At 37.1% G+C, this 144,179-nt stretch overlaps 1 protein-coding gene and 3 pseudogenes across 1 annotated transcript; 3 read left to right on the forward strand and 1 right to left on the reverse strand.

Annotated features, from left to right (window-relative positions):
• Positions 1 to 10,197: 10,197 nt before the first annotated feature.
• On the forward strand, positions 10,198 to 13,481 carry LOC101286593 (E3 ubiquitin-protein ligase RLIM-like). The gene is given in 2 exon segments (XM_004285510.1): positions 10,198 to 10,441; positions 11,788 to 13,481. Coding segments are annotated over 2 exon segments (1,938 nt in total).
• Positions 13,482 to 14,339: 858 nt separating this feature from the next.
• LOC101286854 (ferritin heavy chain-like) lies at positions 14,340 to 69,205 on the forward strand (annotated as a pseudogene).
• A 13,624-nt stretch (positions 69,206 to 82,829) lies between these two features.
• Positions 82,830 to 83,879, reverse strand: LOC101287104 (40S ribosomal protein SA-like; annotated as a pseudogene).
• A 43-nt stretch (positions 83,880 to 83,922) lies between these two features.
• LOC117198663 (protein Mis18-beta-like) lies at positions 83,923 to 97,762 on the forward strand (annotated as a pseudogene).
• Positions 97,763 to 144,179: the final 46,417 nt, after the last annotated feature.

A 144,179-nucleotide genomic window follows, 5' to 3' on the forward strand; every position in this document is an offset into this window, starting at 1 on the left:
AATAACTGAGGCAGAAGAACGGATAAGTGACCTGGAAGATAAAATAGTGGAAATAACTACTGCAGAGCAGAATAAAGAAAAAAGAATGAAAAGAACTGAGGACAGTCTCAGAGACCTCTGGGACAACATTAAACGCACCAACATTCGAATTATAGGGGTTCCAGAAGAAGAAGAGAAAAAGAAAGGGACTGAGAAAATATTTGAAGAGATCATAGTTGAAAACTTCCCTAATATGGGAAAGGAAATAGTTAATCAAGTCCAGGAAGCACAGAGAGTCCCATACAGGATAAATCCAAGGAGAAATACGCTAAGACACATATTAATCAAACTGTCAAAAATTAAATACAAAGAAAACATATTAAAAGCAGCAAGGGAAAAACAACAAATAACACACAAGGGAATCCCCATAAGGTTAACAGCTGATCTTTCAGCAGAAACTCTGCAAGCCAGAAGGGAGTGGCAGGACATATTGAAAGTGTTGAAGGAGAAAAACCTGCAACCAAGAATACTCTACCCAGCAAGGATCTCATTCAGATTTGATGGAGAAATTAAAACCTTTACAGACAAGCAAAAGCTGAGAGAGTTCAGCACCACCAAACCAGCTCTACAACAACTGCTAAAGGAACTTCTCTAGGCAAGAAACACAAAAGAAGGAAAAGACCTACAATAACAAACCCCAAACAATTAAGAAAATGGGAATGGGAACACACATATCGATAATTACCTTAAATGTAAATGGACTAAATGCTCCCACCAAAAGACACAGATTGGCTGAATGGATACAAAAACAAGACCCATATATTTGCTGTCTACAAGAGACCCACTTCAGACCTAGAGACACATACAGACTGAAAGTAAGGGGATGGAAAAAGGTATTTCATGCAAATGGAAACCAAAAGAAAGCTGGAGTAGCAATTCTCATATAAGTTATATATATATATATATATATATATATATATATATATATGTAGTTTGCTTGAGTGCAGTGTTTTTTGTTTTCTGTACTGAATTCATTAGCATGGGTCGGTATAAAATTTAGCATAGGTCAATATGTAATTTGTAAACTAATAAGGTCTTAAAAGTGAGGAATTAAGTCTTTTAAATTTAATTATTTATTGCAAAGAGCAGAATAGCATACATAAACAGGTGCCTAAGGAAAACTTGTATTCTAATATGGAACTCTCATGAACACCTTTTTTTTTTCTTCTAACGGTATGATAGTAGGCCATTTGATTATTTTTATGGCTTTAACTTTACAACAATGAAATATTCGTAAATTTTAAAAAGTATTTTTCTTTATTTGATGCGGGTGGGATACTGGAGAAATGAAAGGTCAAACATCTATTGAGGAATCCATACTTGTCTATATATTGTGTACTTTTATTTCAAGAACTGATTTAAAATTCCTAAAAGGATGCTATAATAAGTTATTATGCCATTTTACAGACTGAATTAAGTGAATTTCAGGGAGGTATGAAACTTGCCTAAGGCTATCCAGCTACCAAGCGGTAGAAGTGAGAATTAAATCCAGGTATACCTATAAAAAAAAATAAAAAAAATAAAAAAAAAAAAGAAGGCGAGGGCAGCACCAGGGTATGGGGTTGTTAGTTTTATAGGGGTGAGTAATTTCATACGCTGATGAGTGGGAGGAGTATTCCAGCTATTTTGGGGAAGGGGTGGGGATTTCTAGGAATTGAGCCACCGCCCACTTTTTGACCTTTATGGTCATCCTTGGAACTGTCGTGGCACCTGTGGGTGTGTCGCTTAGCTTGCTGATGTGTTACAATGAGTGTATACTGAGGCTCAAGGTCTAGTGGAAGTAGACTCGTCCGCCATCTTGGACCTATTTTGTTCTAATCAGTTTATGTTGTGTCCTCGGGCTATGTAATTCTTTTAAAGGTTGTGCCCTGCCCCCTTTCCTCCTGTTTCATATTGAATATATAATATTTACCAGAGTATGTTTTAATAATTAATACATGATATATTGTATAATTAATTTATATATCATATATATAATGATATCTATAGGTATTTGTTCTAATAAGTCATTAAAAATAAATGAATATTCTTTTTCTTTCATAAAAAAAATATATAAACATTTTTCTATGTCAATAAATATCCCCCTCCATATATGTTCAGTGACTTTAATTGAATATTTTCTCTATTGTTGGACATTTAGATTTGCTTTTTGCCATTTTGAACATTGCAATAAACCTTATTTACAAAGGAAAAAAAAAAAAAAAAAAAAAGAGTCATGTACCAAAATGTTCATTGCAGCTCTATTTACAATAGCCCGGAGATGGAAACAACCTAAGTGTCCATCATCAGCTGAATGGATAAAGAAGATGTGGCACATATATACAATGGAATATTACTCAGCCATAAAAAGAAACGAAATTGAGCTATTTGTAATGAGGTGGATAGACCTAGAGTCTGTCATACAGAGTGAAGTAAGTCAGCAAGAGAGAGACAAATACCGTATGCTAATACATATATATGGAATTTAAGGGAAAAAATGTCATGAAAAACCTAGGGGTAAAACAGGAATAAAGACACAGACCTACTAGAGAATATGGGGAGGGGGAAGGGTAAGCTGGGACAAAGCGAGAGAGAGGCATGGACATATATATACTACCAAACGTAAGGTAGATAGCTAGTGGGAAGCAGCCGCATAGCACAGGGAGATCAGCTCGGTGCTTTGTGACCGCCTGGCGGGGTGGAATAGGGAGGGTGGGAGGGAGGGAGATGCAAGAGGGAAGAGATATGGGAACATATGTATATATATAACTGATTCATTTTGTTGTGAAGCTGAAACTAACATACCATTGTAAAGCAATTATACTCTAATAAAGATGTTAAAATGAAAAAAAAAAAAAAGAAGATGCTGTGGCTTTTGTTGGGGCCCAACAATGCCAATCAATGGCATATTGATTATTTTAAATTAAAGTTACTTAAGAAACAGCCAGTACAAAAGGGACACAAGATACTTCTTCTCTGTCCCTCTGAAAGCAGGAGATAAATCTCTCATGTGAAAGGTGCTCTCCCTGCATCTGGAGGTAGAAGGACAACCTTATCACCAGAGACAGGGAATTCAGGCAGAGAAGCCTGTATAAACAAACCTTATTACTTCTTTAACTGACTACCCCTACTACCTGTTTAGATTTTTCACTAATTCAGCACCAAAAGCCTAAGTTTCTTTGTCCTGTCAACTCCTCACAAATTTATAGTTTATCTAAAAAGTATGAAAGCTTCCTGCTTTGGCTACTCCTTAGGTCCCATTTCTATGAGACTTCTGTGCACAAGAATTAAAACGTGTTTCTTTTTCTCCTGTTGATCTGCCTTGTGCCAATTTTCTTATTAGTCCAGCCACAAGAACTCAAGAGGGGTAGAGGGGGAAATTTCCCCCTCCCTGCCACTTGTAAAGAGCACACAATGTTCATTGCAGGTGAGAAATACTTAATGGAATACTATTTTCTACCCCTATCATTGTCAAGCTCATTTCTTAGAGTCCCATGGACATGATACATAAGAAAAGATGCCTTGTCAACAATTTGCTGAAATATTAATTCTAAAAATTTTTTAAATGAAAGTCACATCAAATGAACTTACTCCATCAGAAAGTATATCTGGTTAATTAATGAGAAAATTTAATTTTAGTAATCTGAGTTATATTCAATTATATAATTTGGAATCACAGATCATGACAACTTTGACTCTTTTATTTTTTTCACGCAGAATAAGGGACCCATATTGAGTTTCTGATTACAGTTCTCGGCGTCGATCTCCCTTCAGCCATGCGAAGTCTCCATCCTGCTCTGATGATAGATCTCCATCAACCTCTAGATCCAGATCTACTCGAAGTTCCAAGTCCAAGTCCTCCTCTGGGTCCAGATCTTCCTCAGCAACCACGTCCAGGTCTAGATCAATAAGCCTTACACCAGAAAAAAGCCCAAGTCCTGATCACAATTGAAAAATCCCTCCAAGTTTCCTAAAGAGGAAGGAGTGGCGCCCCATTAGGATAATGAGTCATTAGCAAACAACCTGAGGACTTGTGGGGAGGGGAGGAGAGCAACATTCTCAGGTGATCAAAGAGTCCTTGAAATAAGCCACTAGCTGTTGAAAAGGTTATTCTTTAGCATGTTGTATAAGTTTTTACTTGTTTTAAGTTTTGCCTCAAGTGGTAAACCTCATTTTGTATGGTATTTTGTTGCTGTTATTCAACTATCTTCTAAGTTAGTGAGGTGAACAACTTCAAGTTATTATTGGTTTGAATATTTGAGGTAAAACTTCATTTCTCTTTACTGCATTTTGTTTGAAAGTAAACAGATTGTTATCTAATTTGTGGCCCTCCTGATTTAAGAAAATGTGTGCAGCCTTTTCTTTCTGAGTAGTCAAAAACTGTCTAGTGATTGACTCATCATTGCCATCATTCTTTTAAAAATAAAGACCTCCTTGAAGTTATTATACATTTATTTACATGTGCTATTTACCTTTGGGTTTAACTGGTAATCTGGACCTGCACTGGTATAGAGACATTTAAGGTGAAAAGAATTTTGTTAAAGGATTATTTATCAAACATAGTTCTAATCGCCTATGTATTTTTGTGCACTAGACACAGCTGTACAGCAGTTGAGTAATGCTGGTTAGCTGTTAAAGGTGGTATTCTGTAGTGCAGAATGCTTGCCTATTTCACCTTTTCTCCTGATTGCTCCTATGTAAAGGTAATGTGCTGCGCAGAAACAAATGGTTATCCAGTTTATGAAAAAGCCTGACAATTGCACTTCCAGTCACCCTGGCCTTGCATATATAACAGAGCATACAATGAGCACATCTAGCAGGTGAATTTAAAAGTAAATATGCCTTTATTTTTTCCTTTCACTCCCAAAGTGGTCAATCTGACCATCTTCAGTTACGAACTTAAATACGAAAAATGTTAAGAAGTAAATTGTAACTTTCTAAGTACTAAACAACATGCTGTATCTTTTTGTTTATGCATAGAACAAATATTAAAAACAAGACTTTAAAGTAGACAATAACTATAGTGTTATAGGAATTCAAAGTTCTAGATAAAGTATGTTCACACTGTAGAGGAACTTTCAAAACTTCAGTGAAATAGACCTATTACTAGTATCCAGAAACCACACTTAAGCCAATGGTTATTAACCTAACCAAACATCTGTTAAAACTTCTTAAATACACCACACATATACATGCAAGAACACACATAAGTACACACTTACACTAAGACTTTGCTAAATTTAGGCATCCTAAAAATCCCACCAGGGAGCTAACTGGTCATATAACATTATCTCACTCATTAGTAAGGTATCGGTGAAAGACATTTTAGTTCCCACCAGGACCATTCTGTTTCTTAATATAAGCCAAATGTTCAGTGGTACTTTACCTCAGGATATTTTCTCTTCATATGAGAATTAAATGAGTATTACTGGGCCAAGGTATCAGAATACATTGTATAATAAATGAGACACATACAAAAATAGGGACATTCTGAAAGGACCTCATGGTACAAAGAAGTAGGAAATTTATTCACAATATTAACATTATATGTCATAACAACATTTCATTCATAATCAAATGAAAATATTCATTTCCTTCAACTTTACAGAATTTCAAAGCCTAATAAATACTTATTAAACAAATAAATGACAGAAAAATTCTGTTTGCTTATTTTTTCATAAAAATTAAATCCAATTAAACTTAAATTGTATAAACATGTTAACTTTATAGAATGGACAAAAGCAAGTAAGTTTTACATGGCAATTTTATTATAAATTACTTGTTTTTTTCTTCCAGTTTTATGGAGATATACTTGACATTTAGCATTAAGTTTAAGGCATACAGTAAGTCCCCTACACACGAACCTTTAAGTTGTGAAAGGTCAAATATGCGAACGTGTGGTCACATATCCAATCATGTAAGTTAGTTCACGTGTCTGATGTACATTGTCATGTGTGTGCATCCTCTACAAGTGGTTGTGCTTTTGTGTACTTTACAGTACTGTATAGAATACAGTAGTACAGTATCTTTATTTCAAGCCCAGGATGTCCCGAAGCAAGCATAAAAGCAGCGATGATGTAGCTGGTACTGCTAAGAAGCAGTGATAACGATGGAAACAAAACTGAAAATAATTGAGAGAGTGGAGCGAGGTGAGAAGATGGAATTGGCAGCTCAGAGAAAGGATGAAGAGAGACAAGAGGAAGAAGAAATAACTGAGGAACCGAAGAGATTCACCATGCGGGAAATGGCAAGGGGATTTTCTTTATTTGAGGAGGCACTGTTAGTTTTTGAGGCATAGGATCCAAACAAAGAACAGTACACAAAGGTTGCAGCAGCCATTCAGAATGCAATCCAGTGGTACCATGTCATCTATGACGAGAAAAGAGGCTAGATAGAACTGAATCCAGCAAGGAACCAGAACATGTGCATCAATGTCAGGCATGAGCGAAACTGCAGCTTGCCCTCCATCTCCTGTTGCTGACGATCCCTCAACTCCACCATCTCCCACCTCCTCTCCCTCCTCCAGTCAGTAACTCTTCTTGCCTGTTCACTCGATGCCAGCCCCTGTATGCCAGCTGTTGTACTGTACTAATGTACTTTTCAAGGTACTGTACTGTAAGATTAAAAATGTTTTATTTTTTTGTTTTTTATGTATTATTTGTGTGAAAAGTATTATAAACCTATTGCAGTACAGTACTATATAGCCGATTGTGTTAATTGGGTACCTAGGCTAACTCTGTTGGACTTACAAACAAATTGGACTTACGAACGCATTCTCGGAATGGAATTCGTTCCTTTGTAGGGGACTTACTGTACAGCATAATGATTTGACTTATGTTGGGCAATAAGAAATTTTCCTTTACCCTTCTAGATTCTTCTGGCTGGTATAAGAATTAAACTAACAAAGTTTAATAACATGTACATGTTATTAAATCAAACAAAGTTTAATAACATGTACATATGAGAGAGTCCCAGGAAAACTGAATGACCAATATGGCTGAAACCCTCACCTTAAATATGATCTTCAGCTAAAAACAAAAGAGGATGCTGTGGGTAGTGTTTGAGACTTCAAATGGGAGCAAGGTGATTTATATGAAGATGGAAAAGCAAATGTTTGGTAGATGGGCCGTGTAGAGAGACAATGGACACAGAGTGGACTCTGATCTCTAGGCCCTGCTGAGTTTCTCCTACCACTACTAGCCCATATTCTTTGTAGATATCTCTGGTGATAGCTCTATTGGGGAATAATTGGCCCTCTATCTAAATTATTTTAGGCAGTTAGGAGCAAGGTCAAAGTTTCTTCCTGAGACTTTTGGGCCTAGATTTTTTTTCAGCTTGAAATAATCTGCATACCAAAGAAGCATTTTGTGGTGGAAAGTTTTGTTCCCCTACACTTACATACATCATGAAATGATTACCACAATAAGTTTAGCAAACATCCATGACCTCATATAGATACAAAATAAAAGAAAAAGAAAAAAATATTTTTTCCTTGTAATGAGAACTCTTAGGATTTACTCTTAACAACTTTCATATGCAACATACAGCAGTCTTAATTATACTAATCATGTTATACATTACATCCCTATACTTATTTATCTTGTAACTAGAAGTTTGTACCTTTTGACCACCTTCATCCAACCTCCCCACCCACCTCTGGTAACCACAAATCTGATCTCTTTTTCTATTAGTTTGTTTGTCTTTTGAAGTATACTTGGCCTACAACACTATGTTAGTCACTGGTGCACAACACAGTGATTAGATATTTCTGTACATTATAAAGTGATCACAAGTCTAGTTACCATCTGTCACCATATAAAGATATTACATTACTATTGACTATATTCTCCACAGTGTACATTTCATTCCCTTGACTCCTTTATTTTGTAATTGGAGGTTTGTACCACTTAATCTCCCACACATGTTTCACTCATTCCGTGACCCCATCCCCTGTATCAAATTACTTTTTGACATCTGATTACATCACCAATCATATGGCTCTCCTGTTACAACTATTAGGAGCCTTCCAATGATAAGTGGCAGGAATCTTTCAAAGCTTACATTTTAAAAACGAAATACGTTGTTTTACAGATCTAAAAATCTTAAGGCACATCTAGCTTCAGGTATTTCTCAATTTTTTTCTCAGGTATCTTGCTCTTTCTCCATTATTGTTTTCCTCTGTCTCTTTATGTCAATGTTCCTCATTCTTGGGACATAACATAGCCACAAACATCTTCAGGTTTATATCCTACCAGCTTAGCAACCGCAGTGGAAAATGATTTCTCATTTTCAGTAGTTCTAGCTAACATCTCAGATTTAACTCTTAAATATACTTTTGGTCACATGCCCATGCTTAAACCAATTACCATAACCAATTTGAGATATACTGATTGGACATGGCTGCATCATGTGTCCTTTCCTCTAGCCATGGCAGTGAATTCAGCTAAACCTAAACCAAGTGGACTAAGATTGTAGAATGGGTTTTTCCCCCATGAAAATCAGGATGCTATTAGCATAAGTATGTTAAGGGGACACTAAGCAGACAAAATTAAAATCTACTGCTTGTTCTCAAAAAAATACCAAAACATCTTAATCAGTGTCCTATTTCTTACATGAAAAAAATCAAAACTCAACTTATAGTTTGTGTCAATTATTCTTTCTGAGATTAACTCCACATTTCCACCCAACCCCAAAATTGTGGCCACAGTTGCCCAAACAAGCCAAGGTCTTTCAAGTCTACTTCTTCCATCTGACATAGTCTTTCTCTAGCAACACATAACTGCCACTTTCCATCTACAGAAAATATAATTATATTTAAAGATTCAGATTTAAATATAATACCTCTGTGAAACATTTCCCAACTCCCATTAAATAATTGCTACACAGTTCTCTGTACTTACACAATACTGCATATATAAATCTATTATAAAATATACTGTATTTTGATAGTTTCTATGTGGTGTTTCCCTCACCTGGTGTGTGAATTACTTGGGAGTACAAACTGCTTCAACAATTGACATATCTCTAGCCTCTAAGGCAATAACTGACCCAGTTTATGTTGGATGGATTAATTATTAAATAAGTCAAATTGAATAAAGTCTCAAATTCAGCAGCCAAATCTTGTCTTTACATGAATAAGTTGAACGAAGAGCTCCTAAACAAGTGTTAAGTGGGGCTGGTAATATTAATGAGTCCAGAAGCTCTTAGAGGTCTCCTTCAGATAGCATTGCAAATGAGCATTATTTTATTTTCACCAAGCCTTTCAGGTGATACATGCAACAAAATCAGCAAAGTCAGTACTCATTGTGGCACACAAAGTAACTATTATGTATCTGTCTTAAAAGTTCCTGTGATGTTCTGGCTAGTTTTAAGTAATATTTATAATATTTATGAGAAAGGAGGACAAAAATGAACCTGATGCTTTTGTGGAGAAGGAATTCCCTGGCTGAGGAGAAAAGCCTGCCAAAGTTTTGGTGTTTCTTGTTTGTTTGTTTGAAACAAGATTGAAGGACTGTATAATGCAAGATGAAGCCATTAACAGTTAAAAGGGAGAGGACACACTAAAGAGACTCAGCTAGGGCCCTGGTAAATTATCAAAAATTGTGGGCTTTCTTAGTGAGAGTCTATGATTTGAGAAATTCATGAAGAGAAAAGGCGGAGGTCCCTGAGCACCTGAAAATGAGAATTGCTGCATTTAACTAGGCTGACTTTGGCATGGCATTTTGAAGAAGGCAGTCATATGTAATGTAACGAATAAATAGAGCATATCAGAGCCTGAAAACGCCTCCTGAAAACCTGAGAATAGGCTCATGTGGGTGAAACGAGGTGAAGGATGGTGCTTGGCACACTATAAACCCTCAGTAACACTGGCTGGTTTTGAATGAAATGAAATCTAACCTGAATCCAGTCGCTACTCGGTAACAGTGGGGAAGATAATGGGTGCCTAGGCAACGTCTAGCAATTTCCGGAATAGAGGCAGCTCCCAACTGTTCCGTCACCAGGGGCTACAGAACTGAGTCAGGCCGAGAGAAGGGAGGAATCTATGCGGAGCGTCATCCGACTGCGTCGGAACCGGACACTCCGGCCGGAAGTAGAAAGCAAAGAAAACTAAATGACCGTTGGTGAATTTCAACACTATGTCGTGAATTTCAGATAATTTTCCACTTGTTTATTATTAAGATGGAAAACTCGGATACCAATGATGAAGGAGATGGAGTTTCGGCCCAACGCATAAGTCAAACGGACCGATTGGTTTGGGAAGAAGATTTCTCCAGGTTTGTAAATAATCTGAGTGAAGAAGATTACAAACTTATGAGAGACAACAATCTTCTAGGCATTCCAGGTGAAAGTACAGAAGAAGAGTTGCTGAGAAGACTTCAGCTAATTAAAGAAAACCCACCACAAGACTCAGATGAAAATACAGGTATATTTTGCTTTTGGAGGGAATAGGATGGGATGAATAAGGAACTTCATAATAGTAAATAGTAACTTCATAATAGTAAATAGCAAATTATACAGAAGTGACATAAATTAATTTGGTAAGTAACTTCTCATAAAAAGAACTGGCATTTACTTGATTTTTGGTGAGAATGTCAAGGTATGTTTGTTTTCCTGATTCACATTTGGGTTGTTTTAATTAGGAAACAGTGTGAAGTAGCCTATTTGTATTTTTCTTGGTTTTCTACCTCAATTGAAAGTCCCTCCTACTTCCTGAATTATTTTTTCTACATAGACATGTAAAAAAAGCAAACAAATATTTTATATTCTAATCAAGTGGTTCTCAACTGGGGACAATTTTGCTCTCTCCAACACCTGGGGACATTTGACAATGGCTAGAGATATTTTTGGTTGTCACAGGGAAGGCATGGGTGTTACTAGCATCTAGTGGGCAGAGGCCAGGGATACTGCCAAATATCCCACAATGCACAGGATAGCTCCCCAAAACAAAGAATTGTCCGGCACCAAAATGTCAATAGTGCTAAGGCTGAGAAACCCTGCTCGAACCTCAGGTCTGGTGCCTTCTCTCCCAGTGTGAAGTAGAGGATTTTACTGTCTAATGAAGAGGATACTATAATACTTTGGTTCTTGAATATGGTCTTATATGTACCATGCTAGGTTCAGTCTGTTCATTTGATCTGTCCTTCAATTTAATGTCAATTAAAAATCTTGGTAACATTAAGAAGTATTCAAAATTCAAACTCTTTTAAACCTGTAAAACTTGTTTATGTTTGGGCAATAATCTTATATTTTAAAACAGCTTATATATTATCAAAAGCACATAAATGAAGAGCCTAGAAATAGTAATGTTGGAGACTAATGAAAATTAGACAATAATGTAAATTGAACTAAAATATTAGCATTGTACCTTAACTGGTGTTTACCTTGTTTAATTGTATTAGTGTTTTGACAGTGGACTGAAAAAAAAGTCTCTTGACATTCCTCCTACAGTGGTACACAGGGCTGTGTATATGATGAAATACTGAAAAATAGACTTCCTCCAGATTCCCTTTTTAAAAAATTCTCTAAGTTTATCTAGGATTAGCTCACTCTTTTCAGATGGAATTGAAACTTTTCTACCTTTACTTATAAATCTAGACAGTGTAGTTTATAAAATATTAACTCTATAAATGTGAAATCAGTTTAAAACACCTGAGTATTTAAGTTCTCATTTTTTATTTGTTTTTGAAACAAAGTTTCAGAGTGCTATTTTATGATGGTTCTAATTTTGGTAGTTCTTTTATGCACCCTCCCCATTTTTTTTGTTAACAGATAGAGGAGACTCTTCAGATGATGTGTCTAGTGGTGACTGTACAATAGGCTGGCTTAACTGTTCTGGACAAACTGAAAATATGACAAGTGGACAAAGAGAAAACCAATTTTGGAGAGAAGAGAGCCAAATTAATCCTAAAAGTGATCAGTTCAGATTCAGTTTAGAAATAAATTTTAACCTTGATAATGGGAGTCCAAATCCAGAGAATCAATATGTAGCATCTGCAAGACTTCCCAGAAGAGAAAATATGGAAGACAGCCAAAGGCAAGTGGACAATCCACAATCTGAATCAATATTTACAAGACCATCTATGTCTGAACAAGATACAACTGAAACATTAATGGAATTCCCACCTACCAGAAGTCAGAGAAGAGCAAGAAGTAGGAGCCCAGAGTATCGGAGAACCAGAGCAAGAATTGAAAGTTGGTCGCCTCCACGTTCACTTAGGGAAACTGTACAAAGACTTAATCATAGTATACCATCTCAGACTTTTGAGCAGCCTCTGGTAAGTGAGAATGCGAGATTTTCTAGAACTGAGCACCAAGAAATATTGAGACAGCAAATGACTGGATTTGAGTTGCAAAACAGTGGTCTTATTGAAACTTCTAGAACAAGGAATGCCGTTCATGGAGAAAATTCTCCAGATACAACTGGCAGTGGTGAATCTTGGGGAATGAGGAAAATATATCCAACCATACCCTTCAATCTTGAAGTAGGACAAGTTCATTCTGGAGCATATTCTCAGAGAGACAGCAGAGCTAGTAGAACTCAGTTAACATCTGAGACACCAAACAACACTGTCACTTCTGAAAGTGAATGAGGACTGAGGCGTATGTATTCACATTCTGAGCAGGCAGATGTGAGAGCTTATGTCAATACCATCAGAAATCCCGTTTGTAAAATTTTAAATACTAGCTTAAATGATACAACATCTGTTCCAATTCAGAGCATGTTAAGGCAGACAATGACAGAATTTAGTAACTCAAGTAACCTTATGGACATTAACGGTAATTTAGAGCACAGTGTCTCACCTCCAAGTCAAAACATGGAATGGCCAGAGTCACCAAATAGAAGAGATGGTCCTAATGGTAGTAGTAGTGGTAGATTTTGTTGTGATTCAAATCCTAGCTATGATACCCATTCAAGTTCCACACTGATTTGTCATTCAAGACCCAATTGTACGTTTAGTTCCAGTTCTAGTCCTATTTCCAGTTTCAGTCCTATTTCCAGTTCCAGTCCTATTTCCAGTTCCAGCTCAAGTGATGAAAATTCAGGAATTAGCTCACTGATGTTTGAAGGCAGTGAAGAAAGAAACTTATCATCAGACGTATCATCAGAGACCACGCAAGGGAGTAGACGAATGACCCCAGTAATATTTAATGAAAGTGACTCTGGGCCCTCCTATAATCTGCAACAGTTTTTCCTCTTAAGTGGAGATAATCTATACCCAACTACAGGACTCACCAAAGCACAGATTGACAACTTGGCTGTAAGATCTTTTGGTGAAAATGATGCATTAAAAGCCTGTAGCATTTGCATTACAGAGTACACAGAAAACAGCAAGCTTCGCATCCTACCTTGCTCCCATGAATATCACATTCACTGCATTGACCGCTGGCTGTCTGAGAACTCTACCTGTCCTATTTGTCGTGAGCAAGTAGTGGATTCCAATGAGAGTGAAAATTCTAATTGAGATCTGAATTCTCAGCAATATAAGTGTTATAGGGCTTCCCTGGTGGTGCAGTGGTTGAGAGTATGCCTGCCGATGCAGGGCACACGGGTTCGTGCCCCGGTCCAAGAAGATCCCACATGCCGTGGAGCGGCTGGGCCCGTGAGCCATGGCCGCTGAGCTTGCACGTCCAGAGCCTGTGCTCCGCAATGGGAGAGGCCACAACAGTGAGAGGCCCACGAACCACACACACACACACAAAAAAGAAGCAATTTAAGACTATATTAGAGTCATTCACATAAAGAAGTCATGTTACATTCATAGAATGCCATAAAAAGCTTTGAAACCCTTCTCTTCCTATCTCTCTCCACAGCAGTTTATCCCACCTCCCTAACACTACCTTAAAGTTTCTCCTATTCCCCACTACCAATGTATCAGTCAGTTCTAGCTTAAAACTGATGGGACACTTTAAAAGAGTAATGGAATAGCATTTAATGAAGAGACTAAAGTGTGTAAAGAATGAAGGGAAACCAAGAGATGATGAAGTACCCTGAGGCTAGCAACTGTGAGAAGCCAGTATTATAACCACTAGGTTTGAAGGGGCATAGAGAGATAGCAGTTCCTGCAACCCAGAATGTCTTAGAGTTGTAGTAGAAGTCCACCCAACAAGAGATGTAACCTTAGAAAATCGCATCCACTGCCAACCTAAAGTTTGGAAGGGGGCAGATCATGGAAATAAATACCCTTACCTTCTTTCCTCCTGACTTCTAATCTCTTGTCAGTAGTTCATATTAGCCAAACCCAACCTGAAGACACAGAGAGACTGGTCGATGAAGCTGATAAAGGTCAGCCTCCTGGAATCATGGAGCAGGGTTAGGAAGGATGGCGAGTAGATCCGGTAAGCAAATCAGAGACCATCTACCACAACCAGTATTCCCAACTCTCTTCAAACCCAGTCTGTGTATGCTTTCTTGCCTCTTCCGCTTGTTCTCTATTCCACTCTATGACCCAGCTGTTTAACAACCCTCTCTATTTTCCTTTCATCTACTCAGATCTTGTATTTTTAAAAGTGATAAGATGACAAAGCCTTAGAACTTAATTACCTTTCTCTTAAACACGTCACACTTTGATTTGCTGTGATTGTAAACAACTAAGGAAAAAGGGCAGTTATAGGTATGTCTTTAATTTTTGCTTCTTAAATATATTCAAGCTTCAATTTCTTTCTATATATGTTTAGTTCATACAATTAATTTTTAAAACAGATTCTGATTTCTTATAAAGGGTTTTATGGTTTATATATGACTCTTAATCCTTGTGTGAATGACCCAAAGTACCCAATTGCTGCTCGGAGCCTCACAAGCTGCAATATGAAAGCCTTAAAGGTAAAACTTGGCTTCAAAAAAACATGTCTACATAGTTCAATTCTAATTGTCCCCAGTAAAACCATCACCCAAAACCCTGAGTATTTGAAATCAAAATTTAGGTCATGCTTCCTTCAAACCTAAACATAGTGAAGGATTTTTCTCCTAATTCAGCCTGGAAACTATTTTTGGGGGGTTGTATTGGCCAGTCCAGAAAATTTTACTTAAAATTTTCAATCCTGGTATAGGTGAGAGTACATTGTATTATAACCTAAAGCAATAATCAGAAATTTTGTGCAACGTGCAACCTATACAAATGTAGGCAGTGTTAAGTATAAACCTCTAAAAAGTTAAAGTCAGAAACATCACTGACCTTTATTTTCTATTTGAATTGCTGGCAGCCACAGTATTTGCACATAACTACAAAATATAAATGGGGAGTGGTGGTGAAGTTTTTTAAAACATCTTTGAGGTAGCATATTTTTCACACAGAAGATATCTGCATGGCCAGAAATGAAGGCTTGGATCAAACCTCTGAAATTTACATTAACTTCTGAAAGTTGTTTGAATATTCTGATTTTTGTGAAGTATTTTTTATATCAGATATACTTCATTTAAAGTGAGTAGAATAATTATAACAGTAGTTGGCTTTCATACTATCCTAACAGATTAAAACCTTCCAAAGGATGATAATTGCTTAATTAATGCTTCAGTACATTCACATGCACCTTCTGTGGTCGACAGAATTCTAAGATGATGCCCAATGATCCTTGTAGTAGCCCCTCCCCTTGAGTATGAGACTTGTGAATGTGATGGAATATCATTCCCATTATTAGATTATGATATATAGCACAGTTGATTGGGAGATTATCCAGAGTGAGCCTGACCTAATCAGGTGAGCATTAAAAGGCACAGAGAAGACTTCTAATCCAGATAAGATGGTTTATACTTCCCTCTTCCTGTTCCCCCTTTATACGCACAACTATATATCCTGGAAATAATATGAGACAACCAAAGGAGATCTCTGAAAGGTCTAAAGAAGGTGAATTGCCTAGGGACCCTCAGAATGGATGAACAACCTCATGGCAGGGCACCTTATGACCCTCTACCAACAAAAAAATGTGATCCAGGCCCAGCATTTCCTAATCCCAATTTAGTAACAGGAAGTGGCTCAAAAAGGCTCTTCCTCCATCACATCAAATGGGAATCCCCCAAACACCAGGTGAGCCTTGCAGAACCTGCAAGGAGGAACAATTGGAAGCCCTGATGACAATAAATGACCAGGGAAAGTGCTTTCCTTCCCCACTGGGCCTGAGATCCCCCTTCACCACCCAGACACATCAGTGGCTAAGGGTACCAGCAAAAGTGATCCTACCACAAAAAGCTCCCACCTGGAAAATGTTCTCCTCAGATGGGCCTGAGACTCCTCTCCCCTACCCAGAAACATCAGGCAACTTGCTGGTACCAGCAATGGAGATCCCTCCACAGAAACCTCTCAACCTGGTAAGCACCCTCCATTCCTTACAGTCCAGGGAGACCCTGTCACAAGTGCCTGGCCCAGGAAGGACTCTTCATCAAGTGTTCCAGAGATTCCCTTCCCTCACCAGAAGCACCAAGTGCCGTATCCTGGGGAAGCTACTTCAGACCCCATAAGCAGCATGAGAAGGGACCAGAGGTAACCCCACCTGCACAAGATAAACAGACCAACAGAGTACCACAAAGGTGCTGAAAATTAGGTCATCATGGAACCACAGTCCATAAAAGTACAGGAACTGTGTGCCAAACCTATAAAGAGTGAATGCCTGCTAAAAATTTAAAAAAAAAACAAACACTTTAAATAGGGACCAAAGTATCCTAACATAATAGCCAAAATGTCCAAAAGACAATAAAATATCACTACTTATACCAAGAATCAGATACATGACAGCTTGAATAAGATGTGACAGATGATGCCAACCCAAGATGAATTAGATGTTAGAATTATCTGACAAGGGTTTAAAAATGCTGATTTCAGACCTTTAAGACCTTGAACACAGAACCTAGTCACTCCATGCCAGTATCCCAACCTATAGAACTGTGAGCTAATAAAGGGATGCTGTTTTAAGCCATTACATTTGTACTAATTTCTTATGCAGCAACAGAAAACTAATACAACTTCTCATCTGGGATCCATCCTGTACCTAGAAAATGATTATAATGAGTCCTAGACAAGTAAATGGCTTAATGTCTTGGTTCTAGGCCCACTATGACATTATATTCTACCATTTTTCCCAAGAATGGAATCCCTAATTCCTGCTATTGAAGCTCCTAGAAGACAGTATCCTTCCTGTTTGAACAACCACCAATATCTTATCGCTCTAACTTTACTTCACATCACCCTATCTCATTCTACAGTGTATGCTGCTTATATCATAAACCCAATTTAACACTCTGACTTTGAAACTATATAGCCACTTATTTTTGTCTCAAAGCGATTGCTGAGTATTATATTGCTCTTCCAAATCATATTCCTCTCTATCTGCCCTGACAAATCAGAAATTGAGAACATTTGTACCTGAATCTTCTGAGCTCAACCTGATACGTTTTTTACATTACAGTATATCAGTTTAAATACACAGCATCACTGTGATTGTGAGCATAAATATTTCCATCTTAAGAATTTTCTCTGTATTTTCTTTGTAGTTTTTAAAATATTTGTTTATTTTGGCCTAGTTCCAAAAAAAAACCCTTATCTGAATAACAAATTCTTTTTGAAAGTAGTTATAGCCTGTGGATAAGTTTTTGATAGCAATATAAAGTCTATCTTTTTTGGCTAACCATGAAAATAAGTTGTGCTCTCAATATTCCATGAAGAATTAAGTATAAAGATTCTTTTGTAAGTGCAAACAAGCCTGAGCATTTAACAACATGAACATCAAAACAATGCCTGTACTGGAAAGTTCACAAAGAAATGTGATGTTTCTGTTAAGTAATATTACATGTTATCAATATACAATACTTTGAGATCTTCAGTATCTTCTTTACTACAATTAACCAAACATTTCATGTCTTTTCATTATTTGAGAGGTGAATGTATGCTCCCTTCAATGAGAAGTTTCCTGGTATGAGAATTTCGAATGGAAATGTGAACTGTATTTCTTTTCTGTGACTTCATTTAAGATTTGAAAATTCTTTACCATCCTAACTCAGGCTTCTTCACTATGAAATAAGAGGTTCTCCTTTGTGTGATATTCAAAACTCTCCATTTTTAATCATCAAGCCAGCATCTTTAACATCACTGCAAAAATGTGGGGATTTGGAAAAGCATTTTGGGGAAATTCCTTTTTCTCTCATCCACCATTCGTAGAGGACAGACACTAATTATAAGCCAACTCTGGGTTCTGGGTTATCCATTCTGACATCACTAGTCACAACACAGTTATCTACCACCCCTGGCCTTGTCATCTTCTATTCTGGCAGTGTATTTTTTTTTCTTTAGTAGCACTTGTGACTATCTAAAACATTTTTTATTTATCTTGTGCTTGTTTTCTTCCCCATTCCTATCCCAAAATAGAAGCTCCAAAAGATCTTTCTTTTTTTTTTTAAATTACTACTACATTTCTAAGAACTAGAACAGTTACTGGCATATACACACACACACACACACACACACACACACCTTCAGAATTTTTGGCCACTGTGAGCATCCCAGACTTATTTTTCACCCTTTATTCTCCAAAGAAAACCTATTTTGATACTGTTACCTACCATCCTGGATTTGATCTATTTCAACCTAGATCTCTCTCACTTACTTAACATATTTGTATAGGGTTTCTTGCCTATTAAGTTATAATATCTGCCAACGCTTTTCTAAATCACTATTTCAGGCATTCAACACTGACCAAGAATGTGCCATGCCCAATGCTGGGTGCTGAGGTTATAGTTAAGAAGTACAGCACTTATCATTAAGAAATGTATTAAATTTTAAAGAAGGCAGATGAATAAACATACAGTAACACTCTGTGTGAGGGATGCCCTGACACAGATTCAGATACGGGATATAATGGAATGATCTAGGAGGAGAAATCTACACTAATAATTCAAAACTCCTTAAAGCTGGGTTATATCTGAGTTGTATCTTACAGGACTACTAGCAATTAGCCAATGAAATGAATTCATTAATTTTATTCTAAGCAAAATAAACACTGCATGCAACAGTAAAGATGCACTGAAAATTTAGGGCTCAGTAAACAGTAAGTATGAATCATCATACTCTGGGGTAGAAGAGGAAGAGATGTAAGTACATTAGCAAAAAATGAAGAGATGAGGCCAAAGAGGTAACAAGTGGTATTGTGTATCAGGCTGAAGAGTTGAACTTGATCTTCTAAGCAATGCACAGTCAACATGATTTTTCTAATAGGAATAAAATTTTTCAATTTTTAGAGTGGTCATACTAGCAGGGATATGAACAGATTGTCAAAATTTAGATTGTCCCACTTATGGAGTTATGGCATTAACTGGAAGAAAAAAGTATAAAGTCCTGAAATAATGGTGAGACAGTTGAGATATGGATGCACATAGATTCAAATAGTATTAAAGAAGCACAATAAAATTTGATGGCTGCTTGGATAATTTAAAGATGACCTTAAGTTTCTGGTTTAGGTGACTGAGTAGATGGTGAGAAGTTCCACTGATATAGGAAATGCAATGTAACTTGTTTGTCATAGTAGAGGAATAGGTGACAATTCAGCTGGAATCTCTGAGATTTGAGATGTCAGAGTGATATTTTAGTGGCAATGTTCATCTAGCTATCACGGAATATCAAGTATGCTTCTAAAATTAGGATAAAGATGCCAGGCTGAAGTCAAAGAAGTATGAGGTATTGCCTGCGAAAGTATGTTCCATGGTAGTAGTGGAGGGAGATGGATGGAATCCTTTGGAACAGGAGCAATTATAAAGTAGACAGACATAAAGAAGATAGCAAAGATAATCAAGACAGAAAAATGAGAGGTGTAAAGATAATCATAAACACAGAGCTCACGGTCTTCATTCGTAAATATGAAGAGAAAACAAAATATCTCTAGATGTTAAGAAGAATGTAAACTCCTAGGAAAGCAAACGTTTTGTAATTTTCACTACAATAGTCATAGCACCCAAAATACTGCCTTGCCCAAAGTAGATATTCCATAAATATTTGTTGAGATATTTGACATAGGCATGACATAAGAGAGAATAAGATAAATATTAAAAATAGAAAAATAAATCCTGGGAGAAATAGGAATAATTCATGGACTAGGAAAGAACCTGAAAGGCTTAGTTTTACCACGAACAGATGGAGACCTGCCACTATTCTAAAAACCTACAAATGTTGAAAGAATAAGTCTTTGGCAGGAACTGTAACAAACATACTGGCCATTATAGATCACCTGGAAACAGTCTTTACATACCTTTTTTAAAAGGCTCCTTTTTAAAAGAAAGAATTGGTAAGAGGGTGGTTAAATGCCTTTCTGTTAGGCTTTCTGCTTGGGAGAAAAAGGTGTAGGTGAAGTAACTCTGCCCCACATAGATCTTCAGTCTACTTCTCCCTCTTGCCATCCTGAGTTACTCAGGAGTTCTGCTGGGCACATATATACCTCAGAAGCTGAAGCCCCCTCCTTGCATATTATAGTAGTGGGCTTCCCTTTATTTCAGATTTCACCATTATTATGATAGGTTCTTGAGAGGCAAAGGTAATGGCTACATACGCTTACATTCACAAACATCTTGAACCAGAGCCTATTTTCTTTTGTATTTTGAAATCCAATATAAAGAATTTAAAAATTCAGCAACAGGGGCTTCCCTGGTGGCTCAGTGGTTAAGAATCCACCTGCCAATGCAGGGCACATGGGTTCGAGCCCTGGTTCGGGAAGATCCCACATGCTGTGGGGCAACTAAGCCTGTGCGCCACAACTACTGAACCTGCGCTCTAGAGCCTGCGAGCCACAACTACTGAAGCCCGCATGCCTAGAGCCTGTGCTCCGCCACAAGAGAAGCCACCGCAATGAGAACCCGCGCACTACAACAAAGAGTATCCCCAACTCACCACAACTAGAGAAAGCCCGCATGCAGCAACAAAGACCCAATGTGGCCAAAAATAAATAAAATAAATAAATTTATTTTAAAAATTCTGTTTTTATTCCTGTTACTCTGTATTTTATTATAGGAGGATTAAAGGGGAACACATTTTTCTACCCCAAAATATGTCTCTTTGGCATAAGGATTATTTTGAGCGAAAGATAATCAAAATACATCAGATTCAGGAAAAGCCCTTTACCTCCCCCTCAACAGCTTAAATTTACATTGGAAAGGGAGCCTGTACCAGGAAAAAAGCTACTACCAGAGATAACTTTTTACCTAAGAGACTTATTTGCGTAACAGGGCAAACTTTGTTTTCAAAACATCTCTTCCTTCCTGTGAATGGCCTTCTTTCCCTTTGTACCCCAGACCCCTACCTCTTTCCTTAGCTCAGGATGTTATATAAGCTTCAATTACCTGGCTGCCTTTTGGGTCTCTTATTTTTATGGGACTCCCATACATATAAAATTAAATTTGTTTTTCTCCTGTTAATGTCTTAGGTCAATTTGATTATTAGACCAGCCAAAGAACGTAGAAGGGTAGTAGGAAAATTTTTCCACTTGAGTTGGCAACCATGAAGAGACCTTCACTGGCTGGACACTACTCACTCTGTGGCTGCTGCAGCTGAGAGAACCTGGGACCTCTGACAAAAGCCAAAAGAAGAAATCTCATGTCAGTCTCCCAGATCTCTGCCTGCAGGGTCTGATGGAAGTGAAGGTGGTGAGAGTCCTTTTCTTTTTCTAGATTTAGATTAGCAGGAGAAAATATTTGGGTGAATTCGTTACTTAGGAATACCTACTCTGGTAAAAATTTGATGAGTACTCTTGTTTTCTATTGATTCTTTTCCTATTGTTTCTTTTCTTTGTTTATGTCTTTTGTGTCATTTGCCATAATGATGAAAACCACAGTGTATAACAGAGGCAAAAGTCCTATAAGCCTGTCATTTGAGCCTGCCTCACAGACTGGTGAGTTCACAGTTCTCACCAGACCGGCACTGTGAGTTAATGTGCACATGAGGTAAAGGCTATTTACTAATGAGAATTTCAGAAGCAAGCCACAAAATTGGTGGGCACAGTCAAGCACTTAAAAGCTGTTAGAGCACTCGCAACCTAACTCAAAGACCCCCAGGTTAGGATAAGTTGGTAATGAATGGGTTAAATTGACTAGGTCACCACCAACCTCAAGAAAATTTCATGCCATGAGGTACATGGTAAAATACCACAATCCCCAATCCAGTGGCACATCCCTCTTAGGTATCAGTTTGGCTCCAAGAGACCCAAGGCTTAGCTGAAGCCATTAATGTGTACATGAAAAAAAAAAAGAAGTGGAGGAGGTTTTCCTTTTGTGTTGTTCTATGCTTAAGAGCTTAGCTTTATGACCAGTGAGAATATCACCTCTAGTCCCCACCACCTGGAAGGCAGCTACACTTGTGTGCATTTCCAGTTGAAAAGACTGGGATTCCAAGTGCGGTAGCCAGTTGATCAGAATCACTGGTAACAATCTGGGCTTGCAACTGGCATCTCTTTGTCTGACTATGCCAGCTCTCAGGGGAGTCTGTCACAAGGGGCCCTGATCCACAAGGGGCTTTTGTAATCTCAACCTTCATTGTCTCATTCTAGATATTGTTAGGGCTGCATCTTTGCAGTCTCCTTTGGGACATCTCTTGCATCCATGGTTAAGCCATAAAAAGTCTTATTGGTTTGTTGTGATATTGAGATTAATATAAGATTCTACCTGTTAATTGCCAGATAATGGGAGCTTCAAATTGGCTATATTTAAGTGTAATGGCTATTGATAGGGACTCCCTTAATAAGATGAGAGAACAGAAATTAGACTCAGAACAAAAATAATATCTACACCTGACATAAATTCCCCTTTTTCATCCTCTTATACATTCCTTTACCCCCAACTCCCTGTCCCAGACCCTCCAGATCTTTTGGCTCTCTGGGCCTCTGGTCTAAACCCTACCTCTCAAAATCCAACTCCATCACCTCAGTGAATTCCCTTAGGTCCCCAGATTCCTCCAACTTCCCCCCAAATCCCTTAAACATCAAGTTGCCTGTTTTGACTTCCCTTTCTTTACAAGATTTACAGAGAGCACTCTGGCCTAACCTCTAGGCCTGGGGTATACAGATTACGCATTAAAATACTAAAAGCAAGGAATTGAATTCAGCAGAAGTACCAGAGACAGATGGTAGGGATCATTTTTCCATCCCTTATGATCCCTTCCACTTTCCAGGGCTCTGTAAACAGGCTCTGCCAGCTTTAGGCCTTCCTATGCAATGCCTTTGTAGTTGTATCCAGGACGCACACCACAAAAAATTCATGTCCCCCAGACAGCAGCAGATCTTCTAAGTTGTAAAGCCTTTTACCTCAACTTTCAGAACATCTTACGAAATTTAGAGAGGAATGGAAAGCTTAGTGGCCATTCACAACCACACTCACAGCAACCTAGATTGGCTGTTAAGGGATGTTCTTCCCACCCTTGATTATACTATAGCTATCAGACAAGCCAGGCAGTCCCCTGAGGAACACCTCCCCACTGCAGAAGAAACAGATGGCCAGAAGTTCTCCCAGGCTCTCCTACAACTGATCAGGAAATGGATCACCTGGAGGCCAATGTTTAGGGGCCAGTAGAAGCAATAGTACAGGTTTTCCCCCTAAGGTGAATTGGTCTGAGGTTGAATTTTGTACTCAGAAAGGTCTTTGTTAAAAGCTTTAGACAGACTTTTTGAAGGCGTACTGCATTAAACCCTCAAGCTCTAGAAATCTTTTGATTTTCATCTTAGCTGGAAATCTCCCTGATATAAAGAAGCAAGTTTAGTTGGATGGGCACATCAGTCCCTTGATAGTCAGGCTGTTATCCAGGTCTTTGGGGAATTGGAAACAATAATCTTTGTCTTACAAATCTCTAAAAAAACAGAAATGTGGCTCTAGAAGCAAATCAAATTCCACCAAATATTTTACCAATCTCCAAACCTCCCCTATTCATCTCAAAATGCTTGTAGATATTGTTAAAAACCAGGACATTGGAGACAGAACTTAAGAAAAAGAAAATTTTAAATAGTAATTACCCTGGACCTCTGAAAACAGGCAAATATGCCTGAAAAACTCCATCTTGGAGAAAACTTGGATACTTTCTCTATGATGTAGATTTTCTACCTCCATCTCCTCTATTGACTTAAGAGCCATTCCTTAAAATGCAAACTGTAGGGAGATGTTTTTCATCAGAAAAAGGGGGGGGGGGATGGTAATTGGAAATTGGGCAAATAATCTTAAATGTCCTCTCAACAAATATTAATAAAAAGCTTTAGCCATCTGAGCAGGTGAACTTCACTTATTCCAACTGCCAAAACAAAATTTGGATCCACCTGTTCATTTATAAACTAGTGAGTTTTATATTACTGTACCTTAATCATAGCTAAAATTTTAAAACTGCAGTTATAAGGTCTCTGATTGCATCTGTCTGTATGTTTATGTGTGTCTATATATGTACATTGTATATGTGTGGTATTTTTCTACCTTAGGATGGTATTGCCAAAATTAATTTGTAAAAGAGTTCTATTTAGTTGGGTTGAAGGTCAAGTGCATGAAAAAATTGGGTCTTCTAAAACTCTCAGAAATATAGAAACTAACCCAAGTGTTAATCTGGGATAATCTTCAGTAAATAAAACCTAGTTTAAGTTTGTTAGCTTAATTAAAATATGTGTGTTGGTTTAATTAAAATAATGAATGTAAACAAATTTTATTCTACCTGAGTTTACTAGTAAAATTCATACTATCTCTGTGGCAAAATTTGTCAGCAAGAAACATAGCTTGGAGGAGTTCAGGAAGATGGCGGAAGAGTAACACGCGGAGATCACCTTCCTCCCCACAGATACATCAGAAATACATCTACCGGTGGAACTGCTCCTATAGAACACCCACTGATCGCTGGCAGAAGACCTCAGACCGCCCAAAAGGCAAGAAACTCCCCACGTACCCGGGTAGGGCCAAAAAAAAAAAAGAAAAAACAGAGACAAAAGAATAGGGACAGAACCTGCACCAGTGGGAGGGAGCTGTGAATGAGGAAAGGTTTCCACACACTAGGAAGCCCCTTCGCGGGCGGAGACTGAGGGTGGCGGAGGGGGGAAGCTTTGGAGCCACGGAGGAGAGCACAGCAACAGGGGTGCTGAGCGCAAAGCGGAGAGATTCCCGCACAGAGGACCGGTACCCACCACCATTCACCAGCCCGAGAGGCTTGTCTGCTCACCCGCCGTGGCGGGCGGGGCTGGGAGCTGAGGCTCGGGGCTTCGGTCAGATCCCCGGGAGAGGACTGGGGTTGGTGGTGTGAACGCAGCCTGAAGGGGTTAGTGCACCACGGCTAGCCGGGAGGGAGTCCGGGGAAAAGTCTGGAGCTGCCGAAGACGCAAGAGACTTTTTCTTCCCTCTTTGTTTCCTGGTGCACGAGGAGAGGGGATTAAGAGCACTGCTTAAAGGAGCTCCAGACACGGGCGTGAGCCGCGGCTAACAGCGCGGACCCCAGAAACAGGCATGAGACACTAAGGCTGCTGCTGCAGCCACCAAGAAGCCTGTGTGCAAGCACAGCTCACTATCCACACCTCCCCTCCCGGGAGCCTGTGCAGCCCACCACTGCCAGGGTCCCGTGATCCAGGGACAACTTCCCCGGGAGAACGCACAGGGTGCATCAGGCTGCTGCAATGTCATGCCGGCCTCTGCCGCAGGAGGCTCGCCCCACATCCGTACCTCTCCCTCCCCCTCGGCCTGAGTGAGCCAGAGCCCCCGAATCAGCTGCTCCTTTAACCCCGTCCTGTCTAAGTGAGGAACAGACGCCCTCAGGCGACCTACACGCAGAGGCGGGGCCAAATCCAAAGCTGAACCCCGGGAACTGTGCGAACAAAGAAGAGAAAGGGAAATGTCTCCCAGCAGCCTCAGGAGCAGCGGATTAAATCTCCACAATCAACTTGATGTACCCTGCATCTGTGGAATACCTGAATAGACAACAAATCATCCCAAAATTGAGGCGGTGGACTTTGGGAGCAAGATATTTTATTTTTTCCCCTTTTCCTGAGTGAGTATGTGTATTCTTCTGTGTGAGATTTTCTCTGTAAAGCTTTGCTTTCACCATTTGTCCTTGGGTTCTGTCCGTCCTATTTTGTTGTTGTTTTTTTTACTTTTTAAAGAAATTTGTTTCCTTAATAATTATTTTTTATTCTAATAACTTTATTTCATTTTATCTTACTTTATTTTATCCTCTTTCTTTCTTTCTTTCTTTCTTTCTTTCTACTTTTTCTCCCTTTTATGATAAGCCATGTGGATGAAAGGCTCTTGGTGCTCCAGCCAGGCGTCAGGGCTGTGCCTCTGAGGTGGGAGAGCCAACTTCAGGACACTGGTCCACAAGAGACCTCCCAGCTCCACATAATATCAAACGGCAAAAATCTCCCAGAGATTTCTATCTCAACACCAAGACCCAGCTTCATTCAACGACCAGCAAGCTACAGTGCTGGACACGCTATGCCAAACAATTAGCAAGACAGGAACACAGCCCCACCCGTTATCAGAGAGGTTGCCTAAAATCATAATAAGGCCACAGACACCCCAAAACACTGCACCAGACGTGGACCTGCCCACCAGAAAGACAAGATCTAGCCTCATCCACCAGAACACAGGCACTAGTCCCCTCCACCAGGAAGCCTACAAAACCCACTGAACCAACTTTAGCCACTGGGGGCAGACACCAAAAACAATGGGAACTATGAACCTGCAGCCTGCAAAAAGGAGACCACAAACACAGCAAGATAAGCAAAATGAGAAGACAGAAAAACACACAGCAGATGAAGGAGCAAGATAAAAACCCACTAGACCTAACAAATGAAGAGGAAATAGGCAGTCTACCTGAAAAAGAATTCAGAATAATGATAGAAAAGATGATCCAAAGTCTTGGAAATAAAATAGAGAAAATGCAAGAAACATTTAACAAGGACCTAGAAGAACTAAAGAGGAAACAAGCAACGATGAACAACACAATAAGTGAAATTAAAAATACTCTAGAACCGATCAATAGGCAGTATAACTTAGGCAGGAGAACGGATAAGTGACCTGGAAGATAAACTAGTGGAAATAACTATTGCAGAGGAGAATAAAGAAAAAAGAATGAAGAGAACTGAGGACAGTCTCAGAGACCTCTGGGACAACATTAAATGCACCAACATTCGAATTATAGGGGTTCTAGAAGAAGAAGAGAAAAAGAAAGGGACTGAGAAAATATTTGAAGAGATTATAGTTGAAAACTTCCCTAATATGGGAAAGGAAATAGTTAATCAAGTCCGGGAAGCACAGAGAGTCCCATACAGGATAAATCCAAGGAGAAACATGCCAAAACACATATTAATCAAACTATCAAAAATTAAACACAAAGAAAACATATTAAAAGCAGCAAGGGAAAAATAACACACAAGGGAATCCCCATAAGGTTAACAGCTGATCTTTCAGCAGAAACTGCAAACCAGAAGGGACTGGCAGGACATATTTAAAGTGATGAAGGAGAAAAACCTACAACCAAGATTACTCTACCCAGCAAGGATCTCATTCAGATTTGATGGAGAAATTAAAACCTTTACAGACAAGCAAAAGCTGAGAGAGTTCAGCACCACCAAACCAGCTTTACAACAAATGCTAAAGGAACTTCTCTAGGCAAGAAACACAAGAGAAGGAAATGACCTACAATAACAAACCCAAAACAATTAAGAAAATGGGAATAGGAACATACATATCGATAATTACCTTAAATGTAAATGGATTAAATGCTCCCACCAAAAGACACAGACTGGCTGAATGGATACAAAAACAAGACCCATATATATACTGTCTACAAGAGACCCACTTCAGAACTAAGGACACATACAACGAGATACCACTTCACACACCCTGACATGGTTATCATCAAAAAGACATAACAACAAGTGTTATGGTGAGGATGTGAAGAAATTAGAACCTTCATATACTGCTATTGGGAATGTAAAATGGTAAAGCTGCTTTGAAATAATCTCACAGTTCCTCTAAAAGTTAAACATAGAGTTACCACCACATGACCCAGAAATTCCATTCCTGGTTATATACCCAAGAGAACTGAAAATGTATGTCACATAAAAAAAGTATATGCAAATGTTTATAGCAGCCTTATTCACAGTAGAAAAAATAAAATATTGTATATCTATGCAATGGAATACTATTTAGCAATAAAAAGAAATGAAGTATTGATATATGCTACAACATGGATGAGCCTTGAAAACATCATGCTAAGTGAAATAAACCAGCCACAAAAGACCATATATTCTATGTAATCATTTATATGAGATGTCCAGAATGGCAAATCTATGGACAAAAAGTAGATTTGTGGTTGCCAAGGGCTGAGGGAGATGGGGGTAAAAGGTAGTGGCTACTAATAGATATAGTATTTCTTCTGGGGATGATGACAATATTCTAAAATTGATTGTTGTGATAGCTGCACAACTGAGTGAACATACTAAAGGCCATTGAATTGTTCACTTTAAATGGGTTAATTGTATGGCACATGAATCATAATCAAAATAAAGCTGTTATTTATAAAAAAGAAGAGTATATTCTACCATCAGTGTAGAAAGTGGACGGTACAAGCCTGACGTAAGAGAGACCATGAGAATAATACATTTTTTTGTGGTGAGACACACTGAAAATCTGATCCAGGAAAATGAAGGAAAACTAACATGTATCAGACTTATATTTCTGAAAAGATAAAAGGTGTTTCCTCTTTAAGAAATCAGAAATGAGTCTGTACTTTGGTATTTTTCCCTATATAAAGTACATTATTACAGGAAAGAATCTGTGCCTCTCATGATAGTTGAATGCTGAACTTCATCTTTTAACACTTTAATTTCTAAAATTCACAAAGTTTTGGTCTGTGATTATTCACATTATGCTTTCAATGCTATAATGGCTGATACTTTTCTCCTATATAGTTGAACTTTACACAACACAGCTTCTTGGTTGTGTTTCCTTTTGCTAGGTCAGAAATGAATCTAAAATTTCATAGTCATGTTCTTTTCATTTGATTATTCAAGTAATAAAATATGAACTTTCTTGATATTTCAGGAAGAACAAACTTTGCGTGCTTCCATAGTGAAAATTAAGGGCAAAATTAGATGAAATTGAAGTTCAGAGAAGATGAACATAATGATGCATGCCTGGAATGATTTATAAAGAAATATTAAACAAGGGAGACTAAATGTGGAAAACTTGGAAAAGCAGATGACTAAGTGGAAACATAATTATATACAAATATTTGATAATATCAAAAGAGAGAGAAGTGACACATAGAAGCCAAGCATATAGAGAATTAACAATGTCATGTTGATAAAAAAAAGGAAAATCAAAATGAAAACTAAAAGAGGAAGCTAGTAGAATAATCTGATATTGAAAAGGTTTACTAGACAACAAGGTGTCAAAAATGTTTTTATTGTGCGTTGGTATAAAAAACCAAAATTATGGTAACGATTATCTTTAAGATACAACATTAACATGCTCCCTAATAGTTCAAGAAGCAAAACATGGGGCAATTGAGCAAACAGATGGGATCCTACATCGATAATCACTTTTCAGAAATATGGCTTTGAGAGATGTTAAACAACCTCAGCAGACTCCTTTTCAATAGCCTTATCTCCTGATATTGACTTCCATGGCCAGAGTAGGACAGATAATTGGAAGATTTTGATTTTCATACAGTAATGTGATCTTTTTCATTTGAGTGAAGTGGGCTCTGAAAACATTACTTGGAACACATGATGCTGATTCATTACATTTCACTTGATAATTGTAATAATGGGTGTAATTTTAATTGTACATCTCTCATCATATGGAAAAAGTATATGCCATATCACAAAGTGGGGAGATAGTGAACTTTCAAAGGTATCTGAATATCAGATGTTTTCCTAACTGGCCATTAACTGTAGGCAATTTGCTAATCATCTTTTCTTCTTTAAATGAAAATGTCACGTTGTCCTTGACCTTAAGTGGAGATTTTCTGCCTGTTATTCATACTGCAGGGAATAATAATAATAATAATAATAATAACAGGTACACGCAATGGTCACTAGACTAAACCAAGTTCCCATTGAATGACGGTCACCTAAATTTTTTTTTTTTTTTTTTTTTGCGGTACGCGGGCCTCTCACTGCTGTGGCCTCTCCCGCTGCGGAGCACAGGCTCCGGACGCGCAGGCTCAGCGGCCATGGCTCACGGGTCCAGCCGCTCCGCGGCATGTGGGATCTTCCGGGACCGGGGCACGAACCCGCGTCCCCTGCATCAGCAGGCGGACTCTCAACCACTGCGCCACCAGGGAAGTCCTCACCTAAATTTTTTTTCCTTTGCTTCATACTTTAGCTTCTGACACACCAATCTTAGGTCATCCTGGTTGTACTGACACACTTAATTCTATTTCACTGATTTGCAATCTTAACCTGCCCCACTCAAAACTTACTCAGAAAGAATGTACTTCAAGGATGAAGTTTGAACAAAATCTTTGAAATAATTCATATGACAAGATTTATTTCATCTGGCAAAGAACTGGTAGAAATTTTATTATAGGAAAACATAATGTTTGTATCTTTAATTGCAATAGTTTGAGGATACAGCATACTGTGACACAAAATGGGAACTTAACAAACATGTGTTGAGCAAACAAATGAATAAAAAATGGATTTTAAGAAAAGATACGAGTTGCAGCCATGGTTGAAGAATTACATCTAATATGTAATTTGTGTATTGGAGTATTATTGGCTATGGCAAAAGAAGAGCTATGCTGCATCAAACCTGTAAAACACCTAATGTTGTATGCTAAGGAGTTTGGTATTTATTTCGTGGATTTTAAAGTAGATAAATATCATGAGTATTGGGGGAAAAGAAAAATAGAATGGTATGGATGTTAAGTGAGAACTTTGTTTCAATGATGTAAGTGTGAGCTATAATTTCTAATGATGGAGATCAGTAAGAATGTAATAAGGTACAGATCTTTCCTCAACTTATGATGGGGTAATATCCTGATAAATCCATTGTAACTTGAAAATATCATATATTGAAAATGCATTTCATAGACCTAACCTACTGAACCGCATAGCTTGTTAGCCTAGCCTATCTTAAACGGGCTTGGAACACTTACACTAGCCTACATTTGGGCAAAATAATCTAACAAAAAGCCTATTTTTAATAAAGAGTTAAATATCTCATGTAATTTCTTAAATACTGCACTGAAAGTGAAAAACAGAATAGTTAATGGGTACAGAATGGCTTTAAGTGTACCAGTTGTTCACATTCATGATAGCGTGGCTGACTCGGAGCTGCAGCTCACTCCTGCTGCCCAGCATCACGAAAGAGTATCATACCACATATCACTAGCCTGGGAAAAGATAAAATTCAAAATCTGAAGTATGGTTTCTACTGAATGTGTATTACTTCCACACCATCACAAAGTCGAACCATGGTAAGTCAGGGACTGACGATATTTGATGATTTGGAAGTCATTGGTGACTTTTGAGATGGTAGATTGACAAATTGGTGGAGACAAAGCAAGAAAAAGTAAATTACATTTTCTGTTCTGGCCAAACTAGAGTAACAGGGATCAGAGTTACCCTCTGGAACACCTAAAAAAAAGGGTAGGGAAATAAGACAACAGTTTGCAAGACACTGGACGTCAAGGAGCAGAGACGCATTCCTGAGAGACAGGAAATAAATGATGTGAGCCTTATGATTGCTTCACATTACCTGAGTTTCCAGGCCACAGCTCAGGGAGGGGGATCCCAGGCAGAGACCAGCAGTCTCACTAAATAAAGGAGAAAGGGCTGAGAGACTCTAGAGAACAAGGTGGGTAGAGTTGTCAAGACAGAGTACCAGAGAGGAGAACGATTCACAGAGAGGGAACAGAATCTTGCACCTCCACACTAACTGTTCAGCTGATTACTGATCAGCTTATGTATGTGACTACATTACTAGAGGCCAGGAAAGGAACCACTTAAATGGACTATAGAAAACAGTGCCTAATACTCATATAGGGCCTGAAATACTGACTTTTCCTATCAGCCAGACTGTAAAACCTCAAGATTAAAGGGCAATGGACAATATACATGGAAAGGTCTTGCCTTAATGGTGGGGAATATTTAACCATATATTATAAAAGAACAATACAGCAACATTATTTAGCCATATAATGTAACAGGAGACTGCTATATTTCTTTCTACCAAATCTTTAAAAGGACCTAAAAGGATCAAACCATTTCCAAGCAACTTAACAGTATCCCAGAAAAAAAGGTAAAAAATATTTGTAAAAATACAAAATTATCCAGCACCCAAAAAGGTAAAATTTACAATGGCTGGCATCCAATAATAAATTATCAAGGAAGCAAAGAGGCAGTAATCACCCTTGTAACGAAGAAATGAAGCAATCAAAGCCAACTCATAATCGACACAGATGTTAGAATTAGCAGAAATGACCATAGAACAATTCTTATTACTATACTCAAAAAGTTCAAAACGTTAAGTTAGAGACATGGAATATATTTTTTAAAGTCCTAAATCAAACTTCTAGAAATGAAAAATTCAAAGTGTAAGATAATAAAAAAACACACATTGAATGGCATCCATGACATATTAGACACTGCAGATTAGTGAACTTGAAGACTAAGCAAGAAATATTATCCAAAATAAAACACAAACAAAAAGAAAAATTTTTTCAAAATGAGCAGAGCATCAGTAAACTGTTTGAAGAAAACTTCAAACAATCTAATGTATATATATATAAAATTGGAGTCTCCAAAGAAGAGAGAGAAGGCAAAACAGAAAACATGTTTGAAGAAATAATGGCAACTTTTCCCCAAATTTAATGGAAACTATAAGTCCCCAAATCCAAGAACTTCAACAAACTTCAAGCACAAGAAACATAAAAAAAAAAGGACAAGTCATATCGTAAACAAATTGTTCAAAAACCGTGATAAACAGAAAAATTTTAAAGGAGCCAGAGGGAAAAAAGACACATTACATACAAAGAAACAAAAATCAGGATGAAATCAGACCTCTTATCTGAATAAAGCAACTGGGAAAAAGTAGACAGCCTCCTTAAAGAAAGAAAAAAAAATTGGTAAACTTAGAATTCTATGTACAGTGAAAACAACTCTTTAAACCAAGGCAAAATAGGGATTTTTTTCAGTCATACAAAAGTTGAACAAATTCATTGCCAGCAGACATAAAGTACCCCCAAAAGAGTTGAATAACTTCATTTAGGCAGAAGGAAAATTATACCAGATGGAAATAAGTGTCTAAAGGAATAAAGAGTAGTGAAATTGATAACTACATGGGTAAATAAATAAGATTTCCTATATATTAAAATCATTGGTGATTCAGTATTTAAAGAAAGGCAATTTTTTTTAAAGTAGTATGGAATTTATAAGATATATAAGAGCAAAATGGATGTCACGAGTAGAACAAAATTGGGAGGAGAACTCAATCAAATAGAAGACAGAAAAAAATAGAGATAAATCAATGAAGGTGAAAGCTGATTCTTTAAGACCAATAAAGTATATTAACCTCAAGCCAGTCTAATTAGTAAAAAAAAAAAGACTGCTAAAATGAGCAATGAAAGAGGTGACATCACTCTACAGATTCCACAGCTATCTAAAGGATAACAAGAAGTAACATGAATACTTTGACTATAATTTTGACAAGATAGATGAAATAGATAAATTCCTTGAAATACACAAACTAATCAAGTTCATTCAAGAATAAACAGACAATGTGAATATACCTGTATCTATTAAAGAAGTTGAATTTTGCTTCAGGTTCATCAATGTTTTATCAACTATGAGACCAACATTCATATATACTCCTGTCATATTTTTGTAGTTTTATGAACATTACACTGTTGTATCAATTACTGGCGAAAATGAAGCCATAAGTAAAAGGAGAATTACTCTTAAAAAAAAATGATCTAGTTGGGCTTCCCTGGTGGCGCAGTGGTTGAGAGTCCGCCTGCCGATGCAGGGGACGCGGGTTCATGCCCTGGTCCGGGAGGATCCCACATGCCGCGGAGCGGCTGGGCCCGTGAGCCATGGCCGCTGAGCCTGCGCGTCCGGAGCCTGTGCTCCGCAACAGGAGAGACCACAACAGTGAGAGGCCTGCGTACCGCAAAAAAAAAAAAAAAAAAAGATCTAGTTAAGTCATTACAGCATGGGAGGAATCTCAAAATAATAGTGCTGAGTAAAAAGAGAATTGTATAGCTCCACTTATATTAAGATTGTAATGAAATAATTACAATTATTTTGTTAACCAAAAATTGAAATCTATGGTCAAAACAATGTTAACTCTCCTTAATAATGAAATTATTACCTCCCCTCTTACAATTCCATCAAGCCCCCCAAACCAGATTGAATACTACTTACTTAAATTGTAGGTAAAACTTGAGTTATGCCATTTTATCATATCTCCCAACTAAATATAATTTTAAAATTTTACAATATTCATAAAAATTCACCACAAAGGAATATTTCCATATCCTATATCACAGATACAGAACAGCAGGGTGCTTCAAGTCCCTGGCAAATGTAGTTTGCAAAATAGACATTTGTGATCAAAACTACATAGCAACATCAAATATCCTCACAAATCTATTCATATGCTTTGCATTTCATGAATAGCAATTTTAAATTCACTCATTAAATTAAGAAATCAAGCAACTCCTTTACATTTCCAAAATAACAGCTAAAACTGTCTGGGACAGGAAAATTTGTAGCTAGAAAAATTCATAGTGCAGACCTAAAGTGTACTTCTGCTTCCATTAATGAAGGAATTCATCTATAAATGGAAGTATATGTATATATTTCATCTTTATAGGAGTGGATATCTATTTATGTGCAAATATTCTATTTCAAATGAAGTTTGCCTGTGAGCATCGTGTGCCTGAAGAACCAGGTCTTTTCTATGTAGTTTTGTAAGCCAATGCCTAGAATTGCCCTCTAATCTAAAATTTCTCACCACAACCTTAAGTCCATTTCACTGCTGTATCTTATTTACGCAATGATTTCCAAATTAGTCTCTCTTCTTAAGTATATTTTTATAAAATGCAAATCTGGTCAAATTCATACGCTTGTTAATTCTCCAGGCTCATCTAAACTTACCTATACGCATAAACACATCTCTCTCACACACACACAGCCACACAAACACACTCTTACATTCCAGATTCCAGTCAACATGTCCTTTTCATACCTCTATGTCTTTGTACATGATCTTCCCTATTGTTAGGACTTCACTCAGGCCACTGTGATCTTGTTTCAATGCTCTCTCCTTCAAGGCCAATTTTATGATTGGTTTTATTAAGATCTTACGTTTTTAGACAAGGACCCTCATTTGCCAGTTGCCTTCTACTAAACAATTCATTCTAATACTCCAGACAAATGAGTAACTAATGCCTTCAAAATCTAGGAAATTGGGGCTTCCCTGGTGGCGCAGTGGTTGAGAGTCCGCCTGCCAATGCAGGGGACACGAGTTCGTGCCCCGGTCCGGGAAGATCCCACATGCTGCGGAGCGGCTGAGCCTGCGCGTCCGAAGCCTGTGCTCCGCAACGGGAGAAGCCACAACAGTGAGAGGCCCACGTACCGCAAAAAAAAAAAAAATCTAGGAAATTGCCAAACTTATTTATTCACACATCAAAGAGGCCAATATTATGCCCTCTGGCTCAGCATTATCTGGTTTCTGTGGCTCTCCATTCAAGCCTTTGACTTTATGAAGCAGCTTTCACCCTTACACTATTCCATCCCATAAAATCTGCTTTTCCACATTTTGGTTACAGGAACTTGCATTGCACAGAACACGTTTCCTCAACTATAAAGTGGAAACCATATCATCAAACTCAAACTTTGGTGAGAATTAAATGATCACTTTACATAAGTCCCTAATATTACAAGCATCACAGAATGATACTCAGCTAATATTTGTAGAAGAGTAGGAGGGAGAGAGGAAGGAAGGAGAGTTCCAAAAAGGTACAAAGAACCCAAGAAAAAAAAAAGCTTTAATGGTGTTTATCTTGTGTGATAGCCTTCAGTTAAAGCTCAGTCAATCTTATCTATTAAGATGAAAAAAATGTATTTGAAAAATGAGAGTCACTAGAAAAGCTTCCTATTGCTTATTGGTGATGGCTACTTCCAGTGAAATAAACTTTCCTTGGAGAAATTATGTGGTTTTTTTCCATTGCTGTAATTACCTGTATTGGTATAAGTTGTCATACAGAAATAAACAGGAGCAATGTTTGATCTCTTTGGATTTTTTTTTAGCATCAATGAGACTTTAAGAAATAACCTGCCCTCAAATCTGTAGTTTTTAGGAGAGAGAAATCAGGAGAGCCTTATATATCTGTGTTAGTGTAGCCTCCTAAAGTTTTCAAAGCTCATTCACAATCTTTGGTTTTTTTGAGGTTAACGATATAGAGAAACCAGAAAGTATTATTGTCTTCATTTTAATAACTGAGAAAACTCCAGATAACTTGAGTTACCTAAAGTGTGAGATCTGAGTCAGTGTCTTCTAATTGTGTGCATTATTTCCACACTGACATTCAGCAATATTATGAAAAATGAAATATACATCTTGAAACCTTGGACCCCAACTATTGAAACTAGGGCAATAACATATGTACCGGAGCCTCTAATAAAGAAAACATAAAGATACACTTTCATTTTCTGGAATGAGTTGTACCCTGCTTTTCCATCTTGCCTGTTGTTGGTCAGTTATGTGGCAGGAGGGGGGATAAATTCCTTTCTGGATGTAAAAGCCACAGACAAGGTGGAAATGGACTGCATGGCCACTGATACTCGTATCATGCTCTCCTGATCTTTCACCATTTAAAAAAAAAAGTTAAGGATATTGTTCTCTTTTCAATCTATCATTAGAGTAAATAAGGAACTTTTATTGTGCATAATAAAGACAATGCCTTTAAGTAAGCAAATATTTATGGCATAATTTATTCAACAGATATTTGTATCATGAGGAAGAAACTGATAGTACATGGAAGAATTGAAAGGTAATGAATAGCCACTCCTGTTACTTAATATCTTACAAAATGGAAACCTGTGATTTCTTAATTATCGCCCTTTCACTGCTTCTTCTTTGCCCAAGTGCACAGCACATAACGTTTTACATCAAATTGTATCCTACTAAAAAAGGGAAAATATTATACCTCATCCTATTTTTTGAAACATATATTTTCTATTTGCTACAACCCTAGTGAAAACAAACACTGTGTAATTATTAAACATTGCTAACCAGGTTAATTATGCTCATATTAAAATTGTTTAAAATAAAGATTTGCTTAGGTTAGGAAAATAGGATACAGTAGGCTGTAGCAAACTTTCTCCCTGTTAAAATTTCCTTTGGTGATACGTATGTCCATGTTAGACTCCACTTTAAGCCAGCCACGTGCCAAAAGTTGATGATATATTATAATAATCAATTGTATTACAATGTCACATAAGGGGTAAAAAAACCTTTGGAGAATTTCGTTCTAGGAATATGTAGTTTAATAAAGAAAAAGGAAGTTGTTTTTCATTTCTGACAGTCTGCATGAAAGAGCATGAAAAGCCCAGCCATTTGAGTCAGGCAGAAATGAGTTCATAGTCCAGCATTGTCATGTTGTTATCCTGTGGCTTTAGGCAAGTTGCTTTGCAGAATATGTTATTTCATATACATACATATATACATACGTATATATATATACACACATACATATATACCTAAATATAAAAGAATATTATTCAACCATAAAAAAGAAGGATCTCCTACCATCTGTGACAGGGGCTGGACCTTGAGGACATCATGCCAAGTGAAATAAGTCCGACAGAGAAAGACAAACACTCTATGATCTCACTTATATGATGAATCTAAAACAAAAAACTCACAGAAGCAGCAGAATGGTGGTTGTTAGGTACTGGAGGGTGAGGGAAATGGGTAGATGTTGGTCAAAGTGTACAAACTTGCAGTTATAAGGTGAGTAAGTTCTGGGGACCTAATATAGAACATGGTGACTATGGTTAACAGTGCCATATTATATACTTGAAAGTTGCTAAGACAGATCTTAAATGTTCTCACCACATACACACAAACATTTAATTATGTGAGGCAATGGATAAACTAACCTTACTGTAGTAATCATTTCATAAAACATACATGCATCAAATCATCACATTATATACCTGAAACTTATACAATGTTATTTCTCAGTTATATCTCAATAAAGTTGGAAAAACTTTTTAATTAAAAAAATAAAAATTGGGCTTTCCTGGTGGCACAGTGGTTAAGAATCTGCATGCCAAACTTGCACAAGCCTCTTAGATAGCCTCATTCACCAGAGGGCAGACAGCAGAAGCAAGAAGAACTACAATCCTGCAGCCTGTGGAACAAAAACCACATTCACAGAAAGATAGACAAGATGAAAAGGCAGAGGGCTATGTACCAGATGAAGAAACAAGAGAAAACCCCAGAAAAACAACTAAATGAAGTGGAGATAGGCAAACTTCCAGAAAAAGAATTCAGAATAATGATAGTGAAGATTATGATGCAGGACCTCAGAAAAAGAATGGAGGCAAAGACTGAGAAGATGCAAGAAATGTTTAACAAAGACCTAGAAGAATTAAAGAACAAACAAACAGAGATGAACAATACAATAACTGAAGTGAAAACTACACTAGAGGAATCAATAGCAGAATAACTGAGGCAGAGGAACGGATAAGTGACCTGAAAGACAGAATGGTGGAAATCACTGCTGTGGAACTGAATAAAGAAAAAAGAATGAAAAGAAATGAAGACAGCCTAAGAGACCTCTGGGACGACATTAAACGCAACAACACTCGCATTATAGGGGTCCCAGAAGGAGAAGAGAGAGAGAAAGGACCTGAGAAAATATGTGAAGAGATTATAGTCGAAAACTTCCCTAACATGGGAAAGGAAATAACCACCCAAGTCCAGGAAGCGCAGTGAGTCCCATGCAGGATAAACCCAAGGAGAAAAACGCCAAGACACATAGTAATCAAATTGGCAAAAATTAAAGACAAAGAAAAATTACTGAAAGCAGCAAGGGAAAAACGACAAATAACATATAAGGGAACTCCCATAAGGTTAACAGCCGATTTCTCAGCAAAAACTCTACAAGCCATAAGGAAGTGGCATGATACACTTAAAGTGATGAAAGGGAAGAACCTACAGCCAAGATTACTCTACCCAGCAAGGATCTCATTCAGATTCGATGGAGAAATCAAAAGCTTTACAGACAAGCAAAAGCTAAGAGAATTCAGCACCATCAAATCAGCTCTACAAAAAATGCTAAAGGAACTTCTCTAAGTGGGAAACACAACAGAAGAAAAGGACCTACAAAAACAAACCCAAAACAATTAAGAAAATGGTCATAGGAACGTACATATCGATAATTACCTTAAATGTGAATGCATTAAATGCTCCAATCAAAAGACACAGGCTTGCTGAATGGATACAAAAACAAGACCCATATATATGCTGTCTAAAAGAGACTCACTTCATACCTAGGGACACATACAGACTGAAAGTGAGGGGATGGAAAAAGATATTCCATGCAAACGGAAATCAAAAGAAAGCTGGAGTAGCAATACTCAGATAAAATAGACTTTAAAATAAAGAATGTTACAAGAGACAAGGAAGGACACTACATAATGATCAAGGGATCAATCCAAGAAGAAGATATAACAATTATAAATGTATATGCACCCAACACAGGAGCACCTCAATACATAAGGCAACTGCTAACACCTACAAAAGAGGAAATCGACAGTAACACAATAATAGTGGGGGACTTTAACACCTCACTTACACCAATGGACAGATCATCCAAAATGAAAATAAATAAGGAAACACATGCTTTAAATGACACAACAGACCAGATAGATTTAATTGATATTTATAGGACAGTCCATCCAAAAACAGCAGATTACACTTTCTTCTCAAGTGCACACGGAACATTCTCCAAGATAGATCACATCTTGGGTCACAAATCAAGCCTCAGTAAATTTAAGAAAATTGAAATCATATCAAGCGTCTTTTCTGACCACAATGCTATGAGATTAGAAATGAATTACAGGAGAAAAAACATAAAAAACATAAACACATGGAGGCTAAAGAATACGTTACTAAATAACCAAGAGATCACGGAAGAAATCAAAGAGGAAATCAAAAAATACCTAGAGACAAATGACAATGAAAACGAGACGATCCAAAACCTATGGGATGCAGCAAAAGCAGTTCTAAGAGGGAACTTTATAGCTATACAAGCCTACCTCAAGAAGCAAAAAAAATCTCAAATAAACAATCTAACCTTACACCTAAAGGAACTAGAGAAAGAAGAACAAACAAAACCCAAAGTTAGCAGAAGGAAAGAAATCATAAAGATCAGAGCAGAAATAAATGAAATAGAAACAAAGAAAACAATAGCAAAGATCAATAAAACGAAAAGCTGGTTCTTTGAGAAGATAAAATTGATAAACCATTAGCCAGCCTCATCAAGAAAACGAGGGAGAGGACTCAAATCAATAAAATTAGAAATGAAAAAGGAGAAGTTACAACAGACATCGCAGAAATACAAAGCATCCTAAGAGACTACAACAAGCAACTGTATGCCAATAAAATGGATAACCTGGAAGAAATGGACCATTTCTTAGAAAGGTATAACCTTCCAAGACTGAACCAAGAAGAAATAGAAAATATGAACAGACCAATCACAAGTAATGAAATTGAAACTGTGATTAAAAATCTTCCAACAAGCAAAAGTCCAGGACCAGATGGCTTCACAGGTGAATTCTATCAAACATTTACAGAAGAGCTAACGCCCATCCTTCTCAAACTCCTCCAAAAAATTGCAGAGGTAGGAACATTCCCAAACTCATTCTATGAGGCCACCATCACCCTGGTACCAAAACCACACAAAGATATTACAAAAAAAGGAAAATTACAGACCACTAACACTGATGAACATAGATGCAAAAATCCTCAACAAAATACTAGCAAACAGTATCCAACAACAGATTAAAAGGATCATACGCCATGATCAAGTGGGATTTATTCCAGGGATGAAAGGATTCTTCAATATATGCAAATCAATCAATGTGATACACCATATTAACAAATTGAGGAAGAAAAATCATAAGATCATCTCAATAGATGCAGAAAAAGCTTTTGACAAAAATCAACACCCATTTATGATAAAAACTCTCCAGAAAGTGGGTATAGAGGGAACCTACCTCAACATAATAAAGGCCATATATGACAAACCCACAGCAAACATCATCCTCAATGGTGGAAAACTGAAAGCATTTCCTCTAAGATCAGGAACAAGACAAGGATGTCCACTCTCACCACTATTATTCAGCACAGTTTTGGAAGTCCTAGCCACGGCAATCAGAGAAGAAAAAGAAATAAAAGGAATACAAATTGGAAAAGAAGAAGTAAAACTGTCACTGTTTGCAGACGACATTATATATACATAGAGAATCCTAATGATGCGACCAGAAAACTACTAGAGCTAATCAATGAACTTGGTAAAGTAGCAGGATACAAAATTAATGCACAGAAATCTCTTGCATTCCTATACACTAATGATGAAAAATCTGAAAGAGAAATTAAGGAAACACTCCCATTTATCACTGCAAAAAAAAGAATAAAATACCTAGGAATAAACCTACCTAGGGAGACAAAAGACCTGTATGCAGAAAACTGTAAGACACTAATGAAAGAAATTAAAGATGACACCAACAGATGGAGACATTTACCATGTCCTGGATTGGAAGAATCAATATTGTGAAAATGACTATACTACCCAAAGCAATCTACAGATTCAATGCAATCCCTATCAAATTACCAATGGCATTTTTTATGGAACTAGAACAAAGTATCTTAACATTTGTATGGAGACACAAAAGACCCCGAATAGCCAAAGCAGTCCTGAGGGAAAAAAACGGAGATGGAGGAATCAGGCTCCCTGACTTCAGACTATACTACAAAGCTACAGTAATCAACACAATATGGTACTGGCACAAAAACAGAAACATAGATCAATGGAACAAGATAGAAAGCCCAGAGATAAACCCACTAACCTATGGTCAAATAATCTATGACAAAGGAGGCAAGGATATACAATGGAGAAAAGACAGTCTCTTCAATAAGTGGTGCTGGGAAAATTGGGACAGCTACATGTAAAAGAACGAAATTAGAACACTCCCTAACACCATACACAAAAATAATCTCAAAATGGATTAGAGACCTAAATGTAAGACTGGACACTATTAAACTCTTAGAGGAAAACCTAGGAAGAACACTCTTTGACAGAAATCACAGCAAGATCTTTTTTGATCCACCTCCTAGAGTAATGGAAATAAAACCAAAAATAAACAAATGGGACCTAACGAAACTTCAAAGCTTTTGCACAGCAAAGGACACCATAACCAAGATGAAAAGACAACCCTCACAGTGGGAGAAAATATTTGCAAATGAATCAACGGACAAAGGATTAATCTCCAAAATATATAAACAGGTCATGCAGCTCAATACTAAAACAACAAACAACCCAATCCAAAAATGGGCAGAAGACCTAAATAGACATTTCTCCAAAGAAGACATACAGATGGCCAAGAAGCACATGAAAAGCTGCTCAACATCACTAATTATTAGAGAAATGTAAATCAAAACTACAACGAGGTATCACCTCACACCAGTTAGAATGAACATCATCAGAAAATCTACAAACGACAAATGCTGGAGAGGGTGTGGAGAAAAGGAAACCCTCTTGCACCGTTGGTGGGAATGTAAATGGATACAGCCACTATGGAGAACAGTATGGAGGTTCCTTAAAAAAATAAAAATAAAATTACCATATGATCCAGCAATCCCACTACTGGGCATATAGCCAGAGAAAACCATAATTCAAAAAGACACATGCACCCCAATGTTCACTACAGCACTATTTACAGCAGCCAGGTCATGGAAGCAACCTAAATGCCCATCGACATACAAATGGATAAAGAAGATATGGTACGTATATACAATGGAATATTATTCAGCCATAAAAAGGAACGAAATTGGGTCATTTGTTGAGACGTGGATGGACCTAGAGACTGTCATACAGAGTGAAGTAAGTCAGAAAGAGCAAAACAAATATCATATATTAACACGTGTATGTGGAACCTAGAAAAATGGTACAGATGAACTGGTTTGCAGGGCAGAAGTTGAGACACAGATGTAGAGAACAAATGTATGGACACCAAAGGGGGAAAGCTGCGTGGGGGTGGGGGTGTGATAAATTGGGCGATTGGGATTGACATGTATACACTGATGTGTATAAAACTGATGACTAATAAGAACCTGCTGTATAAAAAAATAAAATAAAATTCAAAAATTAAAAAAAAAAAAGAATCTGCCTGCCAATACAGGGGACACGGTTTCAAGCCCTGGTCCAGGAATATCCCACATAGCGTGGAGCAACTAAGCCCCTGCACCACAACTACTGAGCCTGCACTCTAGAGCCCATGAGCCACAAGTACTGAGCCCACGTACCACAGCTACTGAAACCTGCGTGCCTAGAGTCCATGCTCTGTAACAAGAGAAACCACCGCAATAAGAAGCTCGCACTACACAACGAAGACTAGCCCCTGGGGCTTCCCTGGTGGCGCAGTGGTTGGGAGTCCGCCTGCCGATGCAGGGGACACGGGTTCGTGACCCAGTCCGGGAAGATCCCACATACCACGGAGCGGCTGGGCCCATGAGCCATGGCCGCTAAGCTTGCACGTCCAGAGCCTGTGCTCCGCAATGGGAGAGGCCACAACAGTGAGAGGCCCGCGTACGCAAAAAAGAAAAAAAAAAAGAGTAGCCCCTGCTCGCCACAACTAGAGAAAGCCCATGCGCAGCAACAAAGACCCAATGTGGCCAAAAATAAATAAATAAATTTATTTTAAAAAATAAATTTTTTAAAAATCACTGAAATCTACTATATATTGCATATTTGCGATCTTTCCTCCAATTTTTTTTTTTTTTTTTGCGGTACGCGGGCCTCTCACTGTTGTGGCCTCTCCCGTTGCGGAGCACAGGCTCCGGCCGCGCAGGCTCAGCAGCCATAGCTCACAAGCCCAGCCGCTCCATGGCATGTGGGATCCTCCCGGACCAGGGCACGAACCCGTGTCCCCTGCATCAGCAGGTGGACTCTCAACCACTGCGCCACCAGGGAAGCCCCCTCCAATTTTTTTGAAAAGCAAATTCAGCATGATGAACCTTCAAAATTTTCACAGTACAGTACAGTGTATCAGTACCAATATTTAGTGGATCTGTATTCAGTGGACTAAAAAACTCCATAAGATCTACTACTTATTACACCATTATTATTGAGCCTCTGGGAGAGAAAAATTTGTAATGGAAACACAGACAATATCTAAGGTTCCTTTTCTGTTGTTGTTAGAGAGACAAGACAGTTACTCTTGAAATTAAATAAAAATTCAGGACAATAATATAAGAAATGTCTAAAGGCCGTATAAATGTAGCCCTTGATAAGCTACTTTCTGAAATTTAGTTCCTCTGTCTCAAACTAATCTTCAGGATTTATTGATTCCAAAAACTTTTCACATTCTGGAAATGTACTACCTACTAACACTTCTACAAGAAAAAATATAAATGAGATTTCAGTGACTAGCTGGAAAAGAAAAAAAAAGAAAAAAGGGAGGAAAGGTATTATGTTAGCCTTCCAAACTTATAACAGAAGAACCTAAAGTTTAAAAATGAACTTTAGTTTTTACATAATGAATAGACTACTTTAACAAGGTCAGTCTTTTAAAAATAATTGCTACCACATATTAATTGAAGCCAATGAGCTAAGTGTAATATTAGTATCATTTTAAATGAATCATCTAAGTTAATACTTATAATATATGGTATTATTCCCATTCTTCTGATGAGTAAATCACTATATGCAAGTTCACATAGCTTGGAACAAGCTTTCAACTGAGGACTTTTTGACACAGAAGCCCAAGTCTTTCATACCTGCGAAAGAAATAAAGAATGCTTATTGCATTCATTTTGTACCTATATATCTTAAATGAAGTAGCAGTACACTGAGAATATATATAGATCATGAATTATCTCAATTCCCAGGGCTGCTATTATATCATTAAGCTATTATTGTTAACTTTCTGCTAACAACCAGAATATAGACTATTATAACTAAAATTAAAAAGAGGACTTCAATTTACAGACAAGTGAAGTCTCACAGTATATGTGTGTGGTGACATCTCAAATTTGGGTATTGACTTTTACCTTTTCAGTATAACAGTCTATCAAATGACAGCATGGTGCTTAAAAGATTTTACTTATAGGCTGTTTTCAAGAGGCAAATGTCTTGGGAATTTTTCTCACTTAACTGTTCTTTAGCATAATATATCCCCTATGGCTCATTTTCCTAGTTAATGATCAACATGAGCAATATGTCTTTTTAATGTGAATATGAAATTTGCGTTCTGCAAGATAATGATGACAGAAGATAGAAACAAGCTTTTCATTTATTTATTTTTGCTAGCCATTTTTAAAGTAAAGCCATCTTACCAATAGTTTACAAAATTTATTACTTAGAGCAAGAACCTTATTTATTTACTCCTGGATAAGAAAATGAAAAAATAAAGTTCATAAAACTCCATTACCTAATGAATTCTAGTTCAATAATGCACCACAGACTTACATACAAAGGGCCTTGCAAACACTTAACCATGAGTCAAATCAATCAAAATAAATACATTTGCAACCACAAAATTGACTGCATTGAAAATATTTATAGCATTTCTGAGAATGTTTTGTCCATCCTGCTGGGTAAAAAAGTCACTGCTGTAAACAACTGTGGTTTTTCCTGTAATTTGGCAACAAAACAGTCAATATACAATACAGCTCTTCTTAGTACAAATATATAGGCAGTCAATATGTATGTTGACTGATTGGTTTTACTTTTAAAAAGCTATTTCTGTGGCCCACTGTTAATCTGATTATAATAAATTTCATACCAGAAATAACCTTAACACAGTGTTTTTTTAGACCCTGTCAACAGTTAGTCTCCATAGACAGATCTTGATTGAATACTGTTTTCCTAATAGTGATAAGGAGGAAAGCTAAAATAAACTTAGTCAAGCCTTTCTGTAGTACTTTAATTCCCTTCATTTTATATAATTACAATCATCTAGAAAAAAGACAACCAAACTTTAACCTGTCACCAAAATAAAGATGTGAAAAATTAGTTTCAAAATCCTGGAGGAGGAAATGAAATGGGGCATGGAGGAATAAATGATATTCCCTTGCTCCTATTTTCATAAAGTACTTCTTAATTTATTTATTTACTACAAAGATATTAGAAATTTCTAATAATACACCACATTAAATTTAACAAAATTTGATTGTAAAAAATGTATTTCCAATGCTGTATATTCTAAAGTGACATTGTTCCATTTCTTAAACTGCCCTGTGCCTTAATATGTTCTTTAATTTATAAATATTTTAGTAAAATAAATCTGAAAAATTCGCCCTATAAAATAGCTTCTTAGAGTTTCCCAGTGCCCGTGAGTTAATTAAATGCTATTTACAATAACTGATTGAAGAAATAAATTTAATATTTGTTAAATGCAGTGTTTCCTAAACTCATTTGATGTCAGAAAAGATTTTTTTTTCAAGTAATACCTATTAAACTCTCATATATCAAGTGGAACATCCTTTGGAAAAACATCAGATAAGAGAATATTATCTGTATTTACAATTCAGTTTAAGCAAGTTATAAAGATTATTATTTTGAAATTAACACATTACATTTATATATTATAAATAAATAATTAAAATACTATTTCTGGAATTTAAATCTTCAGTATATGAACTGAATAATGCAGTGAATCAGGCAAAAGGAAAATAAAATCGAGGAAATACTACAGAATGTTGAATAAAAGGTATAGTGATTAAATATGAGGGATAATTAAGAAATGTGGTGATTAAGTCTAACACAAAACTAGCAGAAGTTCTAAAATCAGTTAACATAAGAAACAGAGAAGAAATCATCAAAGAGACATTAATAAAATAATATCCCTTAGCTGAACAAATATCTGTTTCCGTAATTTCTCTTTCTGATATTTCATTGTTAGCATATAGAAATGCAACAGATTTCTGTATATTAATTTTGTACCCTGCAACTTTACCAAGTTCACTGATGAGCTCTAGTGGCTTTCTGGTGACACCTTTAGGATTTCCTATGTATAGTATCATGTCATCTGCAAACAGTGACAGTTTTTACTTCTTCCTTTCCAATTTGGATTCCTTTTTTTTTTTTTCTTCTCTGATTGCCATGGCTAGGACTTCCAAAACTATGTTGAATGAAAGTGGCAAGCATGGGCATCCTTGTCTTGTTCCTGATCTTAGAGGGAATGCTTTCAGCTTTACACTGATGAGTATGATGTTATCTGTGGGCTTATTATATATGGCCCTTATTATGCTGAGGTAGGTTCCCTCTATACCCACTTTCTGGAGAGTTTTTATTATAAATGATGTGGAATTTTATCAAAAGCTTTTTCTGCATCTATTGAGATGATCATATGGCTTTTATTTTTCAATTTGTTAATGTGGTGTGTCAGATTGATTTGGGATACTGAAAAATCCCGGCATCCCTGAGATAAATCCCACTTGATCATGGTGTATCATCCTTTTAATGTATTGTTGGATTCAGTTTGCTAGTATTTTGTTGATACTTTTTGCATCTATGTTTATCAGTGATACTGGCTTGTAATTTTCATTTTTTGTAGTATCTTTGTCTGGTTTTGGTATCAGGGTGACGGTGGCCTCAAATAATGAGTTCGGAAGTGGTACTTCCTCTGCAATTTTTTGGATTAGTTTCAGAAGGATCAGTGTTAACTCTTCTCTAAATGTTTGGTAGAATTCACCTGTGAAGCCATCTGGTCCTAGACTTTTGTTTGTTGGAAGTTTTTAAATAACTGATTCAATTTCAGTACTGGTAATCAGTCTGTTCATATTTTCTATTTCTTCCAGGTTCAGTCTTCAGAGATTGTACCTTTCTAAGAATTTGTACATTTTTTTCTAGGTTGTCCATTTTATTGGCATAGAGTTGCTCACAGTAGTCTCTTATGATCCTTTGTATTTCTGTGGTGTCAGTTGTTAAGTTCTTTTTCATTTCTGATTTTATTGATTTGGGCCCTCTCCCTTTTTTTCTTGATGAGTCTGGCTAAAGATTTATCTTTTGTTTATCTTTTCAAAGAACCAACTTTTAGTTTCATTGATTTTTTTGACTCTATTTCATTTATTTATGCTCTATTTTTTGGATTCCTCTCCTAAAATAAAGAAAATATAAGCAAAAATAAACAAATGGGACCTAATTAAACTTAAAAGCTTTTGCACAGCAGAGGAAACCATCAACAAAATGAAAAGACAACCTATTGAATGGGAGAAAATATTTGCAAATGATATGGCCAATATAGGATTCATATCCAACATATATAAACAGCTCATAAAACTCAACATCAAAAACAAACAACTCAATTAAAAAATGGGCAGAACTGAATAGACATTTTTCCAAAGAAGAAATGCAGACAGCCAATAGGCATATGAAAAGATGTCTCACATCAGTAATCATCAGGGAAATGCAAATATTGGGTGGGCCAAAAAGTACCTTCAGTTATTAAGTAAAAATAAAAGACACATCTTTCATTTTCACCAAGAACTTTATTGAACAACATATTCACCCATTTGTTCCACTACCTTCTGCCATTTTTCAGGCAAATTCATGATTCCATCTTCCCATAACATTTTATCTTTTTGAGCAAAGAACTGTTCCAGGTGCCTTTTACAGTCTTCCAGGGAATTGAAATTTTTTCCATTAAGAGAATTTTGTAAAGACCAAAATAAACGGAAATCCAAAGGTGCAATGTCTGGTGAATATGGTAGATGAATCAGAACTTCCCAGCCAAACTGTAACAGTTTTTGCCTGGTCATCAAAGAAACATGTGGTCTTGTGTTATCCTGATGGAAGATTAATGCATTTTCTGTTGACTAATTCTGGATGCTTTTGTTGAGTGCCACTTTCAGTTGGTCTAATTTGGAGCACTACTTGTTGGAATTAATCCTTTGGTTTTCTGGAAGGAGCTCATAATAGAGGACTCCCTTCCAATTCCACCATATACACAACATCACCTTCTTTGGATGAAGACCAGCATTTGGTGTGGCTGGTGGTGGTTCATTTCGCTTGTCCCACGATCTCTTCCATTCCACATTGTTGTACAGTATCCACTTTTCAACACCCATCACAATTTGTTTTAAAAATGCAACATTTTCATTACGTTTCAGTAGAGAATCGTAGGTGGAAATATGGTCAAGAAGATTTTTTGCACTTAACTTATATGGAACCCAAACATCAAAGCGAGTCACATAACCAAGCTGGTGCAAATGATTTTCAGTGCTTGATTTGGATATTTTGAGTATGTTGGCTACCTCCCACGTGGTATAATGTTTATTGTTCTCAATTACTGTTTTGATTTGATTGCTATCAACTTCAACTGATCTACCTGACCATGGAGCATCATCCAGCAAGAAATCTCCAGCACGAAACTTCGCAAACCACTCCTGACATGTTCAATCAGTCACTGCACCTTCTCCATACACTGCACAAATCTTTTTGTGCATTTCAGTTGCGTTTTTACCTTTCTTGAAATAATAAAGCATAATATGCCAAAAATGTTGCTTTTTTCTTCCATCTTCAATATAAAATGGCTACACAAAAATTTACCAATTTTGATGTCTTTCTTTATATGCATGCTGATATGACAGCTGTCACATACAATCTAACAAAATTGTTTTGAATAAAGTTAAAGACAACTAAGTGCAACTAGAGACATCTTACAGAAAAAACTGAACGAAACTTTTGGCCCATCCAACAAAAACCACAGTGAGATATCACTTCACACCTGTCAGAATGGCTATCATCAAAAAGTCAACAAATAACAAATGTTGGTGAGGATGTGGAGAAAAGAGAACCCTTGTACACTGTTGCTGAGAAAGTAAATCAGTGCAGCCACTGTGGAAAACACAGTGGAGGTTTCTCAAAAAACAAATGGCAGAGCTACCATGTGATCCCGCAATTCCACTCCTGGGTATATACCAAAAACAAACAAACACTAATTCAAAAAGATACATGAATCCCAATGTTCAAAGCAGTGTTATTTACAATGCCAAGGTATGGAAGCAACCTAAGTGTCCATCAACAGATAAATAGATGAAGAAGATGCAATATATATAATGGAATACTACTCAGCCATTAAAAAGAATGACATTTTGCCATTTCCAGCAACACGGATGGACTTGGAGGGCATTATGCTAAGCGAAATAAATCAGACAGAAAGATAAATACTGTATGATATCGCTTATATGTATCATCTAAAAATACAGCAAACTAATTAACATAACACAAAAGAAGCAGACTCACATATATAGAAAACAAACTAGTGGTTACCAGTCATGAGGGGAAAGGGGAATACAGGGCTGGGGGAGTGGGAGGTACAAACTCTTGGGTGTAAGATAGGCTCAAGGATATATTGTACAACACGGGGAATATAGCCAATATTTTGTAATAACTGTAAATGGAAAGTAACCTTTAAAATTGTATAAAAATTTTAAGTACTTTAACAAAATAATTTTTAAATGAAAGAATAATATGAGAATTTTAAATAGTGGTGATACCATATGATCTGTAAGAAGAAAATAAATCTCCAAAGAAATAAAAATACATTATCGCTGCAACTAGAGAAAACCCGCGGGCAGCAACAAAGACCCGATGTAGCCAAAAATAAATTAATAAATAAATTTTTAAAAATAAATAAATTTAATAAATAAATAAATACATTAGACTTTGAAAACTGAGACATTTACCTCTTAAGCAGTAGGTGATTAACATCACAGATTTATATTTGTTACTCTATAGATCCAATTGCAATCCTTGATTTTTCCATGAACAATAAGTTAGATTTTTATCTCTTTTATGGTGCTTACAACAATGCCCGTGAAAAAGCTGTTTTCTAAAGATTTGAAATACAGACAAATTCATCTTGGATTATTCTTTTATCACAGTATTTTTCATGACAGAATTAATTGTTCCAAACATGTTTATTAACTTGTCAAGGGAATATTTATCATTTCCTTTGTTAGGTGTAGCTGAATGATGTTTTCTACCCTTACTAACAAGTATGCCTTAGTTTCTCCTTGTGAATGAGGAATGATAAATGCCTCTTTTGCCTCTGGCTCTTCCTCTGTAAACTGGACACGATATATATTGTTTCTAAATTTCGTACGGAATCAAACAAATGGGTTATTTGTAAACGAATATAATTTATGTAACATGGTTTTGCATGTTATCTGTCTCAGAATAAGCATCCAGTATAATACTGCTATTTCATATAGTATAATTATAATCAGAAAACATAAGTAAACTATATTCAATGCATAAAGGGGAAGCAAAAGTCATAAAGATCTTCTTATATCTCACAAATAATTTCATTTATTTATAGGAATATGCTTTAAAGTCTCAAGATATTTAGTAGATTTCATGATGTTTATTTATATAGTAAGAGAAGCTTCATAAGGGTATAATTTTAGCTTCCTTACTTAGAAATTCTGAGGAACTTGTATAAGAGCCAATGCTTCAACCATTCCCTTTAATAATACTGTAACTAGCAAGCTAGTGAGCATTCACTTATCTAAAATATCCTAAAGTTCAACTGGGCAGCTTCAAAATTTTTCATATGACTGTTGATTATAACTTTTATTTGTACCTTGTATCCATTTCATTTTTTTTACTTTCCAAAAGAATATATTGTATAAAGGACTCATATCTAGGATATATAAAGAACTCTTAAAACTCAACAATGAGAAAACAAGCAACCTAACTTTATATATGTGTGTATATATATACGTACACACACACACACACACACACACACACACACACACAGAGTCTATAAGAACAAAAGAAAGTGGCCTCGTAGAATGAATTTGGGAGTCTTCCTCCCTCTGCAATATTTTGGAACAGTTTGAGAAGGATAGGTGTTAGCTCTTCTCTAAATGTTTGACAGAATTCGCCTGTGAAGCCATCTGATCCTGGGCTTTTGTTTGTTGGAAGATTTGTAATCACAGTTTCAATTTCAGTGCTTGTGATTGGTCTGTTCATATTTTCTATTTCTTCCTGATTCAGTCTTGGCAGGTTGTGCATTTCTAAAAATGTGTCCATTTCTTCCAGGTTGTCCATTTTATTGGCATAGAGTTGCTTGTAGTAATCTCTCATGATCTTTTGTATTTCTGCAGTGTCAGTTGTTACTTCTCCTTTTTCATTTCTATTGATTTGAGTCTTCTCCCTTTTTCCTGATGAGTCTGGCTAATGGTTTATCAATTTTGTGTATCTTCTCAAAGAACCAGCTTTTAGTTTTATTGATCTTTGCTATCGCTTCCTTCATTACTTTTTCATTTATTTCTGATCTGATTTTTATGATTTCTTTCCTTCTGCTAACTTTGCAGTTTTTTTGTTCTTCTTTCTCTACCTTGATACCAAAACCAGACAAGGATGTCACAAAGAAAGAAAACTACAGGCCAATATCACTGATGAACATAGATGCAAAAATCCTCAACAAAACACTAGTAAGCAAAATCCAACAGCACATTAAAAGGATCATACACCATGATCAAGTGGGGTTTATTCCAGGAATGCAAGGATTCTTCAGTATACGCAAATCAATCAATGTGATAAACCATATTAACAAATTGAAGGAGAAATACCATATGATCATCTCAATAGATGCAGAGAAAGCTTTTGACAAAATTCAACACCCATTTATGATAAAAACCCTGCAGAAAGTAGGCATAGAGGGAACTTTCTTCAACATAATAAAGGCCATATATGACAAACCCACAGCCAACATCATCCTCAATGGTAAAAAACTGAAAGCATTTCCACTAAGATCAGGAAGAAGACAAGGTTGCCCACTCTCACCACTCTTATTCAACATAGTTTTGGGAGTTTTAGCCACAGCAATCAGAGAAGAAAAGGAAATAAAAGGAATCCAAATCGGAAAAGAAGAAGTAAAGCTGTCACTGTTTGCGGATGACATGATACTATACATAGAGAATCCTAAAGATGCTACCAGAAAACTACTAGAGCTAATCAATGAATTTGGTAAAGTTGCAGCATACAAAATTAATGCACAGAAATCTCTGGCATTCCTATACACTAATGATGAAAAACCTGAAAGTGAAATCAAGAAAACACTCCCATTTACCATTGCAACAAAAAGAATGAAATATCTAGAAATAAACCTACCTAAGGAGACAAAAGACCTGTATGCAGAAAATTATAAGACACCGATGAAAGAAATTAAAGATGATACAAATAGATGGAGAGATATACCATGTTCTTGTATTGGAAAAATCAACATTGTGAAAATGACTCTACTACCCAAAGCAATCTACAGATTCAATGCAATCCCTATCAAACTACCACTGGCATTTTTCACAGAACTAGAACAAAAAATTTCACCATTTGTATGGAAACACAAAAGACCCCGAATAGCCAAAGCAATCTTGAGAGTGAAAAACGGAGCTGGAGGAATCAGGTTTCCTGACTTCAGACTATACTACAAAGCTACAGTAATCAGGACAGTATGGTACTGGCACAAAAACAGAAAGATAGATCAATGGAACAGGATAGAAAGCCCAGAGATAAACCATGCACATATGGTCACCTTATCTTTGATAAAGGAGGCAGGAACGTACAGTGGAGAAAGGACAGCCTCTTCAATAAGTGGTGCTGGGAAAACTGGACAGGTACATGTAAAACTATGAGATTAGATCACTCCCTAACACCATACACAAAAATAAGCTCAAAATGGGGCTTCCCTGGTGGCGCAGTGGTTGAGAGTCCGCCTGCCGATGCAGGGGACCCGGGTTCGTGCCCCGGTCCAGGAAGCTCCTACATGCTGCAGAGCAGCTGGGCTCATGAGCCATGGCCGCTGAGCCTGCGCGTCTGGAGCCTGTGCTCCGCAACGGGAGAGGCCACAACAGTGAGAGGCCCGCGTACAGGAAAAAAAAAAAAAAAAAAGCTCAAAATGGATTAAAGACCTAAATGTAAGGCCAGAAACTATCAAACTCATAGAGGAAAACATAGGCAGAACACTCTATGACATAAATCACAGCAAGATCCTTTTTGACCCATCTCCTAGAGAAACGGAAATAAAAACAAAAATAAACAAATGGGACCTAATGAAACTTCAAAGCTTTTGCACAGCAAAGGAAACCATAAACAAGACCAAAAGACAACCCTCAGAATGGGAGAAAATATTTGCAAATGAAGCAACGGACAAAGGATTAATTTCCAAAATTTACAAGCAGCTCGTGCAGCTCAATAACAAAAAAACAAACAACCCAATCCAAAAATGGGCAGAAGACCTAAATAGACATTTCTCCAAAGAAGATATACAGACTGCCAACAAACACATGAAAGAATTCTCAATATCATTAATCATTAGAGAAATGCAAATCAAAACTACAATGAGATATCATCTCACACTGGTCAGAATGGCCATCATCAAAAACTCTAGAAACAAAAAATGCTGCAGAGGGTGTGGAGAAAAGGGAACACTCTTGCACTGCTGGTGGGAATGTGAGTTGGTACAGCCACTATGGAGAACAGTATGGAGGTTCCTTAAAAAACTACAAATAGAACTACCATATGACCCAGCAATCCCACTACTGGGCATATACCCTGAGAAACCCATAATTCAAAAAGAGTCATGTACCAAAATGTTTATTGCAGCTCTATTTACAATATTCCAGAGATGGAACAACCTAAGTGCCCATCATTGGATGAATGGATAAAGAAGGTGTGGCACATATATACAATGGAATATTACTCAGCCGTAAAAAGAAACGAAATTAAGCTATTTGTAATGAGGTGGATAGACCTAGAGTCTGTCATACAGAGTGAAGTAAGTCAGAACGGGAAAGGCAAATACCGTATGCTAACACACATATATGGAATTTAAGGAAAAAAAAACGTCATGACGAACCTAGGAGTAAGACAGGAATAAAAACACAGACCTACTAGAGAACGGACTTGAGGATATGGGGAGGGGGAAGGGTGAGCTGTGACAAAGCGAGAGAGAGGCATGGACATATATACACTACCAAACGTAAGGTAGATAGCTAGTGGGAAGCAGCCGCATAGCACAGGGAGATCAGCTCGGTGCTTTGTGACCGCCTGGCGGGGTGGAATAGGGAGGGTGGGAGGGAGGGAGACGCAAGAGGGAAGAGATATGGGAACATATGTATATGTATAACTGATTCACTTTGTTATAAAGCAGAAACTAACACACCATTGTAAAGCAATTATACCCCAATAAAGATGTAAAAAAAAAAAGAACAAAAGAAAGAAAAATACATATATACATATTTTTACCAAAGAAGATATACAGATGGCATTTAAGTACATGAAAAGATGCTCAACATCATATGTCATTAGGGAGATACAAATAAATCCACAATGAGATATCACTACACACCTATTCGAATAGGTAAAATCCAATAACTGACAAAACCAAATGCTGACGAAGTGCAACAGGAACATACATTCATTGCTACTGAGCATATAAAATGATACAGTTATTTGGGAAGACAGTTTGACAGTTTCCTGCAGAGCTAAGCATAGTTTTACAATAGGATACAGCAATCATACTCCCCAGTTAATTGAAAACCTATGTTCACACAAAGGCCTATACCCAAATGTTTATAGCAGCTTTTTTTATAATTGTCCCAAACTGGAAATAATCATATCATATTATCCTTCAACAGGTGAATGGATAAACAAACTTGGTATTCGAGATGATGGATAGATACTTCAGGTGATAAAAGGGAAGAAACTATAGATTCACACAACAACATGGATGAATCCTAAATGCATGTTGCTAAGTCAAAGATGCCAAATTCAAAAGTCTACATATTGTATGATGCCGTTTATTCAACATTCTGGAAAACACAAATTATAGGGATGGAAGACAAATCAGCATTTGTCAGAGGTTGGGAGTGAATGACTACAAAGGCCACTCACAGAGACTATTTTACGTTGATGAAACTGTACTGTATGGTACTAGGCATAAGATACATGACTACGCATTTGTCAAAACACAGAATAGTACATCACAGGGTGAACTTTAATGTATGCAATTTTTAATCAGAGTATCCTGGATGTAATGCATACTGTGACAAATAAATTTAACTGTATTCCCAATATATGATAAAGCGGCACTGAAGGGTGTGGAGAAAAAGGAACTGACCTAAGTGACTTTAGAAAATGATGTTTTGATTGGTAAATATGACCAGGCGTAAAAATAACTGTACATAAACATAATTTTAGTTGGTAAGTTTGTTTCTCACAGGAATACAGTTGAGAAATCTGAAAACACATTTACACTAGTGTAGAACAAATAAGTAAATAAATGGTAAATAAGTTGAGTCAGGTTTCTCACTGTCAGTAAAAGAAGTTACAAATAAGCAAGGGGCAAAAGCTAGAATGAACCATGTGATACTGGATTAGAGTCTTAGACATTAGTATGAACTCACGTTTAGTTTAATAGGTATAGAGATAGACACCTATAGAAATGATTATAGATATGTGTGTATATATTGGTTAATATACATGCATATATTTCATAACTGCAGAGAGACTAGAAACAATGACACCAAGTAGCAACAAACACATCTAGCATCCAGGCCTTGTTTCTAAACATGGTTCTCCAAAATAACAAAAACCAGACATCCTTGGAGAAATGACTAATTCTAGGCCTTGGGCAATGAAAACACAAGATGAGCCTGGAGCATTATGTAGTGCCAGGTAATAAGGCAGCACTCAAAAATCAAAAGGATAGAAGCAGATCAAAGGGACACAAGGGCTCAACTGAAGGAGCACCTGATGGCCTAAGCTGGAACAATTTGAGTAATAAAATTAATTAAACTTTAAAGTTATATAGAGAAATATAAAATAAATATTCATGAGTCCATACTGATATAAATAACTGAATACATAGATAAATGGGGAAGAAGGTACAAATCTTTCTTACAAAGAATTTCAAATAACATATGTAAATACTCTTCCCTCCAGGAGATGGGGCTTAAACTCCCTCTTAGGGGTATTGGCTGGATTCCAAAAGATAGATTATGGAAAGGGAACAATAGTAACTTCACGGTGAGAAATCTGGCAGACCTCACCTTAACCAAGTGATCAAGGTTAACATCACCAGTAATAAGTCATTACTGACACAAGGTGATGAGAAAGACATTTCACCTCTATGGTAATCTTCTCCCAAACCCAAAAAACCCTGGTCTGTCTAATCATGAGAAAGACACCAAACAAACCCAAATTCAAGGCCATTCTACAAAAGCCTGGCCAGTACTTCTCAAAACTATAAAGGTCATGGGAAACAAGGAAAGGCTGGGAACCTGTCAGAGACCATAGAAGAGAGATTATAACTAAATTCAATGTGATATACTTGATTAGATCCTAGAACAGAAAAAAGACATAATTGTAAAAAAAAATCGATAAATCTGAATAAAGTCTGGAGTTTAGCTAAAAGTAATGCATCACTGTCTTTTTAGTTTTAACATATGTACTATGTAAAATAGTAACATTAGAGTAAGACGGGTGAAGAGTACATGAGAACTCTCTGTACTATTTCTGCAACTGTTTGATAAACCTAATATTCTCAAAAAAAGGTTTAGGGTTTTTTTTAAGTGCATAGTTGCATTTCATTATGATGAATCAACACAGAATAGCTATTAAGCATAGTAGAAACTGTAGCTCCTGTAAAATGCAGATTTGCAGATCCCCCTCTCTCCATATAAATTGTATCAGAATTTTCTAGAAATGGAACCAAGAATCTGCATTTCGTATAGCTATAGGTGAATGTTATGCACACCAAAATCTGAGGATTCCATTTCTAGAGCCCTGCGCCTTTTATAGTCCCAAAAGACTTTTAAAGGCTTTAAAAACCAAAGTAGTAATGGTATTATCCAAGGTAACCAAATTTGAAGAAAGTCAAAATTCAGCATATGAAAGATAGGTAAGGAAAGATAATATGTATATAACTGGTGGGCACACAGGATAACAGGGTCATGATAGTTTGGCAAGTGGATTCAAAGTATGGTAAGTATCCAAGTGGCAGTTGAAAGACTAAAAGTGGAAGCAACTTGCTTACTCAAACAACCCTTCCTGGGTTGAAGAAAAGTGATATTGCTATGGAGTGCAGAGAAATTACAACGGGCCTGTTCAATCAACAGGCAACAACTGCCTTAGTATGAAGTGATACTACTCCAAAAATGAATAGTGCAGTACTGACAACCAAAACCACCACCACCAAGCTAATAAACAAATGCTCAAGGAAGTTGAAAGGCTCTGACTGGAGTATTATATAATGAACAGATGAACAAGGGAATGAGAATAAACTATGAAAATCAACGTGATGAAACTCACTGGTTAAATGAAGCCTAATTGGTCTCAAGTATGACATCCTATGTGCCTCTGCCTACCCTCAGTTGCCTACCACATTTACTGTGGTAGACTTCATGTTGGCTCAGGGCACCATTTTTGAGCCCCAACAGATTCAAGTAGTCCACAACCTTGCTGCCTCCTCCACCCACACAGCATATGCCAGCCCTCCTCTGATACCCAATCACATTCCCTCTGAATGAACCCACTTCGGCATTCTTCTGCCTGCATCAGCCAGCCCTCACTCATGTTTACCATTTATGATGGTTAATTTTACATGTAAACTTAGGCTACGGTGCCTGGTTGTTTGGTCTAGAAGCTGCTGTGAAGGTATATTTTAGATGTGATTAACTTGTAAATCAGCAGACTTTGAGAAAAGCAGATGATCCCTCCATAGTGTGCTGGACATCATCCAATCAGTTGAAGGCCTTAAGAATAAAGACTGAAGTCCTCCCTTGAATAAAGAACTATGCCTCCAGACTAGAAATTCTAGAATTCTACAATTCTAGAATAGAAATTCTGTCTGAGTTTCTAGCTTTTGGACTCAAGACTGCAACATGAAAGTTTACCTTAATTTCTAACCTGCTGACCTACCCTGCAGATTTCTGACTTGCCAAGCCCCACAATCACATAAACCAAAGCCAATAGCCAATTCCTTAAAAGAAATCACCCCTCCCCACATATATACATTTGATCCTTGGACAACATGGGGGTTAGGGTGCAGTTAAAAACTGCGTAATCCGGTTCTGCATCCGCAGATTCAACCAACCATGAATCGTGTAGCACTGCAGTATTTACTGAAAAATATCCGTGTATAAGTGGACCCACACAGTTCAAACCCATATTGTTCAAGGGTCAACCGCAATAGGATATTTTACCCTATTATATAAAATACAATAACCTATTATATATCCAATCCAATCCAATATAATATAAATATCCTATTAGGTCTGTTTCTCTGGAGAACCCTAGCTAATACACTGTTCTGATCATTTTTCTACCAGTAACACTGTAACCATCTTCTCTTATAATGAAATACACTGCAGCTATTTTGCCATTGCTACACCCAATGATATTTTTTCTTAGTAAGGTATGATATTTAGGTAAGTTATAATCAATATATAGACTTAGAGATTCCCATTTTGTTCTTTGAACCAATTAGCATAGAATCAACATTCCATATCCTGGCTGAGTATCAGAATCACTTGTGGCACTTCTTAAAAGTAGAGTTGATCCTTGAACCACAGGGACTTGAACTGGGTGGGTTCACTTAATCTACAGTACTACTCATTCTGGGGTTGACTGAATATGAAGATGTTCAACCATAGATACGGAAGGCCGATTGTAAAGTCATACCTGAACTTTCGACTGTGTGAGGGTCCACACCCCTAACCCCAAAGTTGTTCAAGGGTCAACTGTACATATGCCAGAGTTCAACCCCGAACTTGCTGAATCAGAATTTCCTCAACTGATTTTGATTCACAGCCAACGGCTGAAATCCCTGGACATAAAATCATTTGACCACAGTATCTGCAACAGGATCTAGTCCAAGGTCACTTTTTTTTTTTTTTTGCAATACGCGGGCCTCTCACTGTTGTGGCCTCTCCCGTTGCAGAGCACAGGCCCCAGACGCGCAGGCTCAGCGGCCATGGCTCACAGGCCTAGCCGCTCCGCGGCATGTGGGATCTTCCTGGACCGGGGCATGAACCCGTGTCCCCTGCATCGGCAGGCAGACTCTCAACCACTGCGCCACCAGGGAAGTCCCAAGGTCACTTTTTTAAATAGAGCACTTGAGGTTAAGGGAGAATAAATTACTTATTCAAATTCCCAAAAAGGGTAAGAATGAACAGTATCAGGCTGCTATTTTTTTCATATTTCTATAAAGTACCTTTTATTTTCTTATATAGACATTTCCAGAAAAAAGATAACAAGTGGCATTCCAATCACTCAGTGCACACAGTTATGCATATCTTATCATCTGATCCCCAGCTCCAGTTCACTAATATAGATAGATTATAATATTTAGGAAATAAAAAGAGGCAGCTCTATTTTATAAGGTAGTTCATGCCATGTACACATGAAATCATCTGGTATATAGTTAGAAGACCTCGTAAATAGCTAAAATCTTGGTTATTAATTGTGTTGTAATAAAACTTTGAGGACATGTAAATGGTACTATGTTATGTCTGATGATTTAATCAAAGAAGGGTGACCTCACTTTCCTAGTGATGGAACTTCGGTAGATGCATTCAAAGAGCTAACATAAATCTTAGCTTATTTTCTAGTAGCTAGCAAGAAACTTCCAAAATCACTTCATATTGTGGATATGAAAACACAAAATAATCAATAACCTCAGTTTTCCACTAACGCTGACTTCTAATACTCCATGGTTTCTAATACAATATTTGTATTTTTTAAAGAATTAAAAATTGACAGAGTATATACATACATAATCAGCTAAAATGCATGTTTCCACTAATGTCTACTTTACCTAACTAACATCCAATATTGGAAGGGTAGGCAAAAATATTCAATATTATTATTATTTTTAAATTATACTACTCTAACCCTAATTATAAAATACAGAATACTATTCTATATTAATAATCATATCTCTTTATAATAATTTACTACATATATATTCATACTACAATCCACATTAAGGTACAAATTTTAGCAAACATATACACAACATGGTTTTCTAAGATGTCACTGAACGTATCAGAAAATGTGAATTGAGATGTTATTTTGTAGAGAGTTCTAATATTATATTATTACCTGTTTTCTCTTGTTCATTTGACCCAACAGCATTCTTTTGCAAGAAGATAGGCTGAGGGATGCTCTACATCATCCAGCTATGAAACAGAGTTTTATAAACCCAAGTGTCCCATAGAGACATTTACTCCAATGAACTGGTATAATTCAAAATGTAATCTAACCAAACATGCTTAATAGTCTGGCTAGGAGAAGCAATACCATGGTTTATAAAATAGTGTCTCTGGAAAGAAAAGGAAGTGGACTCTTGGTTGTGCATAAAATCTTGTTAATCCTATTTCCATTTCCCCCTCCTACATTTGTAACAACTGAATAAATTGATTACGTTTTTTTTATCTTGTAGCTGTAATCTCTGTAGACAGACTGATTAAATACTTACATTGATGTGATCAATATAGTTATCAATCAATAACGCTCCAGGAATTGATTTTTATAATTTGAGGAATTCTGCACCTTGATTCATTTATATGCTATTGTCTTTTTTCTAAAAATTAGGGATTGTTAATGTGGAAAATAAAAAAAAAGAATTAAGGGGGAAGGGCCATGTAAGGAAAATTGCAGTTCTCTACAGCATAATTGAGGAATACATGTGATTAAGGAAAAAGTGATGATTTAGGGGGGGATAAAAGCATGGATAATTGACACAGAACTCGTGAAATAAGGAAGCAATTGTAAATAGATTACTGTGGACATGGAACTGACATTTCCAGTTATTACTACTGTTGTCCTTGAAAGTTAAGATGTGAGGAATGTTCAGCAATGTTTCCATAGCTGCACGTATAAGAAAATAATATTCCTGCCAGCAGAAGCTGCTCTAGTACAGCTTTCCCCTTCTACTCCAGGCCACGGACTCTACCACACAGACACTCAAAGGCAAGAGTGTTATCCCTTAAAATCCTGTCAGTAGTTCTCTTCACCTCAATTCCCAGTTCCAACAGCCTCTTCCCTTTTTAATGGGCTGCCTTTGGCCTCACCTTCCTTCCCAAAGCCAGCAGTTACTCCACAACAGATCTGCATTGCACGTCCTGTAAAGGAATGCGAGGTTTTGTCTTGGCATTCAGTCTCTCTTCCAAGAGAGACACACACACACACACACACACACACACACACACACACACACACACACAATGTATAAGTTCATATTACTGCCAATGGTTTCAAAGAATCAGCACTTTTCTGGCAGAAGAAAATCAAGGGATTACATTACTAATGGAGAATTGAGTCATACAGCTGACAGTATTTGGCAGATTATTAATGAGCCTTTAATCATGGGTTGTTTGTCATGTATGAAATCAGAACTTAAGAGCACCATCTACATTAGCAAAAGCAGGTTGATAATCTTTCTATTTAAAGAATATATGCTAATCTTTTAATTCACTTTATAATAAATGGGATTTAAAATCATTTGGGCAGAAAGTTACTAAATATCAGATATCTCCTAGAAATTTGAAACTCTAAATAGGTTTAACTGACCTTAGCTATTCAGATATATTTGGAAAATGGCAAAAGACTTCAAGAAAATAAGTCAAAAGGACATTGTTTATTTTTCATGTATGAACTGAAATATAAAAAGCTCAGAGGAAAAGTAATAAATGTGAATAATACACAGGAAACACTTTACAAAACATTTACTTTGGAAATTGTGCTTTTCGCTGAGTTTAACAGTGGTTGGTTGAGGTCATTATCATATTTTTATAAAAAAGGAAATCAGCAAATAAGTCATTGAGAATATGGTATAAAAGTTTAGAAAATTAAAATGTGAGAGCACATTACTCATGTCAAATTATGAAGAATAACGATTACATTCAATATAAGCTTATTAACACATTGGGTTAATAGTATAGTAAGGTATGGAATCATAAGGAACATTTTATAAGGATTTTGCATTTTTTTCCTAACTTGTTTGGAAAAACTTACATTTGATTTTAGTGAAACAAAGTATCTACACCTTCAACCAAGACATTCTGGATTTGTAGGTTGACTAACACCATTCCACCAAAAATATTTTCCCTAAACCTAATTGCTATGTAGGAAAAGGTATGAGAACATCTGTAGCAATTTCTGTATCTGTGACAATAGTTGTAAAGATTTCAAACAAAATATTATTGAATATATATGAATATTTCAATATATATATACATATTCTATTATCAACTCATTAGCATCTAATTTTACATTCATCACATATACATTCTGTCAGTGAACATAGTGAACTGAAACAGACTCTAGGACCCATGAGATTAAAGTCAACACCTGTTGCAATCATTCAGCATTTAGCACAAAGCTGGAATATATTAGGTCCTAAATAGTTATTGACTAGATATATGGTGTGTCCATGCCATTCGAACTCAGTGTTCTCTACCTGTATTTGTGAATTCCATGGATCTGTTCTTGTGTTTACATCCAAATGAAAAATTACTAGAAGCATTTTAAGAATTATCTTGATCTGTCTATAGCTCAATGCAGCAGCACAAACTCACTGTCCATGCCTGCGTGTGTGTTTTGAACCACACTGAGTGTGACTGCTGCTAGGCTGGCATGTTCTAGTGTAAAAAGGACAACTGTCGCATGTCCACCCTTACAGTCACATTTTACCAGCTGCAAACACTAAAATTTCCTTTTAAAGTGATGACTGGGAAGTGAAAAATAGTTTCATAGAATGAAACTCAAAGGGAAGAGTGTTATCCCTTAAAATTCTGTCAGTAGCTCTCTTGCCCCTCAATTCCCAGTTTGAACAGCCTCTTCAGTTATTGAAGTTACTGAGACTTTTAATGGTATTTCATGAAATCAACAAACTGCATCAGAATTACTTTTCACAAACTAATAAAAAAGAACATGGACAGACAATATTTGAATGATGACTTCCACTACCTGAAAGCAAAAGTACATTATGAATCATCATATGAGCTAAAGTATGTCATGTCTTCAGTAAAGAAGGGTGGTAGAGAACTGAGATGTTTCATGGATATCAGGGCACAGGCATGGCACATTCAAAAGGAAACTTGCATCTCGTCAACTAGTATGTTCTCAGTGAGAAGGGGCTTTGTTTAAGACAAAAAGCATAATCTGATGCATAATTGGAATTTCTTAATTTTAATAGTTTTATAGTTGTATTTGCATATATTTACAAATTGTTAGGTTTACAGTTATAAAAGCATACCAATTTCTATGCCTGGTTTTTTGTTTATGCATATTAAAGTAAAATTATAATAGTAATTTATCACCATTGGGTGTCTTTGATTTTGTTTCCTTCTAAAGGAAACAGTTTAAATATATATTCAATATCTACTCCCACTCATTTTTTTAATTTGGAGAAATAATGAGACTAAAGCTTTTAATAGGCCACTCAATATTTTAATTTATATTTCTGAGCCCCTACTATGTGAAATTTAGCATCACAAGTTGAACAGTCTTTGTTCTAAAGGAGCTCATGGTCCAACCAAACTTCCCAAACTACCTAGAGAGGAATCCAGTTCAGAGTGTCACTCTCTGCTATTTACAAGCTCTGTGTTTGATCATGTTACATACTTTAATTCACAATTTCTTTATCTGTAAAATATGGGTAATAATAATCAAATTTAATCCAGTATCTGTAATAATGAGGTAATGCAGAGTGAACAGCCCAGAGATATATAATATTGATGTATCACTTTTCACTACCTCTCATTAAATGATTTATTTATACATATGTATACACACACACACACACACACACAACACAGAAAGTGAGATAAGCCACCAACTGCTGCTACTTATGGTCTACTTCCTTAAGATTATACCATTGATCCTACTTCATGTATTAATTTTCAAAGAAGGAATTATATGAAACACATACTAGCACTTAGCTACAAAAGAAATACAAATATGAGGAGCTTATAGAACAAGTTTTTATGTTACTACCTGTAAAATACCTGTCATATAATAGGTGCTCAATAGAAATATACTGAATGAATGAATGAGAGCTAATCATTGACATGGAGTCAGAACTTACTGTCTAATATCAGTTGTGTAACTGTTTAACATTTTTAAATTCATGAAGGGAACTGAAAGTCAAAACAGATTATAGCATGAGAATTTTTATTTGTTGACTCTGCATTTATCATGAATAATACTGTGATAGCTAATTTTTATATGTCAACTTGAAAGGGCCAGGGGGTACCCAGATATTTAGTCAAATATTATTGTTTGTGCCTGAAAGGGTGTTTTTCCATGAGATTAACATTTGAAATAGTAGACTAAGTAAAGCAGATTGCTTTCCTTAAAGTCGATGAGCCTCATACAATCATTTGAAGGCCTGAATAAAATTAAAATGCTGACCTGCCTCTGAGTAAGAGGGAACTCCTCTTGCCTGACTGCCTTGGAGCAGGGACATTGTTTTTTCCTGCCTTCAACTTGAATTTCCTGGGTCTTGAGCCTCGTGGCCTTTGGACTGGACCTACACCATGGACTCTCCTGGGTCTCAAGCATGGCAACTGCAGATTTTGAGACTTGTCAGCCTCCATAATCACGTGAGCCAATTCCTTATTTTATATAATATACAAATATATCTTCTATTGGTTCTGTTTTTCTGGAAAATCCTAACATAATACCAACACTGACCACAAACATTTCAAAGAAACCTTCATCTTATAGTCCTATATTGATATTTTAAAAGACATTATCTTAGCACAGACCAAGTTATAAACTATAAAATTTGATTATCAAAATTTTTTAAATTGGGGGGCTTCCCTGGTGGCACAGTGGTTAAGAAACCGCCTGCCAATGCAGGGAACATGAGTTCGAGCCCTGGTCCGGGAAGATCCTACATGCCGCGGAGCAACTAAGCCCATGTGCCACAACTACTGAGCCTGCATGCCACAACTACTGAAGCCCGCGCACCTAGAGCCCGTGCTCCGTAACAAGAGAGGCCACTGCAATGAGAAGCCCACACACTGCAACAAAGAGTAGCCCCCGCTCGCTGCAACTAGAGAAAGCCCGTGTCCAACAAAGACCCAATGCAGCCAAAAATTTAAAAATAAAATATATTTAAAAAATAAAATTTTTAATTTTTCTAAAAACATGATATGCTCTGAAGTTTTTTCATTCTGTGTTTGTATTTAGCTTTACATTCCTCATTAAAGAAAAACTGGATGCAATGTTTTTGTTTATACATATGTATATTTCCTTCATGGAAATTTGAGGTTCCAGTTCATGCTAGTTTATTGATGTCCCTTAAAAAAGTTAGATTTTAAACCTTAGGTTTCTCTTAGTTATAACATGTATTTTAACATTATCTTCTAACCTAGGAAGTAATGATGAGGGATAAACATCTGAGAAACACCATTATCACCCCTTAGTACACATATAACCATTCAATAGTATTATTTTAATATTTGAAGAGTAAAGTTGTCCAGATAAATTAATTATTAAATAATTTTGGGACATAATGAGAAAATGTTCTACAAAATCAAGATTTCATCTATTTAAATAGATTCTTCCAGTGAAGTCTACAATGGACTCTTCCAAGGAAATTTTTGAAAGATTGCAATTATATTATTATTATATTAAGACTAAACACTGGTGTTAAGCAAACATAGAATACAATGAGAAACTGATCATGTAGTTCTTTTCCAACTGTAATGTATGATTCTATTATTAAAATCAACTTATCAAATAGACATTGTTATTATTCTATTTCTTTACAGACTCATTAAATGCCTCTAAAATTGCTTAGATAAGTTTACAATGTGACAGTTGATATTTGATCCTTTGCTTCCTTCATAAACAATAATTATAGCATAGCATGAGCTTTCAAAGAGAAATAAAGAGACCCCCCCCCCCCAAAAAAAGTACATTAGTCAAAGCCATGGTAATAAAACTTTAAGTGAAAACAGCTATTTTATCCAAAAACTTTAAAACCATTGAGAGCACTTAAAACAGTCCATCACTCTTTCCTGTACCTTGAGAACAGAGACCATGTTTGATTCTTCTGTGTATCTCCAGAGACAAACAATGACACATATTTGGAGTACTGTATATAAATGGCTGTTTAATTAATGTTGAATTAATTAATTATAAATACCTAGATTGGTCTTATGTCTTCCACTATAATATCCTTAACTTCTAAGAAAATATTGACTTTTTAATATCATATACATGTGTAATATTTTATACGTATTTACTTGAGACAATAAAGGGAGAAAAACAGCAGTTTTTTGTTTTGTTTTGTTTCGGTCTGCTTCTCCACTAGAATACAAACCTCACGGGAACAGACTTTGTCTCTCTTTGTTACTAATATATGCCCAAATCCCACACCAGTGCCTGGGCCATATTAAGTAATCAATAAATATTTATTGAATGATTGAATGAAAGATAATTTGAGATCAATGGTATTTCCTACCACTGTGGCTCATTCCATACAACATAATTGAGGGGTTAAAAAAAATGCTTGCTGAGTGGCAGTGAAAGAACAAATGAGGTTGGAAGGGATAAATACATCCACACAGTTAAGTTCTTTCTCTAAGAATGCATCTAAGCCTTTTGTTTTCTGACGAAGAAAAGAGAAGTCTGCACTTACCCAAGAGGAAGGAAATTGGTAAATCAGGTGAAAGGGGCTGTGTTTCTAGGACTGTGCTGGAAGATTAAGAGATGAGAGAAAACAAAGGGAGTGAAGACAAGGTTCAAAACGAGTGAAAGCTGGAGAGGTGGCAAGATTCACTGAGACTTTGGAGGTGGTGCTCTGTTGTCAGACAAGTGTGAACGTGACCAGAAACAGAAAAAGAAAAGTGGAGATCACTGGAGTTAATAAGGTCCAGGAACCCAGTGAAGAGGCTATCAGAAGTGTCATTAGTATGGGTGTTGAAGTCACTGAGGAGAGCTAACTTCAAATAGAGCTCTGTGATAGTAAATATAATCAATGATACCACAAAAGAACTGTTTAATGAAAGAATCACATTAAGGCATTATTCAAATAAGAATCACTTAAGTGATTAACTCAAAACGGTTGCGCTTATATTCGTGAATAACATTTAAAAAGATTAGGCCAGAAGCTCAGCGCAGTGGGCCTGCCTCACCCAGGCCTGGATGGAACCTGGGACACAGCGTTCGCGCCCCGCACTCCGTGCACATCCACCCTCCCAATCCCCCCCCCGTAACGGAACCGGAACCTCCTTTCCCCCCTCCCAAACCCGGGTAATGGACCCGCCTTCCGGTCCATCCCAGAGCGGCTGCCCTCTTCGACCACATGGGAGCGCTCTGAGGCAGTTACCGCGGGCCCCGCGGCTTCGCCTTCACCTTGGCTTTCACGCCCGCCACGCTGCCCGCGCCGCCCTCGCAGGTGCGCCAGAACTACCACCCCGACTGCGAGGCCGCCGTCAACAGCCATTTCACCCTGGAGCTCCACACCTCCTTCGTGTGCCTGGCCGCGGCCTTTTACCTTGACCGCGACGACGTGGCCTTGAAGCACTTCACCCGGTTCTTCCTGCGCCGCTCCCACGAGCACAGCGGGCGGGCCCAGGGCCTGATGCGCCTGCAGAACCAGCGCGGGGGCCGCCTCAACTTCCAAGACATCAGGAAGCCAGGCAGTGACGAGTGGAAGAGCGGCTTCAAGGACATGAAGTGCGCCTTGTTCCTGGCGAAGCTTGTGAACCACAGCCTGCCGCCACCTGCACCAGCTGGCCACCGACAAGACCGACCCCCACCTGCGCCACTTCCTGGCAATTCACTACCTCAGCCAGTAGGTGGCGTTCATCAGAGAGTTGGAGGGTCATGTCACCACCCTGAGCATGATGGGGGCCCCGGACGTCGACCTGGCAGGGTACCTCTTTGACAAGCTCACCCTGGGCGACAGTGACAAGAAGAACTGAGCCTGGACTGTAGTTCCCCAGAGCCACGGGGTGACCAGAGCCCTGGTCACCGTGCCTGCCATGCAGACGGCAATAGTGCCCTTGCAGAAGAAGTTGACTTAAGTTTTTTTTGTTTTTTGTTTTTTTGCAACAAGTGCAGGACTCTCTTTTCCTGGACTTTATCACGTAAGTTTTTTTCTTCCAGTTTTTACGTTTCTTCCAATAAAGTTATTGGTTCATAAATAAATAAAGGTCTCTGGTTCATTCATGTGGGCAAATCTCTCATTTTTAAAGGTTTAAAACAGGTATCCAGGAGTTTCTGAACACAGCCATACCCCAACCATATGCAGCTCAGGATCTCCACAGTGGGAGGGAGAAGGTGTTCCATAGGGCCCTGGAAAACACAAAATCAGTCTTCCCCTCATAAATAATGTGGGTATATGGGGGTAGACTGGGGTGGGGTGGAGTGAGGTAGGGGTCCCTGGTGAATGTGGGTGCATGTGCATAGTAAAAGTATAGAACCATAGCCTGAAAATCATGATTGCAGTTGCCTCTGGGGAACAAGTGAAGGGAATGGGATTGCGCAGGGATTAAAATAAAGGGAGCCTTCAGTTTCACCTGAAATGTTTATGTTCATTAATCATGCAAATAATATTGGTTAAGTATGAGTAGCAAGATGGGGGTGGAGGGGTTTGGAAGTCTGAATGGTGGAGTATCTCTTTGACAAGTTCACTCTGGGCAACAGTGATAATGGAAAAATGAGTGTTAGGCTGTCTTGCTCAGAAACACGGGGGTGACTTCCCATGGTCACCAATGCCTGGCATGCATGTTGTAATAACAAAACATCCACTTATATGTTTTCTTTCCTTTGTATCATACGTATATATGCATGCGTGTGTGTGTGTGTATATATGTGTGTGTGTATATATATATATATATTTTTTTTTTTTTTTTTTAATTCCAACCAGCAGCAGAGTTCAATTTGAATCTGTAGACTAGATTCTGAATGTTTGCTTAGGAAGACGCCCTTTCTTGAAAAGCAGTTCGGCGATCACATTACTGGAAATGATATAGCTGCTTCCTAGACCTTTCCTGAGCCTGGCTGTATTTCTGCCCTTGGGTTTCATATATCCAACTTTGATTTAGTTTTTGTTATTTGCTACCAAGAGAACCTAAGCTAATATGTCTTATTATCAACACACTTTTTACCAGCCTCCACTGTATTTACAGTAGAGTAAATAGCTCTTCTAGGGTAGTAAATGACATTTTTCTCTTTATCCCTACTACAGAGTCCACTGAAAGGAAAAAGGATCAAGGGTGGAAGGGATCAAATAAGAACAATTTCCCGAATAGAAATACAGAATACTGAAGCCTGCTACCGTATGCATCTCTTCTCACCTAAAAGTGTTTTCCTCATAATTTACAGAATTTTAATTCCTTAGATCAGCCTTCCCAAGACTGTGTTCAGTATCAGCCAGTGCCTCAAAACCATTCACAAGTGTTCAGTGAAAAACTTGTATTAATCAAATTAGCAGGATTTTTTGTTTTGTTTTTTCAGTTTTTGTTTACTCTAGGAATTTTATGTCTGATGTAAAAAATATACATTTTGAATGTATAACATGGGGATAAAATATTCAGTGTTTCCCAAACATTCTGATCATGGGATTCTTTTTCTACCAAATCTCACAGAACAGTATTCCAAAGAAAACAGCTTTGGAAACAACGTTAAAAGGTCCCACTGTGGGCTTCGCTGGTGGCGCAGCGGTTAAGTATCCATCTGCCAATGCAGGGGACACGGGTTCGATCCGTGGTCTGGGAAGATCCCACATGCCGTGGAGCAACTAAGCCCACGTGCCACACTACTGAGCCTGTGCTCTACAGCCCACAAGCCACAACTACTGAAGCCTGTGCACCTAGAGCCCGTGCCCCACAACAAGAGAAGCCACCGAAATGAAAAGCACCACAATGAAGAATAGCCCCCACTTGCCGCAGCTAGAGAAAGCCCACATGCAGCAACAAAGACCCAACACAGCCAAAAAACAAAATAAAAATAAAGTAAAAAAAAAAGGTCCCATCGTGTGTTGTTCCAGAAGCACATACCTGGTAGCTAAACCTCATTCACTTTCACTTAGAGGTCATTATGAGAAACTGGAACCTTTGCTGTGAAGGTTTCAGCACAGTAAGCTTTAGACAGTAAGTGTAATGCAGGGCCCTCACCATGAGAGTGGGTAGATATCACACACATCCATTTTGTTTCCTGATAGGTAACTCCCAACACTGTATTTTTCCATCTATTCTAATTTCTATTTCTAAATGAATGGCTTCTGGGAATGATAACATTGATATTTCTCTAGCACTTAAAGTCAAGAGAAAGTTGAAGGCTGCTAAGTAGTTTATATTCTTCACCTCCCTCTACCTATGTATTCATCTCACCAGCAGCAGAATTCTTCATTTATTTTCCAGACTAGATTGCTGAATTTTGGTCAGTAATACAACTTTTGGTCAAAAACAGTCTGTACCTGCATCTTTTTGAAAATAAGAAAATGACTGTTCCTCTCACCAAAGCATGCTGAAATTTCTCAGAATTCAGACATTTAACTATAAGAAAAAAATAAGGCATACATACTACAAAACATTATATTAATAAAGTCCAAGATTGTTAAATAAATATATAATAAGTAATGTGTTTAATGTGTACCATGTTTTTCCTCCAGTAGAGATGATCAACATTATTCACATCATTATTTGATTTTTGAATGAGCATCTTATTGCAATGCATTCCTCTTTAGGTTCAATGCAGGACTTACCAAGTTTCTCTCCAGCCCTAAAATACATGATGCAATTCTATAAATTGAAACTGCATTATTCCCAAACAATAGTGGGCATGAGACAATATCAAAAATCTTGCATATTTTTAAAATTTAAATGTGTTCCCACAACAACTCTTAGGTATCAATTCTCATGACACCTCCACTGAATTTGATAAGGTGTCTATTTTTTTCCCAGGCAGATTCAGCATAATACAAAACTATTATTTTCTCAATATGAGAAATATTCTATCACTTTAATACATGATTATATGAGGCTGGAAAATAAGAAGGTGATTAAAGTAAGCTTCTCAACAAGAATAGTATTTCAGTCTGGCCCATCTTATTAACCACAACTTTCATTTGTCTACTGTTTGGCTGATTAATTTGATTCAACAAGCATTTATTCTTTTTTTTTTAAATAAAGTCCAATATTCTCGACTGTTTATTCTATTTTATTTTATTTTATTTATTTATTGGCTGCCTTGGGTCTTCATTGTTGCGCATGGGCTTTCTCTAGTGGCGGCGAGCAGGGGCTACTCTTTGTTGCAGTGTGCAGTGCAGTGTGTTGCACACTGCAGTGTGGTGCAGTGTGCAGGCTTCTCATTGCGGTGGCTTCTCGTTGCAGAGCAGGGGCTCTATGCATGCCGGCTTCAGTAGTTGCAGCACGTGGGCCCTAGAGAGCATGGGCTTCAGTAGTTGCAGCATGTGGGCTCAGTAGTTGTGGTGCATGGGCTCTAAGGTGTGTGAGCTTCAGTAATTGTGACTCAGGGGCTCTAGAGTACAGGCTCAGTAGTGTGGCGCCCAGGCTTAGTTGCTCCATGGCATGTGGGATCTTCCCAGACCAGGGCTCGAACCCGCGTCCCCTGCATCGGCAGGCGGACTCTCAACCACTGCGCCACCAGGGAAGCCCTGGCAGGTGGATTCTTAACCACAGCACCACCAGGGAAGTCCCAAGCATTTATTCTTAATAAATGAGTTTGCGCTGGGGAAACAAAGTTAAATAAGACATGTACTTGGTCCAGTTAAACTAAATATATTAGCACTTTGCCAATTTTCTAAGAGTAAAATACAAGTCCAATATGAGGTTATTTTAATAAACAATTAAATCAATAGTATAGCTAGGGAGTGTTTTCATTTATTACTCTCCATTTTATCTTTATAAAGAGGTATGCTACCCAGTCGTTCAACAAACTCACAAATGGGAATGCAGCAACTTATAATAAGTATGAGGAATAATGTAGGCCAGCTATTCTTCCTCTCTGAATGGTAGACTCTAAATGAATCTAAAGCATCATCAAAAAAAATAAAATCAAAAAATAAAAAATAAAGCACCATCATAATGATCATCATCTGGGTAAATTATGCTGTCGAAATAATATGTTAAGGAACTTCCTCTTCCTAATAATAAGGAATGTTACCTGATGGGGAGGGAGAATTTGGGGAAGAGCAATAATACAACATGATTAACAGATTAAATTTTAGCAGACAAGGAAACTCATTTGTTTACATATTTTACACTGCTGTTGCCTAGAGACAGAGGAGGCAACTGAAGGTATATTTTACTAGTGTGGGTCACATAGGAGTCTTCTAAGGAACTGGTTTAAAAACATCTTTCTGGGCTTCCCTGGTGGTGCAGTGGTTGAGAGTCCGCCTGCCGATGCAAGGGACACGGGTTCGTGCCCCGGTCTGGGAAGATCCCACATGCCGCGGAGCGGCTGGGCCCGTGAGCCATGGCCGCTGGGCCTGCGCGTCCGGAGCCTGTGCTCTGCGACGGGAGAGGCCACAACAGTGAGAGGCCCGCATACCACAAAAAAAAAAAAAAAAAGTTAAAAACATCTTTCCAAAAAACTAGTAAAAAAAAAAAAGTTATTTCCACTGTAGATTTGAACCTGTAAGTAATCTATAGGTAAATGTAATCTAAAAAAAATTAGGGCAGCCTTAATGGCAGTTCTTTATATAAGAAAGAAATACATACTTGCTGAAAGCTTTTACAGCATCACTAGCTTGCATCCACTAACAAAAACAGCCTACACTTATTGAGAGCTCACCATGTATTAGGCATCAGGTTAAGATATTTACATGAATTACTTCATTTCTGTCTCACCATAACATGACATAGTTCTATTATTACCCGCATTTTACTTTTACAGATAATCACAGTGAACCCAGAGACATACATTAATTCCCTAATGTCCCACAGCTTCATAAGTGGCTGAACTTTAATGTAAACACAAGGAGTCTAACTTGAGGACCTGTGCATTTACCATTAGTCTATATGGTAATGAGTAAATGAGAAGTTTACAAGCCCTCTGAGTTATGATAATGTGACAAAGTCTGCTGTAAGAAGTTAGGAAGGGAGAGATCCTACAAGCCTGCTTTAACAGAAATCACATTTCAGTTGGACAGACCTATAACAGGATCAATCAGTTAAGTACCAGTAATACAAACTGACATGGCCCATGGTCTGAAAAGTCAAAGAGATTTCTGTAATTATACTAAGAATGACAGTAAATATGAACTAAGAGCATTCTGCTTTGTATTAATGTGACTGCACAGGTCCAAAAAATGAACCATAGCTTGGCTGGGCAGACATCAGCTGCTGGGATTTTATGAAGAAATTCATTAGAGATATGAGATAAAAATAGAAAGATGGGGCTTCCCTGGTGGCACAGTGGTTGGGAGTCCGCCTGCCGATGCAGGGGACACGTGTTCGTGCCCCGGTCCGGGAGGATCCCACATGCCGCTGAGCGGCTGGGCCAGTGAGCCATGGCCGCTGGGCCTGCGTGTCCGGAGCCTGTGCTCCGCAATGGGAGAGGCCACAACAGTGAGAGGCCCGCGTACCGCAAAAAAAAAAAAAAAAAAAAAAAAGAGCTATAAAGATTTAGATAAAATAGGCATGTTCTTTAAAAATATCTCCTCATCTTACCACATATAAAATATATCTATCAGAAAAGGTATAGTAACATTTCTGTTTAATCTATTAAAACATGCCACCTATTTAAATGAGTCATTGTTACAAGCTTGTCATGTAGAAGATATCAATTTAAACACCACAAAAGAAAACGAGTGCCTCCATTAACATGACATTCAAATTAGTAGATGAACTACAGAGACAAAGAAAAACCATCAGAAATTCAGAGAAGAAAAATTATGACCTTGTGCTTGCTTCTTTTAACATCAACAGATTTTTTTTAAATGGATTTAAGTTGAACTTGATTCATGTATTCAACTTGTGCTTGAAAATATTTTATCTAGAATAATGAAGGCTTTTTTCCAACCTAATTCCCTTAATCTATGTCAGCTTCACTTATAATCTAACCCGACGAAGACGTGTTATTTCCCTAAATATACCTCATATTATCCTCTCAAAATTTATCCTTAACATCATTTGATATATATAATACATGGGAGGTAAATGCATAATAATGTGGTTCAGAAGCACATTTCCATTTCTGAAACAGTAATTTTTAGGATGACACGAGGAAAATAGTATCAAATAAAATATAAATCTTCAACAAAAGCCCCCCTTTTCTCCCCCCGCCAATTTCTAAGACTACACTCAAAATCAATGGTAACCCTTTTTGAGAGGCATTAGATCAATGATTTTAAGAATGTGAGTCAGACAAAAATGGGTAAAAAAATTTTGACTTTATGTTATATTTGCTATATGACCTTTGACAAGTCTTTTCTACATTTCATCATTTATCTACATAACTGTACTTTTAAAAATATTAAATGAGTTAATTTATATAAACTGCTTAGCAGTGTGCCTAGTATGCAGAAAATGTTTAATAAATAGTAGCTAGTAGTACTATCATCTTATTATCAATAATCACTGTATTCCTATAGTTCTTTACCTTTATTTTCATTTAACTTATAATATTCTGAGATGCCTTTGATTACACTCACTTATAACACTTTTATCACAGATTCTATGTGAGGGGGTTTTTAATATTTAATCAGGCTGTGGTATTTTGCTTTTTTTGAAAGGGTGTGTTGAGATATGTAGAAAAGACAAATGAGAACATTAAAAAGGTACATTTTAAGTAGTTTATTTCTTGACGATACATTCAGAGCACAGGAAAATGTATTCTTTCATATGCATTCTTTTGAAACCTCTTGCTCAGAGAGACTGCAGGATCATTCATCATTTCCTACTGTTTCTACATCCATCACATCTTTTTCCTCTGCTTTCCATATGACCTCCTTAGCTTTTCCGATTGTAGCAGCAAGCAGAACTAATCATGAATAAATTCAGATTTGGGACAAAGGAGAAGCACAGTGGTCAGATTTGACCTTAGTTCTCTACAGCCCATGGCCCTCAGGTTATTCTTATCTATCATGAGAAAGAGCTTATTACATCTCAGCTGTGTACAGGCTAGGATGGGCATTAGAGAGATCAAGTTAAATGGGCATGAACTGCTAGCTGACAGGCATCTTTAGGTGTTGATTATGTAGCATTTATCAAATGTCTCTTTTGCTGTCTCTGTCAAAACAAAATTATGGATTCAATTAAATTGTAAGTGGAGTTTTAGTGTCAAATTTAAAACACTGTTTATATAGGGTTGTTTTCTTTATATTTATCCTTAATTTTTTCTTTAAACTGAAGAATTATGAGATAATACTCAAGATTTGCAAATGCTATTTAAACCCCCCAAACAAAACAAAGTCAATTCCCTCATAAAATAATAAAGAAGGAAAGAGAAAAAAAAAAGGACTTTTGCATAGATTAATGCACTGGGTCACAAAATTATAAAGGCAGTGATTTATTGATGATCTCTGGAAAATCCCCAAATTTAAGGATCAGACAGAGGAAGAGAATCCAGAACATAAGCCAGAGACGGAGTGATCATAATGGTCAGAGGAGAGACAGGAGTATGGAGGCCTAGGATATTAATTTTCTACTGCTTTCTTGAAAATATTTTTTTTTGTTGTAAGAGCACTTAATAGAAGATCTACTCTTTTGGCAAAACTTTAAGCATTCAAATGCTGTGTGACAAACTACCACAAATTTAGCAGCTTAAAACAACACCCATTTATTGCATCACCATTATGTTGGTCAGAAGTCCAGTCAGGCACACAATTTCACAGCCTAATATCAAAGTATCAGCCATGTTCGTCTATTATGTGGAGACTCTGGGGAAGAATCTGTGTACAAGCCTATTCAAGTTGTTGGCAGAATTCAGTTCTCTATAGCTGTAGGACTGAAGCCCACATTTTCTTGCTCACTGTTGGCCAGAGGCCTCTGTCATCAACTTAAGGTTGCCCACATTCCTTTCACACATGCTCCTCTACTCTCCACTCCATCTTAACCAAGCTTTGGTGAGGTGATTCCTTCTCACACTTTGAATCTCTCTGACTTCCCCTTCTTCAACTATCTGGAGAAAACTCTATTTTAAAGGGCTCATTTGATTGAGTTAGGCCCACCTAGATAATCTCTATATTTTAAGGTCAACTGACTTGAGACTTCGATTACATCTGTGAGATCCCTTCACAACAATCCCTAGGCTGTTGTTTGAATAGTCAAGTGGGAGGAATCTAGGGGTAGAGGCATCTTTAGAATTTTGCTGACCACATCCAATAACCAAAGAAAAAAGATTTTAAGAACAGATGGAGGCTTCCCTGGTGGTGCAGTGGTTAAGAATCCGCCTGCCAATGCAGGGGACCCAGGTTCAAGCCCTGGTCCGGGAAGATCCCATCTGCCGCAGAGCAACTAAGCCCATGTGCCACAACTACCAAGCCTGTACTCTAGAGCCCACGAGCCACAACTACTGAACCCATATGCCACAACTACTGAAGCCTGTGCGCCTAGAGCCCGTGCTCCACAATAAGAGAAGCCACTGTAATGAGAAGCCCACGCACCACAACAAAGAGCAGCCCCCACTTGCTGCAACTAGAGAAAGCCCACACACAGCAACAAAGACCCAACACAGCCAAAAATAAATAAATAAAATAAATAAATTTTTTAAAAAAGAACAGATGGGAGTAGGGGATTAAGAGATACAGACTACTATATTAGGTATAAAATAAGCTACAAGGATATATTCTACAACATGGGGAATATAGCCAATATTTTATAAAAACTATAGATGGAGTATAACCTTTAAAAATTGTGAATCACTATATTGTACACCTGTAACTTATATAGTATTGTACATCAACTATACTTCAATTTTAAAAAAGGAAAAAAGAACAAATGGATAAACAAAGTATGAGTAGCTATGTCAGGCTAAAGAAGGTCAAGTACTAAGAAAAAGACACTATTGTTAATCTGGTGGAGCATGGCGACTTTTGAGTGAGCTAATCTGGCAGAATGATAAGGTTGAAGAGTATTGGAAGAGTGATGAAACTGCAAGGAAATGAAGATTGAATGGGTGGTTGAAAAGCATAGACACTAAATATAGCATAGTAAAGAAGAAATACAAATCACTTCCTAGATACATTTAGAGTTAACACTGAAGAACTGCAAAGATGAATAGAAAAATTTTAAATGCACTTAGAAAAGACAGATTACTAAAGAGAAATGAGAGTTAAACTCACAAAAACAAAACAAAACAAATTAAAAACTCAACAGCAATAACGAAAGCCAGATAGAAGAATATTATTTTCAAATTGGTGATGAAAAAAAATTATCAACCTAATAGTGTATGCCTAGCAAAGCTGTCTTTAAATAAGGAAAGGAAAACAAAAACATTTTAAGATACATGAAAATGGAGAGATTTTTACCATAAATAAGCCTGCACTGAGGGAACTTCTAAAGGATCTGATGAAAATGCTTAACAGTGGGGAAAATAAAAGATTAAAACGTAGGCATATCTAACCAGTATTTTCCATATAAAATAAGAATAAAAACAACAATAGCAACAAAAAGTCTAATATGTGGAGCTCAAAAAAAGGGCAGATACTGGGCTTCCCTGGTGGCGCAGTGGTTGAGAGTCTGCCTGCCGATGCAGGGGACAGGGGTTCGTGCCCCGGTCCGGGAAGATCCCACATGCCGCGGAGCGGCTGGGCCCGTGAGCCATGGCCGCGGAGCCTGCGTGTCCGGAGCCTGTGCTCCGCAACGGGAGAGGCCGCAACAGTGAGAGGCCCGCGTACCGCAAAAAAAAAAAAAAAAAAAAAGGGCAGATACTTAACACAATAAAACACATGTCAAAACTGGGATGATAAAAGTTAACGAGTTCTAAGGTTTTTGCATTGGTCAGTAGCTGTTTGAGTTATTAACTTTAGACTGTGTTAAATAAATATTCAGGATAAAATATCAACTATACCTTGTAAAATAAAATTGCTGTAATTTTCTTTCAAAACCAAGAGAAGGAAAAATGATATGTGAAAGAAAACAAACATAGCTCAATCAATCCCCACAGAAACAAACCAAAAAACCAAGAAAGGAGACAAGAAGCAACTCAGAGAAAATAAAACAAATATAAAAGGAAAAGGAAATTTATAGAAACTAATCCAGGCATTATCAGTATTAATTATCCCTGCTGTCACATATAAACTCTATATGGCTAGAAGCCCACACACCACACGTGCCTGGAGTAGTGTTTATTGGGGAAAACCCATGGAAATAGGAGCAATAACACATGTGTAAGTCCTCTGTTGCCCACTGAATTCTAGGACAATGAAGAAATATTTCAGGGTATACCTCAGACTCTGGAAGAAGTTCCTCACACATGAACTGTGCAGCCTTTAAGCATCATTAATCCATGGGAAGCATTAGTCCCTCCCATGTTTAGATCAGGAACCAGGCTACAATAGCAATTTGATAAGGCAGAACCTGGACTCCAGCCCTGCCCTGCAATCTCAGCATTCATGGTAGGTAGGTAGCATTATCTGTCCCTTCTGCTTCAAGCCATGTGATTATAGCCATATAATATATCAATGCAGCAGCAAGATTTGACACGTTCCCTTCATATGATCAGAGGCTGAGGTCCAAACCTTATTATGTACCAGGAATTATTTTCTTAGTCACCAGGCCATAACTCATCTCCACAGAGCTTAACAGGAGTATATGAACTCAACTTTTGTTTCTCGGGACCAACCTGCAGGAGACCAGTCTGGGACAAGTTAACCCTTACTTCTCAAGAATATATGAACTAAGCTTATTAATTAAGACGTATGTTTTCAGGATATACAAAGATATCAGATTTCAGCTATATGCTCTTTACAATATATGCACCTAAAACCCAAAGCCAAGTAAAGATTAAAATTTAAATAATTAATAAATATATACCAGGAAAACACTAATGAAATTACAGTTGAGCCACTTATACTAATATCAGAAAAAATAAACCTAAGCAGGATAGATTTAGTATATATTAAATATATATTTATATATAGAAAAGTGTCAATTCTCTAAGAACATATTAAAACACTAATTCCTGTACAGGGTAAAATACTCTTACAATATGTGAAGTAAAAGTGGCCAGAACTACAAGTTGAAATAGACAAACCCAACAACATATGAGATTTCAACATAACTATCTCAGTTTCTGGCAAGTCAAGCAGAGAAAATAGTAAGATATAGAAATTTGAATCACAAAATGTGAACACACTTTACTTAGTGGCCATAGGCAGAGCTCTGCAGCAAAAAATGGAGAGTAACTTAGGTATATACTATACATTTAGAAAAATGGACACCTGATCCATAAAGCAAGTCTCGAAAATATCAAAGAAGCAGTATCATACAGACTATTTTTGAATAACTCATTGATCAAAAGAGAAATAATAGAGATTGTTTTTTAAAATATTCAGAACTAACCAATAATAAAATGCTGTATATAAAAAAATGACATACATCGTAGACCATGAGAATTTTTTAAAATATCCGATATCTAGGGCTTCCCTGGTGGCGCAGTGGTTAGGAGTCTGCCTGCCAATGCGGGGGACACGGGTTCGAGCCTGGTCCAGGAAGATCCCACATGCCACAGAGCAACTAGGCCCATGTGCCTCAACTACTGAGCCTGCGCCCCTAGCGCGCGCGAGCCACAACTACTGAGCCCGTGCACCTAGAGCCCGTGCTCTGCAACAAGAGAAGGCACCACAATGAGAGGCCCATGCACCGCAATGAAGAGTAGCCCATGCTCTCTGCAACTAGAGAAAAAAAAGGGCCCATGCGTAGCAACGAAGACCCAACGCAGCCAAAACTAAATAAATAAAACAAATAAATTTTTTTAAAAATCAGATATCTAAAGGCTACAATAAAATTGTATTAAAACAAAATATGGGTGAATTCCTTTATTATCTAGAAAAGGGTAAAAAAAAGTCTTACTGTGATCCAAAATCTAGAAGTAAAAAGGGAAATTCTTGATAAATTTGATTACATTAAAAATGTGCAGGCTTCCCTGGTGGCGCAGTGGTTGAGAGTCCACCTGCCGATGCAGGGGACAGGGGTTCGTGCCCCGGTCCGGGAAGATCCCACATGCCGCGGAGCGGCTAGGCCCGTGAGCCATGGCTACTGAGCCTGTGCGTCCGGAGCCTGTGCTCTACAGTGGGAGAGGCCACGACAGTGAGAGGCCCGCGTACCGAAAAAAAAAAAAAAAAATTGCGCATCTTATATCACATATAGAGGGCAAATATTGCTATTATATAAAGAACTTCTAAAAAAGAAAAAGTCCCAATACTTTAAAGAAAAAAATAGGCAAATGATATGGAAAACAGTTCACGGAAAAAGAACCAGCAATGGCCCTTAATCATATGAAGTGATCAGATATATAATACACGTATAATAAGAGAAATACAAAATTGGAACTACACTGAGGTATCATTTCTAACCTTGGCAAAAACAGAACACTTTGACAACATACTCTGTTGTTAAGGTCATGAGAAACAATCACTTTCATACATTGCTAATGGAACAAAACCATACCAGCTCTAAGAATTTGATATTAGCAAATTATTAATTAGCAAAATTACACATGCATTTACTCTCTGAACCAGAAATCCCACTTCTAGGAATCTATTCCTAAGATACACTCACAGAAATATGCAATGACTTATGCAAAAAGCTACTTATTTTCCTACTAATTGCAAAAGCAAAACAGCTGTAAAAAAGAAAAAGAATGAAAGAAATACGTTACACCTTTTGGGGTACCTTTTCGGTAACAAAGGTGTGGGAATTCATACACTCATACACATGTACATACATATTTGCTAATATTTTCCAAAAACAATGGAAGGATAAACCAAAAATTAATTAAAAGAAATAGTAAACTTAGGGAAGAAGACAAAAGAGAGGTAGTGGGAAGAACAAAGATAAAAACTAGATATTTTCTAATGTTCCTTGTTTTATAGTTTTGACCTTAGCACCTTCTTCATTTTTTTATATATGTGAAAAATAACATTAAATGAAATAAAAAAGTGAAGCAAAACCTAAAATAAAAACAAATTGAAACTCACTAATACTACTTTATATCAAATTTGTGGCATAATGGCAAAGATACTTATCTCAATGAATTTTAAAATAGAACGTTGACTTTATATACCTAAGTGGGACCAAAAATAAAAATCACAAAATCTTAAGTCGCAGCTAGTGGTCCTATTATTAAGTTTGATTTGGGGATAATTCTAAAACCCTTATAAAAATACACACATACTCCACCACACAGAGTAGATTAAACCATATATGTAATTATATTACTAGGAACCAAGATTTTCAGTATAAAAGACAAGATCAACATACAAATCAGACATGTGAAACATAATCCTATAATCTCCATTTAAATTTGGGAAATCAGTATTATGAAATTAGAATTTACTGATTTACTTACTTTTTTAGAAACTTCTTTTTCCGTCAACTTCGTATTGCCGTTTTTTTGTGGTACGCGGGCCTCTCACTGTCGTGGCGTCTCCCGTTGCAGAGCACAGGCTCCGGACGCGCAGGCTCCGCGGCCACGGCTCACGGGCCCAGCCGCTCCGCGGCATGTGGGATCTTTCCGGACCGGGGCACAAACCCGTGTCCCCTGCATCGGCAGGCGGACTCTCAACCACTGCGCCACCAGGGAAGCCCCGTATTGCCGTTTTCTGTTCAAAAGCCTGTGGAAGAACAGCTTAACACCACTCAGTTATCATCCTCACCAGGGAAATGCTGAATAGGCACAGAGGGCACCTGCGTGCCCTCAGACTAGGCTGCGACCTTGGGTTTAGTAGCAGTAAACTCAGGAACTGGAGAGGTCCATTCACCCTGAAATTCCTCCTCAGTCACAGCCTTTCCAGCAGCACCCTGCCCTTCCTTTTCAATCTCCTCAGGATCTCTGTGGAAGTAGAGATTACGCACGACCTCCCGTGAGTTCTCGCGAGAGGTGTGGCACGCATGCACAGAACCTCCGGGCCTAGCAGCCACCACAGCCGACCCACTGAGGGGGCCACCACAGCCGACCCACTGAGGGGGCTTACTTGTTGCTGCGTGGGGTGGCAATGTCCACATAGCACAGAGGAGAATCTGTGTTACGCAGAACGAGAGTAGACAAGTTAACTTAAGACGCCTCTGTGAGAGGCTGGCAGTCAGCCCTGGGATCAGTAACCAGCAAAAGTCGAGGCTCCCGGAACGCCGCCTGGATCTGATTGGTGAAGCTTCCAGGAGTGAAGTGGCCATCGATAGAACTGGCCCTAGTGACAGACAGCTACAACTTTCAGTGTAGCCCGCTGGCCAATACTCCTGAAGGATATGACGCCAATATCAGCCGGATTTTCACTGGCAACAATGGCAGGAGCTGACAGCAGAATCTTCTCCCAGGTTCTCTTATGATGTAGATGCCCCCACTTTTCTTTTTGTAGATATACTGTTCCATTTGGAAGTCAAGGTTGGTGCCACCTAAGTAGGTTCCTGCAGCAAGGAATTTAAGTACAGCCTCCTTCATTTGCAGTATGTCAAGGGCTTCGAACATTCTGAAAGTTTGCCTTTCTGACAGGAACTGAAGACTATACCGTATGGACTCCTCTCCAGGTAGTGTGGAAAGGTAAAATTTATTTTTCTCCTTGTAAAATAAATAAAATACAATGTGTTTTAGCTCTCTACTGAAATGCCCAAGAAGCTGTGATAACCCAGTAGAAATTGCAAACCTACCACCCAGATATAATCTCCAAATATTAGTTTCCACTTACAAGAATTACCAGGGCTCCTTAAAAATATATCTGTGACCAGCAGTATCCAAGGTGAGCCTGATCATCTTGTCATTTCTGAAATCCTGTGCCTAGACTCTATCACAGACTATAAAAGGACACAGGAGGCAACTTGAAGGGAGTCCCATTAGCCAAAGATGGGACCATTTGAGCTTCAAAAAGAAGAACGAATACTGAAATGTATCAAATCTATTAAAATTGATAATTACACTTAATATCCTAATTATACTTAATCACCTATTCTTCATCATTGAGATCTTACTTAGGCAACCAGCTCATTATTCAGGAAATTCATACAAAATAATCAATAGGAATTGCACAGCCCTACTTATAAAATATTCTTGCCACAATAATATAAGATAAAATAAACTAAATCAATTGCACATCTAGATCTAACTAACAGTTACATGAAATTTTGACAAATAGGAAAAAAAAAACATGAGAATTTCAAAAACACAATATAGACAGAATAGTATATGAACAATAGAATAAACCAAATATAGAAGTAAGGAGTTAATAAACATAAGATTGGAAATTTATGAGATTCAAAACAAATACAAAATAAAGAGAATCAACAAGACAGAAATTGATTATTTTAAAAAGGTAACGCACAGATACTGGCAAAATTAATCAGGAAGAACAGCAGTACATATAAACAATATAAGGGGAAAAGGACATAAGCAGAGGTAAAACTCAGATTACAAAGAGAGAACAATGAAAAATTTTATGACAATAAGATTGAATATTTAGACAAAATAGTTTCCTAGAAACTAAGTTATAAAAATTGGCTCAAAAACATTGTCTTATAACAAATAAATTGAATCAGTATTTTAAAATGTAAAACAATAACAAACACCAGGCCTAAGGTTTTCAGGAAAATTCTTCCAATTGCAAAGAGAAGATAAATATAATCTTAAAAACACATTTCCAAAGAAGAGAGGGGGGAAAAAAGAAATAGATTACTCCACAATTCGTTTAATGATGAAAATATAACCTCAATAGCAAAACCTGACCATGGCAGACAGAAAAAGAAATTGGAGACAAAAGCACTTATTAACATAAATGCAAAGATCCTAGACAAAATATTAGCAAATTTAACCCAGCAGTGTATAAAAAACGTACTACATCATGACCAGTTGGGCTATTTAGAACTTTCCAAGATTGAGTTGTGTTTTCCTAATGGTACTCTTACCTGCCATATTGAGAAAAGACTGACATGGAGAAGAGGCAGAAGGTGGGAGAACAGTTAGGAGCAGTGTTGCCAGATGAAATTTTTATCAGCTAAATCTGGCAACTCTAGCTAAGAGTTTATTGCAAGAATTGAAATCAGATGTGTTGTTGGCTTGTACCAGGATGGTGGCAAGGCAGATGGTGAGCAGTGATCAGATTCTGGAAACATGTTAATGTTAAATTCAATAGACTTTTTTGATGGTTTGGATATGGCTTATTTTCCATCTTTCTATCATCACTTGCCCCACACTGTTCTAGGCCGTTATCCTCCCTTACTGCAGTTCTGAAAAAGCCTCCTAATTGCTCTGTTGCCTCAAGGCCTGTCCTTCTACAGTTCCAATTTCCAGTCTAAGTAATATTTCGAAATATGCAAATCTGATTATTAACTACCTAAGTCCCTTCAATGACTTACTTTTCCTTTTGGATAATGTCTGACTCCTAGAAATCCGTGACGTTCACTCCACAAGGCTGTGACTTCCACTATGCAACCTCCACCTTCTGTCTGGCTAAGTCCTATCCATTCTCTAGTTCTTAACCTAAATGTGGCATTCTCAGGAAGACCATCACTAAGACAGGTTTTGTTCCATTGCCATAGGTTCCCATAAAATTCTAGTTTCTCCTACCCTATGGATGAATGTTATCATTCATCAAGCTACATTATAACCATTTATTTAACTGGATGTTTTCTCAACTGTTTTGTAACTTTGAGGAGGAGAGAATTTTAAGTATTTTATTTATTATCGTATCCCTAGACCTTGAAGAATGTTTGACACAGAGTACATAATCAATAAATATTTCAAATGAATGATTAATAAATTAGCTAATTATGAATTTGCATTTCATATTTGCACAAGGATTAGTAAGACCTCCAAAATAACAAATGGTGTGCTTCATAACAGCACACTAAGTGGTGTTCATTATTATATTTGCTAAAAATAACTCCATAGAATGAGTTTTTAACTTAAAGCATAAATTTATGTCATAAACATAATTATGGCAGTGCATATTTTGACATTTTACTTTTAAAATAATTACTTCAATCTTGGATTAACTAGAACTTCGTTTGTAGAACGTGAAAGTTAAGTGAACTTTTCTTTCTACATATTTTATTTCACTACGTATCAATAAGATGACTGAAAACCATAGACACATTAGAGAACATTTCTTTCTCTTACTATAACCAATAGTGAAAGATAAAGAAGTGATACTAAACTGGAAGTCAGTGAGACACAAGAATTATTTTTTAAAGGGGGAAACATATTTAAAACTTTGGGGAAGGATTGATAGTCTAAGTGTGTATGTCCTTGGTAAAATAAACTTCACACCACAAAATAAAGAATTAATAACAAACTGGAAATGTGAACTCATGGCCCTTTTAAAAGTAATTTCTTTTCTAGTTTTAGCTAGAATTTGACCCAGCATTAATCTCATCCTATCTACCAGACTTACTCATGTGGAAAAATCTGACATGCAGCCCCCAACGCCCAGAATTTATTTTTTTAGTGCCTTTTCTTCTGCCTTCGTAAAATGAACTAGCACTTCCTGGGTAATAGCTGATCCTGTGACCTGGAACATATGGCTGCCCAAAAGTGAGGAGGATTTCAAAGATGGCTTGGATAGTACAAGGACAAATTAGCTCAGTTAAAAAAGGATTCTCATTGTCTAAATTTTGACAATGTATGTGTAACAGAGAAAATACTACTGTAATTATTTGGAACAAGTTGAGTAAGTGAATGAAAGCATAAGTCTTTAGTTATAATCATAAAAGGAAAGTTTAGTATGAAGTTTAAAAACAAGAAAGTTATAATATAAGTGAAAGGTGATATTGTAATTTTTATTTAATTTATTGGTTAATTTTAATGATAAGGGAAAGTAATGTATATAACATTCTTTTTTCTGTTAACTAATTATCTTTTTAGGAAGAGTAAAGTTGTACCTTTCTCAATATTTGTTATGTTTAGGAAAATTAAGACCCTACAGAAACAAGTTGATTATAATTGGTAGTCTCCCACCATATACAGGAAGAAAGAAATTTCAGCTGGTTTTTGCAAGATGAAGAATGAACCAAATACCATATTCTTCATTGACCAAGACATGAAATCTCTGAATGAGGACACTAAATATAACTAGATGATGATAAGGCTTACTTACCTCCAGTAATGATAACAGACCAGATCAATATACAATATTTAATAGATAGCAAGGTATAGAGCATTGGAAAAGTGAGAGTGAAAGCAGATTATTCTGGGAAAGCTGACCCCATACAGGATACCAAAACTTAACAGCAAAGTCTTAAGTTTAGTATTACTTAAGCCTTATTATTAAAATAAAGGGATCAAGACCTACAATTTGAATTACATTAAGGGACACATCTATATCCCACACCCCATTCAAGAAATAATTAGTTGATATCCAGAACCTACAACTTTGACTGGTCTTCTTGACATTTGGATTGTTTCCAACCTAAATACCAAGATGACCATAGCTGTGAACTTCCCAAGTCTAGTTGGTGACACAGAATTACTCTGTTTTGTTAGAACAACTTCCTAAAATTAAAAATCTCCATCAAAAGTGTATAAAAATTTTAAATATTTGAATATAATTTGCCAAAATTTCACTCAGAAAGTCTGTACTAATATACACCATAAAAAGTAGTGTATGAGAATGATTTTCCCATGTATATTTATAGCCAAGACAACTGCTTGTCTCCCCAATTTCTATTCCCTCCTTCTTTACTAACAGAAAGCACATTTCATTCTAGATTGCAATGTGCCCATCCCAAAACTAAATTTCCCAGTGCCCTTGTGCCCAAGAGTGAACAACAAGATGAAGCATAAATTAGGTAAGTCTTCTGGATATTCTCCATCCTTCCTGGAATAAAGACATGAGGTTAGGGCTACAGCAGGAATCTTGAAACCAGAGAACCTGATCATCAAAATCACTTGCTAAGGAACTACCAAACTAGCCCTATATTGCATATACATGTAACTTATTTTAGGTGAGAAAGAAATAAACCTTTATCGTATTAAAGCCATTTATTATTTGTATTCTCATAAGGAATCCTGTTTTAAAAATATGTTTACAAAAATATTTATTCTTAATTTAAATTTAACTTCTTTGGGGGCTTAGTACCAGTTCCTCTTTACCAGGCTTATATATTTGTGAGCTCTTTTCTCTGTCTTAACTGGTTCAAAAGTTTTTAATAAATCACACATGTAATGACTCACAGACTTGTATCTCTGAGAACTCTCCTCAGAGATCCAGACCTAACTGCTTTCTTGAAATTTCAGATTTTATTTATATTTCAAAGGATACTCACATTTAAAAATTCCCCGTACTGTACATATAACCTCCCCAACGCTGACCCACCTCTTTTAACATATTTTATCTTAATGAAAAGCATTAATGTCCACTAAATTGCACACATAAAAGACCTAGTTTTCAGGCTGTTACATATTCAAGATGTCCACTTTTCCCATCTCCATTACCACCATTCTTATTCACTATCTCTGGAGGTCCACAAATAAAATAGTGCTATAGATAGTTTCCCTCTAACCAAATTGTCCAAATCATCCCCTTTTAATCTATTCAATCCTTTGACTAGTATGAACTTCCAAAAATGTGTCTGAAAATATCCCTCCTATACACACAAAACACTCTCTCTCTCTCTCTCTCTCTCTCTCTCTCTCTCTCTCTTTCTCTCTCTCTTTCTCTCTCTCTCTCTCTCTCTCTGTCTCTCTCACCTTAAATCAATCAATAGAGGCAGAGTCAAGATGGTGGTGTGGGAAGATGCAGAGTTAGCATCTCCCCACAACTAGGGTGCCTGCTGGCCTCTGGTGGGGAACTCTGATGCCCAAGGAGACGGGAGGAACCCCAGAGTGAACCAGTAGGATGTAGGGGGACTGAGTGGGGAGTGGGCACTAATCCCATTCATAAGGGTTCTACCTTCATGACCTAATTACATCCCAAAGGCCCCGTCACCAAATACCATCACATTGGTGATGGGGATTTCAACTTTTGAATTTTGGAGGGACACAAACTTTTAGTCCATAGCATTCCCTGTTTTGGTCATAAATAATTTCCAAATACTGATCAGAAAAAAATGTTGGCCTCATTATAGTTTAGACTGATTATTTTCACAGATCCAATAAGTGGTGTTAAATAACTATATAAGCTTCTTAGATCATATAGTATTTAACAGATACTGAGGCAAAACTATTAGCTTTTTTTAAAATTGAAATATATTTGCTGTACAATATTATGTAAGTTACAGGTGTACAATAGAGTGATTCAGTTTTTAAAGGTTATACTCCATTTATAGTTACTATAAGATGTTGGCTATATTCTCCATGATATACAATACAATATATCCTTATAGCTTATTTTATACCTTGTAGTTTGTACCTCTTAATTCCCTACCTCTATATTGCCCCTCCCCCACCCCCTCCCCACTGGTAACCACTAGTTTATTCTCTATATCTGTGAGTCTGCTTAAAACTATTAGCTTTTGTTTGTAAATTTTATTAAAGAATCCAAGATTGGACCATTTAAAAGAATCTATAAAGTCTAAGCTAGGAAGTTAAGGCTAAGAAAATCTCTCCCCTAGATTTTACTGTAGTACCCATAGAATTAGTAAATTCTTCTCTTTTCAAGGTCCCCCAAATATGCTAAGGTTCCTAGCCTGCCAGAAAGTGACTTTGTCACTTGTGAGGCTGGAGCCCTATAAGCCAAGTACCAGACCAGTTTCCTGTGATGGTTTTGTAGGCACTGGTATCTTTGTTCTTTAACAGTGGGCTTGCTGTATCCAACTAAAAGTGATTCATTCTCAAATATAACACTGTAGTATGTTTTTGGTTGAACAATCAACTTTTTTCTAACTTGAGTTAAAATGGAGGCTGATTCTTATTGAAATAATGAAAATAACTATTGGCCTGAAATCAATAGATAGCCAAATACTTCTCCAGTAAAGATGGGTTTATTCAAGACCAGCAGGGAATTGCATTTTGGGATCTACAACCAAGTCCCCCTGCATGGCAAGGGGAGGAGAATGCTTTTATGGAGTGGAAAAGGAAGTTGGGAGGACTATAATAAACAGAGTCCAAGGCTTTTCAGTGGCTGAGTACTTGCCAGGGAAGAACAGGACTTTCTTCCTCCTGTTGGGCTCTGCTATCCTTGCAGGGTGTGAGAATTCCTCCTTCTGGTCTCCCAACTCTATTAATTGAGGTTTCTGTTTTTAAATTTTTTACATTTCCCCATTTTGATCAAGATCTTTCTCTGAAAGCATTCCTGATCAAGAGTCAGGTTTTCTAGTTTCAGTGGCTTTTTGCCCCGTAATTCCAGGAAAAATCTTTCCTGGCTGTAGTGTCTTACACTGGAGGGAAAGTGTACAGATTGGAAACCTATTAAAGTCACGTTTGAGTAATGAGGAGTGGGAGGGAGAACTCTCAGGCACTTTTTATGTAAAGTCCATATGTTACCAAGATCATAAACACTGGAGATCATCTGAGTGTTATGTCATCATCAAAGGTTTGGTAACAAACTTCTGACAGGCCTGGCCTGGATATCTTGAGAAAGCTGTTTCATCAGATGTCATCTGCTCCAATTCTGGGAAATCTTTACTTTCAGGTCACCAGATGATATGCAGGTCCAGTCAGGGTCCGGAACTTTTTTTAAGTGTGCCACACGAATCCAAGAGTCTGTTCCTTGGAGTTTTGCGGCACAAGGGTTGGTCAGCAGTACCTGATAGGGGCCTATCCATTGAGGTTAAAGGGAGTTCTTTTGGAAGTATCTTTTCCAATAGACAAAACCTCCAGGTTTCACAGTATGGTGCTTAAGGTGTTCATCTCCTGAGGGTGCACTGTGAAAAGATTACTCTACCAAAACATGGTTATTTTTAGTAGAAGCAATTAAATCATTGAAATATTGTAGTATCTCTCCTCTTATCAGCTGTGGGTCAAAAGCAGGAGCCAAGTGGGACTTCCCTGGCAGTCCAGTGGTTAAGAATCTGCGCTTCCATGCAGGGGGCATGGGTTTGATCCCTGGTTGGGGAACTAAGATCCCGCATGCCTGCCCAGTGCAGCAAAAAAAAAAAAAAAAAAAAAAAAGCAGGAGCCAAGTGCATTGGGTATCCTGTGACTCTCTCAAAGAGTTTATGAGTTCCAAAAGGGGTGAATCTGAGATTTAGAAAGACTAATGGCAATGCTTTTGGCCAAGGTATTTGGAGGGCCTCTACAAATTTTGCCAAGTGAGTCTTAATAATGCTATTAGTGTATTCTATTACACCAGAGGATTGCGGGTGGTAAGCACAGTGAAAGTTTTGTAAAACTGGCCAAACAGCACAGACTTGTTGAAGCATCTGGCCAGTAAAATGGGTTCCCTGATTACTTTGAATTTCAAGAAGAATTCTTCCAGGTAGGGTTAATCCTTCCCAAAAGGACTTTAGCCATAGAAAAGGCAGTAGCCTATCTGCAAGGGAAGGCTTCGGTCCAGTCCTGAACATAGGGGTCATTTTTAATTTTATTTCCACTGGAAGTATGGAAGCCATGTTATTTCCACAATATTCCAAAATCATGAACTACTCTGAAAGCATATCTACTATGAGTATAACTATTGTCAGTTTCGTCCTTAGCTAAAGTACAAGACCCTGTAAGAGCATATAATTCAGCCTGTTGGGCCAAAGTGGCCATAGGTGAAGATGCTGCCTCAACAACCTCAAAAGGAGTTGCAGTAGCCTACACAGCACAATATTTGCCATTGTTACCTTTTAAATAAGACCATCAGTGAACCATGAGAAGTAAATGTTACCCAGTGGAATTTTCTGTAGGTCATTACAAGGAATCAGGAGGTGGTCTGTCAGCATTAAGCAGTCGTGAGGGATTTCATTGGTGTTGTAAGGTTATTGCAATGTACAAGAGTTACGGAGGGGCAGTTAACAAAAGGACTTCATAGGAGGTGAAGTGGCTGCCCGAGAAATGTTGAATGTGATGAGAATTCAGGAGAATTTCTACAGCATGAGATACAAAAATGGTTAAAGGAGATCCCAGAACAATTTTCTCAGTTGCCTTAATAAAAAGGAAAGTGGCAGTAATGGCTCTAAGGCAAGGGGCATATCCACAGGGTCCAGTGGCTGGCTATAATACCCTATGGGTCCCTGTGCTTTTTGGTGAGAACCCCAAGGAAAAGGGACTCTGATAATTGAGATGCCCAAGGGCAGGTTCATCAAACTCTCCTTTAATGCCTTAAAGACTATGTCATCTGGTTTGTCCCATAAAATTGGGTTTGAGTTGTCACTGTTGAGTAAAGCATATAGGCGTTTGGCCATAAGAGAGAAATTTGGAATCCAGTTTTGGCAATAACCAACTAGTCTGAATAAACCTTGCAGTTGGCACTTAGTTTCAGGTTTTGGGAAACTTAGGACATCATGAAGTCTATTTGGATCTTGGTGTAGCCCTTGTTTTGATATTAGATGCCCTAAATATCAAAGCAGAGTTTGGGCAAACTGCATTTTTTCTTTGATGACCTTATGTCCCTTTAAGGCTAAAAGCCTTAGCAAGTGGATGCTGTCTTCCTGTGAAGAGGCTTAAGAAGGAGAGCAAGGAAGCAAATCATCCATATATTGCAACAAAGTAGAGCCTCTAGGGAAGTTTATGTCATCCAGATCAGCCTTCAGGATTTGATGGAAATAAGGACTCTCAGTAAAACCCTGAGGCATTACTCTCCAGGTGAATTGTTTTTCTCCTTTTGAAGGCAAAAGGGTATTGGCTAGCTTCATCTACTGGGATACTAAAGAATGCATTGCTTAAGTCCATTACAGTAAAGAATTTACTTCTGGTGGGAATGGATGATAGTAACAACAGAGTTAGTAACAACAGGGTTAGAAACAAAATGTGGAGTGATAACAGTGTTTATTGCTTGGGGTTCCAGGACAAACCACACCCAATTATGGACATTGATACTCTAAATTGCCTTTGGTCAGGCGAGTCCATTTAGTTAGAAATGCACATGAGGAAGGGCCATGGTTTTTAAACATGAAATCAGCTAGAGTTGGGGGGAGGGTTTCAAGATATTTAGATAATTAGGAGTGCCTTCTCAGAGGTTTTTCCTCTAGAGTAAAGATCAATCTTCAAACAGCTCAAACGGCTCAATTCACACAACTTTCAAGCCAATCCCAGCCAGTTTTAAGGAGACAGCCCTGTCCTGGAGGACCTGGCCTTTTTTAGCCAGTCCCCAGAGGACAGCCCTTCCAAAGGAATAGGCCAAAGTCTGAAAAACTGGCATAGTTTTATTCAAAGCAGCCCCTTCCCAAAGGAACTAGGCCAAAGGCATTTTCAGCCAGCTTTGATTGAAACAGTCTGATCTCAAGATAAGAGCGAAGTATCAAACTTAAGTACTCGCATACAGAACAAGGCCTTAACCAGAAACCTTTAAATAGATCCCAAATAAAGCCTGGAGAGCATCAAACGCAAAGAGAACATGAGCTCTGATCCAGGAGAAAGACATACCTTCAAACTCCAGGGTCAGCGAGAAAAGCAATGAGTGACAATGGGTTCAGTTGTGGGTGCTGCACCTTGTGCTCACCAGGCCTGGAACCACTGGGAGTCTTCAATGGTCCCCACATGGGCCACCAAAACGTTGACCCGAAATCAATAGATTGCCACATATTTCTCCAGCAAATATAGAACTATTCAGGATCAGCAGAGAATTGCAATTCAGAGTCTACAACCATGGTGAGCCCCAGACAAGTTCCCCTGCAGGGTGAAGGAATAAAAACACTTTTACAGAGACGAAAAGGAAGTTGGGAGGGCTATAGTAAACAAAGAGCTCAGGGCTTTTCATTGGCTGAGTCCTTGCCAGGAAAGAAGAGGACTCTCTTCTTCCTGTTGGGTGGGCTATCCTTGCTGGGCATGAGAGCTCCCCGTTCTGGTCTCCCAGTTCTATTTAATTAAGGTTTCTCTTTATTAATTTTTTTTGTATAACTATTACCAGAAAAAAAAAAACTCATTAAGAATATTTGTTTGCGAACTATAAGACTGCATTGGAAATTAGATTCCATTTTTAAATGCTTCATTTCCATTTATAAAAGCATAATCTAAATTGAGGGTAAGAGATCTGGAAGGAAGAAAAAGTGAGTTATTATATATTCATCAGTCAATAGAGCATTAAAACGACATAAAAAATATTCCAAACAAATAACTGCTATTAAAATTTTCCCATCAGTTTATTTAGTCCAATGTAATTAATTCTTGTTCCCCTGGATCTCAAATCAGCAGTCTGCTTTCCTGAAGTCATCTTGTTATGAAATAAAATAGCCCTGGAAAGCTTGACTCAGTCCTCTGGTATAGTTGGAAAGGTTTCTAAGTGATACCAGATTAACAATCTTCAGCCAAAAGTCTATTCTTTGATGTCTTCTTTGATGTACTAGTTAAGATATCTGGTAGAGTCCTTTTCTTGAGACACAGAGACTGACCTTCTTTGTTGAAAACATGAGTTCTAACTCATGTTTTAAGTAAGAATCAGAGAAAAGCAAAGTTCACCTGTATATGAGAGTAAATGGCTGTTGTTAATTTATTACAGTAATCAATAATATCAAAATGGAAAAGAGCCATTGGAGTGTACAACACAGAACTATTTCATAAGATTTTCATCCCTTTTCCCTTGAGGGTACGAACCAGATATTATGAATAATGAGCACATTGACAAATACCCTTAAATTTTAATATTAAAAGCATTTTACATGTATAAAATTAACCTAGGTAAGGATGAGCTCCTCTAATCTTTTTAATTATTATTCTCATTCATCTCTTATAATAGTATGGAGCTAATTAATAAATATGGAGCAGACCAAATGAACCTACCTAAGTATTTATAGTATCTTTTTTTCTTAATAAGGAGAAAGAAAAAATCTTTGTGATTTTCTAGGGCACACTGGGAAATCTCAAAGATATTTTCAGGTATAAAGATATCTTAATTTTTTTGAATTAAGGGTCTGATCTTGAGAAGACAAAATCAAAATAGTTATCAAAGGAGATTTAAGTACTTGATTAAGATGAAATGACAGGCACCTGAGAAACAATATTTGCTTATCTATTTAATCAAAGTGACAATATTTTTAAATAAATATAGAAAAAGGTTACATGGTTCTAAGAAATTTTAGCTCTTTCAAAAATGTTCTGTTATTTTTTTTTAAATCTATCACAGAAGTTAGCAAACCATGATCCATAGATCTAGTCGTGAGTTCATGGGTAGAGTTTATAAGCTAAGAATAGTTTTTACATTTTTTAATGTTGAAAAAAATTAAAATAGTAATAACATTTTGTGACATGTGAAAGTTATATGAAATTTCAATGCTCATAAATAAAGCTTTATTGAACATGTCCATACTTAATAATTTATAAATATATTTATGGCTACTTTCCCACTACAGTGACAAAGTAGTTGTGACAGATCTTACAGTCCTTATAATCTGAGAAGATTAAAATCTTTATCATCTGGCCCTTTACAGAAAAAAAATTGCTTACTCCTGTTATAAAGCTCAATAAATTCAACACAGAGCAGTGAAATTTTTCTGGTTGAAATACTGAATCTCTGCTTTCTGAGCAGATTACACAAAGAGTAACCTTTTTAATACTCCTTGTTAAGACTAAAAACTTCAAGATCAATTTTCATCTTAACAAAGAGAAAACCAAATAAGATTCATGAGCTCCTTTCTTTATAAATCATCTTGCGAGTAAGCCCATCAACATTGAGCAAAATTTGTCAAAATGTTAATACATTTCAGTGTTTCTTTTCAGCTCCATTATTTGCAGTTATTATAAGCCAAGACTAAATTTTTTTCCTGCAAAAATTCTGCAACTTTCTATGTCTATTCAGGTTATGTCTTTTATTAACCTCTTTCACATTTTGAAGCAAATACCTTATTTTACAAACTACTCTCATTTTTTTAATAAAACACATCTCATTACCTTGTATACACAGTTGTGCTTTTCTGCTATTGTTAATTTAGTAGAGTCTAAGTTACCCACAGAAACTGTATCCTTTAACCAACTGAACTAACTTCTTTTTCACAAAGAAAACATCTGTCATGCAAAACAAGTAGCAGATGAGCAAAGCTCATGCGTCTACATAAGAATCTTTGAAATCACGTTCAGACCTCTATACTACTTTGTACATAATTACAGTTCACATAAAAGCTTTGTCAGAATTATGAACACATAGTTTTAAATTTTTCACAATCCTAATCAGTATATAGAACTAAATTTGCTTATCTGATCAATAGGCCAATATAAAAAGTTTATGAAGCTCAGAATTACTAGTCTCTTCCTGAAAAAACAAACCTAAATATAATAAAAAATAAAATTCATTGATTATATTAAACACTTATAAAAATTAGAGAAAAGGCATATAGCTGTTCTGAAACCAGTCTAATTTGTAAAAAGATTCACTTTGAATATATGAACTTGGGTTTCTATATAAAGATGCTCAAAATTTCTGTAAGAAAAGTTTTTTTTCTCTTCAAAGGCTAGCACATCTAAAGTTTCAGTTTCTTTTTTTTCTGTAAATCTTTGGAACTGCTAGATATAGAGAAGCATTTATAAATCTCTATAAATCCATTAACATAAAGCTCCATTAATTTTGAAGACTGTATAATCTAATTCATTCACCTGCCAGAGGTAGGAAAATATTTCAAATCACAAAAAGCTTTTCTCAATTATACACTCCAGTACTGAGAGAGCTTACAGCTTCATTTCTTTCCTCAACTATAAGTCAAAAATAAACATAGAAACATAAAAAATTACCTCTTCAGATATCAAAAGACTTTTCGGTGCTATGCTAACTTGCTACAGGGTGACTTTTGTGATAGCAGGGCTAAGAAAGCAATTCTTGACCCTTCTTTTATAAATTTCTTGGAGTAGGACAAGGAGGTGGTGAAGAGGTCCCCATTCCTAGATCCTGCAGGACTAGGGCTGAAGAGCCAAGATGCTGGCTGCAGCTCAAGAAGTATCAGAGAACATCTTTGAGAAACACCCTTACATTGGGCATTGAAGGTTGACTCAGAGGCAGCAGCTATAATCTTTTATTCTGTAATTCCTGAGGGGTTCCCATTGATTTCCATTTTTTATTCCACTGATGCTTCCTTGGCTGCTCTGAGAGGTTACGTCTGCATTACTTCTGGTATACCAGTTCTTAAAAACAAAAGCCATAGTAAGTATAGCTGAGATGGAGAAGCACAATGGACCTCTCTACCAGAAAAGATTGCAGGCCTAAAATAGAAGATAGGGCTCACACATACTTGCTTAAACTCACTAATAAGGATTCTGAAAAGGAAATGACTCTTGATCAGTCCAGGACTAATCCAGAATCCAGAATGAAGACTTTAATATCAAATTCTGCCTTTATTGTGATACTCAAAGACAGGTGATGCTAGATTATTTCTCAAGAATGATTAGCTTCAAGAATATGGGAAAAGGCAGTTTATTAAACTTATCTCTAGACTGATTTTCCAAGTCATTTGTGAAGCTGTTACTAAAAAATGAGAAACTAAGGAATATTTTGTTTAGATTTCATAGCTAGTTTGTCTTAGGAAATTAGTTTAGCTTCTCCTCAATTTCATGATGTTTACTGTTAAAAAATATTTGATTACAAATTTAAGGATTACGAGACAATATTTTATGTGTACTCTGAACCAAAGATTCATGGTTGGTCTGAAAACAGAATAGAGCTTAAGGTTGACTACCATTAACTCTACACAGAGCAATTGTTATATAAATGAACAATTTTTTTTCTTATGCAAAATATAGGTACATACATATTCTATAGGTAATAGTCAATAAATTGACTGGATGGTATACAATTTATCTCTCTCTTTTCCATAGTAAATAACTAAATCTAACAGGATAATAATGAAGTAAATGATAAAGCATATCAAACATACTCACTGAAATGTTCTCTCATATTTTGCTTTACATATTACTTTTGTTGATTTCCTCTAGTTTAGCCTATGGAAATTTATTACCACACTTTTACTATCATATTTGGCAACACATGGGAAATATCATATATTACATTATTTTAACATCATCTAAAAAAAGAAGTATGAGCCACATTGAATGTTTTGGCTAAGAAAATACAGTGTTGAATAAGTGAATATTTTTTGCTCATCATTAGGATATGGTTGCAAAAATTGGTTTGATTTCCAGTATTACCAAACTATTTCTTTTTTTTTAACATCTTTATTGGAGTATAATTGCTTTACAATGGTGTGTTAGTTTCTGCTTTATAACAAAGTGAATCAGTTATACATATACATATGTTCCCATATGTCTTCCCTCTTGCGTCTCCCTCCCTCCCACCCTCCCTATCCCACCCCTCTAGGTGGTCACAAAGCACTGAGCTTATCTCCCTGTGCTATGCGGCTGCTTCCCACTAGCTATCTATTTCACGTTTGGTAGTGTATATATGTCCATGCCACTCTCTCACTTTGTCACAGCTTACACTTCCCCCTCCCCATATCCTCAAGTCCATTCTCTAGTAGGTCGGTGTCTTTATTCCCGTCTTACCCCTAGATTCTTCATGACATTTTTTTTCCCTTAGATTCCATATATATGTGTTAGCATACGGTATTTGTTTTTCTCTTTCTGACTTACTTCACTCTGTATGACAGACTCTAGGTCCATCCACCTCACTACAAATAACTCAATTTCGTTTCTTTTTATGGCTGAGTAATATTCCATTGTATATATGTGACACATCTTCTTTATCCATTCATCTGTTGATGGACACTTAGGTTGCTTCCATGTCCTGGCTATTGTAAATAGAGCTGCAATGAATGAACATTTTGGTACATGACTCTTTTTGAATTATGGGTTTCTCAGGGTATATGCCCAGTAGTGGGATTGCTGGGTCATATGGTAGTTCTATTTGTAGTTTTTAAAGGAACCTCCATACTGTTCTCCATAGTGGCTGTACCAATTCACATACCCACCAGCAGTGCAAGAGTGTTCCCTTTTCTCCACACCCTCTCCAGCATTTATTGTTTCTAGAGTTTTTGATGATGGCCATTCTGACCAGTGTGAGATGATATCTCATTGTAGTTTTGATTTGCATTTCTCTAATGATTAATGATATTGAGCATTCTTTCATGTGTTTGTTGGCAATCTGTCTATCTTCTTTGGAGAAATGTCTATTTAGGTCTTCTGCCCATTTTTGGATTGGGTTGTTTGTTTTTTGTTATTGAGCTGCATGAGCTGCTTGTAAATTTTGGAGATTGATCCTTTGTCAGTTGCTTCATTTGCAAATATTTTCTCCCATTCTGAGGGTTGTCTTTTGGTCTTGTTTATGGTTTCCTTTGCTGTGCAAAAGCTTTGAAGTTTCATTAGGTCCCATTTGTTTATTTTTGTTTTTATTTCCATTTCTCTAGGAGGTGGGTCAAAAAGGATCTTGCTGTGATTTATGTCATAGAGTGTTCTGCCTATGTTTTCCTCTAAGAGTTTGATAGTTTCTGGCCTTACATTTAGGTCTTTAATCCATTTGGAGCTTATTTTTGTATATGGTGTTAGGGAGTGTTCTAATCTCATACTTTTACATGTACCTGTCCAGTTTTCCCAGCACCACTTATTGAAGAGGCTGTCCTTTCTCCACTGTACATTCCTGCCTCCTTTATCAAAGATAAGGTGACCATATGTGCGTGGTTTATCTCTGGGCTTTCTATCCTGTTCCATTGATCTATCTTTCTGTTTTTGTGCCAGTACCATACTGTCTTGATTACTGTAGCTTTGTAGTATAGTCTGAAGTCAGGGAGGCTGATTCCTCCAGCTCCATTTTTCGTTCTCAAGATTGCTTTAGCTATTCGGGGTCTTTTGTGTTTCCATACAAATTGTGAAATTTTTTGTTCTAGTTCTGTGAAAAATGCCAGTGGTAGTTTGATAGGGATTGCATTGAATCTGTAGATTGCTTTGGGTAGTAGAGTCATTTTCACAATGTTGATTCTTCCAATCCAAAACATGGTATATCTCTCCATCTATTTGTATCATCTTTAATTTCTTTCATCAGTGTCTTATAATTTTCTGCATACAGGTCTTTTGTCTCCTTAGGTAGGTTTATTCCTAGATATTTTATTCTTTTTGTTGCAATGGTAAATGGCGGTGTTTTCTTGATTTCACTTTCAGATTTTTCATCATTAGTGTATAGGAATGCCAGAGATGTCTGTGCATTAATTTTGTATCCTGCTACTTTACCAAATTCATTGATTAGCTCTAGTAGTTTTCTGGTAGCATCTTTAGGATTCTCTATGTATAATATCATGTCATCTGCAAACAGTGACAGCTTTACTTCTTCTTTTCCGATTTGGATTCCTTTTATTTCCTTTTCTTCTCTGACAAACAATTTCTTTATGCAAGGTCTGAATGAGCTGAACAGTAATAAGAAGAAAAATAATAATAAATCCTTTGTTTTTTCTAAAAAAAAATTAAGATGATAATTATGTTCCTACCTCTGGGATAAATAAGCTAATGAAAATTAGGAATTAAAATTTAATGAAATAACCTAATGAAGAACAACTTCTATAGCTATGTAAGGTGCCTAAGAATAAATCCAACAAAAGGTGTGTGAAACATGTATGAGGAATGTTATGAACATTTACTGAAAGACCTAAACAAATGAAGTTAATGGATAATAGAATTCAATGTCAGATACTCAGTTTTCCAAAATGCAATTCAAATGAATATCCCAAAAGTGTCTTTCATGGATCCCAAGATCTTGAGCCTGGGGTAATTGAAAATAAAATGTATAGGAAATGGCAAAGGGAATAGCCAAGCCACTCCTAAAAAAGAAATAAAAAAGTTGGATGAGGGCACATATTCTGCCAGAAAACAGGCAATACCAATCAATAGTAGTTTAAAAGTGCTATACTGACATATATGATAATGTCCTATTTTATAAATTTGGGGAGGGTGGTGTCACAGGTGTTTATCATTATGGTTTATAATAACATATATGTTACATATATTCTCTTCTATGGTGTATTATTTATCTATTGCTGCATGTTATCCTATACGTTAGTTGGGCAGAAATTTAGGAGCAGCTTAGCAGTATGGATCTGGCTTACGGTGTCTCATGAGGTTCAGTCAGATGTCAGCCAAGGCTGCCCTCATCTTAAGAATTTACTGAATGGGGAATTCCCTGGCAGTCCAGTGGTTAGAACTCAGCACTTTCACTGCCATGGCCTGGGTTCAATCCCTGGCTGGGGAACTAAGATCCTGCAAGCAAGCTGCACAGCCAAAAAAAAAAAATAATAATTACTGAATGGAGCTAGAGAATCTGTTTCCATGATGCCTCACTCACATGGCTAGTGCTGGCTATTGCCAAGAGAGCTCAGTTCTTCTATACTGTACCTGTACCTGGGCTGCTTGAGTTTTTTCACCATGTGTTAGCTGGCTTCTCCCAGAAGTGATCCAAGAGAAAGCAAGGTAGAAACTGCAATGCATTTTATGACCTAGCTTTGGAAGTCACACACCAACAGAGGAAATATCTTAGGAAACTATTAAATACATTAAATATATGAGGAAACTATTCAAGGGCATAAATATCCAAAATGTGGATCACTGGGGTCCATCTTGGATGTTGGTTTTCACAGTATGTTTCATATATTACATTTTAAAAATTAATAGAAAAACAAATTAATAGAGAAAAATATCTTTCCTGAGCAATATAAGGAAGACCAACTTATGTTTCATATGTGTCACGTCCCCAATTATGCTCTGAACACTCTGAAAGAATGCAACTTATATAATTATTTGTAGAGCCATAGCCTCACACACAAGAAAAAATTCCACAGGGCCTATGTGCAATATTTATTTACTGACTAACTTTTATAAAGTAAATTTACCTAAAATTGTTGGGTACTTTGATCAAATAGGAAAATCCTGTTATCTTTACACAGCCATAAATTGGCATAATATGACAAACTATTTTTATTTCCAGTATTTTGTTTAGGGTTTGAACTGATTTTTTTCTGCATAATATCAATCATTTTTGAGGAATATTTTAGTCATTCCATCTGTAATCTACATCTATACATTATAATACATATGAGAAAATGATAGTATGACATTATTAAGTAAATTATCTTTATATCTGGACTCTAATAGATTCAACTTTTAAAGGAATGTTGCAATTAAAAACATACTTATTGTCTATCAAGAGGGTAAGCATAATTTAACAACTTGTTATATTTATTTCAATAACAATAAAGTTAATATTATTTCTCCTTCAAAATATGGATGCAAATATTAAGAGTTAGCACAGTTAACAGAATTTTGCATATCCCCATATATCCTGTTGATCAGCTAAGCTTTACTAAAACTATGTAGTTCAGTATTGCATTTGGTGCCAAAGAGTTTTTGTTTTCTCCTGCATTTTAATGCAAGACCTTTTCTATGCTGTTACAGGAAGGTGTTCATCTGCAACACTTCATGAATTCCTTTTGCTAGCCATTTTAATTCAACATATTAGTTTATTGAATTAATGTTTGATACTTGATATGATTTCAGTCTTCTGAAATTTATTAAGATTTGTTTTGTGACCTATCATATGATCTATCCTGGAGAATGTTCCATGTGTGCTTGAGAAGAACGTGTATTCCCCTGCATTGGATAGACTGTTTTATTTGTGTGTGTGTGTGTGTGTGTGTGTGTGTGTGTCTGTTAGGTCCATTTGGTTTAAAGTATGATTTAAGTCCAACTTTTCCTTCTTGATTTTTCTGGCTGTGTGATTTATCCATTGGTGAATGTGGTGTATTTAAGTCCCCTACTATAGATCTTCCTCAATTTACAATGGGTTTACATCCCAATGAACCTATTGTAAGTTGAAAATATCATAAGTCAAAAATGCGTTTAATATACCTAGTCTACCAAACATCATAGCTTAGCCTAGCCTATGTTAAACATGCTCAGAATACTTACATTAACCTACATTTGGGCAAAATCATCTAACACAAAGTCTATTTCGTAATAAAGTATTGAATATCTCATATAATTTACTGAATACTGTACTGAAAGTGAAAAACAGAATGGTTGTATGGGTACAGAATTGTTGTAAGTGTATATGGGTTGTTCACCCCTGATATCATGTGGCTGACTGGGAGATGCAGCTCCCTGCCACTGCCCAACATCCTGAGAGAGTATCTTACTTACCACATATTGCTAGCCAGAGAAAATGTCAAAATTCAAAATTTACAGTGCTGAATGCTAGAGTTGAAAATTGTTAGTCAAACCATTATAAGTTGGGGACTGTCTGTATTATTGTATTGTTGTCTGTTTCTTCCTTCAGATCTGTTAGTATTTGCTTAATATATTTTCGTGCTCCAATGTTGGGTGCATATGTATCAGTATTTACAACTGTTATATTTTCTTAGTGAATTGACCCCTTTATCATTATATAATGACTTTCCTTGTCTCTTGTTACCATTCAGAGGAAGTCCCTCATAGCAGGATATTGTCCAGGGGCTACTGGCACTGTCCCTGCTCAGAAGGGGAGGGAGACATGAGAACTCCCAGGAAAGAGACAACTCAGAAAGGGTGCTTAAATGTCTAGATGACATCACTCAATAGCACAGCAAAAAGTTTCTGGGTCAGAGTGCTCCAATGGGCAGCAGAAGCTTGGGATCTTTTATCTGTAAGAGTTACCTTACCTATAGCTGGCAGATGTTGGGTGTGGTTTTGTGGGGTATGCAAAGCAGGTAGGCTCTAGAAGGTTGAAAATCTACTTGTTTGGATTGCAATATGTAAGTGTATCAAGTCAACATGTTGTACACCTCAAACTTATGCCGTGTTATATGTCCATTATATCGCAATAAAAATAGTATTGATAATAATTGGAATGCGAAAATGTTTGAGTTCAGCTCCAGTGGGCTTTTAAGCTAATGGACCTCAGCCTGAAGTGAAGAAATAAACAATACACAGAAGCCATCTTTGGCTCATTTATATAACATGGATGTTCTCCATTTCATTGGAAGAACCATGCCATAGGAGATTCTAGCTACAGAGGATCAGTTAGTACACAAAGTCATAAAAGTCTTTTTCATCCAGTAAACTTACATAAACCGGCTTGAATTTTTTTGGTTGGTCATGTTTTATAAACTAGTTTATTTACTATATGAGTTGAGAAAGATAACAATATGCCCATGATGGTCAAATGATGAAGTAGTAATTTGGAAGTAAAAATTTCAGTTATATTTTTTATATCTTTTTTTTTAACCAAAAGAGAAAGGAAGGGAAGAAGGAATATTATCTTTAAAAATTTAGAAATATTCATGCTATCAACATTTTGCTTTGTAGTCTGAACCTGGGAGATATATTTTAAAAGAAGGAAACTAAAAGCTAGGCTGTTAGAAATAGGTATCACCAAAGGTTTAATTCGGTCAGAATAAGAAAGTACTGAACTAGACTATTTAAACTAAAAGCAAAAATGTGTGTGGGTAGGAGATAAAATCAAAAAATCTCAAGAGAGAGAGAAATGTTCCCTCAAATATTTACTCTAAGCTGGCACTATGCAGAACTTGCATTGTACTAATAGGAGCGCAGTTTAATAGACTCATTCCTCAGTAGGTTGTGTATACAGGCCAATCAGGACATTAACAGGAATAGACAGTGAAAACCACACAGATTTAAAGCAGCATAACAAAACTCAATGTCAAAAATATCATAAATAAATAGAACAAAGTGTCAGTTCTATCTATAGGATTCAGTGAATCTAGTAAGGCTTTGAATCACAATTCAAAACTAAGCCAGTATGTGAAAGTTTAGGTGATGTGGGTTGCAATAACTACTCTTCAATGCATTCAAATGAGCCCTTAATGGGTAAGAAATAGTTAATTCTGCTTTCAAAATGAGTTGATAGTTAGCAGAGTATAGTTTACATGCACTGAGACAATCTAACTCTGTAAATGTAGTAGGTTTGAAGAATTCTAACTCACTCAAAATAATTATGTGAGGGAAATTAATACCAACACCTTCCAAGCTGAATTTTTAAAAGCGGTTATTTTTGTAGCATTCAGGTGAGGATTACTTTGTAAAGCTCTCCTTTTTAGAGATAAGATCTGGGGGAATCTCTAAGGAAGATGGAGTGTTAAGATGTATATCCATTCCTTCCACGTATGGTTAGCTCACTTCTGAAGTGAGTGGATTTCTTATAGGTAATACATCTTTTTTTTTTTTTTTGCAGTACGCGGGCCTCTCACTGCTGCGGCCTCTGCTGTTGCGGAGCACAGGCTCCGGACGCACAGGCTCAGCGGCCATGGCTCACCGGCCCAGCCGCTCTGCGGCATGTGGGACCCTCCCGGACCGGGGCACGAACCCGTGTCCCCTGCGTCGGCAAGCGGACTCTCAACCACTGCTCCACCAGGTAAGCCCTAGGTAATACATCTTTAAGCAACATTTCCAGTGCTTACTTTCCTGCTCATAGACTAAACTCAGCATCAGCCATTTGATTTCATGGAGTTCCAATTTTGTTTTAATTGAAATATATTATCTAAAAAGTTAATAATCCATTGAAGTTGGAATTTACTAAATGGTACCCTGGTGACTTGAAGAGTCAACATAGCTTCCCAAAGTATCTAATATACCACAAGGGAGTATTTTATGCCCCTGATGAAACCAGTTGAGTATGTATGTAAAATTCTAGATATTGTTTGCTTATGTAGTCTAATCAGTTTCTTGTAAAAGTTTCTTTAATAAAGAAATGAAAAAAAAGAAATGAATTAAAATCCAAGACTTTAGGGCTTCCCTGGTGGCGCAGTGGTTGGGAATCCGCCTGCCGGTGCGGGGGACGCAGGTTCATGCCCCGGTCTGGGAGGATCCCACCTGTCGTGGAGCAGCTGGGCCCGTGAGGCGTGGCCGCTGGGCCTGCGCGTCCGGAGCCTGTGCTCCGCAGTGGGAGGGGCCGCAGCGATGAGAGGCCTGCGTACCGCAAAAAAAAAAAAAAAAAATCCAAGACTTTAAAGTAAAAACAGACATTTCTACCAATTTTTAAAATAGGAAAGAGGGCTTCCCTGGTGGCGCAGTGGTTGAGAGTCCGCCTGCTGATGCAGGGGACACGGGTTCGTGCCCTGGTCCGGGAAGATCCCACATGCTGCGGAGTGGCTGGGCCTGTGAGCCGTGGCCGCTGAGCCAACGGGAGAGACTACAACAGTGAGAGGCTCGCGTACCGCAAAAAAAAAAAAAAAAAGGGAAAGAAATCTGCATATATGCATGTATATAATATATACATATTATATATTATAAGAAGAAAAATATTTTGTCTTTTTCTCCATTTCCTGGCTCTGAGCTCCCAAAACCCTTGCAATTTCCTAAGTGATAAGGGTAATAGGAACACCTTTTGTTCTAGTCAGGTGATTCTTGGCAGGCCCCTAAATAGTTTCAGGGTGGGGCTGGTCCCTGAGAGATTGAGCCCTGATTAAAAACTTGGAAGTTTTCAGTCCCACCCTCCAACCTCCAGAGAGTGGAGAAGGGCTGAAGATTGAGTTAATCACCAATGCCTATGTAGTGAATCCTCCATAAAACCCCCAAATAACAGAGTTCTGGGAACTTAGGAAATGGTGAACACATCCATGTGCTAGGCGAGTAGCACACTCCAGCTCCACAGGACAGAGGTTCCTGCACTCAGTACTCTTCCTGGCCTTGCCCTATGTACCTGTCATCTGGCTGTTCATTTGTGTCCTTTATAACAAACTATAATAGTAAGTACAACTTTTTCTTGAGTTATGGGAGTCATTCCAGCAAATTGTCGAACTTGAGCGGGGGTTGTGAAAACCCCCAAGTTAGTAGCCAAGTTGAACAAGTGTGGATAACCTGGATACTTGTGACTGGCATCTGAAGTGGGGGCAATCCTGTGGGACTGAGCCCTTATGCCTGTGGAGTCTGATACTAACACCAGGTAATCAATGTCAGAATTGAACTGTCATACATCTAGTTGCTTTATATCTACCTGTATCTATAAATGCATTAAAAGATTTTAAATCATGTAGACCTAAGACTTAAAACTCAAAAGTTTGGATTTGAGATTTAATGTTCCTAAAACTTGTACTAAAATAATCAAATTTTTCTGTACTCAAAGGTAGCCAATTGAGATACCTTGTCTTGGGATAAAACAGAGTCAGAATATTAGCACTGGAAGGATCTTAGAAGCGTATATAGAATAACATGACTGTTATACAGATGAAGGTACTGAAATTGAAAAGGTTAAGTGACTTGTTTCACTTCATATAGCTAGAATCATCAAAACTGGAACTAGGACTGAATTAACTCTCAGTCTAGGGTTATTTTTCACCATCTCCATTGCTTTCCATTAAGAGGTATAATATATTTTAGAACAGTAAGGACTTCCCTCGTGGCACAGTGGTTAAGAATCCGCCTGCAAATTCAGGGGACACGGGTTCAAGCCCTGGTCTGGGAAGATCCCACATGCTGTGGAGCAACTAAGCCCGTGCACCACAACTACTGAGCCTGCGTGCCACAACTACTGAAGCCCACGCGCCTAGAGCCTGTGCTCTGCACGCAACAAGAGAAGCTACCGCAATGAGAAGCCCATGCACCACAACGAAGAGTAGCCCCCACTCATCACAACTAGAGAAAGTCCGTGCACAGCAACGAAGACCCAATGCAGCCAAAAATAAATAAATAAATCATAGAATAGTAGAGGCTTCATTACTTAATAATCAGTTAAAAACAAATAGAATATTCCAATGGATACACAAAATTAACAAAACATCTTTCAGTCAAGGTGACAGACCAAAGTATACATTCTTTTTTCCTTTTCCTCCTAAAACCCAATTAAATGACAGTAAAAGAATAGAAAAATATTTTAAAAACCAAAGCAACAGAGAGAATGAAATAAAAGGGATTTCTATGAGTTTCCTTCAAGTTAGAATGCCTTCTATCTTGGGCTAATGAAGCAAGGTAGAGGGAGCAAAAGTCTATAATATTGCATGGAAGGTAATGTAGCCAAAGAGAGATTTGATCTCCCAATCAAAACCTGAGATAATTAACTCAAAAAGTGAAAGTTTTACCTATGCATGATAAAGTATCAACATTTGAAATGCCAAAAATATCAATTAGCAGAAAGATGAAAAAAATTCACAGTCTTCTCTTACTGCCTCCCGCATGGAGTGTGGAAAAATAAGTTAGGCAGATGTACAAAGACTCTTGAGTGCCAAAAATAGTTCATTGAAATTGATACAGAATATTGACTACCTCAAAAAAGGGGCGATTGCTCTCTCAGTCCATTCAATTACTTTCAGAAAGACATAGAGTAGACATGGAAAGAATTAACTAAGAATAATACAACTGAAGAGAGTAATTTCTTTGCAATGAGGCAGATGCAACTTTCTCATTAAGACAATTTTTGTCATTAGGTGGTTCAATAAAGGTTTACTTACTCTTCATTTCATTTTTAATTAGCTAAAACCAATATTATTTCTTGCCCCTGTGTTAAACAATACTGAAACCAGGCATACTTTCTTTCCCTGTGTAAAATTGTACCGATACCAAGGAAAAGTACCTTAGTTCTTGCACCAAGAAATACCCACTCCTCAAAGGTAAAACTATGAGTAAACTAAAAACCTTTTTTAACAAGACTGAGCTTGCTTATTAAGACTATTTATTTCAAACCCTTGCTTCACTGTGCCTATCAATTGAAAGCTATTATGTTATAAACTCTGCCCACTCCCAGTCAGTTCTCCACATTGCAAGACCTGCCTTAAAATCATCCATCCTAAGCCCTAAAACCCTATAAATTATTATTTCCTAATTTCTCCCATTTTGAGACATTGCTAACCCTCTGACAAGATGTTATCCCTTACTGCAGTAAATCTAATAAATTTAGACTTGCTTGATCAACAGGTATTTCTGGTGGTCTTTTGGGAGTTGATCCTTGACCAAAATCTTCTGACATGTTACCAGTCATTGAATAAACGTTTGTTTTGTGCTTGGCATATGCTCGGGGTGCTAGTGGGATTTGAAAGTCTTGATCATAAATATGATCTCTCAGTCTAATATGAGGTGCACCCTAGAATCAATCATTTCCAAACATGGGGATCTTATTAATCAAGTGTCTTTCTGCTTTTTTTCTTTTGTTATGCTGGACCTGACTCTGACTTAGCGGTATAATTTAGAACTTGGAAATAACCAATCATATATCAGAGGAAGTTCGGGAGATTTGCTCAGCTTGAAGTATATCAGGTTGTATTCAAAATCCATTTGCTTTTCTCCAAATCAAAACATAATGGTACTAATTCAGATGAGTAGGGCATATAATTTTAGACATTTTTATAGTCATGGAGATTTATTTCATCCAGTTCAGTCTGGCATACAATGTTGAGATGATTGGCTAAATTTCAAATGTAGCCCAAGGCCATAGAACAGAACATAGTCCATTGGTCCATAACAGATAATTCAATCTCATTACTATTAAGTTTCAACCAACTGGTCAAATCTCCCTAGGGTAAATTCACATTTGAGGCCTGTCTGAGTCCATGAATTTTCATTGTAGTTCCGAAAGTAGTCTAGCCTCCCAGGAATACTGCAAAACAGAGCGGAGATGATCAGAGTGATAAAAAAAAAAAAAAAGAGAGAGAGAGATACCCTTCTCCCCTATACCAATGATAATTTGCCCCAACACTAAAATGGATAACCAGACCTCAATTTTAGGTTTGAAATTATTCCTGTGGGTTATCCTAACCAGAATAAGTAAAGTAAATAGCTGCTTGAAAAGTACAAATAAATGTTGCTCAAATTAGTGTGATAGTATTCTAAAGAAATTAATGCTTGTTTTAAAGCATTGAAGGCCCTTGAGACAAAACAGTTTTTATCCCTCTCCTTGCCAAAAAAAGAAAAATATCTGGCTAAAGATGTGAGATAGGAGTTGGGGTAGAAAGGGATGTTACTTGAAATTTTCTTTGGAAACTTCCATGTCATTCTCTGAAGATATCTATGTAAATATACTGGACGAGTTCAGTGTTTGTGTAATTAAATTATAACTTGAGGTGTCTTACATCTTGTAAATAGTATTCAGATTCATTACACATGATCTCAGTTCATTTCATTACTATTGTAAACTATTATTCTGATATTATAAATGAGAAAGACTAAGAGATGTTAAATAAGTTGTTTTAAGTTTACATCACAAGGCTAGTTTGAGATGCAGCCATTTCTGAAACAAGATTATTCTAACTCCAAATCCAGTGTTCCTTATTCATGTCAAGAAGTGGGAAACCATTTCCTGAGTAGATATTAAAAAATAATGGCTGGGGCTTCCCTGGTGGTGCAGTGGTTGGGGGTCCGCCTGCCGATGCAGGGGACGCGGGTTCGTGCCCCGGTCCGGGATGATCCCACATGCCGCGGAGCGGCTAGGCCCGTGAGCCATGGCCGCTGAGCCTGCGCGTCCGGAGCCTGTGCTCCGCATCGGGAGAGGCCACAACAGTGAGAGGCCCGCGAACCGGAAAAAAAAAAAAAAAGGCTGATGCCTAAGGGTGTAGAATTTAAATTAGAGGAAGTCAACAACATACAAAAGAGCTTTCACTTATTGACATACGTTCTACTACCATACTAGTGTAGAAGACTCCTATAATGTTCATCTTCTGTAGAAGATTTCCAAATACTTATAGACTTAATCTGCTCTTAGAATCTAGGAAACCAAAGAGACTGGCAGAGAAAAACAAAATCTGTCAAGTCAAAATGATGTTGATATAAGTTGGACACATCAAGAAACTTTGACTCCAATCACTAAACCTTCTGAAATAGATTATTTCAAAAACAGGCACAGAAGACACCAGTGGAAGCTGATGAGTAAAATGTTTCTCTGTATAAGAAATTTAGTCTTCAGTATATCTGTCCTAATATTTACCAGCCTTTTGCATAGAGAATATGTCCCCTGGGGAGGAAACTAGGTCTTATGCATGGATTAAGCTATGAGAGCCTATGGTAATAATATTGCTAAAAATGTACTGCATTTACAAAGAAAGAAATTCGGGGTTCTCAAACACATCTATGTGTGGGCATATTAGGGAGAGAGAAATAGAGAGAGAGAGAGAAGCCAGGAAAGAAGGAAAAGAGAAAGAAAAAATAAAGTAAAAAAGAGAAATATTTTAAAAGGCAGACAGGCTTAGAAAGTTTTATAATTTGCCTAAGTAAATATTTTAAAAGGCAGACAGGCTTAGAAAGTTTTATAAATTGCCTGAGTCTCCCAGCTTGTCAGTGGTAGAGTTGAAATCTGAATTTGGGTCTGATACCATGCTTTTCCTTTTTAACCCATACTGCCTCTAGAATTTCTATCACCAGTATAATTTCCACAGCAAATTATTCTTCTATTGCACCCTCTCCCTAAAGTTATAATTTTCCTTAGGTTTCTGCAATTCTATACTTTCTATAAAATCATTATTATAATCAAATATTTATCTACGTGTTAGATTAGTAGACTTCATTTGTCTTACATGAGTTCCATGTCCTTAAAGTTTGAATGTCTTTTTAAGAGATTCCTAGAATGTTATACTTGTGACTTATTTTTGTTATTCACATTCTTTGGTATTAATATGCCACATTCTATAAGGCTTCCAATCACTCATTACACAGACTAAAAGTCATTGATAATGCATATTGAAATCCAATTAGTAATTTAAATAATGCTTCACCACTTTGCAGAGATTAATTATCTCATCCATTATGGTGACATTAAAATGTGTTTTACATTGTAATTAGCATCAATAAAGTAAGGAGTGAGCTTTTTCAGCTATTATGAGAAATATGACATGAATTTTAATATCAATGAACTACAGCTATTAATATCTTAAGTGTGTTTGTGATGTTTATTAAATGTGCCCAACACTGAATTTTTTGTATATATTCAGCTTTGTTGATAATTCCCAGACAGATTTTAGATATAACACATTATTCCAAAAATGGCCATCTGTACTTAGAAGATATGTATATTCATTTATTCAGTCATCCATTAATTCATCACCTACTTAGTATAAATACTTCTTTTTGCTGGGATCTCTTCTTGGTGCTGGGTTTGTGGTGATTAATCAAACAGAATAAGATTGTGCCCTTTTGATACTGAACAAAAAAATAAGCAAATACTTATCTTCTGGTAAGTGCCATAAAGAAAATAGAAGAAGTGCATGGGAATCTGGGTGTTATTCAATATCTTTAACAACTAACTGACAAATCGGATTAGACAAATGAACAACAGATTTAGTCTTAGAGCAGCATCTCTGAGGTGAACGTCTGGGCAGTTTCTTGATCATGGAAAGGTTTGAGGGGCACCAGAAGTAAAGCTGAAGAGTTAGGGCAGCAGAGGTCCACTCAGGAGGCTTAGAATAGAGGCTTTTTCCTAACCCTAGTGGGATATCCTTAAAACCTCACTATAGCGTGGTATGTAATATCCAATAATTTAATCACATAAAATGTGGTGTCACGGTATTGTGAGTTTAAAAAAAAGAGTAAGTTTTTCAAACAGCCTAAACTGTCAAAAGCACAAAAGACAAGAAGGTTATACTTTACATAACTGACTATACACTGAACTCAGAAATTCCCAAAGAATCAGGTAGCTATCACTTGCTAATCCTCTCACTCCCCGCATTCCCAATACAAGAACTTTTCCCAGTTACATTTAAGAATAGGTTAACAACAAAAGACACAGGTTGGGAACAGCAATCATTAATCATGCTATATCCAGAACACATTATCATTGAGTTTTACTCTGTTTCAATGTGTTAATTTCTGAAATATACTTTAACATACGACATATACTCATGTTGAAACAAAGATTACCTTCTGTGACTTCTCTTTGTTTCTAACATTATTTTCAGGAGCAACACATTATAAAGACACTTATAATGTATTTCCTTAGTCTTCTTTTGTCCAAATTAACTGCTGTCTGTTCTTTCAACAAATTTTCTTTGTGACCTGAATTTCGTATCTCAGCCATCTGCTCTTCTAATATAGTCTCCTTAGTATTAATGATGTCAAGTGCTTGTATAAAGCTCCGTATCCACACTGTTCTAAGAGGTTTGTGTATGTTAATTTATTTAATCTCACAAACATCCTATAAAGTAGGTTCTATTGTTATCCCCACTTGATAGATGGAAAAACTAAGGCATAGAGAGGTTAAGTAAATTGCTCAAGGCAACCCATTTAGTACAGTCAGAACTAGGAAACTAACCCAGGCAGACTGGCGTCATAGTCTGTGCTTTGATCAAATGTCCAGAATCACATTCTAAGATATAAAGTCTTCATTATTGTTAAATTGTAGGATCATGGCATCCCAGCCAGAAAATCTGGTATGTAAGCAATGTGACTAGCAGAAGTCTGCTCTTAACTTGTGCTTGGTTGCTCTTAAGAAATAGGCCTCAAAGATGCATAGCCATCAGAAAGGAATAGAACACTCGATAGTAATTATTAGCAATCAGCCTAGATCCGTGGTTCTCAAACTTTAGTGCGCATCAGAATCACCTGAAGAGCTTGTTAACAGACAGATTGCTGGTCTCCATTCCCCAGAGTTTCTCATTCAGTAGGTCTGCGGTGGGACCAAAAATTTTGCATTTCTAAAAAGTTGCCAGGTAATGCTGCTGTTGATGTCTGTGCACCACACTTTGCACAGTTAACTGTGCAACTGTTGCCCTAGAATATCTGGGTTTACGGTCCTAATATGTGTGCTTCAGATAACTGCAGGCCTGCACATGCCTAGACAATATGAACGCGCAAGGAAACAAATCGTCAGTGAAGAACTGCACATTATAAAATGATTATGGAAGAACAGAAGAAGGCTGTTCTATACCTTGCGTGGTTCATAGGATCTTTGCGTGTGGTAAAATACCTAACAATGGATGGCTTATAGTCAAAGGGAGTGACCCTAATGTGTACGATAGCAAGTAGGACTTGGAAGAGAAAGTAAATGTACTTTTCTGGGCTATACTGTGAGGAAGGCACACACTGCTGTGGTTGTCATATTAATATGACATATTAGAGTTACTTTTAGTTCAAGTAGTGTCCATGGATCTATCTTTTCATGGTTGGCCTAGGTCACAGTGACCTTAACTTTGAAACACACACACACGAAGCATCCGTGAGTGAGATAGATCTGGGTATGAGAAGACCAAGTAACAGTGTTACACTAGTGCACCTCACTATGATTAAACATCAGTGAGACTTTTTCATAAAATGGCCTTTGCCATATCACAACTACAGAATTTTGACTGGCTACCTCACTCCACATGGTCCTTAGCTTCCTACTGTTTTTCTGAGAACACATACACACCCACACCCACACCCACACCCACACCCACACACACACACACACAAATACATATTTGCCTTACTAGCATGTAAAGCAGTAAATCTTTGTTTTATTGGGCATTGCTAACATCAGGGCCCTTATCATGGTGTTTTCCTAAAATAGGATAATTGATTTTAAGAGAAATCAGGGGTAGGCTATTCGGTATCATTTTTTCACTGACATATTATATGCATGCTGCAAATACATATGTCACTGCTCTCCTTCATAAATTATTTGAGAAATATTCAATTTTGGTTCCACCCATTTGGCTTCTTTCTACAGTTTCAAAGTAATCCCATGATTCAAATTTCCTGAATGATCTCTCTTATCTCCATTTTGTCAACTTATTTTCTTCCTAATAGCTTTTCTTTGTCTTCTTCTATTGGGCATTTTTTTAAAAAGCCCATTCTTACCACATTCTTTTGTATATTTTCCCAAGAAAAGAAGTAATCACCACATTATAACAGTAATCACCAAATTCTCATTACCAGAATGTCTGCATCTTTCTAAGAAGGCAGAGAATTTGTTGATTGGTTGCTCCCAAGTTCAACACTAGATAAGAAATTGAGGTTGACTAGGACAGAAACAATCTCTAATGTTCCCGTTACTGCTAGCAGATCTAATTCTGTTATTAACAAGTAATATTTAAATGTGTGTCAGGAGACAGGCTTTGAAAATGTTGCGCAGAAAAAGGATATGTGGTCTCCAATTAATATATTTTAAAATATTTTAAGATTAATATAACAACCATACAGAAAGTAGAAAATATAAATACCTGAATCAATAAATGTAACATGACCAGTTCCCCAGGAGCTCCCCTTTCAATCTCACACTTCATGGGTTTTTTTTTAAAAAACCCACGTATCATATATTCCTAGAAAACATGCTTTTCCTTTTTAACTATTTTTGAAACTCACATAAGTAAAAACCATACAATTCATATTCTTTTGTGTTTGGTTTCTTTCTCAATACAGAGTCTGTTGGGTACAGCTGTAATTTGTTTGATTTCATTGCTGATGTTCTCTGATATGAATATACTACTACTTATAAGTTTCAAGCTATTATAAAAATGCTGAAATGAATATTCTTGTACATAGATCCTGCGTTTTCTGTGCATGTTTCTCTAAAGTACGTGTTTAGGCATGGAACTGCAGAATCATCAGGTACATGCATCTTCAAAATTACTAGATAATGACAAACTGTTTTCTAAAATGGTCTAACAATTTAAATTCCACACAGCATTTCAGGAGAATTTCCATTGTTCCACATCATCCTCATCACTTGGGCATGTCATAATTTTAGTTGTGATATAGAGATAGCCCATTATTGAGTTTTTCACTCCCCTGGCAACTAAGTTGAGAACTTTTTATATTTTCATTGGCCATTAACTGCTTGTTTGATTTTTTGCCCATCTTTTTTTCTTTATTTTCCGTCTGTTTTTTTCTAATTAATTTGTAGGAGGTCTTTATTCAAGTCAATTGCCAGCTGTATATATGACAAGTCTATTTTCCCATTCTGTGATATATCTTTTCATTCTTTGTATGCCTTTTAATAGACAAAAATTCTTAATTTTAGTATTTTTTTAAATTTATTTAATCCTGTTTCTAAGTGACCAGTACAATAGTGTCTTATTTAAAATATATTTACTTCCCAGAATTCTGAAAGATATTCTACTATATTATCTTTTAAAAGCTTTATTATTTTACACTTTACATTTAGAGCACTAATCTGTGTGGAATTGACTTCTGTTTATTATATAAAGTAGGAGACCAATTTACTTTTTTTTGTATTTTTTTAATTGAAGTATATTTGATTTACTATATCGTGTTAGTTTCAAGTGTACAGCATAGTGATTCAGTTATATATATATATATTTATGTATATATATATATATATGTATATTCTTCTTCACATTCTCCTCCCTTATGGGTTATTATAAAATATTGAGTATAGCTCCCTGTGCTATACAGTAGGTCCTTGTTGGTTATCTATTTTATATGTAGCCAATTTACTTTTATTGAATAAGGATAACCAATTTTCAAAAATACATTTATTGAAAAGACCATTCTTTGCCATTTTTATGCAAGTACTAATGAAACAGGAGGGAAGAGGGCAGGATGAAACCTTTAAAAGAATGACATAGTTGTTCAGGATACAACATAAACTGGTCAGGAACAACCAGGTCCAAGATGGCGAACCAGTCAACTTCCAGTAGCCCTTGAGCCTCATTATATGCTCATTGTAATATATTAGCATATGCTAAATGACACACCCACAGGTGTCATGGCAGTTCCAAGACTGACCATAAAAAGCCAAAAAGTGGGCGGTGGCCCAATTCCCAGAAATCCCTGCTTCTTCCCCAAAATACTTGGAATAACCCTCCCACTCATTAGCCTATGAAATTACCCAGTCCATAAAAACTAACCACCCCATATTTGGGGCCTCTCACCTTCTGAGATGGCCCACAATCTGTCTGTGGAGTGTGTTTCTTCCAGGGACACTCTCACTTTCCAAGATAACCCCATATTCTGGGGCCACTCTTGCCTTTTGAGAAGGACCACATTCTGTCTACAGAATGTATATCTCTCTAAATAAATCCACTTCTTTTCTATCACTTTGCCTCTCACTGAATCCTTCTGTGCTGAAACATAAAGAACCTGAGCTTCATTAAGTCCTGAGACCAGGTGTGCAACTGGGACTTGAACTCATGGGCCAGGACTCGAACTCACCGTCTTTTAATCAGTGATAGTATTATTATAATCTTTTCTGACTTTAGTCACTGTTGAGAAATCAGCCATGAGTGAAACTGCTGTTCATTTGAAGGCAACCTTTTATTCTACATTATTTTACTATATCACATTTGCCTTTGTAATTCTGAAGTTTCACTATGATGTAAGTATGTGTGGGGTCTTCTTTTTTAATTTATTTATCTGGTTTAGGATAAACCACCAGGGAAGTGCCAGCTATTATCTCTTAGTAGGTAATATTAATCGATGTCATTGTTTTGCCCCTATTTTTTTTTAATTTACTTATTTATTTATTTTTGGCTGCATTGGGTCTTCATTGCTGCACATGGGCTTTAGTTACGTCAAGCAGAGGATACTCTTCGTTGCAGTGCTTGGCCTTCTCATTGTGGTGCTTCTCTTGTTGTGGAGCATGGGCTCTAGGCACGTGGGTTTCAGTAGTTGTGGCACGCAGGCTCAGTAGTTGTGGCACATGGGCTCTAGAGCGTAGGCTCAGTAGTTGTGATGCACAGGCTTAGTTGCTCCGTGGCATGTGGGATCTTCCCAGACCAGGGCTCGAACCCATCTCTCCTGCACTGGCAGGCGGATTCTTAACCACTGCGCCACCAGGGAAGCCCATGCCCCTATTTTAAAATGAACATTTATTGCTTACAACTGAGTATGATCTAAATAAGACAATTATGAGGGTTTCCCTGGTGGCACAGTGGTTAAGAATCCGCCTGCCAATGCAAGGGACACGCATTCAAGCCTTGGACCAGGAAGATCCCACATGCCACGGAGCAACTAAGCCCATGTGTCACAACTACTGAGCCTGCGCTCTAGAGCCTGCATGCCACTATTGAAGCCCATGCACCTGGAGCCCATGCTCCGCAGCAAGAGAAGCCACTGTAATGAGAGGCCCACACACCGCAACGAAGAGTGGCCCCTGCTTGCTGTAACAGGAGACAGCCCGAGCGCAGCCAAAAATACATAAATAAAATAAATAAATAAATAAAAGAATCGGTCATGAATAGATTTCACACACAAAAACAACTTGTAGTAATAGAAAATTTTAGAATTACAAATGTTTATTAAAATTTTGAATACATGAAAGCTTGCAGTAATAGAAAACTGTAGAGTTCCAATCAAAGGGTGGATGTACCATTCAAAAAGAAGGAAAAAGAAAGAAAAGTTATAAAGTGAGGGGTTACTAAAATATTAAAAATAAAAATCCAATCTCAATAGTTACACTTCTCAACATTAGTAATAAAATAATAAATTAATGAAAACAAACACTTTTGTTAATAGTTGGAAAAAGTCCTGTATTATGACTTTATAAAATGAAAATTGATCAGTATCAATAATGTGTACCACTATTTTTTTTTTTTTTTTTCACGGTACGCGGGCCTCTCACTGTCGTGGCCCCTCCCGTTGCGGAGCACAGGCTCCGGACGCGCAGGCTCAGCGGCCATGGCTCACGGGCCCAGCCGCTCCGCGGCACGTGGGATCCTCCCGGACCGGGGCACGAACCCGCGTCTCCCCTGCATCGGCAGGCGGACTCTTAACCACTGCGCCACCAGGGAAGCCCTGTACCACTATTTTTTAACTGTTTTAGTATGACATGTATTTATCTTGATTGTCTCTCTCTTTCCCTCCCTTCATCTTACCAATGAATTTCAAAACAAAGCTTTCAGTGTAAATGTGCATATCTTCCAAATTTTATATTGGTCATGCTTTCACATTAAACTTCTAACCTAAAGATGTGAAATCAACTTATGAAAATATAATTAGTTAAATATCTATAGAAAAATTCAAGTGAGTCTTTGTACACAAGTCCAAATGAAACATGATTTTAATTTTCTAAGTATAATACAAAAGTTTATTTGGGACCTATAGTTTGTTCAAAATAAAAGTGGAAATGATCTCTATACCATCCACTCAAGAGACATGTCAAAATGGAAATATGCATTACTATAACTGGAATGTGAAATAGATTTTTCTGTTTCCCATTATGATTGTGTATGGGTTGAGAGAATGGAGGGGAAAAAAAAGTTAAGGTAAAATAGGGTATGTCTCATATCACCAAAACATCCAACTGCCTGAATGTCTTATGATATACTGACATTTTCCATTCGGGAACACTGCATATGTACACTCTATAGTAACACTTTACTTGTAACTTGTTGGGGCTGCATGCTTCGATATGGCAATAAAAAAAAGCTTTAGTTTTAAATTCCTTGAAGATAGCTACCTGAATTTAAACATAAAAATTTTGAGGAACAAAAAAAACATAGCTGTATAAACCTTTTGAAAGACAAAGAAAGAGAGCGAGAGATTCACTTGTGAAGCAGCATCTGGATAAAAGTTATTATGGGAAATTCCTTAGGTTTTTAAAAATTCATTTAAAAACTACCTACTCTTGGGCTTCCCTGGTGGCGCAGTGGTTGAGAGTCCGCCTGCCGATGCAGGGGACGCGGGTTAGTGCCCCGGTCCGGGAGGATCCCATATGCCGCGAAGCGGCTGGGCCCGTGAGCCATGGCCGCTGAGCCTGCGCGTCTGGAGCCTGTGCTCCGCAACGGGAGGGGCCACAGCAGTGAGGGGCCCGCGTAACGCCAAAACAAAAACAAAAACAAAAACAAAAAAAACTACCTACTCTGAATGCCTGGGAATCCTGTCTGTTTTCTATGTATTATTATTAAAGTCTAGGCCAATGTACACAAGTCACTTTGAATCAATAGTAGAATACAGTCAATCGATTACTCACATGTTGTTTTACAACTAACCATTGATTTGAGCAATTTAGTTCATGCTTGATTTTCCAACAGTTGTGTATGAGTAGGCACAGCCAAAAAAGAACTTAAAAGTGTTGTTATGTTCTGATGTCAGAATTTATTTTGATTGCATTCTGTTCGATTTTAATAGGCTGCAGCTGTGTGAATATAAGGGCTGCCTTCTCCTTTCCCAAAAAACAAACTCTACATAGTAGAAGATAATTTCCTTTAGTCTCACTTGGAACCACCAAGTGAGAATATAAAATCATAGCATTTAGCCCCAGCTTCCCTCCGCTCTCTCATTTCTATAGGAACAATAAATTCACCAGAAGAATGGTGTGAAAAAAAAATCATGTGATTCTCAAAAGGCAGATTACTAAGGTTACTGAGGCAACCAGTTGTTTAAAAAGCATTGCAATACAATTTAACCAGAAAGAAGATAGTTGAGGTGCTAAAGCCTATTGATTGCTTTGGAGCTATAATACTTTAGCTACCCCTTCTGGGCTATTTCTTATGATTGTGAAGACACATCTAAGAAAAGAGCAGCAACTTTAAATGGACAGTTAGGCTAAGCATCCAGCAGTTTAAGTAGTATATGTGTTGTGTGGAAAAAAGACTAGAAATGAAATTTAAGTTTTAAAGCTGACTTAACTTTGATATAACTTATATTAACTAGTTCTTTTTGGCTCATTATTTACAGCTTCTCTTGGCGGTTGGAAAAATATTTTCTGATACTAAACATCTTTTCCTGCTTTACTTTCCTTTTCAGGTTGGGGAAATCATTTCTATAAAAATTAAGTTCCAAGATCATAAATTAATGAGTAGGCTGGCCAAGAATGACCTTTAAGCAGGTGGAGTTTTTTTTCTTCTGCATGGTTAACTGTATTACCTTCGGTTAACAATTTAATCTCTCTTCTTTATTTCCCAATTTACTGATGGGAGTAGTTTAGGGAACAAGTGTGAAAATAGAACACACTTTAAGACTTCTGGTTGGATATAATAAAGTAGGAGAATTTTGATACATGTCCTCTCTCAAATCTCTTCATAAGATAAATGTAAAGAATAAAATGGACAATAAACAATATGACAAATAATTTCCTCAGCCCCATGTGACCAAGAATGAGAAGTCAGAACTGAAACAGTACTGCCACCTGTTAAAAGTCAAGGACCAAAATTCTGAGAGACATAACCAATAATCCTTTGGTTAGAACACACTGAGATCTAGGGTCACAGGAAATGTTGAGGAGGTCCCTGCAGGGGCCATAATATGAGAATACAGAACCACAGGGGAACAGAGCTAAAGGAAAATATCTGTGCTGGCAGATCATAAGCCATTTCTCTTTGATCGAGAGCAGAGTTTGCCACCCTAAAATACATCTTTGGCATAAGGATTATCTTGAGCTGGTTACTTTTGAAGAAACAGCAGACACAGGAAAAGCTCGAAAAAGCAAGTAGAAGTTACCCTTTTTAAGGTGCATTTACATTTATAAGAGGAATCTCCAATTGTAAGGTTGTCTCCCTCTCTGTACCAGGAAGACAAGAATGACTCTAAATGTCTAGAAACTCTTATCAATGGAGAAGACATGGACTTAACTGTGCATACCAACCTTACTCTTGTTTACTGTGCTTTGCCTGGTAACCTCACATAACTGGCTTCCTTCCTTGCCAACATCTTCATTTGTCTTTAGCTGGAGATGCTATTTAAGGTTGTGGCTAAGGCCATTTCAAACATACTCGGTTTTCCTGAGTATCTCCCATGTATACAGAAGGTATGCATGTTGTTAAACTTTTGTGTGTTTTTTTCCTGTTAATCTATCTTTTTATTACAGGGGGTCTCAGATAAGAACCTAGAAGTATAGAGGGAAAATTATTTTCCTCCCCCACAGAGCATGCAAGATGAAACTATGAAAATCAATTGTATATCTCTATTTTAGCAATAATCACTCTGAAAATAAAATGAAGAAACAATTTCATTCACAGTAGTAACAAAAAGGATGAAAAACTTAGAAGTAAATTTACCAAAAGAGGTGTAAGATTTGTGTATTGAAGACTATAAAATATTTCTGAGGTACGTTAAAGAACATCTAAATAATGGAGGTGGTCACAAATTGGAAAACTCAATGTTGTCAAGATGGTAACTGCCCAAATTGATCTATTAATTCCTGGCAATTCCTCTTAAAATCCCAGCAGGCTTTTTTGCGGAAGCTGGCAAGTTGATCCTAAAATTGGTATGGAAAAGTAAAAGATCTAGAATAGCCAAAACAACTGAAAAAGAACAATACACTATTTGATTTCAAAACTTAATATAAAGCCTAGTAATCAAGGTGGTTTGTTATTAGTTCAAGAATAAGCAAATAGACCAATGGAACAGAATTAAAAGTCCAGAAATAAAGATTTACATTTGTGGCCAATTGATTTTCAACAAAGATACCAATGCAATGCAATGAGGAAAGGACAGTGTGTTCAAATGATGCTGACCTGAAACTAATACGTTATATGTCAGTTATACCTCAATTAAAAAAGAAAGAAAGAGAGAGAGAGAGAAAGGGAGGGAGGGAGCGAGGGAGGAAGGAAGGAAGGGAGGGAAGGAGGAAGTTGGGACAATGGGTTATCCACAATTAAGACAAAAAAGAGAACTTAGACTCTTGTAGGGGAGCAAGTTCTGCCACCACATAATGTGTCTCTTTGGCATGAAGATTAATTTAGGCTGATTATTTTTAAGAAACAGAAGACTTGGAAAGTTTTCCTTGTTACCTCCCCTTTAACTGCCTAAAAGAATTTAGATAAAAGTCCCCTTCCAGGAATAGAGCCATCACCAGAGATGCCTGCAAAGAATACGGGCCAGGTGTGGTGGGGGAGACTGGTTAGGGCTTAGAGATCAGAGTCCACTCTGTGTCCCATTGTCTCTGTGTGGCCCAGCAAACTTGCAATCTCCACGTGAATTGCCTTCTTCCCCTTTGAAGTTCCAAACTGCTACCCCTAACATCCTCTTTTGTCTTTAGCTGAAGATGGTGTGTAACAAGAGGGCTTCAACAATTTTGGCAAGTTACTCAGTTTTCCTGGGTCTCTCCCATGTATACATGCTATTAAACTTTGTTTGATTTTCTCCTGTTAATCTATCTCATGTCAATTTTATTCTTATACCAGACAGAAGAACTTAGAAGCGTAGAGGAAAAATTTCTTCCTCCCCAACACATCCAATGTTGGAATTATTTTTGAGCATATATCAAATATCTAATATTAATAAACCAATTATTATTTTAAAAGGCATTAAAATAATTCCTGTGAAAATCAAAATATTTTCAATGACAGTATTGTTACTATTAACAAATCTATATGGAAAGGCATTAAAAAAATCAGTTGTGAATCTACAGTATATGATTTTCCTAAAGTCATGTAGATAATATTATTCTAACAAAAGTACACTGAGGACAAAGAAATCTAACTACCTACAGTAAACGTGAGTTATCTTATATTTTTTAGAAAATGTTGCAAAGAGACCTGATTTTTTAAAATATTCTTGCATCCAATGCTGATTACTTATACTAGGCCAAGAAATACCTAAGTTCAGAGCTTAATAGTATCACACACACACACACACACACACACACACACACACACACAGAGAGAGACAAATATATATATATACGTTATTGATTTTATTTAAACTCTATAAACCCAGTATAAATAAGATTTAAAAATTATATGTAACAGTAGTATAACTAAATTCATAAAATCTTTACATACTGTTCAATAAATGTTAGTTCCTTTCCTTTCTCTACAGATGGTACTGATAGGTCAAGCTTACAGCTGTCTTTTCCTGTACCACAATTATATTCAATTGACTGGGCAGAGCCTCCAGCAGGCCATTCCGTGATGGAGTAATTTTCTGAACAGTTTTCATCAAGGAGTTTCCTTAAAAGAGCCCTTAATCTGCAGCAGTAACTGATCAAGATTTTCCTGCTAACCAAAAATATTTCCTAACTTCACAAAATGAGACATTAAAAAATTAACCAACACCCAATATCTGATTTATACAATCTCTTCTCCCTCTTTAGTTTTTCCTCCAAATAGATGGAGGAAGAGGAAAGATCAATAACTACCAGGCATAATTAATATTTGTGCCATCACTGAGAATTTAAAATAGGAGTACTACAAATAAAACTTAGAGAACACTGATTAAATTAAAATATCATCAAGTCTCACACCCTACTCTAGTGGTTAGAGAACTATGGTTCCCACATTAGTAGCATCAACATCACCTAGAAATTTTGTTAGGCATAAAAATTTGGGGCCCCCATTTCAGACATACTGCATCAGAAATTTGCAAGTATAAAGTTTAACACTGAGCTATGTAGGTGATTCTGATGACTCCTCAACTTTGAGAACCTCTATTCTAGCCTCTAACCAACTCTGTTCCCCAAAGCCTTTTCTTATCTCTTTTCCTTTCTCCTCATATGTCTTATTCTAGCCATTGGGCCCAGAGGGGGTATTACTTGTCCTCATGATAGTACTTAGCACAAAGACTTTATTTTTAATACCGTGGTTATGAGGTATACCAGTTTACAATTCTATACATCCAGAAGAAAAGAAACCAAGAGATTTCATCAAGATAATAACATTTATTTACATTGGAATCCAGACCTCTAAATGTCCACAGTCTCTCTCGCTCTTTAAAAGAACATGATTATGGGGGGCTTCCCTGGTGGCTCAGTGGTTGAGAGTCCGCCTGCTGATGCAGGGGACATGGGTTCGTGCCCCAGTCTGGGAAGATCACAACATGCCGCAGAGCAGCTGGGCCCGTGAGCCGTGGCCGCTGAGCCTGCACGTAAAAAAAAAGAATGGCTGTGCTATTTTTGCAACCACATATATTTGTTGGCTCATTATTATCATTCTTTTTTTTTTGCTTTCTCTTTATGTTTTCATACATATTTTCCCCTCAAACTGTTTTTTAAAAAGGAGTACAAAAGGTGTATCTTAGCATCTCTGTGAAAAATCAGTTTATAAAATTCCATTCTCTGTACTTATATGACACACATGTCATTCCCTATTTCCCTAGAGAGATGTACTGCTTTCAGTTAAATTAACATTTTCTCTGGAAGACTCTTATCTTTACTAAAACTATGCTAGTTTTCACCTTCTTAAACTATTTCTATTTAAATTCTCACATCTAGCACTTTAGTTTATTGAAAAACTTGATTTGGGTTAAAAAGTGACCTCAAATATATTTCAAAATTAATGTTTAGAAATCTGTAAGTTTTGAAAGAAAAAATCACTAAATAAAATATCTTGTTCTTAAGGAACAAAATTCTAAGTTATTTTTATGCTTTAAAAGAATCTAGCTATGTTAGTTATCTATTATCATGTAACAAATTACTCCAAAATTTAGCAGCTGAAAACAACAAAATTTATCATCTCAGTTTCCGTGGGTCAGGAATGTGAAAGGAGTTTAGCTGGTAGCCTCTGGCTGAAGGTCTCTTGTGAGACTACAGTTAAGTTTTTGTCCCTTTGGCTGGGGCTGCTCATCTCCAGGATTAAAAGATGTGAGGGTGGGGATCTACACTCCTGTAGATGTTGGTAGGCCTCAGTCCCTTTGCAGGTAGGCCTCCCCGTAGGACTTCCTCTCAACATGGTAGCTGGCTTCCTCCAGGATAATGCAAGAGAAAGTAAGATAGAGCACCCAAATCAGAAGCCACTATCTTTTTATAACCTAACATCAGAAGTCACATCTCATCACTTCTTCCATACTCTCTTTATTAGAAGTGAGTCAGTAAGTCTAACACAGTCTCAAGGGGAGAGGATTACACAGGAGTGTAAATACCAGGAGCCAGGGATTATTGGGGACCAATTTAGACTACTCACCACAGTAGCATACAAGCAAAATTATGTCAATGCTTTCCTCCCCAGAGTCACAAAAGTTCACAATGAACTAGGAATAGTAGATTTTTCTTCATAAACTCTGAATTTGCTTTGTTGGGAAATTGTTATATACATAATTTGATATCATTGAGCTGTAGCCAAGAAAAAGGTACTACAAAATACCATGTACTGCTTTAAAGCATGAAGACTGTTTGGAATTTTAGGAAGAGATAGAAATAAAGACAATAGAGGTAGAGACAGAGAAAGATCTAGAGATGTAGTATGTATACAGTTATCAATATAGATATATAGATATATCAAGATAGTTAATATATTACTGCATCATTAATGTATGTCAGGAAACAGATTATATAGTCAAAAGTGTTTAACTGGAAAATAGATTTTAAAAGGGTCTATTTTCAGAGATGTGAACAGAGTCAAGGGATCTAACAAGGGTCTAGTGACAATAGAAAGCCATTATGGCCATTGGGCCAGAAGAGGCAAGAGGAAGAAAACGTGTTATCTTTTTTTTGTTTTGGCCACACCCCACAGCATGTGGGATCTTAGTTTCGCACCAGGGATCAAACCCATGCCCCCTCCAGTGGAAGTGCAGAGTCTTAACCACCGCACTGCCAGGGAAGTCTTAAAAAGGTGTTATCTTAACTTGCTGAAAGCTTGAGCCTTGGAAAAGGGAGTGCATATTAAAGATAATATGCATATGAGACACCTGAGGATCCTGTTTAAATGCAGGTTCTGATTCTGAAAGCCTGGAGCAAGCCAGAGATTCTGTTTCTAACAAGTTCCCACGTGATGCTGATGCTGCTGCTGCTGGTCCAGGGGTCACACTTGGAATAACAAGGGCCTAGTAGTGAGTCATTGTCTAAATGTAACCAAAAGACAAAGACAAAGAAAACTAGGTAATTTAGTCTGTGAGGAGAATCTTCGAGAGGCCCAGAACAGAGCAAAGAGAGCCACAAAGTATGTAGGGCCTTGTATAGTTTCTTAACACGTGTGCACATCAGTACTTAGCTAAATACTCAAGAAGGCCCTTCTGTGGAACTTCAGACTTCTCTCTTTCTCTCTCCAGTCTCATGTAATCTGTCCTATGAACTCTAGCTGCTTTGGTTTCCCCAGATTCTCATTTCTGTGTCCTCAATTCAGGAAGTCTGCTGGGCTCCACCTAGTTTCCTTTCCCTATGCTATGTTTTCGTTATTTCGCATTTTTCTGTTATTTCCAAAATTTTCCATTTTTGGATTCTTCCAATATATTGGTTATTTCCAATAGATTGCCTGATATTTCATTATTTCAGGTAAACCCAGTCTGTTACTCCATCCTGGCTGGAAGTAGAAGTCCCTTGCATGAGTTATTGTTAATGATTTATTGTCTAATCAAAGGTACTGTTGGTTACAGAATCATATTTTTGATGTACATATTGAGTCTAATGGTACTTCTCTTTTAAGGAGAATGAAGGCTGGAGGTTGGGTAAAATGTTGTCTTTTGAAATTTAAAGGGCAAGATTATATTAGTATTTCAGTTTTATTATTTAAAATCAGAAGTGGTAGAACTGTATCAGTAATTGTACTCCCAACTTCCTACATTCTCATTCAAGTCTCACTTCCTTAGTAGTTTTGCAAATTATTCAACACTTGTGTAAGTATATTTTATGATCCATCTTGGTCCAAGTTAAGAATTCAAGATGTCCTATAGGTATAAATAAAAGAAATCAAGAACATGTAATTTAGAGGTAGGTAAAGAAAAAGTCAAAACATAAACAAGAATAATTCATATAGTATGACATAAGTCCCATACAAAATTTCACATTATATAGGGGTCAGAGTAGTGGTTACCTTTTCTGGGTTACTGACAGGGAAAAGATATGGAGGCAACATTCTGGGGTTCTGCAAATATTTTCTATTTTGAACTGGGTGGTGAATTTGTGGGCATAAAAACTCACATAACATAAAAATTCATCAATTTGTACACTTAAGGTTTGTGTACTTTATTGTATGGAAATTATATCTCAATAAAAAGTAATTAAAAAGTAATTAAAAAATATTTGATTCCTGCATGTTTACCACAGATGAAACTGAAATATACTGTTGAGCTTCCCAGCAGTCAATAAATTTAAAATGGATATTTATTTAATTTCACAAACCATAGTATAGAAAAGATAAGAGGAAACATATTATATCATAATTAACTGTAACCTAGTTCTTCAAAATACTTAAAAGTCTATAAACAGTTGCACAGAAATATCCGCTTTTAGTATCTGTGTTCTGGGGGAGGGAGGGAGAAGGAAGGAAGTTATTGAATGTAGATTGAATTATATAAAAAATATATACGGGCTTCCCTGATGGTGCAGTGGTTGAGAGTCCGCCTGCCGATGCAGGGGACACAGGTTCGTGCCCCGGTCCGGGAGGATCCCACATGCCGCGGAGCAGCTGGGCCCATGAGCCATGGCCGCTGAGCCTGCGCGTCCGGAGCCTATGCTCCGCAACGGGAGAGGCCACAACAGTGAGAGGCCCGCGTACCGCAAAAAAAAAAAAAAAAAAAAAAATATATATATATATATATATATATATATATATAAAGTTAATTAAGCAAACTTGCTTAATATTATTTCTTGTACCTTTCTTAAGCACACTCAAAAACCATGTCCTAATTATGTTTCAGGAAATAAAGGGTCCTAGCTGTCTTGGAAGCCAACAGGAAATGATTCATCCAGCTATTGTGGAATGCACTGAACATTCCACAAAAATTCCTTTCCCCTTTCTGAGAGCGATACCTTGAATCATAGGGCTCGTGAACAGCTGTGTAAGACTTCCTGCAATTTCCTGTAATATTATATACGGTGTTACACATTCATGAAAATTCCCTTATCGTTTGTAACCTAATAAGGTAGAGAAAGTGTTCTTAAGTAATGAGAAATGTCTTGGCCTCTGTTGAATCACCTACCCACACAAGCAGAAGAAATGGCTCAAAAATTGGAAAGCATAATTGAAATAGGCTGGCCTAGCGGATTTATATAGCTATAAAAAACTATTATCTCTTGGAATAAATATGAAGATTTATTCCAATATGTGTGTGGTTTGTTAGCGCTAAAATCACAATCTTCAAAGCAATACTAATCTGGCACCAAGAAAAAATGTCAAAACTTTTCCTTTCTCATTCATTTTCTTCTCAGACTTGAGATGATAAAATAAATTTAAGTTTTAAATTAATCCATTTAACTAGTTTTAGAGAATTCCCTGACGGTCCAGTGTTTAGGACTCTGTGCTCTCACTGCAAGGGACCCAGGTTTGATCCCTGGTTCGGGAACTAAAAACTAAAATCCCACAAGCCACCCAGCGCGGCCAAAAAAAAACCCTCTAGTTTTAGACAATGTTCAGAGCAACAAGGGACTGGTTACCCAGTAGCAAATATTGTGGGCTGGGGTAAGAATAAGCAGGTGAAAATCAGAAGGAGATCTGATTTCTTCTAGCACTTTCCTCTTTCCTAAGATAACTTTGCTATCCCTTGACCTCCTGGAGTGAAGTTTCATTAATTTGCAGTAAGTTCAGAAAGCAGAATAACTTTCAACTATGTTCCTAAAATAATAACTAACAATAATAATTATTTTTATTTCAAAACAAAAAAGTAATTTTTAAAAATCAAATTATTATAATTTTAATAATTAAAAGCAACTGGAATCTGCTTTCAGTTTCACAGTTAGTAAAAAGCCACTGCTTTTAATGTAGTAACATTATTGTCAGTGTGAAAATTTTCCTTTTCCTTCCAAAAGAGCATTTTCACAAAGCTACTCAAAATAATCATGGTCATGGGGATGTTTTACCTTTGAGCAAGCAGAGATGCAACCATTTAATAAAAAAAGGCATTGTAGTACATTACTTCAGGGTAAACTGCAATGTCCTTCCTGTGGAATTACCTCAAGCAGTGAATCATCCTTTTGTTCCATTGGCATTTAGTATCATACCCTAACCAGGCTGAATTAGTCTATGGTTTGCAATGTAACATGACCTCAAACAATTTCTGGAAAAATTACAACTTAATTAATACCTTTAGATTCATGGGTCCAGTTTTAACATAGAAGAGTACTTGAGATAACTTTTTCCTAAATTTTTCCCCTTCAATGAAATATATTATTTCATATCATCAATTATAACTAAAAGATATCTTTTAAAGAATTGAATGGATCTGAACAAGCCCTTTCATTTGACCTCCCAGTATATCTCTTTTTTGCTCTGAGAGAGGTTAAATGCTTCTTTTCTTTTTTGCAGACAGTCTAGTATATTTGTAAGTTATATCATCTAAGATTGATTTTTTTTTTTGCTTTAAAAAAGGATGATAGTGGTCATGAATGTATACAGGTTTATTCATTCTTTTTTAATTGATTAATTAATTTATTTTTGGCTGCTTTGGGTCTTCATTGCTGCACACGGGCTTTCTCTAGTTGCGGCGAGCGGGGGCTACTCTTCTCTAGTTGCGGTGCGTGAGCTTTTCACTGCGGTGGCTTCTCGTTGCGGAGCACGGGCTCTAGGCGCGCGGGCTTCAGTAGTTGTGGTCCTGGGCTCTAGAGCGCAGGCTCAGTCTTTGTGGCGCACGGGCTTAGCTGCTCCGTGGCATGTGGGATCTTCCCGGACCAGGGCTTGAACCCGTGTCCCTTGCATTAGCAGGCAGATTCTTAACCACTGCACCACCAGGGAAGCCCAAGGTTTATTCATTCTTTAGGAATAATTTTCCCTTTGGTCTTCAGATACAAGACCAATTAACTCTAGTTGCACACGCATCATACAGGGAATTTACACTTCTAAAGGTAGGAACAAGAGCATTTGTTCTAAACAGCTAAGCAGATGATCAGTGCCCACCATGCCTTTGAAAAATAAGTGCTGCTGACCAGAAACACGTAAACAAAAACTGTATTTCTAATAAATGATGTGGTTGCTCTGATATCTGCACTTGTTTCTTAAGAGAAACATTTAGATAATCCTGGGCAATTTATAGGATGTAATAGTTTGGAAATATCTAAATGTTAGGGAGAAAAACTTTTTCCTCTACCCTTCTAAGCTCCCTGGCTGGTCTAATAATCAAATTGCTGTAAGACAGATTAACAGGGAAAAAACCAAATTTAATTATGTACATATAGGGGCTCCACAAAGACAATGAAACCCAAGAATAACCCGGGCAATTAAGACTTATATGCCATCTTGAACAAAGGAATGGGGTAGGGGCCTGGGGCTTTAAAGGGGAGGAGGGTGATTCACAGGAAGATAAGAAGAGCAGATGTTTGGTAATTAGATATTTGCCCTGCCATACAAATGGGTCATTCAGAAAAAAATTATCTCTTGGTAATAGCTCTCTTTCTGGGTCAGGCCCTTTATCTAAAATTTTTTTAGGTAGTTAAGAGAAAAAGTTTTTCTTGAGTCTTCTGGGTCTTGATTGCATTCAGCTCAAAATAGTACACATGCCACAGCAACACATTTGGAGGGGGTGGGGGATGGGTGTCATTCTGAACCCCTTCATAAACATGTGATTTACTTAGAAGAAGCAAATGATATATCCTAGCTCTGAGTACAGCAGATCAGCTATCATCTTTGTGTCACAAGTCAGAAAATATTTTAGGGATGCAATTCTGATTGGAAAAATGTGAGTTTTACCTCATCACTTGCCTTTAAGTTTCCATTGGAAGCATTTGCTACTTCCATCATTACTGGTCTACTATCTCATTTTCCTTCCTCCAGTTTCTACTATTTTATTTATCTGTGCCTCCTTGATTATCTCTAAAATATCACTTATATATTTTCACTAATTTGCTTAAAAGTCTTTCTTGATCTCTCACCAGTCATTGCCAGATGATTAAGTCCTGTCAAATGACAAAACTAAAATAATTTAGTAATGAGTCCGATGTCCTTTATTCAAGGGGGGAAAAAAATCCATGGATTGGGGGAGTACAGTGCCTCAGTAGAGCACTGTTTCTGAAGGATTTGGGGCAAAAGTGAGGTTTATACAGCATTAGAAGAGGCAACATGGAAATAGGGCCTGATTGTCTAGAAGGTCAGAGATTTTCTAGAAGACGAGCAGATCCTCTTTTCTAAGGTAAGGTGAGCTAGCTGGAGCTGAGTTGAAATATTATAACTGGTGAATGTTAGGTTTTCTTGACAGGTGATTCCCATAAATGCAGGCTGATTTAGGTTTAGATTTGTGAAGTAGGCCAGGCCATTGGGGCAACTTCCATTTTGTGGGTCCTGATACATAAATTAACTTTATTAGTCCAGACTTCTAAAAGTGTATTTCAAGTCCCTGGCAACCTAATTTTTAGCCTTTCTTCTTACAACTTGCCTGCAGTGGCCACCCTCAGCTGCATCTATGCAAATGTTCTCCTAATGCCTTTCCTATTCCCTTGTAAGATTCATTACCTTTAAAATACTTGAACTCTGCCTCTTACATGAGCCCTTTCTGAGCCCTTTCTGACCTCTTCAACCTACATTGTTTTGGTAACACTTCTAAGACTATATGCTAAGTATTTATTTGTCATCTAATCTCATACTATTTGTAATAGCTTAACATTAACAAATTTGAGTGCTTAGCATGTATCAGGTTCCTTACTTTTATATTGCCTTGATCTGTTATTTAAATTCTTATATTTTCATTTCATTTCCTCATATTTTTCTTCCATATAGAGAATAAATCTCTAGATTCCTTGAGAGTAAGCAATAGAAATTTTGTGGTTTCCAAACCATTTAGCGCAGATGCAATGAACAAGAAAGATACAATTCATGTCCCATGGATTTTATATTCCAGTGGGAAAGTGGATAAAAGTATACAGAATTAACTCCACATTTATTATTTAATTGTAATTGTAAGGAATGTTTTGAAGCATAAATTGCAATATGAGTATTCTTTCAATCAACATGTTTCTATTGTAGGGGAAGAAAAATAATTTTCTAGGTTCTTGGCTGAGACCCTTCCTCCCCCAATAATAAAAAAGACAGATTAACAAGAGAAAAACAAACAGAGGCTTAATAACATGTGAACCTCCTGTATACCTGGGGGATACACAGGAAAAATGAGTAACTCCCCAAAATGGCCCAAGCCAACAGCTTAAATACCATCTCCAGCTAAAGACAAAAGAAGATGCTGGTGGGGGAGGCCAGTTATGGGAGGTGACCAGGAAAAGCACAGTAAATAAGGGTAAGATTGTTATGCAGATTTAAGTCTCTGCCTTCTCCACTGATAACTTTCTAGAGATTTAGAGATATCCTTCTCTTCCTGGTACATTGAGGGAGACACTCTTACAAATGGAGATTCCCTTGTAAATGTTAATGTCCCTTACAAAAGGGTAGCTTCTGCTAAGTTTTCAGAACTTTTCCTGTGTCTGATGTTTCTTAAAATCAACCAGCTCAAGATAATCGTTATGCCGAAAAGGCATATTTTGGGGTGACAAATTCTACTCCCATTCGTTATTGAATTCTTACTACGTGCCAGACGCTGTTCTATATGCTGGGGACACAAGCAAAAAAAAAAAAAAAAACAAACTTTGCCCTCATGAAGCTGACATTCTAGTAAGGAAGTCTTAAAATAATTAACAAATAAATAACTAACACCCTTTTAGGAAGTGACAGATTATGTTAAGGAAATTAACAGAAAGATTGCAGGTGGGATGGGAGAAAGTGTTGGGTCTTTTTGATAAGGAATTCTATCAAGGCCTTTCTGAGAAGATGACATTTGAGCAAGGACCCAAGTGATGAGAAATAAGTATAAAGCACTAAGGTCGGGAAAGAACGTTCTAGAAAGAGGAAACAGCAATAGTCTATACAGCAACAAGCATATTTTCTTATGCATATTAGACAGGCAATAAGCATTGATTGCTACGCAGATGTGCATTTCTTTAAGAAGATGAATCTACAAAATATTCTCAGGCAACGAGTGAAAAAATTCATGAGCTTCCCAGAAATAGAGTTCTGCAACTGACTGAATGATCCTTGAAGAAAACCGTGAAATATTTAATACCCAGTGAATCTAAAATATTAGATCAACTTCAACAGCATGGATATATATCATAAGTTTCATTTCCTTCATCTGTCAAACTCTGGAAACAGCATATGAAGGAAACCTAGCCAAGGAAATAACTTCTTATCCCAATTCTGCATCTTACTAATGGTGTGACTTTACACCAATCATTTCCCCTTTCAGTTTCTCAGTTTCTTATTATGTGAGAAAATAAGCATTAATTCCTAGTCTACCTAATTTACCAGGTGGCTGTGAAGATTAAATGAGATAATAAATGTGCAAGATATTTATGCAACAAAAGGCAATATCCAAAGAGAAGATAGCTTTATTTGAAACAAAATGGCATTTCACAAAATTTGCAAATAATTGCAGGAACAGCAATAATATTTATTGAGCATTTACTAAGCATTAAGACTGCTCTTTGTGCTGTGGATATAACAACACAAATTCCTGCCCTTATGGGACTTATCTTCTAATGGTACATCAAACAAGAAATAAGTAATTAGAAGGAGAAGGAGGAGAAGGAGGAGAAGAAGGAGAGGAGAGAGAGAGTGATAAGTGCTATCGAGAAAACTAAAATAGAGTAAAAGGATAAAATGTGCTCAAGCAGGAGTGAGTTTTTCGATTTTAAACACATTGGCCTGGGAAGGATTCACAAAAGGAAGTTGAGGGAGGAGCCCTGTGGACAGCTGGAGGAAGATTATGTCAAGCAGATGAGTTAAGAATTTTCCTGGCACACTTAGAAAACATTGATTAGGCAAGTGGTGCTAAATTGGAGTGAGTTCTGGGGAGAGTAAGTAAGAGATGAGGTCAAAACTAACAGCAAACCAGAAGTTAGAGCACATTGTAGGTCCCTATAAAGATTTGGCTTTTACTCTGATTAAGATGGAAACCCATTGAAGGGTTTGAGTGGATGAACTGAAATGATCTGACTTAATTTTAAAAGAATTACTCAATTTATATATTATTATTTTATTCTGTGTAATATTGTTGCCATTTCAAACCCTTTGTGAAATAAAGCAGAATTCATGAAAATAGAACATGATAAATAATGATAATAGTTAACATATGTTGACTATTTACTGTGGTTCTACAGAGTACATGTCTACGTTTTGCAAAGAATTTACTCAGAAACTCATGGAGTAAGTTCTAGATATTATACCCACGTTATAGATGAAGAAACTGAGATCCATAACTTCCCAAGATCACATATCTGTTAAATTCCAGAGCCAGGATTTAAATGAATATCTAACTCCACAGCCAATTCTTTGACCACTGAAATATAGTCTGATAATATAAGAAAACAGACACAATTTACAAATGGTCCATCTGTATTTTTATAATGTTTATTGAAAGCCTATACATACATCCAATTTTCAAAAACTTTTTATTTTCATGTACATATATGCTCATTAGTGTGGGAGAGGAAAAATAATTTTCCCTCTACCCTTCTAGGTTTTTGCTGAGACCCACTGCCTCATAATAAAAGACAAATTAACAGAAGATAAACAGAAGTTTAATATCATGTTTGCCTCCTGTATACATGGAAGATACCCAGGAAAACTGAATACCTCTCTTAAATGGCCCAAACCCACAGCTTAGATACCATCTCCAGCTAAAGACAAAAGAAGACGTTAACATGGAAGGAAGGGAGGCCAGTTCTGGGAGGTTATCAGGAAAAGCACAGTAAACAAGTTTAAGATTGTTATGCAAATTTATGTCTTGCCTTCTCCATTGATAAGAGTTCCTAGAGATTGAGGAACTTCTTCCTGGTACAGTGAGGGAGACACTCTTACAGATAGAGGTTCCCCTTATAAATGTAAATGTCTCTTACGAAAGGGTAACTTCTTGGTTTTCAGAGCTTCTCCCTTGTCTGCTGTTTCTTATAAATAACCAGCTCAAGATAATCCTTATGCCAAAGAAGCATATTTTGGTGTGGCAAATTCTGCTCCCCTTCTCTAACAATCTAATATTTTTTTCTAAAGTTGAAAAAGACATTTTCTTGTAGATGAAAACCTAAGGAGTATAATAATAATCTCTCCTTTTATGCTTAAGTTCTAATCATTCTTCAAATCCACTGTGATCCTTAACTCCCCCTGGAGACGTTTACGTAAATATCAGCCTTTAATGATCTTCCTCTTCTATAAACTATTAAGCTTAGAGTAGTGCCATACAGATTTACACTTAACACTTTTCTAATAGAATTATTTCTACTCAATGTGTCTCCCCAAATAAAAACTAATGTTACTGAACTGAACTTGAGTCCCCTCACACACCACACAGCAAAGGCAATCTACTGACACCAGGTGTGGTAAAGGAAAGTACAGCATTTATTTGCAGAGCACCAAGCAAGGAGAAGGGCAGCTCATGCTCAAAAGACCTGAACTCACCAGTGGCTTTCAGGGAAGAGTTTGTTGTTGTTGTTGTTGTTTTTTTCTGGTACGCAGGCCTCTCACTGTTGTGGCCTCTCCCGCTGTGGAGCACAGGCTCCGGACACACAGGCTCAGCGGCCATGGCTCACGGGCCCAGCCGCTCCGCGGCATGTGGGATCTTCCCGGAACAGGGCACGAGACCGTGTCCCCTGCATCGGCAAGTGGACTCTCAACCACTGCGCCACCAGGGAAGCCCCTGGGGAAGAGTTTTTAAATGCAACATTTGGGGTGAGGGTTGCAGCTTGTTGACTTTCTTCTGATTGGCTGGTGGTAAGCTAACAGGGTGATGCTTTGGGAATCTTAATCATCATCCTTCTTGTTCCAACCAGTCTGGGGTCTATATACTTGTGGTCAGCATGGAATCACCATCATTTACCTGGGTGGGGGTCTTAGTTTCTGCAGACCAACTCAAAGATATGCATCAGATTGTTATGTATATCCCTTGAGGAGGAACTAGGACTCTGTTTTATTTCTGAACTATTTGCTTTTCCTTTGTTTTTGCATTCTCTCACTTCCCTAATTAGTAATTGCTTGAGTCTGCTCTTTGGAACTCAGGGAAGGCCTAGGAGACTAAAGCTTTTTTCTACAAACAAGAAATGGAGGTGCTTTTGTACCCAGGAGGGCCCTACTGGGTGCTGCTTTGTTTCAATCCCCCGTTTTCTTTGATACTCCTCAATCCTGAGGTGAACAGGGGCAAGACAAGAAAGGGAATAAAGTTTTGAACAGAGAGGTTAATCATAAACTCTGTAGGGGTAATCGGTTTCACTGTTTCCTAAAAGTAAAAACTGTATCTTGTTTATTTTGCACTGTATACAACACTTAGAGAAATTTTTAGTTCAATAAATATCTGTTGATAAGAGTGCTTGATAGTATAAGAAATTATTCAGAAGAGTTATAAAAATTGATGGCTCTTGAGAACAAAATTCAATGAAGTACCTAAGCATTGCAGTATAATTTCACATAACGCTTTCCCAAGCATTCCAGGAGTAATTTGGGTGATATTTTAACTTTGCTAAAAATATTATTTGAATTACAAAGCTTTTTAAATGTACAAAGGATGTTTTAGGGCCTTTCAATGTAAATTAGAAATTTGTGAACTTCTGATGTTCATGATCCAGATTTTGCCATTCTACTTGCAAAAGGAAGTAATTTTCACAGTAGCAAGGAAGGCTAGCTTTGCTGGAAACAAATGAAAAAATATTGACTTCAAGACCCTCAAAGAAAATTTTCAAAACAGTGTGTGAACAGCATTGGAAACTTGTCACAGCCATTTTTCAAGCTTATACTAAAAAACAAACACCATTTCCTAGACCACAGTGAGGAGCTGAATAAAAGTGGTATACATTGTATATCATTTTTATTTTGGAGGAGCTAAGTGTGTAAAAGTAGTATAAAATATCAAACCTGATTTTTAATTATATTCTTTCAACTGTAAATACAAAGGAATGAGTTGAGACAAATTAAACCCCCAGGTTTAATAACCATTCTTTCGATGCCTTTTTTATGTCTGAAGTATAGATATAAAAGAGTATATGATATTTCATAGTTAAGTATTTTTGCAGGTTTTACTTAACCAAGCAATGAGAAATGACAGGCCTCACTGGACTTGATATTCAAATTATCTTTTTAAAATTCCCAGTGTCTTCCACCAGTTATTATGTGCAGAAAATTATATTGAAGTGGTTGGCAAGTGACTGGCTTATCAGTTATCCCAAATAAAATGAAATAAATGCTCAGTCTATATATTTAATACTAAAGTCTTAGATAAATAATTATTATTTTGAGGCTCTAATTTCCATTTATAAAATTAGACATTTTAATCAGAAAATATTTGAAACATATTAAGTGAGGAGTTATATTTCTTAAAAAAATTACCAATGGGGGCTTCCCTGGTGGCGCAGTGGTTGAGAGTCCGCCTGCTGATGCAGGGGACACGGGTTCGTGCCCCCGTCGGGGAAGATCCCACATGCCGCGGAGCGGCTGGGCCCGTGAGCCATGGCCGCTGAGCCTGCGCGTCCTGAGCCTGTGCTCCGCAAAGGGAGAGGCCACAACAGTGAGGGGCCCACATACCGCAAAAAAAAAAAAAAAAAAAAAAATTACCAATGGGACAGCCGTAGATGATTTCTCATTTAAGCTGAGTGATGATTTTTAGCATTAACAGAACAGAATTGCATGAGCAAAATGTACATGTTCTAATTTTAAAACTAAAAACGTCGAATCTTTCATAATTGGCTTACAATGGATGATGCAGTATCTAAGTATTTATCAAGTGTTTAACTGAATATCTTTAAAGTTGTTTTTCTACTATGTAAAAGGCATTTGTTTTTCCTTATTCGCTGGGGAGAAGTTTCAGCACACAGTAGTGCCTTTGGTTACACTGAAAATCTACATAGTCATTCACTAAATGGAAGCCAACCTATTACATATGAATTTGTCTTGCCAAGATGTAGAGTTAATCGTTTGCTTTTGAGATTAATGGGGAAACTAAACATTCTGTAGCTGATTGGTATGTCAAGGTTTCTGTAAATGTATGCTGTAATCATCCATCCTTCTTAATCTTTCAGAAGAATGGAACAAAGTAAGTTTGACTCTACAGCAAAAAAAGTCACAGAACCTATGCAAATCTGGTGCATGACAGAATAACAGAAGTAACAGCCACAGCCATAACACCAACACTAGTGACAGTGAACACTTACTATGTTTCAGACACTGTAATTTGAATTTTCCATACATTAACTCATACACTCTTCAAAGCACTCTGTAGGGTAGGCACTGTGTTTATTCTCATGATGGTAAATTATTTGCTCAAAGTCACACAACTAGCAGCTGAGTGTGTATTCAAACCCAAATTCTAAACTGTAAATTCCTAATGACTATGACTCAGATGCCTGAAACACAATAGGGACTTTAGAATATTAAGTTATATTAAGTGCTACTCTTATGAATTCGTACATTAAAAAGAAAGAACATATTAGTCTACTGAGTATTTTCCTATTACAGTTGACCCTTGAACAACGGGGGGATTAGAGGTGCTGACTCTCCATGTAATCTAAAATCCCCATATGATTTATAGTTAGCCTCTGTATCCGTGGTTCTGCATCCACAGATTTAACCAACCTCAGATGATGTAGCAGTGTAGTATTTACTATTGAGAAAATTCCACGTGTAAGTGGACCTGCTCAATTCAAACCCACATTGTTCAAGGGCCAACTGTATATGCACATGGCCTAGGTAATTTAAATCACTCCCATGATTACTTTTGTGGTTTAAGGATTCCCTTGTAATTATTGTTAAACTTGGGGAAGATAGCAGAAAAGAGAGAAAGACCAGAACTCATTCTGGAAATGGGTTCACTTGTCAAAAAATATTTAAACACTGTCTTAAGTCCTATCTTAGACACTAGTGATATAACCTGTATAAGTCAGAAAGGGTCCTTTCCTTCTCAGAGTTCACACTGGATCGATTCTCCAAGAATAAAATGAAGTCTACAAAATCCCTTTCCCAGGAAACTATTATTAAAGCAGAATGTTTCCTTTGCTTAAAATGCCCTTCATTTCTTTTCATCCTAGTTGATACCTACTCATTCATTTACATTTCAAGAAATTGTTTAAATGTTTCTTTCCCTGAAGAGACTTGCTAATGATAACCACTCCCTTCTCAGTAGTATCATGTCATAATATATATCGGCAGTATTATAGCATAAAGTATTGTGATTATTCAATTACCTATCTAAGGAGATGCATACCCAAATTTGTGACTATCCATTCTAGCCCAGCAGGTTTTATTCTCCAGGGGCTTGGCGTAACAATGGGAACAGTATGCATAAAATGTTATACTCACAATGTAATACTCACCAAGTGTCATATCTCTCAGTTCCTTCCTACCATAAAGCAGACTCCAAATATTATACCTGTTTCCCCATACTCAGCAAATCTGTATAACAGTCATTTATCAGCTAACATTTTGACTGAGAGTAAATGGTGATAGTTTAGAACATGACAGATCTGGGCCTGAATCTTGCCCCTGCTATGTATTGGAAGGGTCATGTTACACAAGTCATTTTACCTAAACGTTGTTTTCTTCATGTATAAAATTTAAAAAAATAATTATAATATCTAACTGGCAACATTATGTGAGCATGAAATGAGACAATCCTTGTAAACTCCTACCTGCAGTGTAACCAACAGGAGACAACCCATAGATGGCAGCACATTACCAGCACTCAAGCCTCTTTTTTTTTTTTTTTTTTTAACTGCAGGAACTTTATCCTTCAAGCCATAGTGATCTAGCCATAAAGGTCTACATGTTTTGCTACAGAGCAGGATACTGATCAGATTTCCCAGTTCACCCCGTGTGTCAATTCAAGGCCTCCAGAAAGTAGTTGCCAAGATGGAGTAAGAAGTATAAAAGATTTATTGGGATGTGACAAAGACTCTCCTTGACCAAACTTTACATAGGCTCCTCTGAGCCCTCTTTACTGCTAGGCCTTGTCCTTGGGTCTTGTTTTTGGCCTGCCTAGCTGACTTTTATTAAGAATCCTGCTAAGTCAGTTTAATGAGAATCCCCCCCTTTGATATCTAATCACCCTGGTCTGCCTTCAGCAAGAATCCTGTTAAGTCAGTTTAGCAAGAAACCCCCTATTCTTGATGTCTCCTCTTAGTAATTTTCCATCCACTGACTCCTCTCATTTTGCTCATCGGCTCTAAATCCCCAGCTGTCTTTGCTGTATTCAAAGTTAAGCCCAATCTCTCTCCCCTATTGTGATAGTGCTGACATGTATCAAAAAGGTCCTAAATAATGTATTTTTTACCATTTTAACAAGTGTCAGGATAATTTTTGTTTCAAAGGTGAAAGCTATGTAAGTTAAAGGGTGAGGGAGCAAAAGTAGGTAGAGAAAGACTTTAGACCATAATACAGTTCTGACATCTGTGAAGGGAGAGGAAGAAGGGAGGAAGGGATTGGAAGAGCCTCAGACCACAGTGCAGCTCTGAGAAAATCTCAGCATTCCAACAGGGAGCTCCAGAATAAAGATTATCCATAGAGGAGCCATTACGTTGGGAAGAAATGGCCAGACCCCAATACCCTACCATGCTCAGTCATTGGCAGTGGGTTGCGGGGGAAGGGAAGGCCTCCTGGGGAGAATGTATCTTTGGCTCAAATGCCTGCAGCAAATCCGGAATCTTGAAGCCACTGCAGCTGGAGTCTGTAAGCTAACTGCACTCTCCATAGCAGATTTTCTCTTTAAGGGCTATCTGAGTAGCTGCCACACCTAGCCAGGTGCTCACGTTCTGTGTTCAGGTGACACTGTATTTGAAGGTAACACATTTTAAGCCTGACCCTTACTATCTGTGTGACCATGAGAAAGTAACTAAAACTCTCTAAGCTTGGAAAAATGTGTGATAGTGGCTGTTCCAGTTTAATCATGAGAGCTATGATTAAATAGCTTATTACATGTCTATCTATCTGTCTGTCTATCTAGGGGCCTAAGTAATGAGAAGTTGGGTGTTTCCTAGATATTTGGTTAATAATGATGTGTGGGCCAAGGTAGGGAAATATTCCTTTAATACCTGGGTTACCCTTATTTACTGGATGGGGATATCTTTCCTAGGTAATGGTTCACTATAGTCCCAGGTCATGGATTCTAACAGTGGGGTTATTACCAAGGTTTTCTCTCCTCCTTCCAAGACCTGAGTTTTTCACCTGCTTGTAAAACCTTAATATACCCATCATGAAAGCAATTGCTTTTTTTTATTCTTCTTAACTCTATTTCCCCACATTTAGTTTATGATAATACTAATGGCTAATAAGTTACATCAGTCAAGATGGGTTAGGTTAGGGACTTTCCTGGCAGTCCAGTGGTTGGGACTTCACCTTCCAGTGCAGGGGGTGCGGGTTTGATCCCTGGTCAGGGAGCTAGGATCCCACATGCCTTGGGGCCAAGGGACAAAAACAAAACAGAAGCAATACTGTATGTAACAAATTCAATAAAGACTTTAAAAATGGTCCACATTAAAAAAATCTCAAAAAAAAAAAAGATGGGTTAGGTTATACTGCAGTGACAAACACCCTGAATATCTCAGTGGCTTAGTCATTCTGCATGCCCATCAAGGGTTAGATGAGGCTTTGCTCTACATTGAAGGAGCAGCCTCAGCCTGGAATTGTGTTGGTCATTGTGGCAGAGGAAATAAGAACATATGGTAAACCACATATTCAATATTAAAATTTGTGCTAAAAAGTGACACACACCATTTGGCCAAAGCAAATCATATGACTAACCCTTATGTTCGCAGAGCAGAATACATAATCCTCTTATAGGATTATTTAATAACAAAATCTACTACATAGTCCCAGTTTCACACCTTCAACCTAGAATCTGAATGTCATTTTTTCCCTTACAACAGGTATTTTGATATTAGTACTTCAGTTTGTATAGTCAACAAAAACTAAGAAATTAACTGCATGTGTCTTTGTTAAGAACTCCTGAAACTCCTTACTTGGGCTCTATCATTTGTTTGCCTTCTTATCACTGCAGCACCTTAGCAAATACATTCTGAGGATATCGTGGGCTTTGTATGAAATGCATTAATCATTCATGCCATTTTGATTGGCTTTTCTTCTTTTTGCAGTATATAGCAGCCAAACAAGATCTTATTATAAGATCTATTACAAAGTATCTTACTGACAATTGATTTTTCTCCTAAAATCTTACTGTGATACGTTAGCCTATGAGTTTTTACTGCTCTTTTTTTAGGAGGAAAAAAACAAACAAACACTCTGTCCTAATTCTGTGACAATCAGCCTTTCTAAAAGGAAGCCTAGAGGGGATGAATTTTTTATGTTCTACTATCTCCCTAATCATAAATGTGAGATAAGTTGATAAAGTCAATGGGTTAGTTCAGAACAGTGACTGGTTCCAGCAATTATCATCACCAATTATCATTGGTACTGGTACTATTTTAGTTAGAAATGTACTAAAATTTCAAATCTACAGTAATGTGAAGCTGTATCTCTTCCTAGACTAGCCTGTCCTCATTTTTCATTAGAATGTAATGAAATTTGTAATTCCTTGGTAATCTTGAATATAGAATGCTAATTTATTGAAGTAGTAGAGGATTTTAAAAATTCCAAAGATTAATTTATATAATGTATCTTTTTCTTTTAATGTATTTTTGGTGAAAAAGGGTACAAATAAGAACTTTGTTATACAAATCAAATATTTAACTTATTAAGAAGATATTTGAGAGATGTATATGGTAATTTCCTTTTTTAAGTACTAGCTGTCATCTCCTGGTATTTTTCATTTTCTTCTGTTATAACTGTAACCTCAGTTCCCAAACTGTGCACCAAGGCACGCTAAGACACTAAAAGATGTATTAATTTCCAAAAGAAGTACAGCAACATCTGTCAGATGCGGTTCAAACTACTAGCCCAAAGTTGTTCACAGTTTCATCATTAGATCACATGAAATTCCCTTCGATTATATCATATCTCTGTTAAGCTGGATTTTGGCAGTGGCTATGATAAAAAGCAAGTACTGTACAAATATCACTGTGGGACATGAAATGAGGGTGATGGTATCCAAAATGATTCCAAGGTTTGAGGTGTGCAGAGCCCAGCAGGCAAATACATCCTGTGGTTATTTAAGAATGAAATAAAAGTTCTATTTTTTTCTTTAAATTTATATGTATTATTTTTTCCAAATGGCTACTAAATTAGCACA

Source organism: Orcinus orca, chromosome X (genome assembly GCF_937001465.1).
Source record: "Orcinus orca chromosome X, mOrcOrc1.1, whole genome shotgun sequence".
Lineage (NCBI taxonomy): Eukaryota > Metazoa > Chordata > Mammalia > Artiodactyla > Delphinidae > Orcinus > Orcinus orca.